The 125,039-nt window shown below is 37.8% G+C and overlaps 9 protein-coding genes and 1 pseudogene across 17 annotated transcripts; 3 read left to right on the forward strand and 7 right to left on the reverse strand.

The window, feature by feature from the left end:
• Nucleotides 1-626: 626 nt before the first annotated feature.
• On the reverse strand, nt 627-17,696 carry LOC149025154 (DEAD-box ATP-dependent RNA helicase 15). 2 transcript variants are annotated; one of them, XM_089145374.1, is made up of 12 exons: nt 17,435-17,696; nt 17,213-17,329; nt 15,892-15,992; nt 15,090-15,262; nt 14,748-14,979; nt 14,451-14,569; nt 13,611-13,667; nt 13,340-13,524; nt 2,924-3,068; nt 2,744-2,827; nt 2,553-2,616; nt 635-2,102 (listed from the first exon to the last, which is right to left on the reverse strand). In XM_089145374.1, exons 2-12 carry the CDS (start codon nt 17,326-17,328, stop codon nt 2,092-2,094), a joined length of 1,287 nt encoding a protein of 428 aa, XP_089001500.1. In that variant the 5' UTR covers nt 17,329; nt 17,435-17,696; the 3' UTR covers nt 635-2,091. The 2 variants fall into 2 exon arrangements, with proteins under 2 accessions (XP_089001501.1, XP_089001500.1); XM_089145375.1 differs by lacking the exons at nt 17,213-17,329; nt 17,435-17,696 and having other exon boundaries at nt 627-2,102; nt 15,090-15,393; nt 15,892-15,980.
• Nucleotides 17,697-23,184: 5,488 nt separating this feature from the next.
• Nucleotides 23,185-29,978, reverse strand: LOC149025155 (uncharacterized). 2 transcript variants are annotated; one of them, XR_016171696.1, is made up of 9 exons: nt 29,873-29,978; nt 29,626-29,762; nt 29,441-29,513; nt 27,115-27,197; nt 26,534-26,572; nt 25,583-25,653; nt 25,397-25,511; nt 25,118-25,256; nt 23,185-23,561 (listed from the first exon to the last, which is right to left on the reverse strand). XR_016171696.1 is itself a non-coding variant. In XM_089145377.1 (8 exons), exons 1-8 carry the CDS (start codon nt 29,919-29,921, stop codon nt 25,182-25,184), a joined length of 642 nt encoding a protein of 213 aa, XP_089001503.1. In that variant the 5' UTR covers nt 29,922-29,978; the 3' UTR covers nt 24,876-25,181. The 2 variants fall into 2 exon arrangements, 1 of the variants encoding a protein (XP_089001503.1); XM_089145377.1 differs by lacking the exon at nt 23,185-23,561 and having other exon boundaries at nt 24,876-25,256.
• A 131-nt stretch (nt 29,979-30,109) lies between these two features.
• Nucleotides 30,110-32,897, forward strand: LOC149025156 (DnaJ/Hsp40 cysteine-rich domain superfamily protein). Its single transcript, XM_089145378.1, has 5 exons — nt 30,110-30,286; nt 30,396-30,493; nt 30,671-30,737; nt 32,004-32,100; nt 32,639-32,897. The coding sequence occupies exons 1-5, from the start codon at nt 30,229-30,231 to the stop codon at nt 32,715-32,717; spliced, it is 399 nt and encodes a 132-aa protein (XP_089001504.1). The 5' UTR covers nt 30,110-30,228; the 3' UTR covers nt 32,718-32,897.
• An 88-nt stretch (nt 32,898-32,985) lies between these two features.
• Nucleotides 32,986-39,900, reverse strand: LOC149025157 (heme oxygenase 1, chloroplastic-like). Its single transcript, XM_089145376.1, has 4 exons — nt 39,168-39,900; nt 33,960-34,183; nt 33,662-33,769; nt 32,986-33,508 (listed from the first exon to the last, which is right to left on the reverse strand). The coding sequence occupies exons 1-4, from the start codon at nt 39,622-39,624 to the stop codon at nt 33,416-33,418; spliced, it is 882 nt and encodes a 293-aa protein (XP_089001502.1). The 5' UTR covers nt 39,625-39,900; the 3' UTR covers nt 32,986-33,415.
• Nucleotides 39,901-42,575: 2,675 nt separating this feature from the next.
• LOC149025158 (uncharacterized) lies at nt 42,576-55,024 on the reverse strand. 5 transcript variants are annotated; one of them, XM_089145379.1, is made up of 5 exons: nt 54,682-55,024; nt 52,523-52,586; nt 52,041-52,182; nt 51,234-51,333; nt 42,576-44,633 (listed from the first exon to the last, which is right to left on the reverse strand). In XM_089145379.1, exon 5 carries the CDS (start codon nt 44,629-44,631, stop codon nt 43,906-43,908), a length of 726 nt encoding a protein of 241 aa, XP_089001505.1. In that variant the 5' UTR covers nt 44,632-44,633; nt 51,234-51,333; nt 52,041-52,182; nt 52,523-52,586; nt 54,682-55,024; the 3' UTR covers nt 42,576-43,905. The 5 variants fall into 5 exon arrangements, with proteins under 5 accessions (XP_089001505.1, XP_089001508.1, XP_089001506.1 ...); XM_089145382.1 differs by lacking the exon at nt 54,682-55,024 and adding an exon at nt 52,715-54,657; XM_089145380.1 differs by lacking the exon at nt 52,523-52,586.
• Nucleotides 55,025-57,446: 2,422 nt separating this feature from the next.
• LOC149025159 (NADH dehydrogenase [ubiquinone] 1 alpha subcomplex subunit 2-like) lies at nt 57,447-61,125 on the reverse strand. 2 transcript variants are annotated; one of them, XM_089145386.1, is made up of 4 exons: nt 60,972-61,125; nt 60,728-60,836; nt 60,534-60,640; nt 57,447-57,741 (listed from the first exon to the last, which is right to left on the reverse strand). In XM_089145386.1, the coding sequence occupies exons 2-4, from the start codon at nt 60,811-60,813 to the stop codon at nt 57,638-57,640; spliced, it is 297 nt and encodes a 98-aa protein (XP_089001512.1). In that variant the 5' UTR covers nt 60,814-60,836; nt 60,972-61,125; the 3' UTR covers nt 57,447-57,637. The 2 variants fall into 2 exon arrangements, with proteins under 2 accessions (XP_089001512.1, XP_089001511.1); XM_089145385.1 differs by having other exon boundaries at nt 60,728-60,842; nt 60,972-61,116.
• Nucleotides 61,126-62,219: 1,094 nt separating this feature from the next.
• LOC149025160 (SPX domain-containing protein 1-like) lies at nt 62,220-66,951 on the reverse strand. The gene is made up of 3 exons (XM_089145387.1): nt 66,495-66,951; nt 65,536-65,662; nt 62,220-63,239 (listed from the first exon to the last, which is right to left on the reverse strand). Exons 1-3 carry the CDS (start codon nt 66,789-66,791, stop codon nt 62,806-62,808), a joined length of 858 nt encoding a protein of 285 aa, XP_089001513.1. The 5' UTR covers nt 66,792-66,951; the 3' UTR covers nt 62,220-62,805.
• Nucleotides 66,952-74,628: 7,677 nt separating this feature from the next.
• LOC149025161 (uncharacterized) lies at nt 74,629-78,738 on the forward strand (annotated as a pseudogene). Its single transcript, XR_016171697.1, has 4 exons — nt 74,629-74,976; nt 75,454-75,562; nt 75,648-76,488; nt 77,614-78,738. The product of XR_016171697.1 is annotated as an uncharacterized LOC149025161 (transcript).
• Nucleotides 78,739-78,847: 109 nt separating this feature from the next.
• Nucleotides 78,848-108,295, reverse strand: LOC149025162 (SNARE-like superfamily protein). Its single transcript, XM_089145388.1, has 5 exons — nt 108,162-108,295; nt 105,159-105,272; nt 80,834-80,913; nt 80,486-80,610; nt 78,848-80,290 (listed from the first exon to the last, which is right to left on the reverse strand). The coding sequence occupies exons 1-5, from the start codon at nt 108,212-108,214 to the stop codon at nt 80,219-80,221; spliced, it is 444 nt and encodes a 147-aa protein (XP_089001514.1). The 5' UTR covers nt 108,215-108,295; the 3' UTR covers nt 78,848-80,218.
• Nucleotides 108,296-122,054: 13,759 nt separating this feature from the next.
• On the forward strand, nt 122,055-123,544 carry SHN1 (Integrase-type DNA-binding superfamily protein). Its single transcript, XM_089143082.1, has 2 exons — nt 122,055-122,212; nt 122,323-123,544. The coding sequence occupies exons 1-2, from the start codon at nt 122,133-122,135 to the stop codon at nt 122,873-122,875; spliced, it is 633 nt and encodes a 210-aa protein (XP_088999208.1). The 5' UTR covers nt 122,055-122,132; the 3' UTR covers nt 122,876-123,544.
• Nucleotides 123,545-125,039: the final 1,495 nt, after the last annotated feature.

Below are 125,039 nucleotides of genomic sequence, written 5' to 3' on the forward strand. Positions count from 1 at the left end.
AAAAAGGATATCTTTAGGTATTTGTAAGTGCCCTAATGGTTATTAATGCATTTTAATCTTTGTTTATCCAAAAAAAAAAAAAAAAAAAAAGATATCTTTAGAAATATAAACTCTTCTACTAGGTAGATGAAGATAGCGATATTCTTTATGTCGATCATTATACCCCATGAAAACACAAGGAAGAGAACGAGGTTCAAATTTCTGAGAAGTGTAATCACGAAGACAAGGAAAACAAGCACTTTCAAAAACCCGAAAAACATTATACAGAGGTTGTTGTTTAGAAAGAATATGTTAAGGGGTATCCATACCCAACACTTTAGAAGGCAAACGATTAATAAGAAATACCGAAGTAAGGAAAGCCTCTACCAAATAACAAAGAGGGACTTAAGCATTGTACATGAGAGCCAAACCCAATTCAACCAAATGCCTATACTGTTCTGAGCAGGAGTTTTAGGACAAGATAAATGATGAATAATTTCAGAATTAGCAAGATGGGACTGAAAAGCAGTAATACCAAATTCACCGCTACCATCACTCTAAAATACCTTAATCTTAGCATCAAATTGTCTCTCAACCAAAGACTGAAAACGCAAAAAACCAGTGATAAAATTCAGACTTCTTGCAGAGACGATAAATCCAAGTAAACCAAGAGAAATCATCAAGAAGCTAGCATAATATATGTATTTATGCACACTAGCTACCGGAGACTTGCCCCAGAAATCACAATGAATTCTTTCTAAAGGAGCTAGTGCACGTGTAAAAGAATTAGTAAAAGGTAGATGTGCTCTCTTGCTAAGTCGACAAACAGCACAATCAGTCCCAGGTTTAGATTTACAAGTAACATGAATAAAACCATGATTGGTCAAATGTGCAATTCCATAATAACGATGACCTAATCTCTGGTGCCATGTTCTTCAGAAAGAGCAACTTGTCTTGATGAGAAAAGAGCACAACCATTAATAGCAGAAGTAGATCTATCATCAATAGAATCTAAAACATAAAGACCTCTCGATCTGATGGAATGGATCCTTAAAGGGAATCACAGAAGAAGACGTGCCTTTAAAGGGAATCACAGAAGAAAGTCACCTGGTAAATTTGTAATATGATCAGTTGCTCTCAAGTCAAGAAACCACTGTGAATCTTAAGTTGAGTTCAAACGAAATCGCACCAAGAGCCTCAGGTAGTTCATTAGATTGTGAAGAAGTACCCAAACGCCCCCAACATCGCCAAGCATCATGTCCAATCTTTTACACAACTGACAATTGGGAGATTGACTTTCCTTACCAACATGAGATAAGGAACCCGAACCATAAGATCTTGTAGAAGGCAGTGACAAAAAATAATCCCGACCACTACCACGACTGAAACGACCACCACGGCCGCCACGAGATTTGAAGCAGAGGTTACATTCATGGCGAGACCAACAACTCCCTTTCGTGCGAATAGTACAATTCTTTATTAGATAAAATACGGCATGTGTATATACAAACCATACAAACCACGTGGCATAATTACAACTGCCTAACACGTAACACCACCCAATAGTATTTTGCTCATATAACATTAAGCAGAGTATAGAGCAATAATCAGGAATCTGCAATTAGCATCCAGGGGTCCAGGTAAGATATATCACCAGAGAACTTCAACAAGTACTCACAAATGAAATGGCGTTGAAAAAGAAACGACAGACTAAGACGTATATTAAACACAACTACAATAACAAGTAAATCATAAATGTGCTAATCTGAGTATTGCTCAGTAACGTCAACTAGAATGCTTTTAGTAGTTATGGCATAAAATCAGAATTGGTCAAGGTTTCTCATCGCTGCACCAAGTTACACATTTACCATCCCACATGGTATGTAGTCCATGTACGATTTTGCTCCAGACTTCAATTATCAATTACACATTAGTGCAAAAACAGCCGCTTTACCCGATGGCAAGAACCCTCCTCCATGGCATCAAATCTATTGAAATTTTGATTGAGAAGCAAGTTTTGGTCTAATGTCAACACCACTAGCTATTGCGCATTACCACCTGCCATCTTTTGAAATAAATAGAACTACACATCTCGTCTAATGTACTTTCTCTTCAAGATGGCACTGCAAGATGACAACCGAAGACAATTGGTTAGCAGACAAACAGCACAACAAACCAGAGTTTTCTTGCTTATGATACAACTAAGGGCCTGTTTGATTACATGAGTCTGGAGATTTCAAATCTATGAAGTCATAATTCATAAAATTAGCTCTTTGCTTAACCTGAATCTGTGATATGAAATCTGTAGATCTGTGATTTTTGTGAATGTACAAATGTTTAGCGGTTTTATAGTAAGGGTGAACCTCATACCCATAAATATACAGATTCACACTTTTAGTGTAAAAAGATGAATCTCTAGATTTCATGAATCCAAGGATTTTCACAACCAAGCAGGTACAAATCTCAGATTCATGAATCCAGAGATATTCATGTAACCAAACAGGCTCTAAATTCATCTGCAAAGGTTAATTTCCTAGACCAGAAAACATTCTCCGGGTGGATAGAATACATACTGTAAGTAGAGGTATCAATCTGCTCTGGCAGTTCTTTGATGTCCACTTCAAACCTCTCTTGCACCTGCCTCAACCATAAATCGGTTTAGAGCCCCCAAAAGAATTCCATAAAATGAAGAAATGCAATAGATTCCAACAGCCAAGAATTCAATAAAATGAGAACAAGCAACAGATTCCCACTAATTTTCAACCTGATTAAGGACATCAGAGTCGGAAGCAGATGAGACAAATGTAATTGCAAGTCCTTTGGTGCCAAACCTGCCAGCTCTGCCCACCTGTTGAGAATTTAGATGGAGCACAGATAGAGTTAAAGTAACAGTGATTTACTGAAAAAATAGACAACGCAAAATGACCAAAGGGGGAGGACCAACCCTGTGCAAGTAGGTGTCAGCATTTTCAGGCATGTCATAGTTGATAACAATATTGACACGTTCAATATCAATTCCCCTGCCAACTAAATCAGTTGCCACTAAAATTCTCTTATGCCCCTCCTTGAAACCCTTGTAGCGTGTCAATCTGCAAAAACCATGACAATTAGCACAGAAAGAGAGTTAACCCGACCCCATATCATAAGCAAAACAATATTGCGCTTCATGTCTAGTATCAGAGACTGACCAACATTAAACCTAACATATTGTTCAGATCTCCATGCGTGCGTGCACAAAAATATGAATGGCAAGCGGCAGCCAAGTAAGACACCCCCTCCTGGGGGAGGCCCCCACCAAAAAACAGAAAATATACTATATAATAGGAATTATAATAATGCAATTGAACCCCCCAAAAAAAAAATTTTGCTGCAGGCACATATTACGCTTCATGCTAGTATCAGACTGACCAACATTAAACCTAACATATTGTTCAGATCTCCATGTTGTGTGTGTACACAAAAATATGAATGGCAAATGGCAACCAAGTAAGACAACCCCCCCCCAGCGCGGGGCCTGGGCCCCACCAAAAAAGAGAAGATATACTATATGTTATGAATTACAATAATGCAATCAAAGTAACCTTTGCCGGAGGCACAAATCTTAACACATCATCATATATCCTTCTGGACCAAGTTCTACTCTACCCTGTGCCTGCTATATTAGTATACTCAGGTGTAATGTGTCAACGGAAGGTCCCGACTACAAACCTACAGCTTTGCTCCTCTCGATGTCTTACCATAGCTGTGGCCTTGTAAAACAAAGCCAAGTTCCATAGCATGGATGTCAGGTTAAGACTCCATTACATGTCCACTATGTGCCATGCTCAGAGTATGTATCCAGATTGGCTTAAGCTAAGCAACATCTGACAGCAGCACAAAATAACAGCATGCCCACCATGTGAGAATTCTCCCTTCTCAAGAGCAACAAGAAAATAACATTTACCAAACAATTTCCAAACTCATCAAGAAGTTAAGCCGAATCAGGCATATATCAAAGTAGCGTGCGAGGGATATGTATATGATTAAGTGGACTCAGTACTAAATGTTACATTAATTTCAAAGCAGTCGCATACCTACAAAGAATTTACTTGAAACCTTTCTCCTCCCTAGTACCACTTGATTAACTCTCTAAGTACCACAGAGAGATCATTTGTGAGCCATGTTACTACCCCTTCGCATAATTCATACAAACACACATTAGTTTTCTACCTCGGTTGATCCAAGTATGGATATCACCTTCATTTTATAAAATTGGTTGATATCCTAGATTTGAAAGGAGATCAACTAACCTCTGTCCAATAAGAACCAAACTCCAATGTAGAAAATAGGGTTACAGTTTGAAATTCAAAAATTGGAGATTTAGGGTTTCAAGTTGGAATTAGAAAATGGGGATTCAAATAAAGGTCGGAAATAAATAATTAACTCAAAGCAAATAATTCCGTTAGCAACAACTTCAAAATGTAAGCTGATTCCACAGCCACAATAACTCTTCAACAACTCCTTGGAATTAAAATTTAAAAAAATAATAATAAAAAAATTTTATAAAAAAAAAAGAGCAACTGGGCTTGAAACGGCGAAGAGCTAAGTATAGACTTGCACTAACCAAAAGTCGGTCAAAGCAGGAGGCGATTTCAATTATCAAATTCATATTCAATAGAGTACCCTATTACAAGCTTACACAAAGGGGTTCAAAATAAACGCTCATACTAGAAGGAAAGGCCTAGGCAGTCTCTAAAATATCAGGTGCCTTAAGTTGACAAGAAAAATCAATCAAGCTCAAAACTAATAGTAATTTGTAAGTGCCAGTCATAAACTAACTTGAATTGAATCACCACTCCAAGCAGCTTGATTAAAATTTATAAAAGCTATTTAGACTATTGCTCTGTATAACAAGTCAGCAGCTGCTTTCTCAATGCAATTGGTAGGTGCAAAAGTAGGGCCAAAAAGAGGGGTCAGAGATGGGCTCACCTTCAAAGGAAGGCTCATCTGGAGAAACTCGTACCTCAGGACTACGAGCTGAAGCTTCCATTTTAAAATTTAAAAGAAAAGCTATTTAGACTATCGCTCTGTATCACTGAGACCACAAAGCCTATCCTCCATTCATATGGCATTCTATCAATGCACATACTCCTGTTAAAGCTTAATTAACCAAAATGAGCCCAAGGTCCCTAAGCTATTTTACTTCAGAAGACCTAATCTTAGCTTAAAAGCCTACAACAGGTGCCAACATATCGGGTGTCTTCTCTCAACCCATCATTCCTTGATGTTTGTGACACCTTACTATGCTCTCCATCATTCACTTTTTAAGCATCTAATATGATGGAAATCTCCATCCATCTACTCCCCCTTTCTAGCCAACATTAAAGCAGCTCTCTATAAAGGTTGTCAAAGCATCCGCCTAGGCCGCCGCCTTGTTGCCTTGGCCCATTTCTGGGTCAAGGCAACCTGGTGTCGCATAGACAATGCCTCATCGCCTTGCTTAGTGTTGCCTTGGTTTTTGTTGTCCTCTCTCACCTAGCATCGCCTTGACAACCATGCTCTCTATCCCTTCCTTGATGTCTAGCCACACCACAAATTGGAAGAAAAAAAAATTTATCCCAATAAGAAAAGATGAGGGAGACGATCAAAAACAACTGCTAGAACTGCAGACAACAAAATATTTATTGACATTTCCGGCATCCTTTCGAACTCATTCCAACACTACGAATTAAAACCAATATGAGAGAGTTCCACCTCCAGCTCGGACCTGCCTAAACCAGTCTGCCAAAAGATTAGCATGAAATGCCCCCACCTCATCTGGATAAGGAAACTGAAATTCTTATTCCAAGAGTCCTACTGTTAAACAACAAATACCCTAGATTATCAGAATTTGCAAGAGATAAGCTTTAAAAAACCAGATAGAAGTACCACAAGACAAATGTTTTATAATCAAATTTCAAATAATGCAATCAGAAAATCCAGATTATGGACCTCAGATGCACACAGATCCAATGATCAAATTCATGATCAGATCTGAGATAAAAGCAACAACACTGTTAATAGAAGAAATAAAATAATGAAATGGCAGATAAAGAGATGAAACCAATCTGTTGGGTAGAGGAACAGAAACGGAAAAAAAATCTGACACCAATCCGATATGTGCAGCACAAAACTGCCAAAACACTGAAAAAGGAGCCACTCTTTACTTGCATCATCTTTAATCTAGGATGTACCAAGCTTATGAAAATATTCATAAATTGTCTCGCCCAGAATATATGACTCAAACTGAACTCTATCTAACCATCAAGTATTCTATGCCAACTCGAATAATTCATAACTAAATCGATCAACTTCCTCCCCCACTTTATGGGATTTTAAGTGAGGTTCATTACAGTACATCAAAGACAATAGAAGGACCCCAACCAATGATAATGGACTACAACCAGAATAGATCAATACCAGGCAAGATCAAATTGGAGGGGGGGGATAAGACAAAAACGAGAGGAAATGACATAACAGAAACCTTAACTTCTCTCTTGAAAAACGATGTCAGGGGTGGACCAAGGGAATTAGACTGAACATCTTGAGAGGAAGAAGAGAGAGAAGTGAAAAAACTAGATCTGGGATAAGAATTCCATATCCAGTCCTCAACACCACCAAAACACTAGGAAAGAAAAAGGTCATTATTTTCTCGAATCATCTCTAATTGTTCAAACAATTCAATTTAACTACTAAGTTATGCACTGACATTGTCTGTACTTTATGAACTTTGCATATTATGCCCGTTGTACCAATAAACCACAAGAAAAGGAAGCCTAAGATCTGCAGGACCCTACAATGGACCAAAAATTCTCTCTTCTGAGATAACTGGAAATGTTTAATTGATGTCAACATGACGTGAATATCATTGTCTTTCAACAGAGAGGGAGGGGGGAATGAGAAGGAATGCGAATGACAGAAATCCTTTTTAGTCAACTCAGACTAGCTCTCTTACCATGCATTGAACTAACTGAGTCAGATTGATTCGAGATCGCTGGTAGGGAAGGAATGACTATCCTGCTGCTAGAAAAGAAAGGAAAATATGAAAAATTATACAAAGAAACAGTTCATTTAAGCAGCGAGTGCCTGTAGATAAGAGGTCATATGTTCAACATCACAACACTTTCTTGATTCCCCACCTTGTTTCAATTAAGGGGGGAGGGTGCAGCTCATTTTCCAGACGCGAGTCATCAGAATTGAAGACCATACTGTGGAACAGAATAGTTTTCCAGTGCTGTGAACCCAAAGAGATGATCATAAACTGAATCCCAATTTTGTCCCCCTTGTGGACAAAATGCCAACCATTCCTGCCCATCTTGGGCAACAAGGACATAGTTTGAACCTATTTCATCAGACATGGGAACATGATCTAGTTCTGAGGGATGAACCTGCCACAGAAAACCTACTTTAATTTTTCATACACGAAGATTCTCTTTCAACACTAGCCACATATCCTGCCTACTTTTTGAAACTGAATCTCATTTTGTCCCCAATCTCTAGACAAAACGCCAGCCACTCCTGCCTGACCTGGGCAACAAGGACATAATTCCTCAATTACTCCTACTTCATCAGACATGGGATTTGAAATCAGTTCAAAGGATGAACCTGATATGGACAATTCCCAATTAATTTTTTGAACATTCACCGACCACATACCCTGCCTCTTCCTTGCCCCTCAAGGAATTTTCCTGCTGTTTCGACTGGTCGGCCAAAAGTGCATTGTTCGAATCATCACTGCCTCCATGCGAAATGGATCTGTTTATCATAACAAGATTTGTCGTTCCTGACCTTGCTCCACCATGATTATTATTTTATTAGAACAAAAGATCCCCCATGATACCGCCATTCAGGCTAATGCATTCAATATTTCATCAAATCAACTAAAAGACTCGGAGGATATTTTTGGTTTTGAGTAAAATTGAACTGTTTTTCAAAATCCAAATCAAAAGCCTCTGGTCAAGAAGTTGAATAGATTTGGCACTAATGATCAGATTTTCACTTCCAGTTTGCTCAACATCGGCATCAAGCCACTTGCAAGACAGAACTTAATTTGATTGTCCCAAAACCCACCAAAGGCCACTTCAGGGCAGTTAATCAGGGGAAGGACTCAAGAAGCGTTCATTAAGCATTAGGCAGCATCAACAACCTTCCCCGCAATAGGTATCTGCTCCCAACACAAGAAACATCGAAACATCACCTTGCATTGTTTTTCTATAATTTTGCGTACCACCTACTTCTTCCAATTTTGTGTCCTTCCATTTTTTTTCCTTCCTTGCTTCCATCACCAAACACAGTCCATTCAATCCAAAAATTCGGGGGAAAGAAAAATGAGATAGCTCTCTAGTGCCTACATTTCCAGTGATAAAAACTTACCAAAATTAGTAAACAGATATTAAACAAACAATACAACAAAATAACCAACAACCATAACAATAACCCAACTGAAGGGGGTTGCCATAAATGAGAAGAAACATTAGTAATATTTAGCATACATGAAGATAAGTAGGAGGCAAAGTCAAAGTAGAATTCTAGGAACATCCCTTCACACAGAACCAAACGCACGGGTCCTCGTCCTCCAAACACCTATATCTCGTTTTGAAAAACAGAATGCTGGCCATCTATCTAAAACAAAACAGCAGGTGCCCACATGCTTATTCTCCTTGCAATAAGCTACTGTTCAGTTCTATAGGTTATGGGCCTTTAATACCCATGGGTTTTGAGAAGTAATGGGCCTCTTTAAAGAGCCAAAATAATACAAAATAGCTGTACATGAATTTAGACCTGACTAATTATTTTACTGTATCTGGTTCGGTGTTAATTCAAGCTATGAGTATCTGGCCAACCAAAGTTGGCATATAAGAGTCATCAGATATTGTACTTGGGACCCTTTCACAATCCCACACAAAAAGCAAGAGTTCATCCCATTTTAGTAAAACCAGTGATGGAAACCCAATTTTAGGGTTAGGCTTTCTAGGATGGTTTCCTTAAAATTAAAGGTTTGCCAAGGACACTCCTCTTTGAACCGGCAAAATAACTATCAAATATGGATGGGATGAATAATACTGTTAAATATAATTTTAGATCTAAATGGGCAGGGTTTGGGCAAGAATTGGTATAACAAAACTAAATGGTTTGATAGGGAAGACTTTGGGTTTTAACAAGCCCTTATGGGATGATTTTGAGATGTCCAGAATCATTATAGGATGTAACAAAGAAATATGGGGTGTATCAAGGATTTCTAGGAAGCCTGTGGTTGGGTGTGGGGAGGTTTAGGGATGATTTTTGAGACGGTTGTGCATCGCAGGATTTGGGGCAATAGAAAGTGAAAGGATATGGGTTGTGGGATTGGGTAACAGAAAGTAAACGGATTTGTCAAGGAAATTCTAAGAAAATAAAGGAAAAGACTTGGATCAAAAATTGGTGGGTTCTTGGGTGAATCTTGGACAATATTATGAATCTTTCTCATCTTTTTTTTTTTCTTTTTCTTTCCTTTCCTCTTTTCTTTTCTGTTTTCAGACTTTCCACAAGTCAGTCGAGAACAGGAAGGTGGGGGAACTGTTGAGAAAGGGGAGGGAAGGTGTTGTAGGGTAGCGGAGAGGTGTGGGAGGGCCTGGCAGTGTCGTGGGGGGTGGGCCAAGGGGATTGTAGGGGGCCTGCGGAGATGCTGCCAGAGGCTCAGCACAAGGGGCAGGGGATCCCAGAGATGCGCAAAAAGGGAGAGGTAGGGAAGGGTCTTGGGTTGGGGAGGTGGGGAAGGGTGCTGGGGTTGCTGCCATTGAAGGGGAAGAAGAGTTGAGGTGATGCGATGGTAGTAGAGGGAAGTAGAAGGGGGATGGGGTTGTTTACTTACTTGCAGAGCTGCGAGTAGAGGTGATGTGATGGTAGTAGAGGGAAGTAGAGGGGGAAGGGGTGTTAGTTACTTGCAGAGCTGCTATAGTTTCCGGAAGAAGACAGAATACTAGAAGAGAGTGCTAGGCAGAAGATGGTGCCAATCTTCGAAGAAGAACTCAATCCTGACTCAACAGTGGCCCCCTAAACAAGGAACCACAATCCTCAACTCAGATTTAATTTTCATTCAATAATCAGACTTCAGAGTTACAAAGAAAGAATAGGCTTATTTATAGCCTAATAAAGACTTGGATTCTAAGAAGGAAACCTAACTTGACTCAACCAGGGAATCCCTTATAGACTAAGATCCATTTTACAACTCATTAGACAATAGCCGCAAATAAAAGAAACCATCTTGGAAAATAAAACCAAGGTATTCAAAAGGAATCTTAATTTAAAAAACGCAATAACCCTAGAGGACTCCAATTCAAATTCTTGGAGTAGATATGGAGTCCTAACAATTAGAAGATCAAAGTGGACTCATAAGGAGACTCAAAAAATATCTTGCAAAACATTAACCCAAATAAAGACTGATGATACGTCCATGACCCTTGAATCAAGGGGGTTCTATCCAGACCCTTCTTGAGCCCAAAAGGGCTGGAAATTACCAAAGTACCCCTGGGGCATTCGGCCAGCTTCAGATTGGGCCTTTTGGGTCTAGGTTTAGGGCCCAATTATTGGGGGATCAACCTTGTTCACATCAATCAGTTCCCTTTTTAGATTAGAACTTTGTGATAGGCTGAATAAACCCAAATTCCAACACCATCATGGGGGAATGAAATAAGATTAGTGTAGTATCAAGCAAAATTGATTCCTCCCTTCACTGAGAGAGAGAGAATTCCGTGGTCCTTGAAGTCCAGAAAATTGAGGCTGGCATCTACGTCCATGAAGCCAACATAAATTCTAATCGTTGGTCCAACAGAAGCGTGGGTACCATAATACCTTTCTTGTTTGCGTAATCAGTCCTCAAAGGTGATCTGCAATCACAAGTTGCAGCCTGGGAAGTGTGTTAATCAACAAGGAGATGAAAACTTATCCTCCCAGTCCTCTTATCTTTCCCCATTTAGTTCTAATTTTTTATTGGAGACCCCATTCACAGAGATCCACCTACAGCCCATATACACCATTTGAATCCTCAACATCTATCCCACAGCCTACGGACCATCTCCTTCATCCTACCGAAACTCCACATCAACTATATGCAACTCAGGATCCGAGGACACACCCCAAATGATGGATTTTGGAATTTCTCAACAAACCAAAATCTCAAAGTTACACTTATACCATTCAGTACATGATTGTCCAACCTTTTACTCCATATATTCCACGTCCAACCACCCAAAACCCCATCTGAAGACTCCACATCTCAAAACCCAGGGGCCTGTCGCAGAGCTCACAAAGATTATAAAAATTCTCATCCCAAATACAAAAGACATTCTAAATCCCAGCACAATCCTGTAAACCTTGACCATTTCAACACAGCAAGAATCTTGGAATCTCATTCAATCAATTGATACAATCTTAGCCATCTACACCTCATCCAATATTTTCACACTATCAAAGAATGAACCCTAAAACAAACATACCGATTAGAGATCAAAAACCTAAATCGTTTTCGTTTAAGTTGGTTCCGCACAAAGGTCTCAGCATCGTCTCTCAATCAATTGATGTCACATCAAATCCCTTGAGTGATACCCTCATCGTAATCTCACACAAAAGGATACTAATAATAGCAACACTTGAGATTTTCACTTCATTGTCCGTTCTCTACACTACCTGAAAAGCAATCAACCAGCGGTAAAAACATTTTTTAGGAAATAATGACCTCACTACGGCACTACCTTCAAGGATACTCCGAGAGGACATTTATAGGAATGGAATTAAATGAAGCAACGGATACAGAGAACTTATGGGCAAGGAGAGGCATAAGAAATTTCGCTTGATTTCTGGTACAATACAATTTTTAGGAAACAACCACTTGAAGTCCTCAAAAGCAGATCACTAACAAGCCAAATTTTATTTTTTCCCATTGAGAAGGAAAAACAATAACAAAGTCCTGGCCTCCATTTTGCCCCATTCGAGACGTTCCTTTGGCTTTTCCCGTGATTGGTCTTGGATTTTGAGAAACTTTTCAGGCACCTCCATTTGCGATCAGATCGGTAAGCTAGTATATTGAGCATCCATTCACCACCTTTGGTGGGAGTGCAACCTTCGGAGATGGACTACTAAATCCCACTCTATATATAGGATTTGAAATGCCATCTATTTTGATGTATCATCTATATTGTTAGCTATTCCCCACCCCCTGTTGATGATACCTCAAGGAACAGGCTTATTGTTGTTCTCTTGGGGTCTTAGTTCTTCGTTTCAGTCTTCTACTTGAAGATCTTGTTCTCTTGTCTCTTTTAATATAATTATTTATTCATCCCCAAAAAAAAAATAACAAAGTCCAAGAAGAGTGGACTATTGGGACAGTGACAGGGAGAGAAGCAAACAAAAATCAACTGCAAAAGGATAAGAAGCTAGAGGAAGCTAGAGGAAGCAAGAGGGCAACTGGTAAGAATAAGAGAAATAAAGATTCTTACCAAGAATTAACTTTCGAATCGACCTTCAAAAAATAAGAGATTGAAGGATGGAATGCCAAACATATTAAAATTAAAGCCCAAGACATCCAATATCCACACCAGGAAAATCCTCACATGGTTTTCAATTACTTTTAGACGCAGAATATCACGAGGTGGAAAACCAAACAGTTAAGACTGTCTGACCAATTATCGACTTACAAATGCAATTACCAAACTAAAGAAAAAGTAAGCATGCCATAAAAAAAACTAAAGAAAAAGTAGGTTTACAGAAACAAGAGGAAAACAAAATATGAAATAAAGACTATAATAGTATGTATGCTAAGTTGATTAGAAATAAATAGGAAAGCCTGCCAAGAAAGTTGTACACAACAACTAGAGAGCCCAGAACACACATTTTGTAGCATAAACATAGTTCAGTTCCCGAATAAAAATTTCAACAAGGCAAAGACAACTCAAGTGAATGGACAATCACTTGTTTCTAATTTGTCAACTAAATCTGCACAAATGGCAGAAATTTGAGTTTATCAAGCCTTTGGTCAACAGTTCATTAACTCCAAATTTGTATGACAGTTTCATGGCTACAAGAGTAAACTCTAAAAAACACCACGTGCACAAGAGACAAGTATAAGAATCCATAATGCATTGATAAACTGTTACACAACTCCAACCATCAACCATAGAGGGCATCATGTGGCAAATAAATATTCAACCTCAAAAAACATCAGATCAAAAGACACACATTTAATATCACAACCACCAGGCAGAAAGGGTTCCCAAATGATAAAATTAGTTCAACAGCTTATCCCCCAAAAAAATCAATTTTAATATAGTGCCGGATAAACTAAATACGCTTTGATAGTCCAACAAACCTTTCCTCCTGAGACATTCCAGAGTGGATGCAGATTGAAGGGAAATTGCACTCCACAAGTAGCTTGTTCAGCTCAGCTGCTCTACTCACACTTTTCACAAAGATCACAACTTGATTAAAGTCCAAGGCATCAAGTAGGTCATTCAACTTGCGGTTTTTCTCAAGCTCACTCAATTTGATGTAATGCTACAAGAAATTAAAAAATACTATTGAGTACAGAAGACAAGCTTAGTGTAAATCAAGGGGGACAATTTAGATATCTAAAAAGGTACCTGTACAAGACCATGAAGAGTCAGCTTGGCTTCGTCATCCACGTAAATTTCCATAGGCTGAAAGGGGAGAAATGCCACAATTAGGAGTATAGAATGATGAACAGCTCCACACCCAAGTTCCCAGCCTCAATATTACCGATAAAACAGTGCTAATAGAAACTCTTTTCAACCAACCAACACTAATCCACATAAAATCTGCCACTCAAAACAAACTAACTAACTTGAACTGTACTTGGGTAGGGACCCTTAACCACCCCTGCCCCCCCCCCCAACAAGAAAGAGAGTAGATAAGAAGCAGCGGCACAAGAAAAACGAAATTGGCAATGACCAAAGCAGCAATTCAAAAGCAAGTTGTAAATAACCCTAGACCCTGTCACCATAGCATTAAAAGCCACTTATACTGTATTCAGATAAGGACCCCTAACTGACTTAGTGATACAAAAGAGAACAGAAACGAAGCAGCACTGGCATGTGAAATCAGGAAAAGTGGCACAAAAGAACTCATAAGATCTAAAGAGAAAGGGAAATTTTGAGCATACAAAAACCAAAGTGTGAAGTATGTGAAACACCAATTGTAAGGCTTGGTCAAGCTATTCCCACAAAATCTATCACATTAAGAGCTTCAGGCCATTGTTCCCTGAAGGAGCTAGTAAGTTGGACTGGGATTTTGCCTACCATTAAATGGCCCTCTCATGAGTTGCTTCTGAATTTTGAACAGTATTCAAAATCCTCTGTTTTCAAATATCTAAGTCACTTAATGAAAGCATCTCTCTCATCACAGAAAGCTCATTGCATGAGCAGTATTGATTCTACACTGAATAATGCTGGGCAGAAAATTACATCTTGCATAAATCTCTTGCAAACAGGGCGAATCTCCTTGCTAAGCGTTGCTGAAAACATCATGACTTGCTTATCATGAGGTGTCATCTTGAAAATCTCCTGGACATCTCTTCGCATGTCTGCAAGGCATCCAGACCAATCATAAGAAACTGAAGGATACGGAATGAGACAATACACAAAGTCCAAATATGAAGACAGTGATGACAGCAATATTCCAGTGAACGGAGTAAAGCAAGCAGAATAATGCATAAAAGAATAATTATAGAAGCTCTCTAAAAATTAAAGTTCAAAACATACCAAGTGATTCAAGCATCTTGTCACATTCATCGAGGATAAAATGCCTGACATTTTTCAATGAGAGATCCTTGTCCCTTGATAGAGCCAATATCCTTCCAGGTGTTCCAACAACAATATGAGGGCACTCGTTCTTCAGTAAATCTTTGTGAGTTTTGATATTGACGCCACCATAAAAAACAGCAACCTTGATATCTGGCAAGTAGGTACTGAATCGCTCAAACTCATGACAAATCTGGAATCAGTAGTGAATTGATATTAGTTCAACTATCACAAAACCGGTAAAAAATTTAAAGAAGCCACAACATAAATCAAGATATGAAGACCAAAGTCTAAAAGACACACCTGGTATGCTAATTCCCTTGTATGGCATAGAACAAGGGCAGCAACTTGGCCTGCAACTGGCTCAATCTGCTGCAAAGTTGAAAGAACAAAGACTGCAGTTTTTCCCATCCCAGATTTAGCTTGACATATGACATCCATTCCCAAGATGGCCTGAGGGATGCACTCATGTTGCACTGATGAAGAACCAAACAAAATCGGCGCGAAGGAACACTCAGTAAGTAAAAAATGACCTCCTGGATCCTTTTAATGGAAAGGTTTACCCAAGCAGTTCTGTCGCGAAATCAACAATATGATAGTATGTTACCTGGAAAGAATCAACGAAAATCCTTTTAAGAACAAACATACATCTAAGAGAATCTATATGTAGAAAGATGCAATCTAATTTCCTATACCCCCAGAAGGTAACTCCTCAACACATGCCTTAATTTACAGAAGTGCCTTTTCAACCCAAACACCCCACCCCTCCCCCAAAAAAAAAGGTAATCTATATGGGAAGATAATAACTGTGAAGATGAATATATTTCAACAGTGACATGAAAGGTCACTTAATTAATTTGTGAGGGAGTACAAAATGTTAAACGTTGCAAGTGATGCTAAATTACTCCATCAGCAAATCAAATACATCAGAGCATTAAAAGCATGTGTCAAAAAGTTATACTATTATCATAGGATTGATGACTCGACCAATTATTTGGCAAATAAATCAGGTGTAGCCTGAAAATTAACAAATGATAACAGATATTCATTATCCGTCCATTTAATACTCTTGCTGCAACTAATGAGATTGTCAAGAAGTATTTGCCTTCTGAAGGATGCTCGAATCCTGAATCAACAATTGCCCGAAGAAGCTCTGGCTTTAAAAGAAAATCTCTGAATCCCGAGCTGTGAATTCCAACATAGCCCCTATACCACAGAACGTAAAAACCAATTTAGGTTAATGCATCCACTATATCAGATATCGAATTTTGGGAGAGATTGAAAAATCTTCCACTGAGAACAAGCCCAACCAGTTACAAAGAAAACGCACATGCAAAAGTTTACTAGCTGATACAGGAAACAAATAGAGCTGCTATCATCACACAAATTTCAGCCCCAACTTAAACACCAGATGAGTGCCAAAATAAACATGGAAAAACTGTGACTGTAATATAAAATAAAAAAATGACACATGCAAGAGTTGTCATGGCATGGAGGGGATTAAGGTGTTAAGAGGGAAGCAAACACCAACAAGATGCCTGCCTAGGAAACCAAGGAGACTGGATACCGCAACAATTCTTGATAACTATTAAACATATTAGGCACGGTCAGAAACAGTTGAGCAACAACACATGGTCCATCTCTCACTAAAGATCAATAAAAAGAAAGCAAAACCCTGGACGAAGCCATCAATAACTATGCATAATTAGAATAGAGGCAGAATTGAATCTATTCAGCTTCAATTTTAGATCTTTTTCGGAGAGGATGATTGGGAAGGGCAACCATTTCAAAAGTCAGACCAGCACAACAATTTCCTGGAGTTGAAAATGAATTTACTGAATAATAAAATCGTATCAAAAGTGAGACTAGCACAACAATTTCCTGGAGTTAAAAAATGTATTTACTGAATGAAGACCACATGCTTCTCTGAAAAGAGATATGATCAAACCACAACAACACAATTGCACTTCCACAAGGCAGTCACCCGTTATCTAAACTAAAGCTCCCAACCGTACATCCATGGTATAATTGAAAAAGTAAATTACAAAACTTATCACGGTCAACCAATTAAAACATGATCAAGGAAAACCTTTGTTCACTAACATTGAATGCATAGTAAACCTAAATAGCGCTAATATTCAAGTATGCCGTATGAAATCAAAAAGACGAACAGAAAAACTTAAACTCGTTATGAAACTCTAAAAAGATTCAGCTATTGTACTACATCGCTCTGAGACAGACACACACACACCCAAAAAAAAAATCTTTTATTCAGTATACAAGCACCGTGGAAAACTGGAGTCCCAAAAAAATCCTTCATATGTAATCTCTAAAATGCATACATCCCAACATCTAAATGAAAGTAAACTTCACAGCAAATAAACGCCCAGGAACTGAGGACAGATCGATGAAAAAAAGTAAATTACTTCTTTGCTGTTTCGCCGGCGCCCTTGGCCGCGACGGAATCGGGGGCCTTGTCTTCCTCTTCTTCGTAGTCGAGAAGCTCCTCCTCGTAAGCATCAGTTTCCTTGACTTCTCCCATTCTAGACAATAAGAAGAAATTAGGGTTAATGAGGTTTAAAGAGAAAGCAACAAATTAGGGCTACACTTTGCATAGCTAACTGCTTTGGAGCTTCGAAGGAATTTACCTCTAGATCTGCTCGAAGATTAGGAAAAAGGTTTAGGGGTTAAGGCTTCTGCAAGGAAAATAGAAGGAGAAAAAAGAAAAACGAAAAAATTAACACAAAAATAGCTAACACAGACAGAAGAGAACGACGATATCCCCTGGCGCCTGGTAAGCTTCGAGTGAGGGAATCGGAGAAGAGAGACCTAGGTTTCAGCACTACGAGATTGGATAATAAAATGGAGCAGGTATGAGGTATGCGAAGCAGAGAATGACGGTATTGACCAAAAGTACAAATTTGCCCATCGTAGTCTATATCGATTGGTCTTGGAGATTGATACCTTGAAAAATATGAACCTGTACCGGTCAGGCCGAACCTAGTTCGATACAAATCTTACAGTACGAAACGAATAAAGATCCAGGAAGGCAGGAGATGGGAGCGGAACGGGGCCGGGGCGGGGGGGGGGGGGGGGGGGGGGGCCCCGGGGCGGGGGGGGGGGGGGGGGCAAACAGTGAAAAAAAAAAAAAAAAAAAAAAACCCCCGGCGGGGGGGGGGCGGGGGGGGGGGGGGGGGGGGGGGGGGGGGGGCGGCGGGGGGGGGGGGGGGGGGGGGGGGGATGAGACCATTGGATTTACTCCTTTGACCCTTTTCATTGGACCCTTTCTAAATATATGATGAAATGGTATAAAACGAGTATTGGCATTTACACTCTGCCATTTGAGGGTATCCCACCTCCACCGGTGGCCCCCAATGGAAGGGTAGAGGAGTATTATCACCTACCCATAGGACCCATTCCGTCTATTGGATTGTTCAAGCTTTGGGATGGCTCTCAAGGAGCTCCAACTAATAGTTGTGATTCAAGATTACAAATACAACAATCATACCTATTGTTCCAAAATCTGACAGGGTTGTCTAGTCCACTACTGGTCCAAACTTGATTTATGAGGATTAAAATGAGTGAGGGCTGCCTCTGAGGACAAAAAGGCACCTCTAATGGTTAAGTCAGATTCAAGAAAACACAGTTCTTTGTCGTGAGAAATTAATGTCCAATAATAAATGTCTTATTTGGAATTAGCAAGAGAAATAAATGCCAAAGTCATCAAGACTGAGCTTACCCTCATTTATGCTAAGTATGGTGCTTATATACCAAATTCATAACTATGAGGTGGCAAAGATTTATTATAGCGCTCCCAACTGTCAGCTCAAGATGAAGGATTCATATTACACATGATGGTTTAGTAATCATCGAGTTAAGAGTTCAATCTTCTTGGAGAATCTTCATGCCAGTAGCACCTTATTCGAAACAAATCAGATATGCAAAATCACGTGGATGCAGATGTGACATTAAACCCTTACTTTGGCAGACAAAACGTAAGGGAATAATACTTGAGGAAGCTCAAACTAATGAGAAGCTTCCTGGAAAGCGTTAAGCATTTAATGAGTCTCAGTGTAGCTCAAACTAATGAGAAGCTTACTAGAAAGCGTTAAGCATTTAATGAGTCTCAGTGTATTCAATGTAATCATTAAATGCTTAAATTAATGCACTGGTAGAAGTTTGGATAAAGATACGCCGAATCCCCCCACGACATTAATTTCGCCAAGATGTACCTTGTCGGGCACATGACAAGGGGAATATCCGAGAAGTCCAGTGTGTCCAGGTGGCAACCATAGAGATGTGTCATTTTGAGCCAACAATCTCCCAATAAGCAATCCTCCGAAAATTGTATGCCTGGTAAGTGGTAGAAGAACCCAACGAACCGGATTTGAGCCAAATGAGTTGGCTTACATGGTTCACCCTAATCCATTGAGTTGGACCGTTATATCTATAACAATACCCTTATCCCAATTAAAGACATTGATGTAGATGTGCTTTTAGCACAATGGGGCTTACACATGCCTGCTCGATGGAGAGGATATGGCTCCCTCAATAGTCGTAAAAAGAGCAATGAGGTGTTGGGTTTGAAACTCCATCCCTTCACCACCCCCTCCTCCTTGCCATCCCTTTGTTATATGAATCCCCAATTCTTGTGACGACTTTAATTAGGAAGATAGTCATGCAAAAAAAAAAAAAAAAAAAAAAACCCACCACCACCAAATATAAGCAAAAGTTGTTTGGTTAGAGTTTGGATTTGCTATCACACAAGTATGGTTAATATTAGGTTGCAAGTTTAGTCCTAGTGGCCTATAGCTACCTTGAGTTCCAAATGTCTAGTTGTGAGGGGCTATTTAGGAACAAGCCAGGGTTGCCAAGTCAAGGTTGATTATTTTAATAAAGATATCCATCCATTCCGACCCAACCTTGCCGCCTTGTAGGTTATTTTTAATAAAAGTATAATAATAATGTAGACTTATGCATTGTATTGTTGTTTCGTGATAAATGTGAAGGTTAAGGTTAGGGTTTGAGCCATGGTTATGGCTATAGCCATGATTTGATGTCTAACCTAGTCCAACCCAACCTAACCCTATAACTCCAGGGTTTGGACTAGGGTTTGAAAAAACTTATTCAAACCAAACATTATTGCAGCCCTATATGAGATAGATTTCCGCATCTTGTGGGATATACAATTCACTTATGAAGTTATGAAATGTGGAACCATGTCATATCGACGGTTGAGGTCTATCCCACCTATGCTCGTGTGGTAGCAATTATGAACTTGAGTGGTTACTCCCAAATTTATCTAGACAAAATAACCTCCAAGCACCCTATTAAGTCATTTATGACCATTGTTAATGGCCCCGTATTTAGCCACTGAAAATCATCAAACTCTGAGGTGCTATTGGGAGGAGCTCGAGAGGCCCAATCCATGAACATGCCATGATGGTAACAAGCCTCAAATATGTTAAATATTCTCAAAATTCCAGCACTTAGCTCAAGAGATTCCTCCTCACTGTGGGAAAAATCACTAATCAGCAATCAGTTGTCAAATAGTTTTTTGGGGAATCTCATTCATTCCACAACCAAACTTTAATTTTGTCGAGAAGTTGATGATATCTCTAAAATTTGAATCTAAAGTATGTCCCGCTTTAGGTAGTTTTTGGGTTTTATTTTTCAGCGTATAATTTAGCTTGAGGCCAATAAATACAGTGGTAAAGTTATTATTGACTAACATCTGACGCAAAGTGTCTCGTAGAAGTCGAGACATTGAGATATCAAAATTTCAATGATATATGCTTTAGGTATTGCTGTAAATTGGTCCAGCCAAACCTAACCTAACCAAACTAATTTATTCAAGCCTAATCGGGCTTCTAATTAAGCTTAATCGGGGTATAAATTTAAGTAGTTGTGGCTCTCTCCCTTAGATGATTGTATACTGCTATTTTTTCATGAAAATTGTAACTGTTTTTTGAAGAGATAGTTAATATAGCCACTTTGTATTGTGGCTTAATTGTGGATTTATTCTCTATACTTTTTGAAATTATTAATCCAACCTTAGATTTGATCTCCAATTACTATTGCCCTTACCGTTAAACTTCGTTAGTTAATTGATGATGTAGCAGGTTTTATTTATTTAAATAACCCAAATAACCCTAAGGTTCTATATTACTTATTCACATTTCACATTAAATTACATTATTACCTTTGTTAATCACTATAAAAGTATACCTATTTTGGTAGCTCCTTATTTTTCAACTTTTATATATTTACTTTTCAATTTGGTGTTATTTTTAATTTTTATTATCTATTTTCTAATTTGAAGTTATCAATTATGGGAAACTCCTAATTCCATTAGGTTTTTATTTATTTATTATCTAATTTGACATTATCAATCTTAAAAGTTCATTTTCTCAGTAAAAAAAAAAAAATAAAAAAAAAAGAAGAGAAGAATATAGAAAATCTTTTTTGGGAATCCAAAATGATAAGAATACAAGTGTAAAATTGGTGGCTCTTGGATTTGTTGTCCCAGGGGTTGGGCGGTTGTTACCGCGCTTCGTTTGAATAAAGTGTGGTTTATCAAAAAAAAAAAAAGTGTAAAATTGATAATTGAAAAAATAGACATTAAACATTCAACTGTAACCATTTCTTAACAACTATTAGAACTTATGTGGGTGACAGTAATTTTCATAAAAAATCGACTCTTTTTAGTAATTAAGCTATAATATAGGAGACAATAGTAATTATTCGTTTTTTATGATTTATCATTTGATGAACATAAGACTTCAAACTAAATAAAAGAGTTGCAACTTTGTCTCCTAGAAATAGATTATGAAATAATTGTCTCCAAGGATAAACATATAAATAATTGATTAACATATGCTATGTGTTTTTTTTTTTTGGTAAACGAATATGCGATGCAGTTAATAATGAAGCTTTCACCAAAAAAAAATAATAATAATAATGAAGAACTTTAGTCCCTACATGTAGATATGTTTTCTTCTAAGGGTCTATCGGTCTTGTACTTGGTCAATGGGTGGGGTTGACCGGATTATTAATCAGGCCGATTTTTAACTATTCGGTTTGCCTTGGTTCTACTGGTCCGGGTCCAACATCTAACACAATGTGGTCCTCTCGATTTACACATGCTCAACTGTACATATACAAAAATAGATTATGTATTTTCACAAATATAAATAGAAAAAATTTTCTATCAAAAAAATGGAAAATTTTCAACTCCATCCCCTATGAGTTACCCCATAAAATTAATGACAACTCTGAGTTATCCAAAATCTTCAAATCAGACCCTTATAAGTTCAAAATATAACAAAGACACCCCTTGCCATTAGGAAATCATAATTAAGTGCTAATATAAACTAGTTAAATATTTCAAAATTATAGGAAAAATCATGATAAAAAAATCCATGCTCAATTCATTTTTCATCTCTTTCGACTGGTGCAACTTATTCTTTTCCCATCATAAATCCTCAAAAAGTTTGGAAGATATCTTCAATGGATAATATTTTTAAACTTAAGATATAAAGATAACATTGGAAATGAATAAGTAAAAGCTAACTAATAGTAGCGATGTTTGATTAAATTGAATAACTCATAGGGTAGCATTAATATTAAGGAATAACTCAAGGGATGACGCTGAAATTTTCATGTATAAACATGGATAGATAAGAGAATATTGAAACTTTCATTAAAATGCAAGAATAAATATTGAGAAGCAGTCAAATCTTAATCAAAATTTATAAACTACAAATTAAATTCACAATTACAACTACCTGAAAATTTTGAAATTTCACCAAAATACCAAGATCTTGTTGACATTCTATCATCTAACTAGATTTCGTTTCGAATCATATTTCGTCTCAATAGGCTCGAGACAGAGTCACACTAATCAAAGGGAAAAACCCCATCTTAATCTTAATCTAAAAAATTTGGTGTTTGAATAGAACACTGTGATATTTTTTTCATGGTATGATATAAGAATTTATCTATTTTATCCACATACCTCCCTCCATTTCCTGGAAAGAAAAAGGGTCATCCTCACCGTTGTATTCGTTTCAATGTACACATTTTATTGTAAATCTCACTTCAAATTTTAGTTGAAGAGTTCTTTATTATTTTTTTCATTAAGAGTAAAGCTAAAAATCTGCTAACCCGAATTTTCTATTTAATTTTTAAAAGTTAGATCACGTATATGTCAAATATCCAACCATGTAGATTAGAATTTTTCGTCTCAATGTGGGTAAAGGATCTAGAGATAAGCTGATTACGGCCCCAAAACAGATCCAAGTCCCTGTACTAGCTAGGTGTTGCCGTGTTTTTTTTTTTAATAAGAAATAATATAACTTATATTATGATTTAAAATTACTATTACATCCATCATGAGTCACCGCCTTTAAACAAGGAAGTCTTACATGTTGGATTGTTAGACTAAGTAGCCCATTTTTAGCAATGTCATGTCTTAAATTACATAATTCTAGCTGAGTCGTTATAGGTATATTATGTGCCAAAAGAGGGAATAATGAAGGATATAAGTGTTTTATCTCTTTGCCCTTTAGTAGATAGGTTGATATTACTTCATTACACCAGATGTTTTTAAGTTGTACTTGCTTCAATTAGCTAATGTTATAGCTGTCCAAGTGGCTTTTAATAACTCCTCCAAAAGTTGTTCAGCTAGTGCCATCCCGATGGTAATGTCTTGGATGGTTCATTTCCAAAAAAATCCCACACTCAATCTATCACCTTCTAATTCATTAGGTCAACCTACACACATTAAAATTGGTGAGCATCCAAAATGATTAGATGAAATAAAGTATTTAAAAGAGGCAAAGAATTATCTAATTTATGCATTGATTGTTTTGGGTCTATTTTTAGGGAATAAATTCAAATCACCAACCCATCTATTGGCATTAGTAAGTAGTCTTAGCGGTTGTGATCTTTATTATTATAGACCTTGATATTTTTTTCTAACCAGATATGATAGCAAGTTATTATAAATATAGAGAAAAACCAGATTTTAGTTTTGTTATCAAAGACATAACCAAGTAGAAAGGAATTGCATAAATTAATGAGAGAGTTATTATTGATAAATTCCATCATAAGTCCCAATGGTCTTGCTGCCCAAATTCTCTTTGTCCAATTGCATGAAAAGAAGATGTGCCAAAAAGACCCCAAACCCCACAAAAAAAACCCCCCCCCCCCACGGGGCCCTTTTGGGTCCAAATCCCCTTTTCTATTATGCCCATTTAAAATAAATAAGTACAAGAATTCATTTTTGGTCAAGAATGAAAAATGGTTTGGTGAATTTTATCGAAAATAAATTATGAAATGGAAAATAAGTTTGGTGTCAAGATAAAAAATTGTTAAAAATGATAGTAAACAAGTGAGAAAAGAAGGAAAAAGTATGGTTGTTATAAAAGAAAATGGTATTGCTATTTTACCCTCATCTTACTTATAGAAGTTTAAGAAAACTAACAAAAAAAAAAAAAAAAAAAATCCAAAAAAACACAAAAAAAAAAAAAAATTATTTTTTTTTTTGTGGTTTTTTTTTTTTTTAAAAAAAAAAAAAAAAAAAAAAAAAAAAAAAAAAAAATTTACAATGATGATGATTTCTCTGATTGGCAAATGAAAATTGAACAAAAAAAATGATGATTTTGATTGGCAAATGCATTCAAAAGCGTTCCCGTTCATTTTCATGCTAAGAGACTTTTTCATAATTGGGGCCATGATTAATTATTAACTACAAATCTTGGTCGGATGTCTTAGGGAGATACAAAAATTGGCACCAACAAATCATCTTAATCCTTTTACCGGAAAAGGAAAAGTCATCTTAACCCTTTCGCAATTCCTATTTTCCTGGATTTATTCCATGATGAGAGGATTTTGTTTTTGGTATTGGTATTTTTTTTAATATTGGAAATGTCGTTCACTAGGGTCAAATTCATGACCTCTCTATTGAGAAATATGGATCTTACCACTCAACTAACCCTACATTCGTGATGAGAGCATTTTATTGCATTACCCAAGGTCCTAAGTAAGGCTAATCGGTCGTTTCGTTCTGATGTTGATCAATTTAATTTGATCCTAGGGTGGTTTGGACTCCTCGGTTTAGGTTCTCTACTTGGCTGAAGCTTCTATAATCAAGAAGTTGTAGGATTTTGAAATAAAGAAAACACTCAATGCTTGTTTGGGTAGAGTTTTGAATTCAACTTAGCCTCGGAACCAGTCTCTCATTGAATCTGATTCTTCTGTTGTTATCTTTAAAATATGGTATATTTATAGACAAGAAAGTCTTGCATAAGCTGACAATGATCTCTGACCTTAATCGTAACAGGCATAATCTCAGATGACAAGGATGGATGGTTCGTACGATGAGCTCACGAACTAAGACTCCTTGGGTGCACTCGTCTTTGAAGGACCAGCTCGTTCCACCATAACATCATAAAGTTGCCTCCCATTCTGAAAAAAAAAAAACAAGGAAATAACACGCTCAATGAGGAACAACACAATGAAAATTGTAAAGAAGATGAGAACATCAAAATATCTTAAGTTCACAATCAACTGTGTAAAGTAGCATATCGCCTTGGTAGGTGACTTACAAAGATTACTGGGAAGAAATGCACTTGTCCTTCAGGCTTTGTCTGTGTCTCCTTAAAATATACCAAGATTGGAAAATTTGGCCACCAGAGTTCCCAATTCACAAACGTCGAAAATCTGTATTAATGGTAAGATGTGAGCCAAAACCCTTACTTGAAGATTCTAATGGCAGCAGAAGGTCCACTCACTTCCAGCGGTTTTTTCCACCAACAAAGACATTTTCACGAGACTCCTCAAGCTGCTCTCCGACTTTCACTTCCTGGACAATAGAAGAAAAAAAAACACAATAAACAGAAGAAGGATTCAAAAACAAATATTGGATATTGACCATAAGGTTTAATAGCTTTTAACCTAACTCTACATTGATAAAAAGCCCAGCAAGATCTGATCCAATTCTGCTGTTTGGTTTGGTCTCTAATATATCAAAAAAAAATTCTCCTTTCAATAGATCTTTCTAGCATTATCAAAAACTCATTGCTGATTGTCTTTCAATGGCAAGATGAGAATAGACCAACAATTCCACATGTGGATATGATGATGCCTTATTTGCGACTATGGAAAAAACCAGCATTGGCAAGTCCAGTTTCTGCATATGTATCCAGTTCTTTGAAGCCTCCAATTGCCATGTTTAAAATAAATGCTAAAGAATATCAACTTCACAAAGAGAACTCTATAATGTAAGCAGTGCAACAAAACACGATGGTGCCCTAAAAAGCTACTCAAGATGTTTAATATAATTGAACACTGCCTTCAACATAGCAAGGTGAAGGCAAACTACTATCCAAGAAATAAGATGCAAAACCTCTCCCTAATGGTGCAATTGCTTCCAAGTTGTAACACCTCAGCATTAAATGGGTATGCCTTCAGGTATGAGGATTGCCATGGAAAAGCAGGCTCAAAAGAGAAATCAGCTAATGATAGATGGAAGAGGATTGTCCAATAGTTCATGTGCTCGTAGCAGGATATCAGCATCTATCTCCAAAGTAATAATTGGCAGCTAAACACATGTTTTTAGAATTCACGCAAAGACTGAAAAATTTGACATTGCCAAGTATAATGTCAGACTTTCATCTACTTGTCTAGGCAGGAATTAAAATCTCTATACAATTTTTTGGACGAGAGGGTGCTGAGTGACATACCAGTGCCTCATTGTCGAACACAAATCTCACTCTTGTCGTCTGCACCAAGAAATAAACATGAAAGCTATCTTTGGATGGATAAACTGTCAGAAAAACGAAAATTCATGTAATATTTAGCTCTACTTATCATACATATTACCAGGTATGAAGCTACCTTTGGATGGCTAAGAAATAAGAAAATTTGTGTAATATTTAGATATACTTATCATACAATATACTAAGTCCGCGTGGAAGAGGAAAACATCTGTGGGAAACACCATAAATAATATAAAAGAGTAAGCCAATTAAATTAAGAAATCTCCCCGCTAAGAGTTGTATATTTATAGAGCAACACCCATAAAGACATGAATAGTGAACTAGTAAACATCATCTAGCTCTATAAATGAATGTTTGCAAGTGAAAGTGAATATTTGCAAGTGGAGCAGTTGTACCTAGATCTATTAATCATACATTTCCTATCCATGAATGTTTGCAAGTGGAGCAGTCAAAGGTTTAAGATACAATGAAGTTCTTGCTCTCATTTCACTACCTGGAAGATGACGGTTTACACTACAATGAGATACATTGGCTCATTTCATTACCTGGAACAGCAGAAGCAACCCAAGGAGACCAATTGGTGTAGCTGCTACTATATTATCTGTGTAGACTAATCCCCCGGCTAAACCTGTTTCCAGTGACACTTGATATCATGCCCAAGATGATCCAAGCTAGACATTCCATAAAAAGAAGAAGGATTTAACAAAACTAACGAAAGTTTGTGCATTGGGCACTTTCATCATATATCAGAAAGCCCATACCATCTTGTTTCCATGTGCTTTGATACACTACCAAAGTAGACATTCCATAAAAAGTGAAAAAAGATTTGGCAACACTAGCAAGAAACAACATGCAATTTTGTTTTGGCTTTGGATTCTTTCATCATGGATAAGTTAGTCCACCATCTTTCTCCAGGCAGAAAAACAACAAGATGGCAAGTGCTGTGAACCTTAATAAATTATCTTCATCTTGTTCCAAGGGCAATACCTAAGTGTTTCAAAGAAGAGAAAGAATACCTCCAAATAAGTCTATATTTACATAACAAACTTCTACGATTGATGTTCTAGCTATGAAGCATGGCATCCAAAAGATCCATTCTCCTGAAGCTAAGCCAACTTCAAGACTCATTAGGGATGTTGATCACTGTCACAATTTGCAATGACGATTGGCTTGAGAAAGTACTTGGCACACCTCACAAGCTTCAGAACCAAGGTTTTTTCATTAGGCCTTTTGAAAGGCAGGCAGTTATATCCAAGAGGATCCAACCACTTTCATCCTAACACTAATCAAGGGGAGGTTGATTAAGGGTTGTACAGCAAGAGAATTGGTACGTAGACTATTCTTAAATTTTAGTTTCAGTTCATATGTTCTTTCCTTTTATAGCATTTCAGAAATGAAATAAAAATCATCAACAGGTGCACCACTTCGAGGGGAGAGTAGTGTGTAAATGGATAATTGAAATCCGCATTTGTATCCATTAAGAGAATCCAAATAGTCCCAAAACTAACTGAATGTGGATATTTTTTCTTAAATAACTGTATCCAATTAAAAGTTACCTTGTTATATATGTTCTCTTATTTTGCATATTTTTAACTCAAGATAATGTGATTATTTTTCTAGATTTTTTTATTAAAATAAATACAAAAGAAAATAAATTGTAACAGAATGTAGTAGAATTGAAGAATGGTAAAGAAAGGGAAGTTCCAAGGTTCTCAATTCTCAACCCTAGCCTTCATCAATAAAGAGTAAAGATGTCAATGGATAGTTGAAAATTTATACCCAACCTGCACTCATACCCATTTAGGAGAACCTATATTAAGAATATAACTACCTATCCAAAAACTAATATCCATCTGAATGTAATCAGATGCAGATTTATAATCTCAATATCCTATTCAACCAGCTCTGTGTATACCCCTAATTAAGAGTTCTCAGCAAGTACACAGACAACAACAACAAGCCTTGTCCCAACTAAGTGGGGTTGACTACATGGATTCTTGCCCTTCAATCAGCTCCGCTTGAGGCCATACTAGATACAAGCAAGGAACGAGCGGGAGCGGGCGGAGTGCGAAACAACGACGGCAAAACCGCCGAGACGCCGATAACCCCAGCAAGCAACAACCGGTCCAGCTGCAATGCATAAACAAAAGATAGGGTGTGCAGGGCCGAATGTCATGAAAACTAAAATACAACAACAGCTGTTGATGATCAAGAAAGACAAACAAAGCACGGCCCATAAAAGAAAACCCACCCCACCCCAACCAAAAGGCGACGCACTCACCCGGCGGGCGAGTAGCCCCCGGCGAACAGACGAGCGGCGGGAGCGGGCACAGCGGACATGAGGGCGGAGGGAAGACGGAAGACCAAAAAGCACCCCAAACGCACCGCACCCACCCAAGGGCAGCGGCGGGCGACCGGGGGGGGCACCAATGACAGGCGGCAAGGGCCCGGGGAGGCAGAGGCAACCGGGGGCAACAAGAGGAACGGAAGGGCAACACGGAGGCGGGACGGCGACCGGGGAAGGCGATTCCTCGGGCGAGGGAGATACGCCGAGCGCGATATTGCCAATCTCGCGGCCATGTGTTTCGATTCGGTAGGACCGATACCGTTTCGATATCGCATTCGCGAATGCGTCCATGGATACAAGGCCTAATCTATGCATATCATTTCTCACAATTTCTCTTAAGCCTATCTTAGCCGGCCTGGTTCTTCTAATTCCATCAATCTAGATTTAATCGCTTCTCAATACAGGAGCATTTTACAAGCTTCAGCAAGTACAAAGACAATATCTTTAAAATGCAGTTCAGTTTCATAGGTTATACCCATATTCACACCTTTTAGCTTCACCCACCGAAAAATGAAAATGCTCACCAAGAAGAACAACCGGAATGCGGTAATCTGGGTCAGGGATGACAGTTTCTCTTTTCTTGACTCGTCTTCCAAGCTGCAAGCATACAAAGAAAGGATTAAATGTTAAGAAAGAGTTTCAAAAAATAAAATAAACCTAAAATACAAGTATATGAATGTAGATGGATATGGGAGCTGGTATTGCATACCACTGAAGAAACCACGGTGCGTCCTCTAGGGCTGCGACTAACTTCAGTTCCTATGAAGCTTCTAGTGTTGATATATCTTCCAAAGAATGAGCTCTGCAAATTACTTCTACATCCTGTTACTTGACTTACTTCTCTTCCTGTTTTAAAATGACAGATTTTACAATAAATAATTGAACTCACAGTACAACAATGAAACAAGTATAGATCGAACAGTGATTTTTATAGATCGAGCTTCCGAAATACTTACTTGGCGAAGAAAATAAACCAGACACAGATAAGAGCGCGCTCATCGCCATTTTTATCCTTCCCCTTTTCGCAACCAGCTGAGCGAAGGGTTTAGACTGTTTCCCGGGTTTCTGTCGAATGTCTATTGAAAGAAATGGAATTGACTGTAATACCCCAGTTTTGTAGTAAAACTACTTTTGAAATGGACACCATTTACGTAATTACCTTCGAAATTTTGTCTAAATTGAAGCGGAAGCCTTATCTGGTAACCAGAAGAAACCAGGATTGAAAAAGAGTATTTGCTCAGCTCACCTCGCTTCAGTGGTGGAAGTGTTTCTGTTCTGATCCAATTTTTTCTTCTTTTGTTTAAATTTTCAAATGGCGAACGCTCTATGCTTTACACCTGTAAGCTCCTTCAGTTCGACCAGTAAACCTGGTAATTAACCTTCTTTCTCATCCAAATTCCAATTCTTGACGTTTTTTCAGCTCTTTTCGCTAAGTTTCTTTTCATCTCTGTGAACATTGACTTCAATATAATATGTTAGGGTTTGTAATCGGAGCTTCTAATGTTCGGAAGGTTTTTCGGATGGACGACCAGTTTCTGAAGTCTCGAACCAGCAAGTTTCAGTCCGTGGAGGCCAAGGTCCGTGTTCTATCTCACTTTGATTGATGACTTCAATTTTATGGTGTTTTAGTCAGATTGGTGCCTCGTTTTTTCAGGAAACTTCTGTTGCTCAAAATTTTCAGTTGTCTTCTGTACAAGTCCACAGATTGAACTATAGTTAGATCCCCCTATTGATTTCAGTAACTGTATTAACAGGCCACAGACAGTAACGAAAGCACAACTAAAGCAAGAAGCATAGTGTGTCCTGATTGTGAGGGAAACGGTGAGTAAATTTACGGGAAATAAGAAATTCATTGTTTTACCGTAGCTTCTTGTTATACCTAATATGTGTTTGTTTTTTGTTGAAGTTTATTTGGTATCTGATATTCTCATTCTCATCTTGGGAGGGTATATTATTCATCTTCTTGATTCTTAATTGCCATAACTGCTTCAGAATGCAACCCCTCTTACCGTACAGTGCTTCATTATACTTTAGTATCAAATGGATTCAAACCTTTTGCAGTGACTACTACAAGGCTTTATGGGTTAAATATTTCTTAGAAGTGATGTAATCACATTGATGGAGAATAGTAACATAAATTCTGTCTAAATTATATTCCTATGTTTAGGATCTGTTATTTTCTGACATTCATAACATTAGGTAGTAAGCTGCTTTAGTGAGACTGTGTGTGGGCAGATAACCTGAGATACACTGAGGAAGGAAAAAAGTGATACAGGAATATTTATTTTACAAACACAGTAACCACATCGGGGCACCCAGTCAGTTTTTCCATAATTATTTACTTTGTATATTCAATATGGAATTCTACTGGATCCTGTTTCCTGATTTATGGGATGCCTCTGGAAGTATTTATTTCTACCTCAACCTGCTCAAGATTCATCATGTTTGGATGCTTCCCTGGTTCGGTGGTTCTATCCTTAAGTCTTGCTTCTCATCTCAGTGCTGTGTAGATGGTTGCATCTGACCTGCTTTGTTTCATTGTGGCCTGGAGGTGATACATTGGCTAGATTTTATGGCTGAGAGGAAACCAATCCTTAATTGGAAAGCATGCTATTTATTTCATCGATTCCTAGCAGTCACAGTAGAGGCCAGTGAAATGTTTTATGAACTGAGAGTGATGAATTTGGATTATTGGAGTCAAGTAGACAAAATAATCACATTCTGCACTGTCATGTATCATCTTATGGTTAGTCATATAATGGTTGCATGACAATTTCCCATGGAATCCATCAAAGTGCTCTTGGAGTTGTCCAGATTATTAGTTTAGGCTACTATCGGATATGTTAATGGAAGGATCTGGAAGCTTCTCCTATAGTGCCTTGCATCCAGATTTTCCATTTTCATGTACATGTAAAATACCCCAAAAGAAAAAAGATCAAAGAAAGTGTCATTTTGTTTGCCATGAAGGCATGAATTGCCATTTCTAATGTTGAATATGGGTCTATGATTTTCCTCTTGGAATTATTGGATGAGGGGAAAATGTCAATATTGTTAGCAGGTTTTCATGTTTTGCCTTCCAATTACCAGGTGCAGTGTTGTGTTCCCAGTGCCAAGGTAGTGGGGTGAATTCTGTTGACCACTTCAATGGGCAATTTAAAGCTGGTGCCTTGTGTTGGCTTTGCAGGTATTTTTGCAATTGTTTGGTAAAATTGGTGATTCTGTGCCATTGTTATTACTGACTATTGTTATTACCGTCAGCATTATGGTTATTCGCTGAACTTATTGTTGCTGCAAAGACATTATCAAAATGAAGATTTTGGCTTAAATGAGTGCTTGCATCAACATACAGCAGCAATTTTTTTAGCTGCCTGTTTTACATAGCACACATGCTAGGGATTGGGATGCACAATTTGTTAGTTTATACTACCAAGATCTCACAGTTCTAGATTTAAGTTTGCAAACGATTTTGATCATCTGTCTTGTAAAACAGTTCTTGATTTGGAATATTCAGATCAAAATGATAATTTGTCCAATTTATTCCCCGCGGCCTGTTTTTTAGTGCGCCCCCCCCCCCCCCACCCACCCACTTAGATTATGTGCAAAGGAAAACAAAGAATCTGTTCTCCTGTGCCATTGGATAAACAAAATAGTCTTGTTTTACAACTGCTTTCTGTTCCTCATTCCAGTCAACCGTTAACCATTACCGAATGGGTTTTTTGCAGAGGGAAGAAAGATATTCTGTGTGGAAGCTGCAATGGAGCTGGCTTCGTGGGTGGCTTCCTGAGCACTTTCGATGAATAAAAATTTGCAGAAGTTGAACATGGCAAGCATGTTTTTGTTGGTCCTGAAGACTTGGAAGAAGATTGTCAATTCTAACAGTGCATCTGGAATGGGAATGTTTCTGTAATTGTATTGATAGAAATGACCTTATGTTTTGTCCAAGAGGCTGGTTCCAAATGAAAAACTGAGATTTCTGTGTTAGTCCTTTTTTCTTGGTAAGATCTGTATTGGTCTTGGTTCAATCCATTTAGTGGAACATATCAAATCATTTAGCATTGAAAACCAAAAACAGATATAAGCTTATAGACATGAAGGAAAGGTTCTGCATACATAATCCTTCACTTGCCACAACAGGAAACATTTCCATTTAGAAGTGGAAATGGTAATGAGTTGACTGGTGGCAGGTCGAGGTTGCCAAAACATGTTCAGTTCAACTTCTCCTACCTGCTTTAGATTTCAACCCAGCTCGTGGTCTAAACTAACCAAACCCAGGGGTTTTTCCACGCTACTGCGAATGGAGGATTGGGGAACTCTTCCCGGGTCACCCTTCATTTACATTCTGTAAGCAGATCTTCTTCAGAGGAACCAAAAAAAAGTAGTTTTCTCCTATACATGTTGAGTAAACGTAATGTTTATACAAACATTTAAATTTGGAGGGAAAAGAATCCATAAAATAAAATGACCACATAATCAGAAGGATAGCAGAAAGGCTACACAAATCAAGACAATATCAAACGGAGGATCTCTCCTGAGCGTTCAAAAGACTTCTCAGTTTCCTCCAAGCAATGATCCTTCTCTTCTCTAGACCAGCTCTGAACAGAAACCATGAATTAATATATCAATAAATTGACAATGGTTATAAAATAGAACAAGAATAGTCATAAACTAGTTCCAGTGTCAAAATCATATCCTCATGGTGTTAAGAAATGTGTAAGTACTACGAAGAGGGGCACCAAGATGCTTACTTCAGCAACTTTATTGAGCTTCTCCCTCACACCTTGCAACAGTTGGGAAAGGTCACCATCCCATTTATAGAACTCCAACTCCTGACTATTGAGTATTTTTTCAGCAACCTACAGAAAGAAGAGAAAGATTCAGGTAGACATTCAAAATCAACCCTGCAGTAACAAGATGACACAATTTTTGCTCTTTTTTCATTAATTTTTATTCCTCGGTTTTTTTTTTTTTTTTTTTTGGGGGGGGGGGGGGGGGGGGGGAAGGGGTTGTTTCTAACACCTTTCTTTTCCAGCTACAATTTGTTACCTTTCTGCCAATCATTCGCCCTCCAGCAGAGTGGGCAAAGTAAACATTATAGAAATGACAAATGAACGCCGGTGGATCCTTCTCAGATAAATCTTCAAGATAACGAGCATAGGAAATGCCTGGAGAGGATGGTTCTGGAATAGTATAACCTTGTTCCCTGAACCATTCCAAATCCTTGGCCAGTGCTCCTGACCTCTCCAACCCTGTATTTTTAAACTCCGCATCTGCAATAAATCCACATAAAGGGTTTAACAATGAAAGCAAACTTATTAAAAACAGAAGAAGAAGAAGCATTTGGAGACAATTCAAAAGGACATAAATTTGAAATATTTCCAAAGTGAACTGAAGTCGCTCCAGGTCAGAAAAATGTCACACATACAGCACAGGATCTTTCACTTGGACATCTCCAAAGCAATCCCACCAACTAGATAGGTGATAAGCCCATTAGGGGTCCTATAATACCTTGAGGGTCCAGATGGTTCAAAAACAACTACATTTATGAAATCATTTAGCGAACAACTGTGACAGTTAAAATCTAATTCAAAAATCAAAATGTGGTTTAGGCACTCTAAAGGTAATTAGGCCAGTGTGCTCATGGTTCCAGTAATAGGAATCGAAACCAGAATTGATCACACCTGATTCCAATTAAGACCAGAAAGTCAGTGTAGTGGGGGATGTGACGGGGGGGGAGTTGGGAGATGGTCAAGTGGTCATCTCGATGGTAGAATTGTCATAAGGGCATCAGTGTAGTGCCTGAAGTCAACCCAGAGAGTCTCTATAGGTTGGAGGCTTCTCTTGATGAGCAATAAGGGCTGTCCGGTCAAGGGTTTGTGGTCCTGATATCAGACCTATAATGTGAAATTTTATGTTATAGATCATATTAACCCCAAAATCTTCAACAAGCTGGTATCTATGAAGCATGAAACCATCAGATCACAGGAAAGAACGACACAAGAAGAAAAAGTGATGGAGTTATCCATTAATGCATTGTTAAAGATAAATGATACAACTGATAATGAACGAATTCCAAGAATTTGAAGGCTCTAACAACAAAAGGGAACAAAAGTGCATTGTTTTAGCAGTTAAAGAAAAGACTGACTCAATGCAACAAATCTGAAGGCTTTGAGAAGAACACATGGATAAAGAAAAGATCCTCAGGCTCAAATAAACTGCTAACATGATATATCATAATATGTCCTGGTGGTCCATGATTTCAGCTAATGGGAGGCGCCACCGGAGAAGCGACCGGGCCCACGCACAAAGAGGCACCCAAAAGCACCAACAGAGGACCCCGCCGAGCCACAAACAGAAAGCCAAAACAGCGGCAAACGCGTGGGAGAAACAGCGAGGAGCCCCGGCCGCCCCCCCCGGCGCCACAGCAAAAAGGCTACGAAAGGGGGGGACCCCGGACGGGCCGGAAACAGTTTGGAAGTACGAGATGTGGGTGTGTAACCGGTTCTGCCCTGCACTGGTTGTTTGGTTGCGGCAACAAGTTGATATGGCTGTTACCTCTGTTGGATGGATAACCCTCGGGATTGACTACATGCCAAAGTTGGCAACTATCTCAACCATACGTACCACATGTCTAAGTCTTTAATTCCATCAGTAAGTAAAAACTGTGGTTGGCCAAAAGCTTAACCATAAACAGGAGGTTCTGGACAACACTTGGACCATGCATTGATTCCAAGTAAGCAGTCAGAAAACCAAGACATAGGGCCAGATAAACTTGCTCAAATTACAAAGCATGTGACCATATCACACTAGCCATTGGAATGCTCTTCCCAAACACATTTGGTTACATAGCTGAAATAAGCTCTAGGAAATGAACGGATGATACCTGACCATTATTCAGAGTGGAAAATGTTTTCTTGCTGTTAATCTGTTAATAAATAGGGAAGCCTCCGATTCTTGACTATAAATTTGAGTGTATCATGGCAGATTATAGGGTTGAGACTTGAGACTGATAATTGTTGAAAGGGTTGGGATTGATAATTGTACACCTAATAAAACCAGCAGCTAGGGTTAGGGTCTTTTGGTCAGTGTTTTGGGAGGAGGTTAATACTAGAAGGCAAGGTTGGATATCATCTGAACCAGTGTTAGACCCAAAAGATGGATTTCAAGAAGGTGTGTGCATGATATTTATTTCAGGGCTGCTTCTTATCCGGATGTGTAAACCAAGGCATGGCTGGACATGAAGTTCACATGAAGAGATTAAGGAAAAGAAGTAATAACAAGTCTGGTTGCCAGAAAATGATTTCTTAACCACCAGTTGAAAAGGGATGTCAAAACTGTAAGAGAAAGAAATAAATCAGTGGAAACACACTCTAATCAGTAGAACTGAATCTAGTCCTTGAGCCACAAGGCTTTGGCATATTCTTTCATCAATAAACATGAAAAGATAAATCAGAAAAATAAAGTTCTTTTCTCATAAAAATGTTAACATATGCTAGATGTAGCTGGACATAAGTCATCAGCTCATCCCTTCTAATACTAATAGAACCGCCATAATACTCCCAATAGAGAAATCCAACCATATATGGATCATCCCAAAAAACAAAACCAAAGCATAAAAATGTCAACTAACAAAAACCAGAAACCCTAAATGCAAAGCAAAAACTAATAGGACTATCAACTCAGATACAAACCATTACTCATAAAAAAACCAAAATTACGAAGATATCCATATAAACCCAAAAAAACAACAGAAATGAAACAAAGGTCACAGGTGCATCTGACCAACTAGCGCATGGAATAGGTCTACTTGAAGCTCTACCAAGTCAAACTGGAAAACATTTTATCCTTTCAACGGTGAACAGTTTCCAGCCATACTCCACATCAATAAGAGGAAGTATGCATCACCATGAAAGATCCATAATACTAGCGAAATCACTCAAAATGGGATTTGGAAAATCCTAAGAAGTCGAGGCTCAAAAGCAGTAAATTCTGAAGGCATATTTTTCTGGGAGTACTCAAATAGATGAATAAACAGATTTAAATAAAATAAAGGGAACACAGCAAGAAAAATCACCAGATTTTCAAGATCACTCAGCTCATTACAGATTGATAGAGCAGTAACCCATCCCTTAAACAGAAAGAGGCAACTGTCTTTCTGTGGTTTTTGGAGAGTGGGTTTATTGGTTGATTGACCTAGTGAGGTCTAGCCAGCCAAAGAATCTCCCATTGTAAGCTTAGTTGAGAGCCCAATTGTGCTTTACATGTTAACCTTGTAAGTTACAGTTCAGCTCAAAAGAACTGGTCAAGTGCTAAAAGAGACAAATTTTGTAGGTGTAAAATATTTAATTTTAACGACTCTGGTTGGATGATACAACTACAGTATGCAGTGAGCCACATAACTGATATGGACAGGAAAATTAAACATCCAGTGGACCTGGAGTCTGCATCTGGTAATAATAATAGATCATCGTTAACATCACCCTTTCATATGGCTGAAATAGGAAAAGTTGATTGTCAATACGTTGTACCTCGAATGATATGAAGAATGAAAATTGAGCAAGCTAGCACAAAACTATGCATGTGGTGTTTCTATTCTAATTATGCATATCTTGTTTAATTAGTTGACAGTTTGACGGCACAAGAAGCCAAGTCCTGGCCAGACTTTGTTAAACAATAGGTTTTCACTTGGGCAGAAGACTAGGATAGATGAACAACAACCCCCCCCCCCCGCCCAAAAAAAAGAAGACTTTGATAAACAATAGGTTTTCAGAAAAAAAGAGCTATCTATTAAAATTAAAAGTCATCTGTGTACGAACTCATGATTTCTCACTTCAGGTCATCAATAATTTGGTTCTAGGGCCAACCACATATTTAGCTCTCCAGATATGCTTATATGACAACAAAGGGTAGGAAAGAAAAGTTTGGTCAAAATATTACAAGAAAGAGAAATGGCAGCAGAAAACATAAGGTAACAACACAAAAAAGAGGGAGACAAGCAAGATTGTTTTTGGAAGATACTCGCTAAGCTGAAACAAGAAATGCCCCCACAAAATAGTTGCCCTTGAGAAGGACTAGATGCCCATGCATCACACATACACATAGAGAGACAACAGCTGTTGGGAGCGTATACAAATTTACAGACTTCAGGCAATACATGGAACACAAGCCAAACAAAAATAGGTGATAAAGAAAAACAACAACAAAATCCAAGAAGATCTGCATCATGGACAGATGCAAGGGAGTTCCTGGAAATCTAAAAAATAAAGATGAAGCTGGTGCCAAAGACTTCCACACAAGCAAAGTCTGAGGGGGCAATTTTCCTACGCAACCTTACCCTAGCAATTTTCTCTAAGAGACTGTCTTGATACCTTGACCTCAAGTTACAACTGTGGTCCACCAACTTCTGCCCCTCTCCTAGACATCTAACTCAATGCAAACTCGGCACGATACAATATTATCGGAAAGGAATGTAGTGCAGGAAATCAGGGTCAGGGATGTAGACATCAAAACTGATCTACAATTATTATAAAGTGACTGGATGTCACAACTTTGATGAATGTAAATGGAGTCTTCATGTTGACTTTTGTAACTTTATGTAGCACGTTGTAAGAATTGGGAGGCCAACTCTGCTGATCCTGGACAACAAAATTACTAGGAAATGTGGAGAATCCTAAAGTGTAGGATTGGGTTCTTGTTGTGGTTTTGTTTCCTTACAGAGGAGTCCTTTGAGTGCTTGGGATTGCATTGGAAATCAATGGTGCCCGCTGACTATTTGGTCAAATCAGAATGAAAAACTACAGTGAAGTTTACCCATAAATAAATTTGGCATTAACCCCAACTTTTGTGTATATAGACAATTCAATAAAGCAAACCAAGCCCGTAAAACTAATTTCTTCCCTAAGTCCCAATTCAAACAAGCAACCGGTAGTTAAAAAACGAAGATGCTTGCTACCATGTTACAAAATACTTTGGCCGGTCCAGAATCCAAGACCTATTAGACATGACCATGAAATAAACAAATGATTAGCAAAACCAACATAGAATACCAAACGACAAATCAGATATATAAACAACAGAAGGGCTTATCCATCAGGATTCTAACAGGAAAGCGAAAGCGTGCTTCCTGACAACACTTTGCAGATACCAAATTCTTAAGAAGTAATGAAACCAAAATCAACAATACCCAATGCAGCAAAACAGAAACTAAAATAAGGGCCACACAAAATCTTCCAGAAAAATAAACTATGAACTTACACGAAGGATAAGTCGCTTTCTCGACAATCCTCTCGAGTGTGTCGTAAACCAATTTACTGTCCACAAGAAACTTGAGATATCCTTCAATCGTCGGCTCCCATTTCCTCACCGCTTGTTCCTCTGGTTTTTTAACTTCCTTCTCGCCCTCTCTTGCTTGATCCTTTGTATGCAATTTCATTGCCACGAATCGCATTTCTTCCACGAACCCTTTTGCTTCACCGGGATATCTTTTCTTCGGCTTCTCTGCGGTTGTTGCAGAGATAACAACCCTCCCAGAAGAAGACATCTTTACTCGTCGACGACTATTATGAACAGAAAAATTTCCTCTCAAGCCCCAGTTACTGAACCAGAAATTCTTGACAGGAATGAAGAGCAAGGTAGGAGGATGAACTTTTGATGTTCTGAAGTGGGTTTCACTCGAAAAGAGTTGTGATTGAGATACCGGAATAGCAGCCATGGTGAAATTTATAAACTAATTCTTTGACAGAGGAGGAACACCAAATAAAGAAGAAACCAAAGAGATGGATTGCAAGTCTAGCTCACTTGCTCAACAAGACGAAAGAGAGAGGGAAAAAAAAAACCAACGAAATCCAGCGAGATGTATTGCAATTTGCAAGTTTGGTTCACCGTTCACTTGCACTTCAAGACGCAACAAACGGTGCGAAAAATTCAATCTTTCTGTGCAAATATAATCGAACTTCGATGTAAATTATGGCTTCCCTTTACTTCTTTCCACGAGGCGTTCTGAGTTGAGGACGAAAGGATACCCATACCTTTTTAAAAGCTGACGTGTAATTTATTGGACAACTTTGACCTCGCTCATTCTATAGAAGAGCTGAATATTTTGACCGTTTTACCCATTAATCCAAATCTTTTCATTTTCTTTTTTGGGGGTAAAGACCGTAAGCAAACCTTTTCATTGCTTATAGACATTATCCATTACATCATCTCCATGACTCTAAATAAACTTATTCGTTGAATCTTTCTTTTGGGTTTTTTTTTCTCTCTCTTTCAAGAAGGTTTTTTATGTGTGAGTTCCAAGCATACTAACACCATAATTACCGTTAAATATATTCAAATTTTAAATAAAAATAGACCTAAAGTATCCTTTCAAATTATTTAAGGACCAATTATCTTTTTTAAAATCATATATTAATACAACATATTAAATATATTTGAGAGACCCAACATTAGTTTATGGCTACCGTTACTCGCTTAGGACCCAAAAATCATATTTTAAATTAAGAACAAAAAAAAAAAAAAAAAAAACAAAAAAAACTAGTTTTAAAGAGTAGATATGTTTTACATTGGGTTTGATGATTAAATGTGTTCCCCTTTTTATAATTATATATTATTTCTATAAGAAAATATTGTAAATGATATCATTTAATATCCCGAACTAAGATGGGTCAAGATGGCCTTGGATAGGGTTATGATTAGGTCAAGATCAAGTGTACAATTAGTACAAGTCTAATTCAATTCTATGAAAAAATAGGTCAATAATATGAAATTATGCATTGTTTTATCATTTTCTAGTTAGGATCATGTTTAAGATCTTTGTTAAGTATCTAATCTAGAATATTCATGATCAATATTAAAGTTTTAAGACACCCAATCTTTCTGGACTTAATTTACTATAAGAAATACATTTATATTTTACACAAATCATGTCAATGAATAGGAGATAATAGTGTAACTTGAACTCCATTCATGGTATTGAAGTGTTTCCTAAAGCTTCCCTTCGAGCTCGGAGAAGTATCAACAATGGATATTGATTGCTCTTCAGTTCTTTCACTTAATGCTCTCATGTATAATGCTAATATTAGAGGAGGATCAATCTCAAAGTTTAAAGTATCCCACAACACCATACGATACTAGCCGATACGTATCCATATTTGACCAAACCGATATGATACATCCCGATACATTTCTCCATTGAATTACACTAAAATATATTAGCCAGAACGATATAATACCCAATACAATACTCAATATTTATACTTTAAGCCTTGAATTCAATCTGTCCATAAACGATAGGTTAATAGTATCATTCCTTAACTAAATCCATTTAAATTTTATTTTGTGAAATATCCAACTAATTTGATACTTATTTCACTGAATTCAATTATTGAGGTTTTCCTCTAGTTTAATCCAATCAATGAGAATTTTTCCTTAATGAATTCATTCCCATAAAATAATAGAATCATTCCCTAATTAAATCTATTTATTTTTATTCATGAGAAAATACAATTAACTTGATACTTCCTTCATGAAGTCAATTAATGAGATCTGTCAGACACCCCTTAAAAAATGATGGAATCTTTCTCCTATTGAATTCAGTCAAATTGATTTTTCATTTGAAGATCGAAATGTAGTTGGAGAAAGATTCAATCTGAGAGCTTAAGATCTTAGGACCTCCATTCAGGAAATTAAAAACACCTTGACATATAACAAATATTCATTCTATGATATTCCTTACAAAAATAGCATATTCTCTCATCTTTTTCGTCTAATATCCAAAAATAACTTCTGACATTTTGTCTCATCTGTTGTCCATTCGAGTTTTTCTTTTAAAGGTTTCCTTGTACGTTTCAATGCTCTCCTCTCTCCATATTTTATAAATGGATGTCTCTTTCTTAACATTTATTCTGATCTTGGTATTTTATATTTGCACTCTTATCTATATAACCTTCTTTTCTTGGCAGAATGTTCAAAACTTATATTTTTATAGGTAAGATAGTATAGCCATTTCAAACCCCCCCCCCCCCACCCCCTCAAAAGACTCGAGCCAGGCTTGAAACCTCGAATAATGCCCAAGCTGTTCTTGTGAATATATTCATGCATATAACATGGATGATTTTATCAAAAAAAGAAAGCGTAATTTTTATTGTGAATATAGGCATGCATATATTACGGATGATTACCCAAAAAAGAAAGCATAATTTTCATCTAGACCTGAGGTCCACTTTTAACCTAAAAAAATAATATTTTACATCCGCTTCTTCTGAATTTTCAAAAGAGTACTCAATATAATGACAAAATTTTTTTATGACCAAAGTAGCTTTGTATATATTTAAATTTTTATTTTTACGACTGTAAAACTGGCAATAGATTAGCATCACAAATATAATCTTAACTTTTTATTAGGGTTGTCGGATCGAAATTTATATTTGTGAAGCTAACCTCATGGCCAACTATACGATTATAAAAATAAAAATTTAAATGTATCTTAGTCATAAAAATTTGATTTGTTTTTACATTGACCCTTTTGAAAACTTCAAGGAGACCAATGCAAAACAGTATCTTTTATGGTTTTAAAGGTCACTTAAGACAAATCTCAAGGGGTTTCAAAAAATATATATGAATACATGTGTTGTATAATGTATTATGCTTTTCTCTTACTGAAAAAGATCATCTTAGCAATGAGTTGGAAGATTATATGCTCAAAATATATTTGGAAGAACAGATATTTTTGGAAAACAATAATTATGCATTAAAATTCATGGGAAGAAAAATAGTAGGATAAGTCAAATACTGTATAGTTTTTTTTTTTGTGTTCGTCCTACTATACTGTATAGTTTTAAGAAATAGTAAATGCTTCTTGCTAAACCCAAGTAATACGCAAAATGAATTAGCAATTGTTGATTTCAATTCATTTTGTTTATAAAGTTTCCGATTTGATCTAATCTTTTTTATGTTGTGGGAAATTAATAGTTTATAGACTGTACAAAATTGATAAAAAAAAAAAATTAGTTTAACTAGGTGCTGGATGTATAACGCTACTTTGACCTACTATGTAGTTTAAACTTTTTTTAAGAGTGATAATGAATGATGCATAGTCTGGATCAAAGCCATTTAAAATGTACTCAACATGGATAGGTCATAGGTGTTGCACTAGGCAAAGATTTCAAGACCAATTTCGACACTAGTTTCTTCAAGAACGTTAGGGATGACAATGAAATTCTAAACTCAGATCAAAGGCTTTGGTTCGATGAAACAACTCGTGGCACTATACAAAATTATACAGGAAAAATTGATATTGGTTTCCCTAAGGGTATGATCAAGATGAGTAGCATCGAAGTGAAGACTAGAATTCAAGGAGAGATTAGAAAGCCATACCTGGTGGGTTGACAAAAACAAAAAGCTGAGTATTACCATCAAAATCCTGCTTCCACCCAGAAATGAGAAAATCAAAGTCCTGCAATCCTAAATTCTCAGGTTGATCATTGATGTCCTCTATGAAAACTAAGTACTAGGATTCATTTAAATCAAACGAACCTTGAATCTTTTTACGGACTGGTTCTCAGGATTGAAGCTATCCTCCATGTAGTCTTTTCTTATGCTACCACTCTAGTATGAACTTAAGAACTGTAGCCATCAATAGGACAGCCAGAGGAGTTTGGGTCTTGAGTGTTCAATGAATTATGTGATTCATTTATATGTAACATTCTAATTTAAGAGTCAGAATAAATCTGTCTGTCTGTGGTACATGTGACTAAATGCTACAACTAACTGAATATCCATGGCAAGATACCTTTCAAAGAGAGGAGCCAAATAGGGCTTACAGGATGTACCGCCTAGTAAATAGAAAAATTGAATCGTTAACAGTTGTACCTTGGATTTCCGACCATATCCAATGTGAGAAACTTCAACCAGTCTTCTGAGCAGGCAAAAGGAGCAAACCGCTAGAACCACGCATGATATCAGAAGCCTGTAGCAAAAAACATTTGATTGGGGCCTAAAAATCTAACCATTTAGTAAAGTACACACAGGTCTTAGGAGAGATAATGCCATCAGGGGTACACTCAGATATCCTTGGACAAACTCCACATGGGATTGAAGCCATGGCCCCTGTTTTTGAAACCACTTTTCCTGAGGCTCCCTTACCTGTGCTCTTGTAACAAACTGTTTCGAATGGTATAGAGGCGAATTCCCCTGTCTCAGTACTCCTTAGCGCCATGATTTCATTGTCCAGAACCAAGACATTCAAAATTTCTGTTATTTGCTGAGTAGTGCATTCAAATTTGATTACACCAGATCTACGGATTGACTCCAATATCCCTTCAGTTGTGGCAATCTTCATCTTGAAAACATGCCTCAAGCATAGCTCCTTAAGAAGCTTTATAAAATCGGTGTCTAGGTTCCCATCCACATACCATGCCCCACCAGTGAGTTCCTTTGAGGGTTCAAACTCAACTGCCATGTAGTACTTTTTCCCTTTATTTTGGACAGAGACAACCTCCTTTATCAGCTTCTTGCCTTGAAGGGACTTAAGGGACTTTTTGACAACATGGTCTGGAAGATTTTTTTCTCGTTTCATGTCCCCAATCCAGATTCCCATATCTGTCTTGCTTTTGATCAGGTCATAAAGAACACGATCAGAATCGGATAGACCTAGAGAGGTAGAGGTAGACTTTGGGTCAGGACGTTTTCTTTTGAGGGATGTGTCAGGCGTCCGACCCATTCCTGTACAAAACAAAGATGCAAATACGTAAGTTCATAAAACAAATCACTGATGTGTCTTAGCATAGGAATTGTTGCAACGTGGTGATGGAAACTCCAGATTTCAACAAGGATGCAATACTAATGATGTAAGTATCTCAAAAGATGCTTCCATAAAACAGAATTGACCACCACAAACTAGTGGACTAGTATACGTGGAACATCACTGACGGAATACAAGTTACAAACACACACACACACACACAGAGGAACAGTTCAGAACCACATATTTCAGAAAGAACCAGTCCAATGCAATAAATCTAACAACAAAGTGGTGGAAGAAGAGAAAGAAAAGAATAAGAAAACAAACAACACCAACACCAGCTGCAATCAACAATACAGTAATACGGGAAGCCTAGGTGAAAATGAACTACTCTCAGGATACACATTCCCGTTGACCAAACCTAATTCTAGTTGTTTTATTTCAAAAGCAATGATATCCATGGGGGCTGTTCTTCTCTTTTGGATAAGCCCTGAGAGCTGGGAAGGATGAAATGCCAAAAGATGTTATTGAACGGCTATTGACAACTTTTTTTCAACCTTTTTCCTTTTATTTTTCATAAAGACATAAGATATTCTATATTCTAGACTTTCATTCAAATATTTTTCTGCTCCAAGAATGTTTCATGAAACTCTCTGAAGAAACTATAGATAGAGCTATGCAGACGTATGATTTTCATGGTGACATTGAAATTCACCACCATACGTCTTTATTAATTCACCCACCACATAAACCCCATACAGAGGATAGGTTGGCTTGCTTGAGGAGAACCATTTCTATGACCAGACTTGAATCAAGTCATGCATGAACATGCATCATAAAATCCAGTACAGTAACAGTGGAGATAGAATAAGTGATGTGGCATAATCCAAATAATCTTCCATCTATTCTTTACTTGATAGCACAGAAATGTATTCATTCCTCTCCATCTATCCAAATCTATGACACTGTCTGAGTGAAAGGAAAAAAAGAAGAACAAAAAAGAAGAAGGGACTAAGAAGAAGAGCAGCTACAGTATTCCTTTAGCAACAGGCAAATGGGACTGGTCCAGGATGGTGTTAATATTCTATCCATATGTTAATGCATACGTTAGTGTCTTCATAGTTTTGACATATGTGAAATGAACTATGGTATTGCAAATTGTAATTTAGGTTAAGAGTTTTTTACGTGTGGGTCCTCATAGTAGACATAAAACTAATGTTGGGTCCCCTTAGTGCAATATATTATGTTCGGGTCCCAACCAAACTAATACCATTACCCACCTCTAAATGTTTTCAAATTTTAAACCTGGAGGGACCCAAATACCTCTTAGATTGTTTAATATGATGTGATATGACTAAAATACCCTTTAGTCATTCAGAATAGCTTAAAAATAAACATATATTAATTAATGCTTAAACCTAAATTATTTTTTTAATCATACAATATATTTTTTAAATCATATAGTAACTAATGCTTAAACCTAAATTATCTTTTTTTAATCATTATTACATTACCTACCGTTCTACCACCGTCAATTCCATCTCCGGCGACATTAACCCTGCTGTTGAAGACTAAACCGACAACATCCGCTGCCATTGAAGACTACCGGTGAGATTAACTCTGCCATTGAACACTAACAGCAGGAAATGAGAATTTTAACCCCCAAAAAAAGAAAGAAAAAAAGAAGAGGAAATGTTAAATAAAAGCAGATCACATTTTATTTCTTCTGATGTCTTGGAAACGAAAAACTCCTGATTCAAAGTGGGAGGGTCTTCCTGCACAGCAGAGACTCAGAGACTGAGATGAAAGAGTATGGAAGATGGAAGTCCAAAACCTACAGGTTTTTAGAGGAGAATGCTCAAGAAGACACTGCTGGTGTTCGGTTTGTTCTTGAATCCAAAGGTAAAATTTTGTTCTTTTTTCTAATTTTAATTCTTCTTCTTCATCGTTATTGTTGTCGCTGTCGGTGTCAGTGGTTTTAGGTCAGAAACAAGGAATTTCGGTTGCAAAGTCGTTTGTTGCTCTTCAGGAAGTGTGGTACGGAGGGTACCATCTGATGATGGCGATAGTTGGCCTGACAATATTGGCGTTGCCGCATACTTTCAGTGGGATGGGATGGACGGTGAGTTTTTTCTGCCTAATGATGATGGGACTTGTTACCTTTTATTCCTATTATCTACTATCCAGGGTTCTTAATCACTGCAAGCAACAAGGTTGCCAGCATTTCCACTTCCATGAACTCACCACCGACGTCTTCTGTAACTAAACTTCAATTTCCTCTCTCTCCAACGTCTTTTAACTTCAACTTCATCACTCTGGCGCCACAGGGATGAGTAAGCTGTAACGTGACAGCATGAGTGACAATAGTTTCACTTCTGTTTTTTTTTTTTTGGTGGGTAAAATTCACTTCTGTTTTCTAGTTATAGATCATATCATTTTCATATTCATCTTCTCTAAAAACTATTGTGAATGACTAAAGGGTATTTTAATCATATCATATTGTATTAAACAACCTGAAGGATATTTTGATCTCTTCAAGTTTGAAATTTGAAAAGACTTGAAACAGTGGGTAACAGTGTTAGGCTGGTTGGGACCCAGACGTAATATATTGCAGTAAGGGAACCCAACATTAGTTTATGGTCCACTAAGAGGATCCATGCATAAAAAACTCTTTAGGTTATCATAGATCTAACCTTCATTCTCTACCAATAGAAGAAAGGGAAGGGAAAGTCTTAAGTAAGACCAGTCAATGAAACTCCCAGGCTTCAAATGGACAAGGAGTCAACTGGTCCAACCAATTCCCAATGGCAACATGGACTTTTAAAAACCAGGCAACTAGCAGCAAAAACTAAGTAAAGAGGACATGATGTATTTTGAATTGAGGGCCAGTTACAGGATCAACCAATTGAATTCAGAAGTAAATATAGAGCACTTCGAACCCTGTGTTTGTAGGACTAGGGGCTGATCAGGGTGTCTTAAGGTTTGTAGGAATGGGAATTCAGGGTTCCACCATGGTTAGAACTTAGAAGGGTTAGATTTATTGAAATTCGAACCTGAACCTTGATGTTTTGTTTGGTTCACAATTGGAATTCCAAGTTCTAGGGTTTGGGAAATTTTAGGGTTTCTAGGGGGTGGCTAGCGTTAGGATTAGGGTCAAAGGTCAGGAAGGGGGAGGGCATGTTGAAATCCTAAGGGGGCAGGATTTGGGTGAGGGAATGGGGAATCTAGGGTTTAGAGGACAAGGGGGAATGATGCAAGAAAGAAAGGAGGGGAAAGGGGGAAGGGTAGGGCAAGGGTTTTATTTTATCTTATCTTTTTTTTTTTTTTTTGGGGGGGGGGGGGGGGGGGCTAAGTATTGACTTCTCGTCGGAAGAGAGGTTGAAGAATTTCAGCAATTCAAAATGCCATCAAACAATGTTCATTCAATAGTCAAAAACTGCCTTGCTTCCAAGTGTGTGGATTAGATTTATAGCCTTACATTGAAGGATTCCAAATAGGACTCAAATTGGAAAACAAAACAAAATAGGATTTTTACTTTACTTATGACTCTCATTCTACCAAGAACTCTCACTTCTCTCAACCTAGGATGATTCAAATTACACAACAAGTGTAGGACTAGCCTCTGGGCTACAACTAAAGGAATCATTCTCTAAGTAGGACTCCTAACTAGATTAGGACTATTTCATAACTTGACCAAAATTAAATCAAATACCAAAATAAAAGTAGAATTTGACTCCTACTAACATGCTGAATCCAACTAACCCTAATTGAGCTTGTTTAAGACTGCCCAAATTACCAAAATTTCCTTCACTTGGTTTGATTTTACTTTAGGGCTCTAGGGTGCCAGGCAGCAACCCTAGGCCCTGTGTCGGCCCTTGGTCCCTCTATTGGGATAGTCCTAGGTCCAATTCACATCAGGACATTCTCATACATGAGAGAAGAAAGCAGCAGCATCAGCAGCAATTGTAAAGCTAACTTAGAACATTCTGATCTACTTTATTCTTTCCGTGAGGGAAACAAATAGCTGGCTATCTTGCAATTCCCAAGTACAAAAGGAAACCAAATACGCTAAACCATAGTCGAGCATTTATGAGATCTGATTAGATGAGACGGTGGGCATTGGTGCAATGGCAAGGTTGCTTCATTGGGACCAAGTGGTCATGGATTTGAGCCCGGAAGCAGCCTCTTTGCAAAAGCAAGGCCAAAGCAGCTTTTTTTCCCTAAAAAAACAAATATGCTTACATTGTACACTGTATTTTGTACATTATATGTTAATTTCCCAAAATAAGCCATTATTGACATTAATTGTACCATATTTCATTGATACATATACATAGAATTGATTATACAGCATTAAATAAATATATTCCTGAACAACATCTGGGTTCAACCATTCACGCATGACTCCTAGGCACCCTTCAACTGCCTTGAGTCACCTTGACACCCATGACTACTACATCCAGTTTAATTTTAATATAGGTTTGCAATTTTGGTTGTCATTTGACTTTTGCTTCAACACTCTACAATGGACCATTCTGAACATGAATACATACACAAACTATCGATTTTGTAAAGATTTCACTTGACAAATATGACTATTAAACCTACCACTCTCATATCAACGTCCATATTATTGGTTTCAGTAATATTCTATTGGTTTAGATGTATTCAACTGGATTCGGATGATATTCGGATAGATAATTTTTATATACAAATTATCTTAAATATGAATGCAAATTGAATACAAATTTTGGACTACCTGTTAATATCTTTACCATTTTATTGGTGAGTGTTAGCTTTGAAATTGAAGAATTGAAAAACTTGCCTTCCTTTTGCTATTCTTAATCTTCAATTTTTCTTACATTTTTTCACTCTTAATTTTCCTTTATACTTATTTTAATCCAGAACCTAGAAAAAATTCAGATATTCTAAGTAATAAATTTATAAAATAAGAAAACAAACCCAAACTAACTTAGCAAAATAACTAGTTGGACAGATAAATCATTGATTGAAAAGAGGTATAATCATATGCGCATCTACTAGTAATCAGACACATTCATATACTCCTAAATTGATATGGATGCAAATTCAGAAATTGATTTAGGTTATCAATTTACAACCCTACATTCAAATGGTTCTTGAGACTCCTGGTACAATAAAAGAGGGCAGGTCTAGGTGCACTGGCAAGGTTATTTTATTCAAATCAAGTGGCTACAAATTATTGTGCAAAATGACCTCTTTGGAAAAATAGGGTAAAGCAGCAAAATCATGGTTTTTGCAGACCCCATGGTGGTGGAAGCCTTGTGCTTTAAGTACGCTAATGTTAGACACAACAAAAATATGAGAGTATTGTGCGTTTCATGAGGTCAGGCTATTCAAGAAGAATGGTTTAAGGTGTGGATGTGATAAGCAATGGTTTAAGGTGTGGAAGTGATAAGCAATGTGAACATTGTTAAGTGAATGAACGAATCTACCATAAGATAACAGTGAGCACTTCATAGTGACAAAAGAGCCATCGATGAAGATCTACCACTACTATTTCAGGATAACAGCGCTGTAAATTTTGAAACTAATGTCGTTATCTAACTTTCTGTATTACATTTGAGTGAAGCATTTTTGGGTTTCAATATTTGGAAAAGTGGTGAGAAAAGATATGCATGGTTTAGATCTTGTTATCTTGTATGACCTCATATAGAACTATTTGGAAGGCAAGTATCCCTGTAACCAAACACATTTTGTTGGTTAAGGCTTGTTGTTGTATTTTATGGTTCCAAGTGTTTCATTGTTCTATACCTTCACTCAAATATTTTCAGTATTGATTTTTCATTGATCTACATCTTTAGTACATGTTGTCTTCTACATGTCAGAAAACTTGACACTTTTGTCGAGGTAATTGGTTTTAAAATTTTAAAAAATAAATAGCATCAACAAGGTCAAGTTGTCCAGCATTTATTCCTATCAGCTAATCACTCTTAAGACGTGTCATTTCATATCAGTGGAACAATCCAATCTAGGGTTCAAGTATGTCTAAGAAAATCACTATAAATGAATGTAAGCCTCTCAATATGAACTGATTAATATCAACATCACAGTTATCGGCCAATTCTCATACAAATAACAACATTCTTAACCATGTGTGTAGTATGGATGAACCAAAAGAGATCATCAGTGCCAAATGGTGACATGCTTTTTGTACTCCTTGACGATGATAAGTATATTTTGTGTAATAATATTTCTGGGTAACGACGGATATCCACTAAAACCTTCTTGGATAGAAACTAAGTCAAAAAGCCTACTGAGAACCAGAAATTGACTGAAAACTCAAATCCTTCCAGAATAACACCCAACTCCGGCAAACAGTGGTCAATAGGTGCTTAGGTAACAGTGATAACCTGGGTGTGTATCTCAGAAACAATAAAATTAAATTTAAGTTCGATCTAACCAACTTGAATAAAACTTGGGTTGATTCTACTTTAGCGACTAATTCAAGCCTCCAATATATTAGAACAATCAATCAAAAATAATTTTAAAATTAGTTCATAATTAGAGAAACTCTGGAAGATCTCAGAAAGGATCCAAACCTGGAGCGAGTTTAACTCGAACGGTCCTGTCTTATTGCTGAAAAGTTGTGCTGAATCTGAATAGCAGAACACTGGCAGTTATAGAATATGTGACTGAAACCTGCAACAAAAACAGGGTCTACATTTAATTTCTAATCACAGACTGAAGGGAAATTTACTGGCCAAACCAAATCATTAATAATGGATTGCTAAGGCAACATAAAGAATCAGAATTAAAGAAGGGAACCTTATCCTGAAAGCAGCCCCACACAATTAGTGAAATACTTAAATCAATAGATTCAATACAAGACCTATAAATAAGCCCATACTTTGGGCTAAACTAAACGCACAAAGTGGGTAGGCTAAACCACCAGTGAGCTAGGTCTAGTCCTCTTCTTCGTCACTGCATCACCAGTGTTCACTGCTTCTTTAGTTTTTGTTTAAACTTCATGTTTTTCATGTAGAGCTCCCCCTGCATGCCCCAATTCCAAGTCTAACATACAAGACATTCTCCCTAGCTTCATTTTGGTAAGAGTAAGAGCATTGTGTGTTGATTCATTGGGTGGGTTAGAGCATTGTGGGTTGATATATTGGTTCAATCAAACACCAATTTTCCATCAAGGTTCCACCCATCATGGCCATCAACAGACTTCTCACGAAATCAACAAAGCTAGAGAACTGATGGTGCCTAGACATCTAAACAAGACCATGCATGCATTTACACATGCAAGTTTATAGTGACTATGTGAGTTTGCAGTGAGTGAAGAATCCACTTGGAAGCTATAGAGAGAAAGAAAGCACAACAAGGATTGATTGATTGACAACTACCAAGGATGAGATTGTTGAGATGCACTTCAACACCATGATATTTCTGCTATGCTAACTCGTTAACTTTTAAATCAGACCTAATCCTGCCTTGAACCCAGCCTTGTTTTTGCTCTATCATCATCCTGTGCTTGGAGTTGCCACACTTGATAGAAGAAAGAAAGAAAGATTAGACCAATATGGGTTCAGCATAAAAACTTGAGCTTTAAAAAGTTGGATCAATATCCACTGTGCTAAGTTTGGTTTCAACTGAAGTACTGTGAAGCTACAATTGTTTTGCACAATAATTTGTGAAAAGTGCAATTGCTCATCATTTCTTAAATTTTGGACTTGCATCAAGCATTTGGCAGGTCTGAGTTTGATTTGAATTTAGTTCAACCAAGAACAATTAGCTTGAACAACCAAAATCAACAAATAAGAAAAGCCAAGGAGAAGAAAAACAGAACCCAAACCTTAAGTTTTATAGCATCGAAATTGCGTAATACCTTGAATTTAAATTCCTGATTAGGCTGAAAAATCCCACTGCAGGTTTAGCGAAAACAGATGCACCTACAAAATATCAAAGCAGAAATAGAGAGGGGGAAAATATATATATATATATAACCAGGCGAGGACTATATAAATGGAACTCAACAGAAACCATGAAGATCAATGAGAGAGAGAAGAAGAAGAAGAACCTGAGCATGATCGAGAGAGACGGAAGAAGCTGATGATCCAAGCAAGGAAGAGGGAGAATTCGAGAGTGGAGAGCGATGATTCTAGGGTTTCTTAATTTTCTGGGGTTCAGTAAATTAAGGGGTTGTATGGCAATGATTCTGTGCCAAAATTCCCAATTTGGCACAAAATCCGCTTTTTATGCTTCTGTGCCGAATTGGGCAAATTTGGCACAAAATCTGTATTGAAATCTTGTATAGTTGGACATAGGTGGGCACGCTATTCTGGCAAAATTTGCACAAAATCTTGTATGGTAGGTACAAAGTCAGGGTACAAAATGGGCATGCTTATTTTTATACTAAAATAATTAAAAAAAGGTAAATACACATTAGTTGATACACAATTGCTGACATAAAATCAGGTGGCTTAATCCCATTGCTACCTGAATCCCAACCACCCCTTCATGAGAGCTATTCAACCGACAAGAACTGCATAGAAAACATGAACAAGCATACACAACACACTTCATGAACAAGCATAATAGAGGAAATTTCAATGCATGTGATTCATATATTTTTCATACTAGGTCTTCAATGGCTTCCAGCAATGCCTTATTTTGCACTTTCAAATCACCCACACTCACAAAGACTGTTTTATTAACATAGCTAGTAGCACTAACAGCAATACTAATGGTAACAACAATATGACTTTGAAGACTCTGGTAAATGTAGTTAAGTTTTATTTACACATCCCATCAGAACAGTCCAGTGAAACTCTATTTGGAGATGTTTCCAGTGGTTCATAGCATTTTGTTCTTTAGGCCAAAAAATATACACTTATGAAAGAGGTTAATTCATTCAATTTAACCACTCTTGAGCAGATAATAAAGCAGCAATAACAGAACTTCTCCTATAGGCCATTGTGCTAGTTTTTGAACTGTCGATATTAGATTGTTTAAAGTTCTGAGCACTAGAATTAGTGGGCAAAGAATGCACATCCAAACATGCTTATGTAGTTCTAACAATTGTCTTTAAAATTCAAGACTTCATAATCGAGCAGAAAATCAGTACTAGAACCTGGCCAGAGTTCAAAAGAAATAGAATTTGAACCAAAACTTTTAGAATGGGAAAGGTTTGAGGCTTAAGGTTTTTCAGCAGCAAAGAAGTATGGAATGTTGGACTTCATAAGATGGCAGAGTGTCAATTATTATGCATTTCATTACTTTCCAATAAATGATAACCTTTCACAAGATCATGTCATTCTGTTTTTTTTTCTTATCAGTTCACCATCATCCATCAATAAAAGCCATTAACAACCAACCATCACAAGAAACCAGGAACCAACCACTAACATTTAACCATAAACACAATTAAAGTGAGGAATATGTCCTAGAATTCAACAAGCCAGCAGCAGAGGAATCCAATAAAGATGGAAGCAGACATGATTTCCAAAACTCATAAACAGAACAAACACAAATTGGGAAAGTATAGAACAATTCCTTTACACATTTCCATTTGTTCCTTTAGAAACACTAGATATTTAAAGGTGGAAGCAAGAAAATACAAATGGTTTGCTACCTACGGTTAGACGATTCAGGATACAAGACTACAAGTGTGAAAACTAATGGTTGCTATATTCAATTTTGTTACATATTGTTTTTCCTTCAATTTCATGTCATACATTTCTCGTCCAAAATTCAGGGATTTTATGACCGTTTAGGTTGTAAAACCAGAGACAGAAGAAAACCGCGAAACCATTTCCGCAAATTTTTGTACGACTCCATAGACACCGTGTGAAAGAACTTTTTAAAAAAAATATGGAGAAACAAGCAATCCACAACCGAGCCAGAAGAACGAAGAAGCAGCAGAAGAGGTTCCAATTGCTCAAAAATTGTTAGGGAAAAATACTTACGGACTACATTTTGTAAAGAATAAACTCAGATCACGAAGATGAGAAGAACCTGGGCTACCACAGAAGAAGAATAAGGTACCTGGTGGCAGTGGGATTTCTGGAATGTCGACGGAGAGTAGAGTCCGGTTGAAATGGCGAACGAGAGTGCAGTCACGCTGGAGCTTTTATTCCTTCGGTTGTACAGAAGATTTGTCTTTCCGTAAACAGAAAATGAGACTTCAGCAGAGACTCGGTTGCAGAGATCTTTAGCAGAGAATTGAGAGAGTTGAGCGAGACGAGAGAGAATCGACGAGAGAGTTGAGCGATACGAGATGAGAGACCAGAGACGACATAAGTTCGTTGAGCAGAGAGTTGAGAGAGACGAGAGAGACGCTCGCAGATTGGGCTGTTCTAGAGATGAGTTGGTTACATCGATAGCCCTGAGTTCCGTAAGGTTCGTAACGTGCCCCGCATTTGTGTGTTAAATGGCTGGTGTCACACATTTTTGCTTTTTTTTTTTTTTTTTTTTTTTGGTAAACAGTACTTCATTGATAACTAAAGAAAGTATAGACAGATGCATGAACACACAAGGTTCGAAACGAACCAAAGAGCGGAAAGTGACCAAACTGTCGTACATGCTATAGACAGGGTCATCCAGGCTAAGGGCAGGGTCGAGTCCAAAAAGGATCACGCCTAAGGTTCGTAACGTGCCCCGCATCTGTGTGTTAAATGGCTGGTGTGACACATTTTTGCTTTTTTTTTTTGGTAAACAGTACTTCATTCAGATAACTAAAGAAAGTACAGAGAGATGCATGAACACACAAGGTTCGAAACGAACCAAGGAGCGGAAAGTGACCAAACTGTCGTAAATGCAATAGACAGGGTCATCCAGGCTAAGGGCAGGGTCGAGTCCAAAAAGGATCACGCCCAAAGAACCCTTAGAACAAATACTGTAACAACTACAGCAACAAAGAAATACAACACGCCTCAAGGGCGGACATACAACACGCCTCATAGGGCGGATATACAACACCCTCATAGGGGGACATACAACACGCCTCAAGGGCGGATACAAAACTCGTACGGTTGTGGCGATGGTAGCAGCAAAAGTGCGGAGAAGGTTCAGACCTACCATCCGGCTCTGCCTTAGAGGCGTACCTGTCAAGTTCGCCGCAGAAGAACTTGTACCCAGATCTGGAGTTGTTCTGCGGTGTGCACCAAATAAACGTTGCAACCAGAGAATTGAGATATTAAAAAATAAAAAATAAAAATAAAAACCTACAACCAGAACTACCGAAAGAACAAGCATTTGTGTGTTAAATGGCTGGTGTGACACATTTTTGCTGCACCAGCATATAAATTTCAGAACGATTTATTATATAAATTTTTTATGATTTTTATGTCGGGCAAATGACAGAATAAATGTGTCATAATCGTTCTCATATAATCCAAAATTATTTTATTCATAAAAAAATTAATTTATATAAAAATTACATATAGGCCCTGAATTTTGAATCAATTATATTTATTATTCCTTTAAAAAAAAATTGCAAATGTCCTATGCTTTTAAAGTGATGGGGTTAAATGATTTCTAAAAAAAAAAAAAAAGATGGAGTAAAATGATGATGTTATCGGTTAACAAATATATTAAATACTTATTCTATCATTCTTTCTTCTAATGCTCTTTGAAATGTAAATTACATATAGACTTTCTAAATTTTAAATTAATTATCTACTATTTATGAATTTCTAAGTATAGTTTATTATAGTTGAGAGGCATTTGTGATTGAATTTTTTAAGGGGTTGTGTATATAATTGATTCAAAATCCAAGGGATTTATGTATTTACAATGGGGTTTATTCTCATTAGTGGAGAAGAGAGACAAGTCCATTGATTCTCTATTAGTAAGGAATTGATTCTCCCTCTTGTAAGGAGGTGAATCATTGTGATTCAATAACCCAATTCATTACATTGAAAATCTCAAAGGGTGTAAGGTGTGGTTTAGGCCTATAAAAACCCAATCCCTTCCTTACATGTGGTGTGGAATAAAGACACTCCTCACACTTGCATTATTTGTATAATAATAAAAGTTTGATTCCTTTGAATTTGTCTTAGTGTTGTGTCGTAGCTTTTAGCTCCTTGAAGGGACTAGAAGAATTACCTCATATTCTAGTTGGAGGTTGTTTTATCTTGGAGGTGGTGGTGTAAATAACACTTTGTAATAGGGTACATCAATTATCTTAAAGACAGCACTCAACCTTGTCCGTCGGTGGTTCGTTCAATTACAACATCAAGCTCTCCCGATAGGCTAAGGACCTTCATCTTTCAATTGTATTGCAATTCCATTATTGTGTTTTTAGAAATTGTAATATAATTACCCTACACAAACGATACTTCAACAAGATTCTTCTCATATTGATGTGGGTATTCCATATTCTATAACAGTTTTCTGTTGGCTAGGTAATAAATTTGAAGAGCAACAGATTAGTATTGTAGGAGTGGATTGGTGAGATTTATCATAGTAAGGTATGAACCTAGAGAGTTGTCATATAGAGTCGAGGATGCTGTGAGACTCTAGGAGTACCCTCTTTCCGCAAGCTTTCTCTTGACTTCAAATGTTCTAGCAGATTTTGCCACTGGAGGGGCTTGCCCTTTGGGTTTGAACAGGGTGTGGTGGATTCATACCCTCCCTTCGTTGTAAACTGATATTTCCTTGCTTCAGGAATTTTTCCCTGTTGTTTTCAATGTATGAGTTTCCCTTTGATCAGAAAGAGACAATGCAAAGTTTTCCTTTGATCGGAAAGAGACCGTGTGAATTGGGAAATACATGTGATTATAAGGGTTTAGCATCAAGCATCTAGTAGGTTTTGCTGGTAAAGAAGAAATAGGGTTTCTCTAGATTTTTATTAGAGCAAATTGCACTAGCATCTCAAAATAGAGGGCTTAAAGCACAGACACCCCCATTTTATGTTTAAAAAGCACAGAAACCCCAAAATTGAATTTTCGTTAAAATATTTGTCAAATTTATCACTGAAAACCTTTCAGACACTGTTTATTCAGGCTTTAAGGGATGCTCCCAGTTGAACAAGGTCCTGCATAGCCTTATTAATCTGTGCCTCAGTCAAGCCTTCCAGAGGAATTCCTCTTTCAACGCCCATATCTATCACAAAAAGAAAACCAAAGAGAAAATTTTCACATTAGACATCAATGAAATGTCAAGTTCCAATCAATAATATCACAAAAATCAATGTTTGTAAAAACCTTAATTCTTCCACACATGCACACAAAGAAAAACAGCATCCTTGACTTCCCATTTTAGTCTGCAGTCGTTTGAGTACCAACACTAGCATTTGCAACCACTAAATCTGGTTAAAAATGGGAGGGGATTAGAGTAATCAACATTGACTTTACTTGTTACCAGCAGTTGGCCTTGTTTCCTCAATTCTTGGGCTAATTGGTAAGTAAAGTAATAAATGGTTTAGTTTCTCTTTATGGTAAGGGGGCTTGTCCCTACAGCTACATAAGGACTTTGATCTACATTAGTTAGGAAACCCAAATTTTAGGTGGTCAGGCAGTATGATACTTTAGGATTAGAAACTGAGATTGGCCCTGCTGAAACAGGTTTAGGAAATTAGATATACTTCTAAAACAAAAATGGAAACTCAGGGAGTGTGGAATCTTCACTTCAATCCTGTTTATCAACTACAATAGTAAGATTCATAATAACAAAGCTTAAGAACAACATGCACAGGCTCCACTAGAACAGAGACTGAAGTCAATGAAGATCTCAGCACCTGTGAAGGGATCAGAATTGACTAAGGTGTCTGAAAGCAGACTCGAAATCAGGTCTGAAGAAGAGATGTCTGAGTATTACTCAATAAACTTTCACAAACAAACTGGAAGGAATGGTTGATCTTACCAGCAGAATGATATAGGGTGAAGAAACTGATCTTAATAACTGAAGCAGAGAAATAAAAGTACAAGATATGTTGGCCTTTACATGCAACTACAGAGAAGGAATCCCATTAACTCTAGCCTTGGAATCCCACCAAGATTCCCTACTAGATTGAACAGTAAAGCAGCTGTGAATCCCAGATAACTTTGCTTAGTCTCTCATAGAACTCACATAGCTAAAATTATTTCTCAGATCATGGGGGCAAGTCTCAGTCCCTAATCCATATCTATAACTACATTGAAATAAACAAAATAAGAAACCCCCATGTATGGTAGGGTGGATCCCTTACGACTAAAACATTCTTTGAGATAAAAACCACACAAGGACTTAATAGAAAAAAGATAACAGCAATCCTATATAGGCCTCATATCCCCACCACTTGGGCAGATGGATTCGGTCCACTACAATAATAAACCAAAGAATAATAGCCCATACCCACATAACTGATTAGATACTCAAAATCAAACACACTAGTCCATGCTCAGTCTAGTCCAAAGACCTGGTTTGCTGTTGGTGATGCAGATCCAGCATCCAATTCAGCTTCTTTTCTTAGGGAATTGATGAGAGTTAGGTTATATACATTACAAGTCTCCAATCCCATGAATTTAGATTGTAACAAGGGTAGCTAAGCTAATATGAAAATAATTTGGTTAATTAATCCTTTTTATTATAGATATTGCGACCACTTAAAAATCACTTGAATTAATTAGCAAGTAATGAGAATCACACCTTCCAATGCAAGTTCTGATTTCTTTTATTAGGATTAGCTTTCCCTTCTGATCATATGACTTTAATTGGCTGATTATACCACTATTTGTAACACTCCCCCCCCCCCCCCAACCCTTTTAATAAATCGTTGGAGGAATGAACAGTTCAGAATTTTGAAACTGCTTATGAGCTTTTGTTTGGCTGCTGTCTTCTCTGTGTGAGCGTATTATGTTTGGTGCTGAGTTGAGATCAAAGTAGTGACTCCCCTGGCTGTTCAAAGTCCAGGACGACTGCTGGTGCTAGGTGTTTAGGACCATGGTTCCTGATTTTGACAGTGGAGTAGTCTTCAAAGAAGATCTGCCTACAGGCTGCTGCCTTCTGGTTAGGATATCTGATTATTCCCATCCCCATTTCTTTACTCACTATTTATTTATTTATCTTTTCTCTTGGCTTCAAGAACCTCCATTGGACCATCTTATTAGCCGAAACTGCAATTCCCTGAATATCATAATTCATCTCAGTTTTTGTCCAGCTTTCAACCACAGCCTTCCCTCCTAACCCGACACTCAGTCCCGTTTACAGCTCATTCCACAATCAGAAAACCTAAAACCCACAATCCTTTTTAGTTCAACTTTTAAACCAGATCTACACACCCATTAAAATCCCCTCCTAACTTTACACGTCATCCCCATCCCTTGCCTAGTTGTGTTTCAAGTTTCATTCAGATCCAACCAGTGGAATTTTGGAAACTGAACCCCCCCTAATTTTTATCCCTAAACCCTAAAACCCTGTGAAACCCAAGACCTACTTCTGAATTCTGAATTCTGATCATTAGAATTAGTTCAGACTTGACATACTACCTACCTCTGTCTTCCTTGACACGCCCTAAAAGCCATCAAAGCAAACAGACCCTACCTGAGATACCCTATTTTCATCCCTGAACAACCTAATCGGTTTTTGAGGTTTACCCTAAATTCCAAATTTCAAGTTGGCGCTTATATAGAATTTGACAATTGCTCCTTAATCCCATTAAGACTACATCAAAAGAGTTTGTAATTGACTAATTAATTCTCCCTCTACCTATGACAAACAAACCCAAAATGACCAATCAAATTAGTGAGGGTTTTTATGCAAAATGATCGTCACCCTGACCTTGATCATTTGTGAATAAACAAATACCAACCAAGTATAATTTTGTTGTGACAGGATCATTTAAATTGGCCAACAATGAAATCTAACCTAAGTTGAAGCTCAGAAAATAATGAAGAAAATTTAAGAATAGAATATACCATATCTAGCCCATAGCTGAGGTTGAACTCCATTGCATTCACGGATCAAGATTGGGAATTTGGGGTTCAGGGTCTTCAAATCTGTGTAATTCCTTTGAACAAATTCTCTACAAGGGAACAAAAGAAAATGGATTATTCAAACAAGAAGAAACGAATATATAACATAATTTCAGCTGAGATCCAAGAATGTAAACCTAATTTGAGAGCTTGCTGGAGAATTTTGACAAAACAGGAAACGAAGCTCCTTCAGATTCTTAGATAGGTGTCCCCTCCAAGCCATCTTATGTCAGTAGGGGTTCGTCACTGTTCCTAAACGCAAGACACAAGAAACCTATTCACAGTCAAATTGAAGCAAATAGCAATTCTAGAAATGATATGGAACAAAAAGAAGCCTCTTTTGAGGCTTAAAAATGTAAATTGTGTATAAATAAATCTCACCGTTGCGTCGTCTGAGCGTTGGCCGATCTTGGTGATAGCTATAGAGGCTTAGGTTTCAAGTTTGAGCTTTGCCTGTAAGAGAACGGAGAAGGGCGACCAGTTTGCTACTCTACTTTGCTCGAACCTTGCAGGAAGTATTGGGGTGTCACAGCAGAGTGTGGGGCACACTAGCACATCGGACGGCCATGCTGGCCCCAAAGTCTACCATCTCTGGTTGTGATGTGGGGTCAGCTGGTAATCAGCGCCACAGATAATCACACACCCATTGGTTGGATAGGAGTTTGACTTCAGTGTTACGCATTACTGTTCTGAGAAGAGTCGATCTTGACTGTCCATTTTTCAAAAGTGTAAAAATACAATTTTGGAAATGGACGATCAAGACCGATCTCAACCATTCGTTGCGCAACCCAAGCAATTTCAGTAGAATATACACCGATGGGTCTTTGGCTGCAGTGCTGCGCAACACTGAGCTGCCTATGGACTGGATCAAATTATGGTGGTCGAACCTATTTGGTTTTTCTTTTTAACTACACTGGCTGAAACCCAAAGAAGAAAAGAGAAAAAATAAAACACTGACCACCACTTTAAATCTCAGTCTTAGACAGCTCAGTGTTGTGCAATTATTAGGCAGAACTAAAGCACAACCCCACTGATGGAGCGTAGCTCAAATCCCACCTCTTTTTTTCTTCTTCTCCTTATGATAAGATCTCAGAATTGAATGGTTGACATCATGGTAGAGATATGAGTTTCACCCAACAAAAAAGAAGGGACAAAAAAGAAGCTATGGACTTAGGAGTTGTTTTTTTATTCAAGATTGAAGGTCATCCTTGAGAAGCTGGGGTGTCAATTGATCGGGTTTGACCAGGTTTACTAGGATTAATGTAATCTCAAACTTAAGGAAAGATCTGGGATGTTAACTGGTAATTGGGCGTGGTCAGGTCTAGCAGGTCCAATGTGATCTCAAGCTTAAGAAGAGCTCGAGGTGTCAACTGCTCGACTTGGTTCAGGTCTAAGAGGACAAATGCAAGCTTTAGCTTAGAGACAAGTTAGGGTGTCAGGTGGTCAGAATTGATTAGGTCTAGCAAGACGAATGCAATATCAAATCTCAAGCTTTATTTTTTGTTTGCGTCGTGGATATGCTTGTGAGTATCCCCTTTAGAATGCACCTGGGCCCAACAAGCTTGGTTCTTTTCTGTGTCTACTACCAAATTGTTTTCATATTTACTAATATTAATTTGTTAAAATTAGATAAACCTTGAGATGGCGCAAGGAAGACTTCAAAACACAAACATGTCTACAAACATCAAGGTCAAAATTCTAGATAATACATATTCATCTTAGGACCATGAAATAAGTTTTCATCACCTGAAAAATCTTAAAGTAGTACAGAAAAATGATCGGTTCCAGTGAATCCATTTTACCCAACACACTGTACACTTTGGATCCAACCACCATTTGTTGAATTTACTTGCATCCTGTTGGTCAGTCGCATTTAGTTTCTCTTCAGTTAGCTAGTAAAGAATCCTGGTTCAAATTCAAATGAGAATAGAGTAAACCGTATAAAGATGCAGGAACAAGGCCGAGACACTCTAGTCATAAATTTGCAACTCCCACCACCATTTTAGTATTGAGATCGAAACTTCAGTTGAGCTGTTAATTATGCATTATACATATAATTGTGTTAGTATCTACCATCTATTACATGTGAATTAAACTGTAAAATATATCAGAAAGAAGAAACAAAAACCAAAGCTATCCAGTCTAGGGGCCTCTGGCTCATTAAGTCAATGACTCATACGTCCCCAGCCCAAGAACTATCAAAAGAAAACCACCTCTATTTTGCCTCTTGTTCCAAAACAGGAACCTTATTCCAGGGTTCTTCCAGACCATTCTCCTGAAGGGGTGGCAAAGAAAATACGCTTACGGTTGAGCTTTTGCTTCTGATCTGCTCTAGGACCCTAAGTGCTGATATGCTGCTCTTCATATACAAGCTCTCCATGTACTCTATTTCTGCAAGCTCCTTGGGTCTTATCAGCAGCCCATCCTTCACGGTTACAGCCTTGGTGTCGCAACCTTCATTTCCATCTGCTTCAGGTATATATTGTTCTTTCTTTGGGAGGAGGCTATCAAGCATGGTCTCACACTCTTTTACGAGCTTGTAAATCAAGTCTGTAGTGAAGAATGGTTGCTGCAATACTCTCTGGATGAAAGGCAATCGAATGAGAGCACCAGTTCGCTTATCGTACTTCTTCAGTATCTTCACCAAGCCTGTTCATGTTGACAGAGTCAATAATCAAAAACAAGTCTCCAGAACAGATCATACATAAGCACCAATTAGGATTAATTACACAACAACAGTATCAAAAGGGAGAAAATTTACTGAAGCAAAAGTATCCCCCTTAATTAGCCAAACCCCACAACCTACACAGCACACCAACAGAGCCAATCCTTTGGTGGGGGTACATGTGGACCATGTTACTTTCCACAGTTACAGTTCTTTTGACATCCAAAGCCCTGATTATTCCAATAAGGCATCTATTCAGCCCACAAATCAACTAAAGAATGGCAAGAAAAGGGTTGGGAGGAGAATTGTTTGGGTTTAACTCAGTAGTCTTTCCAAGCTTTGTCAGATGGGCACCATATCTACCAATGCACAGCTTTCCTCAGGGCAAAACTTGTGAGCATCATAAAGCACTCCTCTCATGTCAAATTTCAATCCCAAGAAGATTATCCCAATGCACCTCCTTTCCTCACTAAAAGGATAGTGAAAGCATCCATGCATGACAACCTTATGTTGGTGAACCCGAAAGTTCAGAACTGGACGCTACAAACCCAACGGGCAGATTGGTCATAATCATCCTCCATGTGGGCACATGATGTAAACGTCCAAGTATGGTTACACAGCATTCCCTTTTCTATTCTTTTAAACGTGGAAGGCAGGGATATAATAAATAAAATTCATACAACTCCCCACGTATTTTAAAGGATGATTAGGAGTAATGAAAGTAAAAATTCAGTATCAAGATATCAACAGTTGAATAAGCATCAAATTAGGTATTTACAAATTCTTCGCAAAAGCTTTATTTGAAATTTCAATAGCCCAAACTGTTATGAGCAACTTGGTTTATGTTGACTCAAGTTGGGATTATTGACATCATGCAAGTCAGTTGTGTCATCTCAACATACTAATTCTGATGGCCATGGTAAGTAGGAACTCAGAACTCACCAGTTCCTTTCCCATAAGACAGCTCAAAACAGCAACATATAAGCATTTCATCTGCTAATGGAGGTAAACATAAGAAATATGTGTAGAAGTACAATCCAATAGCAGCTTATTCTAAATGTATATCATTCAGAAGCCACCAACTTATGTGACTTTTGTCCTGAATCACAAAACAACAACAACAAAAGATTTGTGCAGAATCATGAAGTAGCCCCTTACCATGGGGAACTAGACCTAAATTGAGGTGCAAATTTTGATTTGAAAAAGACAGCAATAGTTACAACTTACAACCCCAAGCATCAGACATAATCAATGAATTTAAGGAATCACTGTAGAATGATGCAAAGTTTTTATTCTCTATGGGTTGGCATAGCAGCTGATCCGGGTCAATTTGCTCTACATGCAAGACTGATGTAACCAATCAAGACCATTGGATAAATGGAAGATTCGGGTATGAGGTGAGCTGCCGAAAGGAAGAACTCTTTAATGTTAGCCATGTGCAGAGTGGAAGGGTAGAATTTAAATGCATAATTAGAATATGCCAGACCCAAGAATCTTTGGGTATTATTAACGACGGGAAAAGATACTAAACCAATATTTCAAAATATATTTTTTAAATTAAAAAAAAAAGTTATACTGAAAAAAGAATAGTATATATATGTAGATATATATTTGTTAAATATATTCACAATACTGCTTCTCCAATTAGCAAGCCATATAAGATATGACCTCGAACTACGCCAACGATGCCCATCGGTTTCACCAATAACATACGCAATCTATAAGTAAAATAATAGCAAGAAGTAGAACTCAACTGAGGTAGAGTAGGTGCCGAAGGTTTCTAGAGTATCATACCCGAACCTAAACCCAATAAGCAACATAACATTCAAATTACCAAGATTTGAACAACCCACCTGGGCACCCAAAAACACCTTGAGAATTCTTGCTTACAAAATACCTGGTTCTAACCTGCGAACGGTCCTCCTATACCTGCCCTGTTAGTCAAACTTCAAGAGACTTCTTCTTTAACTCTCTATGCAGTGGACTCTATACATTTCTAAATTGTTTAATTCTTTGACTTGTTATCAAGAAAATCAAAATAAAGAATGATTTAGTTTTGCAGCAGTTTAACATCCTTTTCACCAAACTGAAAAAAGAAGGAATGTATCCATAACATTTTCCCAACCCCTTCGCTTATTTTATATAAATTCTTAGTTTCACTTCATAGTGAGACTGCCCTCATATCGCATTGCTTACATTCAAGTCTGAATATTTCAGTGTACACGTTTAATCTAAGCTGGAAAAAAAAGCTAAAATGTATAAAAAGGCATAAATACATACCTGTGTAGTTGAGAGCGCTGTAATTCTCCAACAGGACCATCTCTCCGTGGAAATCCACAATTTCCCTGCGCACCTTAATCATCTCTTCATCCGAATCTCTTGCTTTTGCCACTCTATCCTGTAACTCCTGTATCCACCACACACAAGCGGAAAAAAGGCATTAGTTGATTGAAATCTCCGTTTGCATCCAAGCATACTTTTGCCCATGCTACACCAAAATTGGCGTGGAAATATTCCGCTATAATGTTACAGGATTAAAAAAAAGAAAAACTGGGGGAATATTCCTGTATTAGATGTGATCTCTTTATACAAGCGCACACTAGTTCACTCAGCACAGAATGAAAACGAGGACAGAATGGGTCCACTATCTACATTGGAGGGGAGAGAAAACGAAAATTCTGAACACCAGTGCTTTAGAATCTTCACCGTCCATGAAGGCCCCTGTCTCAGTCTGAGTTAGCATATCATCTAACACTCAGGTTCATTCAATTCAACCAAAACTAAGTTTTTAATCTGAACATTCCAAGTCAACGAATTTAACAACTATGCAGGTTTCTCCCGCGAACAAATTGCGGCAATCTACAGTTGTCTGCATATGATGCTACAGCGGGAAAAACTATTTCAACCCTAACGGTTACACAGAGCCCCAAAACAAGAGGTTTTCCCAGGAGCAAAAAGGAGACCAGGAAACCAACGATTTGACCAAAACTCGCTCACTGTATCGGCGTCGTCTGAGAGCCTCAGCCGTGACAAATCTACCATAATAATTCAGAACCAAAGACATTAACCGGGGATTCTATTTCCCGGGAAGAAAAACGATGTCTAGGTCACAGAAACTAATTGGTTTTCGGCAGCATGCATTACAGGATGAATCACGAAACGAAAACCCTAAATTATAAGCCAATTTGCAGGACATGAATAAAAAGATTATAACTTTGAATCAAGAAAAACCAAATTACCTTTAACCTGATGATGTACTCTTCTTCCTTCTCGACGAAAAAGGCATTGAACTTTTCGAGTTCGTCTTCCAACAACCGAATGAATTCCTTCTCTTCTCTGGTCATCGCAATCATGTCCATATCACCAGCATCAACACCATCCCGTGAAACCAACCTCGGGCGCTTACTACGCCTCTCCTCGGTTTTGGGGTCAATAAGCTTGAGCTTCTTCTTCAAATCCTTATACGAAAGAAACTTATCTCTCCACTCCGGCAGAGTCTCCTCGATCTGATTACTCAAACTCTTACCGAATTTCATAACTCTTAACTCTCGCTCTCCCTCTCCCGCTCTGCAATTCCGGAGAAATTTTTCTTGTTTGCTTCTGAGTTTTGACGACGATAACAGAAAAAAGAAGATAGCGAGTGAAGGCAAGAAGCTAGGCTGGGCTGGGCTTGTGTTGGGTTGGGAGAAGGGGAAGTAAAGCAGTAGGTCTCATATAACGGTTAGATGAGAATATTCGAATGAAACGGATGAGAATATCCACTCTGCTATTAAGATGTAGAGAATATCTCGGGTTTTATTCTCTTCTAGACCGTGACAGACTAGACATGAGAAAAGAGTTGGAGACATTTATTTCCCTTCTTCGTACATCGTGATATTGGGTCGCAGCACGCAACGTGGCATCGCCGACAGTTCTGGCTCGTGGCTTCGTTCTACAGGGAGTGGCTGCTGCTCAGTAGGCTCGTTCTCATCACCTCAGACACGTGGCACATTTACACCAGTCGGATGCCGGTAGCTAAACATTTTAAGTAGAACCGAGAAGTATGGAATCATGTGAGAAGTTATATACCTAGTGTTTGTTTAGTGTGAAAGCTTCAAATCCATTCATTTTTCTTTAGTCACTTTGGGGTGGCTGGTCATCGAGTAAAGAAAGCAAGCTCATCTACTCTTGTGTCTTCAAGAACAAGAGGGTCTCTCTCTCTCCTATGCTTGTCAGGTAAGTAAATTTCTCACTAAGCTCTTACATTATCTTTAAAATTGCAGAAAGCTCTCTCTCTCTCTAGCTGTTGGGATTTCATCTTCAAACTGGGAAGAGCTTGGAAACAGTCAAGGAACTGGCCTTATTGCTTGCATCAAGAGAAAGGCATATTCTTTAACCCCTGAAGAGATGACAGAAAAAAGAAGCATATTCGAAGAACCATAAGCGGATTCAAAAAATAATAATAATAAATAAATAAGACTGTATTATAATAAATTTTCTCCAAGACTTTTGATTTAGTTTTGGTTTATACTAAAAATAATTTTTGAAGTATCCTTTCTCTGTTAAACATCAATTCTTTCATATGCTTTTTTTTTTTTTTTGGGGCTTGATGTGAGCTTGTAAATAAAGGTGCCCTTCTGAAATAATGCAATTTTTAGTTCTAAATGTAGTGTCTTATTTATGATGGGTGCGTAAGTTTGTTGGAATATAGATTTGATTTTATGCTGAAAATAACAAGGTTTTTTCTCTCGAAATCCTGTTGTTCGAAAATGAAGTGGAGAGGTATGAAAATGGTCCAGGAAGAAAATTATATTTTTGTTTTGTGCTGCTATTCCAAGATGACAACGAAGATCCGCAGTATATTCATGGAAGTTGTTAGCTTTACGCCAGATCTTCTTTGACTACCTTTGACTTCTGGTTTATTTGAATTTGTATACAAAAATAAAATAAAATCTCGTGTCGAGTATCACCACTGGCAGTGTTCTACGAAAATAACGTTTTCATGCGTTATAAATTATTTGTTCGCCTCTCCTGCTCCCCTAACAAATGAGAAATTAATGTGAATATTTGATATAAACGTCAGCTTGTGCATATTTGAATAGAGTTAGACAATTGACCTAGGTCTTGAGTTGTTTCTGTTGACAGTCGTCGAGTCCAATGTCAATACGTGCAGAGACTAAATCCTACTCGACGTCGTGCATGGCGACGACTGGTCAATAATAGAAAAATTACGTCTTTCAACTGGTATCGGTATTATCGAATCATTCGTCAGTCCGAAATATATTATGTCGGTTCTTATCCGACAGGAGTCAAAAATCCCGTGACGTAAATTTTGAACGGATTTTATCGTCAGTTTATCAAAATGCGTGTTGAGACATAATCCTTGCTTCTCCTTTTTCTCTTTATAATGGACGTGTATTTTCACATTTATATTTTTTCTAAATCTATTGATATAACTGGTGAGAGGTCATTTATTACTATTTCAATATCTAATGCAGCTTTTAGGATTTAATCTACATTTCTACCAAAAAGGAAAAACAAAAAAGAAAGGATAAACTACATCTAGCAATAATTTGCTATATGAACCAAGCATAAACTATGCCTAGCAATAATTTGTTATATGAACCATTCACATTAGCTAATACAAAACCTGATACCCAAAATTTATTGCTTTATTGAAGATAAAAATCAAATTTTACCAAAAAATAAGAAGAAGAAATCATTTAACGGAAATGTATGAACGATAATTTCCCAAATATTATACATCTCATTGTATGAAGTCAAGAGTTCAAATCTCTTTCGTATAAGAGATAAATTCCGTATCATAAAATAATGGATGAAGCTATTATTATTATTATTAATTTTCGATAATAAAGCCATTAATATTAATTTTAAAAAGAAAAGGAATTTGTGAGATGCTTCGCGAGAGGCACGCTGTCCAAGGATAGGATCTTTCCGCAAACAAGTGCGGCCTGCCGCGTACGGCCTGGGGCTGCAGAACTTGAAAATTTGGAATTCAAAGAGAAATAAACGGCTTGAGCTGAAAGACCAAGTGGCTAAAATTAGCCAAGCCAACTTAAAACGACTCAAGCTCAAAACGTGTGGACATAAATGGATGACCGTTGGAATGGGCCCACTATTACTCTAAATTCCAAAGAATATGCTAGGGGGATTTTCTAAGGTTCCGTTTTTTCTCAAAGGGAATAAAGAATATCCATTGGTTTTTCTTGGTAAATTAAATTTAAAATATTAATATTTATTAAATAATTATTAAAATTAATTTGAATCAACCAATAAATAAAATTATCACAACTTGGAATATGTGCCATATAAACATTAATTTTTTACAAAGAATAGATTGACAAAACTTTCTTAAATATTTTTTTAAAATTTTAATTTTGTAGTTTTCCCTTGTGTGTATGAATGGTAGTTTATCAAGATTGAATTAAATGACACTGTCAAATTTTTTTTTAAATAATAATAAAAATTACCATGTCATCGTATATTTTTCTCTCTTTAAGACGATATCGTTGTATATTTTCTAGAGTTGATAAGTCGACTAAGACTGGCTTATGAATTGCTGAGCTGATAAGTCGATTAAGGCTGGCTCATGAGCTGCCGTGAAGCCAGGTCTATTTTACACACCTGACGTTAGTCGTGGCGGCTCGCTTAATGTTTTACGTGAAATATAATTTATAGCTAAATCTTCAAGAAGATAATAGATGGAAAAAAAGAAGAAAAAAAAAACACATTACCTATGAATATTACTGCACAAAAAAGTTTATTATACATCAATGTAGGTAAAGTATGGTTGAGTGAAGTAGAATTAATCTTTTTGTGGGAAAATAATAAATGAAGTACTAGCACTAAGATAAATTAACAGCTAAGTAAAGGTATATGCTTTTACTGTCTCCAATTTTATATTGTCAATGAAGTGGTGAAAGTATTTCATTTTCCTTGCTTTTGTAAATGAATTTGAACAAGAAATTATTGGCCCAACAATCTACATTTTCAATACTTGAATTGCAAAAGCATATTTCAAACACTTTCTATTGGAAATGTGAAGAAACCTAATTTTGCTTCATGCATCCTGAAACAATTTTTCGGTTTTTATTATAATTAAAAATGTAACATTCAGGCAAAGCAAATAAATGATGATGACCATCTCTATTCCATGGTTTCAAGCCTCATATTCATACCCAAAAAAAAAATCTGCCAAAAGAATTTGTAGCCAAGAATTAGTATATTCTCTTTATGATTCCACTGTGTTTTCGTAATGACCCACGAGACAAGATTAGATATTTTATAGTTTTCGTTTTTGTTGTTTCTTGAAGCAATTCAAATGGTCGTTACTTGTTAGTTACAATTCATGTATTATGTTATTTTTAAAAAAAATCAAAACCATACCACTTTTATGGTACCAAATAAATTTGATATGGTAATAGTATAATATATCTATATCATATTGATATTCAATACAATATCAGTAAAGATAAAATGGTATCGAATGCCAAGTTCACTTTTTTTGACTAAATATTATAGAGTATCAAAATGATAAACTTGTACTATTTGATATTAAATGCAATGTTAATATATATATAGAAATATGTTGACATAATAAAGAATGGTCGCCTATATAGAAGATAAATGATTCAAATGTTTCTATGGCTCATCAGAGGAGTAGACACCCATCATCTCCACCCGATTCCAGAAAAAATTAATTAATTCTTTTTTGGGGTGGGAGGTTTAATTAATTAATTCTATTGACTTGTAAATGAAAGAAATAAAAATATCTAAGTGAAAAAAATGTAAATTTAGTTTTTTGGTAAGTATGTATTTTCTTCAACATGGCAGAAGGTATACTCGGAATGGAATTTTATCGAACTATCATTTTCGATAAATAATGGCGTTATTCAAGCTAGGTTGTTAGCCAAACTCTTACCAACCCTAATAATATAAGATAAAAAAGCATTGAAAGAGTTGTTCTATGTTTGAATCAAATAATGCTGCAATAGAGTTGGTGCCACATGAGTTTCTTCTATCATTTTCTTCAGCTCAAGACAATCAGTTTCTACATCTAGAGATGCAAAACAAAGTTACACCTCCGAAGGCTAAGTCAGTAGTTGGAACACCATAGAGCTTTGGCAAGTTGCAGAGCTTAATTGAGAGATAGAATAGAAGAAGAACCATTGAGTTACCTCTATTGGGCATAAGATTTTAGTTTATATAGGATTTACCTCCCTTCCTTAACCGTCGGATTAATTCATAATCCTTCTTGGTGGCCGTCCGATTGTAGGGTTTTTCCCCTTTTTTCGAGGGTGGAAGCGGTTTCCATGATCAACACGATTGCCCACTCCTCAAGGTAGTTGTAACCATATATAACTCAATCACATATCCCGAATTTCTCAGGATTGTGCTTATCCTTGGAACCATAAGGTTCCTTCCTCATCACGCTACCATGATGGCCGAACCCGACCGTGGGGTTAGGCCGTCTTCGACAGGGGTTAAAGACTGAACCGAGGATGGACCCTGTTCAGTAATATTTTTATCCACAACAATATCCTTTACAACAGCAAATGAAACACCTTCTCATATTACCATTTACCAAAGCTTCTCCCATTAATGCTGAGTCAAAACTCATCAGGTTCAAGATCACCTAAAAAAAGAGAGATGGCTAAATTATAGTGGGCACTGCAAATCTAAGAGCTATTCTTTAACACTTCATCAGAGGAGACCTTACCACCTTTAACAATGATCGAATAGCATTTGGAATAGTATCACTCTTGTCGTGAGGTTTGCAATTTTTTTGTTTCCTTTGAATAATTAATCTTATGATAAAGATTGATTATGTTTACGTTCTATACGGTAGTGTCTGGTATTGCTCTTAAGTTTTACAATGGTTGAAAATGCAAAATTGGATATAAATGAAATATAAAAAAAAAAAAACTTTTTTTTTTAAATTGGGGGGGGGCCCCCCTGGGGGGTTTTTGGGGGGGGCTTCATGTCGTTAGTCAGCTCACTTGCAATGCTGTCCCAGAAGAAACAGTGAAGGCAAAGAGTAGCAAAAAAAGGGAAGGGGTTTGGGGGGGTGGGAGTTGGTCGATGAGGAATACAATTAAGATGGGGTTGATGGGAGGGGAGGAAAGAGATAAGTTCCGCATTTTAGCAGAGGGGCTACGGGGAGGATTTGACAGGTTGGGTCGTTGTGGAAACCATCATTTGTCTTATCAAAAGATAAACCATTTATTTTATAGAATTTATCATTAAGGAGATCATTACTCTATATTTTAAGTTTAGGACTCATGTCGTATCAAGAGTGGGTCTAATAAAAGAAAAAAGGAAAAGGATTTAAAAAAAAAATTATTTAAAAAGAATAGGATATACTCTATATTTAATTTAGGACAGTCAAGAGTTGAACCAATCATCCACATAAGTATAGATGAAGAAAGATCTTCACCTTCTAGAAGGATAAGGAACCTGTGGTTTATATTGGGTTCAAATTTGAACCCTGAGTTCCCCTTCTCTTCTAGGAATTATGTATGTAGATAACAAGCAAATATAAACCTCGTTCACACCAACCTTCCTTTTTTTTTTTGAAAGCCAATTTATTCATCACGAGCACAAGACGAGGCAAAAAGGCTAAACTCTGGGATTCGAAATCAAGAGGGCCAACCTTGTTAGGTGATCTACCAATATGTTGGATTGCCTAAGAACATACAAGGCTTTACAATCAAGAAACTTAGACGTGTCCTTTATGATTGATAATACTTGAAGGGAGGGGGTTGTCTTGTCATTAAGAATGTTGATGAACAAGCTGCAAATTATCCAATTCCATCTCCACGTAGTCATGTAACATTCAGTAAAAGTTTCAAATAAACATATTCTAATGACGAAAGCTTCTCCCTCTAACCAAGTCAAAGCTTAAAAGTACTAAATCGACAGGTAAAGGAGCTCCCTCTGTTGTGAGAACAAATCCCACACCTTCTCTTCTTTTTCCCTCCATTCCGCATTAGAGCTACCTTGATGTAAAGATCAAAGAGAGCCTTACACTTTGTTGGTTTTTCTTTAGTAAACTCCCCACCAATTAACAGTCTATATTCACTATATGAGAAAACATGGTATTAAACGTTGTTTGGATTTTATTTTATGTTAAAGATCTTGCAACAAAATGAGATACCAAAACTTTCACAATCGCCTATGCTTGGAACCTCTTCAGGTCCCCATCCCCCTATCCCATGGCCCTTCTTGTTTGGTTCAAAGGCCACATCTCCTGCCACTCCCTCACCCTTTGGCGAACTCTTAACTTGGTCTTCCCAACACAATCCGCCTTTTTCATTGATCACCACATCTCGGGCCAACCCCAATTGTATCATTTGTTGGAATGGAAATGAAGACCTAGACCACATTTTCTTCTCCTGTCCCTTCTCCCAGTTCATTTGGAGTTTAGCCCTTGCTTCTATTTCGCCTAGATCGACATGTTCTTTTGGTTTTGCTTGATATTAGAATTAGATCCTGAGAACCTTTTATGGCTCATTGATTTGCAATCAAGTGGGTAAACTTGTCTTCGATGCCACTATTTACTGTTTGTAGTGGGAGTGCAACATGAAAAGATAGACTTCCACATCCCAATCTAGAGTCTTGATTTGAAATGTCATCTATTTTAATGTTTCTTCTAAACTTATTACTTTTCCCCATTCCCCCAGTTTATGATTCTCCAAATAATAGGTTGATTATTAGTTATTGGAGTCTAAATTCCCCTTTTCAGTCGCCCTCTTGATTGGTTGTTGTGCCCCTGGTTCTTTTTGTATTCCTTGTTTGGCCTATGGTTTTTTTAATATAATTATTTATTTATTAAAAAAATGAGATATAAGTTAATTTTTACATTATAGAGAGATTCTACTTGGCTTACAATTTGTTGTTGTTGTTTTTTTTTTTTTCCAGTAAAACGGCTTACAAGTTGTTATGCTTCAAATCTAGAGCTTGGACAAGTACTTCAATCGAAAATTTGGGATTTAATCCCTGATACGGTGCATTTCAAGCTATCAGAACAGAGGAAAAGCATGAATTCCTAAAGATGAATTTTTTTTTTTTGGGGGGGGGGGGGGAATTAATAGAAGCTTGGTGCTTGAGAGGAGTTAATTAATAAATAATCAAACTAGGCCCATCGCAGTGTCATGACAAGGCCCAGCCCAAATAACAGTGGGCTTATTGTAATGCTTTTCCCCAAGTGAAGTTGGCAACAAAGCCCAAGTACTCAACCCTGCCCTAAGCGAAAATGCTAATGAGAATCTCAACTTCTAGTGGAGAGGTCCAAAAAAAAAAAAAAAAAAAGCGCCTTATTATCCAAAATTTTCTTTTTCTTTTTGTTGGTTCAAAATTAGAAAATTTTAGGTTCAATGCAGAAATTTCCTTGGATTCTAGGGTTCTTCATTCCAAGTTTTAAATGGGTCGTTCACTACACAGTCAAAGTCGCGCACTAACAATCGGTGGAGTCATTACCGAAAGGAGATAAGCTAGAAAAATGAGTGGCGCGTCGTCTTCAGGACCCCATCTGTTCCTTTCACCCTCTTGAGTCTAGTGGAAAAAAGTCATAAAAAGCTTACAGAATGGATACCTAACGCGCTCAATTTTTCTTCTCTGTTTCTTTCCCAAAGATACATTGTAGAGCGCCCAGAGTGTTCTTCTTCTTCTGCAGAAAGCTTTGACGATTGTGTTGTTGATGGCTTGCTTTACCGTCTAAAGGTGAATTCTTTGTTTTATTTGTTTCTTCTTCTTAGACTAATAATTTCAACTACTTTCCTTGCATGTAAGAAAATTGTCAAGTAATGTACTCAACTTCGATTTTTCGGGATCTTGAGTTTCGGTGTTACAAGTAATGATGATGGGGTTTAATATTTTCGAACAAAACCATGAATTTGGTGAACATTAGAGGTATGAGTATGAATTTCTAAAGGAAGATATGATTTTTTGGGAAAAAGTAAAAAAAAAAAAAAAATGTAACTTTTGGTGAACATAGAGGGTTTGTGTCCGGATTTCTCTGATTTACTAACTCATGTGTCTACTTCAGCTTTAATTTTATCTTGAGTTGTGGGTTTCGCTTTGTTTTGCTTCATTCTAGTTATCCTCTATTGCGAATGCTTTTTGTGCATGATATTCAAGCTTTTTATTTCTTGCTTTGAGCACTCTCTTTCAATTATTTTTTTTGGGAAATTGGAACAGGGTGATCGGGAGAGAAATTTTGTGGTCTCCCTTCTTAGTTTATCTATGGATCATTTCATTCCAGTTAAAAAGAATTGATGGATTCAGAGGGATCCTAACATCAATCCTGGTAAGTTATGGTAGGTTTGACACATTTAGTGGAAGGAACTCGTTGTTGACTAATAGAATGACATTTAGTTGATTTGGAGTTGTAGGCTAAAGGCTTCATGGACACCCCTTCAAGTTCTTCGATGACCCTGCTGAGATGAGAACTCTGGTTAAGTTAGCAATGGTTTTCTTTGTTAGTTGGAGAGGACATGCTTTTGTTTTGACTTCCTGATGGATCCCTTTGGTGGGACAAGCAAGATCAGTTTTATAAAAGACTCTGATCTTCCATTCAGAGGGACAACAAAGCATACGGTGATAAAATGCTACTTCAAGGTGGAATTATGGAGAGAGATCAACCACATGAAGCAGTGTATGGATACATCATCATTTTTACCAATTCCATTGCAATTTGATATGTTTAATGATGAGGATCCTTGGATTAGAACTACATATTTTGTGCCTAGCAAAGTAATTGATAGGTGTAATTCCTACAGAATCTCAATCTCAACCCATTTTGGGCTGAAACAGAAGAATCCCTTTGATTATCTGAAAGAACAAAGGATACTGTATGATTCTCTTGGACAGAACTTACAACTCCAGGAAGAACCTGGTTGTGGAGTGACAATGTCATGCTCTTTCTTTTGTATTGACTACAAAGAAGGACTTAATTTTATGGTTTCGATGTTCTTAGTGAATGCTATCATGGGCAATGCTTTTATAGATGTTCACCAGTTGAATAAATTCTTTGATATATTAATAATGAAGACAAGGGAGGTGAATGTTACAGCAGTGAAACATTTCTATTCCTACAAGCATCTTGTGTTTGCTGTATACAAGAGCTTGCAAATAGTCCAACTATGGCTGCTGAAGAACCCTGGACCAGAGGATGGTGCTGGAGTGAGGAGATTGGTGATAACATCAACTAAAGCCTATTGCCTTTTTCTAGAGGTTGGAATTCTTTAACCTAGTGTAGTTTATGATGCTTAATATGTATGCTTTCATGCTTTGCTTGTGGTATTTTATCTCCATGTGTTTTGGTTTAATGGTGTTGTAGCTGCAGTTATGACTAGTATTTTGTTGGAGGAGTTGGATGTTTATTAATTATGCCAGCTCTTCTTCCTTACTAGTCACAGACTGTATAATCTACTAGTCTCTGCGGGTTTTTTTTTCCAAAATTGGGCCATAATCAGAAAAAACTAACCTTGGGGATTAGTGGGTCAGCCTATACAATATTGATTAGTGATGAAGGAGAGCTGAAGTAGCTTAGAAGATGACATTGCCTCAATAATGAGTACCTAGTCTACTACTTAAAAGATGTTGGCTGTATTGTTGTAGTTATTACTACGATATTTTGAAGGAGCATTACTAAGCCACTCAAGTGAATGGGATTAGCAGCTGAGACTTTTTTAAGGTCACATTTCTGAATATTTCCATGTTTCATCTTAATTTGGTTTTGTATTATCTTCATCTTGAGCTGCAAGTCAAAACTGTAAATATATTATTTATTTATTTTTTGATGGATATTTATTGTCACCATTTTTTAAAGGGACCCATGTCTGTCATTCATGTAGGCTAACCTTTTAATCCATGATCAAGAAGGCCAGTATCCTAGCTATGTGCCTCCTCTAATGGGGGATATCAAAGATGAGAATTAATGTTGCAGATGCTCTTTTGAAACTGTAGTTACATATTTTTGTGGAAACCTTAAAAGAATGTGAAATAATGGATGGTATTCACAAGAGGGTCTATTGTGGCCTGGACAAGATCCTTCTGTTATTTGTATATCATTTTTCACTCTAGCTGCAATTAAAGTATTGGTCTATGTATTTCTTCTTTTTATGTCAACAAATTGTTGCATTCCTAATTCGTCTATTGTCTCTCTCATCTTCCAAATTCATATTTATGAATCATAGACCTCAATTTTGCCTATACAAAATCTCATGATTCCCTGAATGAAGAATATTCTGGTTTTGTATGTTTTCTTGTTGTTCAACTTCGGAGAAGCATGTATTTAATTGAATCCTGGAAGGATGGCAGAAATATCTAATGTTTGTATTTATATTTGTTCGACAGGACATGATAGATCTCTATATGGGGAACATGGTGAATGAGAACCTTGGTGTTAACTGCAATGCTCATGTGGTTTATGCTGACCAGAGTGACTATGGTGTATTGGAGGAGAATTGCTTAGAATTCGTTGAGCTTGCAGCTGCACCTGTTGACTTCCCAAAAAGGGGAAAGCTTGTTCCATTGTTCCAAGTGCTTAAAACTAAAACATACCCTGATTTTATGGCCAAGGGTGAGTCCCAATTGTATAACTCAGACAATATCTTGAGAGAACTCTATCGCAAGACTAAAGATGGATCAGAAGTTGTAACAGAATCATTGGAGCTAATCTGTGCTACTGAAGATGTACCTAATGTGCTGATTTCAAGATACCAGGGCCAAATTTTGAAGATGCCTGGAATCATAAGTTCAGATATGATGACCGACTCAATGCTCTTCAGGGGCAGTACAAAGTGATCATGAAGGAACAGGTGGTGCTTGGGCACATATGGTCAATGCCAGGGAGAATTAAAAGAGAGGCTTAAGCATGGCTATAGTGCACCAAGAGGTAGTTTAAGCAAGAATTTGGGAATGTCTCCAGATTCACAAGAACTCGTGGATGATGAAAGGAAATACCCCCATCAATGGTAGCAAGTGATATACTGCTGTTGATGGGTGAAGCAAGCAGTGCAGGCTGAGAGCCTGATCTGAAAACCCATCAGCAATGCTTAGCTTTGCTTGAATCTAGCTGAGTACCTGGTCTAGATTAAGATTAGTCGGTGTGGAATGAAAAAATGTTGTATCCAATACATGTTCTTGCCTGATACCTGGTGGTCGTAGTGTGAGCTGAAAGGCTATTGCAGATCTTATCCGAGAGGTACTTGTTGCAAGGCTACAGTGCTCTGTTCATATTTTTGTTTCCCTCTACTATTTTGGTTGCTGTTGTGCCAAGTGAAGAGGTCGATTGTATGGTTGTGCTCATTCTTTTCTGTCTCTCATTCAAGCATTAGACGTTAGATTTGTAATTATTTGAGTGTAAAGAATCTCGAATCCAGTAGGCAATTGTATCTTTTATTGATCTATGAATGATTGTTGTTCTGCAAGTAATCCTGCGTGATCTTGCTGTACTTACAAGCAACCCCCCCCCCAACATGGTGACAGGAGCTGGTAATGATCTGCGTTGTTTCACTTACTTTGTGCACGCCTGAGAGAATATGGCGCCTTGGATGAAATTTGCATCCAAGTAGCCGATCTTGCAGCCAGAGCTGTGGACTTCAAAACTAGAAAAATTGTAGCCACGTCCCATGTTCTAGTCTTGAAGGATTATAACATGTCGTACAAGTCTGAGACTGAGCGCTAACCTTGTGAAGAATGTATGACCTCATCAAATATGCATTTGAGGAACACAAGGCTGCAAATTCAGAGGTTACAATCCGGATCTAATTGAAGTGCTGGGTTTTGAAGGTTTCATCATGGATGCTTTGAAAAACAAATCATTTGTCAATGCAGGGCTGTTTAATTGGTAAAACCAACACCTCTTGTGAAATGATTGTTGGTGAAATGATTGTGGGTTTGATATTTGTTGATGTCATATAAAATAAAAGAAAGAAGGAAGAAATTTAATCATTGTAGTTCATAATTTAGGATTATGGCTAGATGGAAACCCAAAATTTTTTGGGTCTCGCTTCATAGCATTCATAAATTTATTACAGAACAGCTTTGAAATCGAAAATCCTACTACAAAGCAACAACTACGGTTTGCGTATTTGCCGTGTCATTGAATTCACATGCCTGCCCTGCCGACCATAAACTACCAAGTTTTGCACCACAAAGTCATACCTACCGCTTCTGAGATCTAGTCTTGAAAAGGATTCTCTTTCAATCGTCAGAAAACCAGGGATCAAGCCTTCTTGTAGTAATTAAAGGACAACACTGAGGACAAAACTGAGGCTGCTTGGATTTGAATCAGCCTGTAGGATTTCTTAACCCTACCAAATTAATTGGAATCGGCAGATATCCTGCAAAGCATTCCATGTGTAAGTTACTTGTTCAATAAACTCCCCGATGGCCTCATCTATCAAACACTAAGAATGACTATATCATACAACCTCACTGATGAACAGGGGATGAGAGGCACAGACAATGAATCCGGCCCCATAGAAGTCATCAGGTATTAGGATGTTACTTGCCTATCCTTGCCGTGTAAAAGACACTCCCCAAACTGCAGGCGTTATCAGGGACAAGGACAGAATCCTTCCCCAGCCTGGTCTGCTTCTGATCATAGAACAAACATCTAGTAGAAGATCTTTTTTTTGGTTGCAATCTAGTAGAAGAATCTAGTTTATACTTTTAGAGGCACTCACTAAGTCATAATACATTATAGGTTATAATAATAGAATACAGAAATTCCAAACTCTTTGGTCCAAATCAAGCACATAGAATTAAATTATCAAGAAAAGATCTAACTGATCCAAGAAGGATAGATGATGTTCATGAAAAACAGAAATTAGAGTGATTGGTACAGTACAAATGAACAGAGCTACATTACAGGAAAGGAATCCACTGATATGCAAGGAAGTTGTACACGCTGCGACTTGATGTTGCTGGCATCAGATAGATGACAGAAACTCTCTCAGACCTCTGTCGGTGGCTTTAACCTTATCAGTCTTTTAATTCTATCTTTCTCTGTGTTCTCTAGTAACCCCTTCACAACAAGAAAGTACAAAAGGGTATGAGAATGATCAAGTCATTGAGATATGTGGAAATTCTCTATACAGACAGGCATAAGATGGGGTTACATTACAATCTTTATTGGGAGGCAAAGTAGGGTTTCTGTTTTATGCCTTTTTCTGGGGGTGGGGTGGAGCAATTGGGCTGAAAATGTTTTACAGATCCTTACCGTCCAAACAATTTCATCCAGACACAAACATATCCTTCCGTACTTGTCCAGAAACAATCGTTCAGTTGGAGGTTTCCCACAAACATCCTTAACAGATGAGGTTATAACCAAGAGTGCTTCTGACACTGGAGAGCAACCAAAGAAAAAAGGTCAAGACAAATAAGTGAAACCAAACATTTCTTATGAACAGAGTTGGATATCATTTGGGCAGGGAGGAGCTGTTAATGTGAATATGTCTCACTTCTGCCACAGCCCAACCTGCAGGTATTTCATGTTTCTGCCACCAGTAGGTACCCAAGTTTTTTTTTTGGTAAAAAGCTTACAGCCTTACTAATTGCGGATACTTACAAGCAAGCTCATCATACTCATCCTTGCCAACAGCATAGATGCAAACATCTCCCAGCACTGTGTAAACAATATAGACTGACCTGAAAACAATGAGCAAATCCCAAAAAGCAGTAGACTAGGTTAGCCAACAAATATAGACTACAGTCAAATCAGAGTTGCAGAAACAAAACCCTACAAATGCTTTCAGGTCATATAAACAATTGAAACATGTATACTGGGTTAATACAGGTGCTTTTTTATAGGTTGTTTTCCAGTCATCACTCATGGATATTCTCTGGCACAAACCCACTTCAATGAGGAAAACCCAGGGTAATTGTTTGGATGGTGATTTTATTGAGAAACCAAGCCACATCTCCCCACCCTCCCTCTCTCCAAAAGGGGAAAAAAAAAAGAGGGAAGAAACCCAAAGTCTTAGAGTTTGCTTCCAGGCCAGGTTGTGTTCAGGCTGCAGAACAATAGTTTCAGGGGATTCCAATCAAACTTTTAACCACAGCTTGACGCTCCTATAATACTCAGATTTCATATGGCTGTTCTGTTATGGTACTGTGGCCTTCTAGGAGTGTCCAACTTCACTTACTATTGGATGAACAAAAAATCATAGAATTCCACCAAACAGCCAGATCAGATCAAGTGAGAAGAGACTGAAAAGGAAAATAGGCAAGGAGTTAGAACAAATTTCTACCACAAGTAATTTGGATTGTCTTTTTTTTTTTTTTTTTTTGGGGGGGGGGGGGGGTAAGAACTAAGAAGTAATTTGAATTGTCTAGTTAGTAAAACTTTGACTAATAACCAATAAAAGGAGTTTTTGAGGCTTTGATGCAGTTAAAGTGTCCAACTGGATAGAGGGATACTTTATTTTGGCCATGATTGGGTTCTGAGTTGAATTTAAAGCAGTCGAGTAGGACAAGAGAAGGAAGAAGATGAGAGAGGTGGGATGAGAGGTGGGAGAAGGTGAAGAGGAGAAGGTCGAAATGATGGCTTGAAGAAGAAATGATCCCTCTCCTCTATATTCATTCACTTACTAATATTATATGGAATAAAAAAGGTTGGGGGGGGGGGGGAGAGCCGGCGCTGAAGGAATGCAGATGCCAGATGTGGCCACATCGAATTTTCTCCTTAATGAACCGATGATCCACCTCAATGTGCTTTCTGGTCATATTGCTCAGGATTATGGGCTATAGTTATAGTAGCCATGTTATCACAATAGAACCTCACAGGCTTCTAGAGATAATCACCCTCTTTTTTAAGCCAAAGGATTGTTAAGGTTTGTTGGGTCTCATGTTGGTTTTCATTACTTGGCCAGGAGACTAGTCATTAGTCTGAGTTTGTTCAGGCAATCTCAGTAATTTTTAGGAGGTTTATATGTTTCCTTTTCTACATATGTGTAGATACCGCCACAGTTATTATTGATTTTGGATTAACAGATCAGTTCTGAATATGATTGTAATTTGCTTTTGCTGATTCCCCGCTTCATGATCTCCATTCACTTTTCTTCTTCTCTTCCCATTGATCTCCACTTTTATCTCATAGTCCTTCCATCTGATATTAATCAAATGCTCTATTTCTTTCTACCGTTTCTCCCACTGGCTCCTCAAAATTTTAGTATTTAAATTTCTGATATTGGAAGTCAATCCATTCTTGCTGTAATCTTCCATCATCAGATCTAGATTTCTTTTTCATCATGTTTAACTATTAGATCAAAAGTCAGATCAGTCCAATGGAACAGATCTTCATTCGATTAAGTTCAGACCTTGATGGACCCATCAGATTGCTTATTTGATCAGAGACTGTATCATGCTCGATACCAGGCAAGTCTATGTTAGTACGCAAATTTTTAATAACTATCTTGCAGAATCAAAAAAATTGTTGATCTATGCTTGTATGCTCCACAAGCATATCCAAGATGTATTTAATTTATGGTATACAGGCTATCTTATCTTAAATATTAAAAGTTAAAAAAGGAGTAAAACTAAAACCAAATACTATTAACTCAGCATGGTCTAAAGAATGTGGAAGACTCACAGCAATGGAGATAGTGACAATGGTGGTGGTAAGCTGTAATGCCCGTCCATCGGGGATGAAAAGCAGTACTAAAATTCAACTTTGTTCTCATTGCTTCCTGAATGCCTCTCCATACTCTAGAGTTATAATCGGGAATCTATCTTTAATTTAATTGTTAGAGGTACGCCATGTAGTCTTACGTTTGTTCTACATACATTTGACCCATACACTCAACAAGATGTGTCATAGCATAGGCCAGAAAGTGAGCTGATTTGTTAGCCGATCAACCACTACCCAAATGGCATCATGATCCTCTAATGTTTTGGGTAGTCCAGTGATGAAATCCATGCTGATTGAGTCACACTTCCACTATGGAATCTCTAATGGTTGAAGTAACCCAGATGGCCGTTGGTACTCCACCATCACTTGCTGACAAGTTAGGCATTAAATCGACAAATCCAGCAGTATCCTTCTTCATGTTTTCCCACCAATATTGCTCTTTCAAGTCCCGATACATTTTAGTACTTCCGGGATGAATGGAATATGGAGTAGCATGGGCTTCTTGAAGGATTAATTCCTTCAACTCCTCTTCAGCTGGCACACACATTCGGATTCCGAATCGGATAGTCCCCTCATTTGCAATGCTGAATTGTGATTTTTTCTCTTCTTGAATTGCCTTTTGGACACCAAGCCAATACTCATTATAGCTTCCTTGCTTTGTCCTATTAATGTAGGCTGAAGAGTCAAGCTAGTTATTAAAGTAGGGGGTTATTGAGGACGGACTCCAATACCAAATCTTTCATGTTTTTGTGAAGCTCTACTTGTTCAGTTAAAATTGCCGTAGATAGCCCTTGAGTCTTCCTACTAAGTGCTTGGCGACATTAGCCTTGCTAGGGTGATAAAAAATATCACAATTATAATCTTTAATTAATTCCAACCACTGATGTTGTCTCATATTCAGCTCTTTCTAAGTTTAGTACTGATGCGTCCAAAATCTGCTCAGCCCTTAGATCTCCTTGGAATGACCTACAAAACGAAAGCGTCAGATGTGGCCCGACCGCTGGGGTCGGGAGTCCACCTCCGAAGGCTAAGTCAGTTGATGAACTTAATCACAAACGGCTCTGCTAGACACACAAAGCTAAGGAATGAATAACTGGAATATGATCTAGATCGTAAGCATATGAGTGTTTACGTCTAAAGGTGTGTATATGGATCTGGTGTCCCCCCTTACTTTGTAGGTAAGTAAGGTTTATATAAAGTGTACCTTCGAATCTTCTTCGTTGGATGCATTTGAGCCTTCTTCGGATAGTCGTTGGATTCTAACAGTTAGCTCCGTTGAGCGATAGACTTCTACTAGTTTGAACTAGTAGAGGACTCCTGAGATAACCTCACGGTTATCCGATGATTATCCCTTCAATAGCGATAAGTGACAGCCGCCAAGTTGTGTCTGCCATCATTAGGGTAATTAACCTAATCCATAAGTCGGATTAGGGCGTGCCTGTGGCTGATTTGGTTTTCTTCCTCAGCAAGCTACCTCCTGGACCCGGCTCGCTCGGAAGTGAGTCGATTCCATTTGTCTCGACCGGGGTCGAGGGTCAAACCAAGTATGAACCAGGTTCGATCATATTTTCTCCATATCACGAGCCCCCCAGACCAAGCGTTCGGTCGATCCCGAGGGCTTGGTTTTTAACTGGGTTCTTCATCAAGCAATAGTCTTTGCATATCCCATTAAATGTCATGTCACATTTAATGCGGTGGTCACTTTTCCTCGAGCATTGTGAGGGTAACGCCATGCGTCTTATTGCAGTCGAATGATCGTGGCTCACGTCACCCAAGCGACGGTTTCCGAACGCATGTTTTGGATTCGTGAGTTCAAACTTTCAAACCGTCTCTAAATCTCGATCGTCGATGTTGAATCAATCTCGATTGTTCACGTCCTCGAACACTCGTGCGGGTGCTTAAAAGCAATTCGTTGTCTTCGTAGGTTTCATTCTTCTTGTTTGGAATATTCAAACTTCGTCGTCTGCTTCGCGCTTTCTCGTTCTCGAGCTTTTTGCTATAGAATCAGCAAGTTTACTGATCCCTTTGCAAAGTTTAACTTTCTATCTCCAGGTTTTTCTTTTCGTTCCGTAGCAAGACTTTTGTAATGGAGGATATTAGGGTTTCTACTGAAGCTTCCCTTGTGCCCAGCGCTAGTAAGAGTGATAGTGGTAATGAGGCCTTTGTTTCCCTTCCTTCTGAGCAGTTGGATAGTGACAATAAAACCCTAATTGCTCTCTGGCGTGACTTCGCAAAAGTTAACCAGAAAATATTAGAAAGAAAAGTTGAGACTTCTTCTGCCCTTCCTGAGTTTGGACCATCCACGACTCCTAGGGCGACCGCCAAGTCTTCTGGGCAGTCAAAACAAACTTCCAGGTCTAGTGGTGGACCTGGTTTTATTCCCTCCTCCTACAAGGAGAAAACTCTTCTTTTGGCCATCCAGGGTTTTGATTTTCCTCCTTACCATCTTAGGGTTCCTAACCCTGATGAGAGGGTTGATTTGACCCTTCCGGGTGAATTTTCCCTATACATAGATGCATTGGAAAGCGGGGTTCGCTTTCCTTTTTTCAATCCTTTGTTTGCAGCCATCTTGAAACACTGGGACATTTGCCCTGGAATGTTGCTCCCCAATAGCTGGCGTCTCATCGTCGGCTTCTTGGGTTTATGCTTTGAACTTGGCATTACGCCTTCTCTTGCTCTTTTCGTGCATTTTCATCTTCTTTCTATTTCCCATCCTCCTGGTTGGGTTGTGCTCTCCAAGCGTAATAAGACTGAGCTAGGCTGGAGGGGCAGCATTCTTGCCAAAGGAACTTGCCCTTCCAATCACAAAGGATGGCGCGAGCGATATTTTTTCTGTCAAGCGCCTCAATCTGATCTCAACTTCCCGACCGTCTGGAAACAGTATACTTCATACTTTGAGGGTAACCGGGCCCTTCCTTTATCCAAAGAAGATGAGACGGCCGTAGGAAGATCAAATCGATTCCATGGTATCAGGAGATACATGGATTAGAGGTGGAGTACAACTCCATCCTTCAGTATTGGGGCTGGCTCATCGTGAGCTTCTTAACCACCACCTTTCAATTTCATGGAAATGATATGTCTTTTTGCAATCTTGATTTTTGTCCTTTTTTGCAATGCCACCAAGAATGAACCCTGAGAATCTTCGGACAAAGGCTGCCAGGGCCGTTGTGACAGCTGAGCAACGGTCGCCTCGAGCCTTGACTGCTGAACAAGAGGTTTCTGTTCCCTCTCCCGACCCTTCCTACAAGGGTATTAGGAACTTGAAACCCGTGGTTGACGCTTTGGAAGAAGGGAAAAAACCAATGGTGGAAAAGCCAAATATCTCCTCCGCCGCTCGAACCAAAAGGAAGCACGATACAGTTGATGCTTCCTCCCATAAAAAATCCAAAAATACTAAAGATTGCGAGGAGGTCTTCATGCCCCAGTGGACACTGAAGCAGACTGATAGGGCAACACAAGACCCTGAGAAAGCTGCAGAATGGAGCTCTCTCGGTCTTCTGCCTACTGATCGTCAGGCCTTTGAAGCCCTGGACGATGATGCCCTTGTAAATCAATCTACAAGGTACCGCTCCTCCTGATCTTTCATTAATTGCTTTTCATAATCTCTTATGATTTCTTCTGATAATTTCCTCGTCCCCAAGAATGCTGTGTTGAGCTTTTATCAACATATGGAGGCATTGAGCCGGGTTGGTCGCAATGGCTCCTTGCTACGGACCTGTGAAGAGAATTTGGCGAAGGCCAATTCTGAAAAAGACCGGCTGAAGACAGTGGCCGAAGAGCTGATGGTGAAGCATAATGAGGAGATGAAATCTTTGAAGAATGATCTCGACTCTTCAAATGCCCGTGCTTCTGCTGCGGAACGCGAGGCTAGGAAACAGAAGGCAGCTGCCACGTTGTTCGGTGACTGATTAGAGTTTAAGTCCATAGAGAACGACAATATACTGAAGATGGCAGTTCCTAGCAAGCCCGAGCATATCAAGCCAGAGCTTCGAAGGGATTGTGTTCGGAAGTACCTGAACAACGTTCCTTTCTCTAACCTGCTGGGCGCCTTCAACCTTCAAGCTTACCGCGTGTGGCAGAATGATGTTTGGGAAAAGATCCTCGAATCTGATCCTTCCTTTGACACAACTCCATTTCGTGAGGTGTGTCACAAAGAAGTCTTTGGGAAGCTTAAGTTGGCCTTCCTAGACTGGGCTTTGGAAGAGGATGATCCTTTTCCAGCTGACCCGAAATATAAGGAATATCTTGCTGATTCCCCGCCCCTTCCAGAAGAACCTTCACGGCTTGCTGCTGGAAAGAAGACTGATGAAGACGATCCTGAGGAAGGCTCCCTGTGAAGGACTCTTCGGGCGATAATGAGGAAGAAGCGTAGGAAGTTATTCTTTCTTTTGTTTTTTGTAAAGGTTGATCCTCCACCATTAATGAAAAGAGAAAATTTTCAATGATTACCTCAATCTTTCCTCATCTCACATCCAAAAGCTTGTCTTGGAAATCAAATATAAATGATAAAACTTATCACTTAACTTCTTATACCTTGACGGGGGATAATCTTTAAGATATCATGAAGAGACGTTCGGGAAAGATGCTTTAGCCTCTGTATTCCCCACTGCTCCTTCATTTATTGCAAAGTCCAAACGTTTCCCTTCATTTATTGCTTAGTCCAAACGTTTCCCTGCCCTTGTATACCACTCACTTCTTTCAATGAATTGGTAATACAACCATTATTTAAATGGTGGCACAACGGTTGGAGGTATTCTCGTACTAGGTGCATATTTCCACGTGGCTTCCTTATGACCGTTGATCTTGCTTTTTGAAGAATTCGAAATGTTTCTTTGATCTGGGCCTTTGGTTGCCTTTGGCTCTCAATCGTCGCCTCACTACCTGAGGCTATTTAAGTCCTTCAAGGGTACTCTCCATCTATCCTGCTATTTGCAAGTTAGATTTGCAAAACGACATTCCGTCTTCTTGCTCTGCATCCGTATTCCTCGTACTCCAACAATAATTTCTATCAGCTTTTGAACAAGTGAGCTTTTTTGCTTTGTCTATCACAAATCTCCTCTCCTTCCCCCTGAGTGAACTCCACAGTAGTAATACTTGGGGTTCACTTAATGGGTACTCTGAGTAGTTCTTATTCGACAGAGAACTAGGGTTTTCCCTTTTTCTGTATGTTGTTGGATTTTCGTACTGATACTGCTTTTTCTGTACTTGCAGTGCCTCCTAGAATCGATTTGAGCTTTATTAGGGCGAAGTCCTACAAGAAGACTGTTCCAACATCGACAGAGGTTGTGGCCAGTGAGGTGATTGCATCTGGTGAATCTTCTAAGCGTGAGGAGACTGCTGTTGGTGAATCTTCAAGTCCGATTCCCACAGTTTCTACTGATGCTTCTCCTACGCTCCCTCCGCCTGTAGAGATCGCTCGGTCTTCCCAGGAAGATCTTGATCACTCCGTCGCTGATGGTGCTGCTGATGCCCCTGCTGGAGAGACCATTTGGGCCTCTCCGAAGGAGACTCTTCGGACATCAGAGGCAACTATGTTGGCATCTGATGAAGGCGCGGTCCCAGCAGGTGTTGCTTCTATTTCCAACTCTAGAGCTTGTTTGGCATCCTCTTCCTCTCCTTCTTTGGAGCCGGAGGATTTTGCCACTAGGAAGCGTCGTCGGTTGGTGGAGGATGCAGCTCATCCTTCTCTTGATGTAGCTCATCCTTCTCCTCCTTCGAGGAAGTCTGAATTAGTGTCAAACGAGTTTGACAAAGCGTTGGAGTGGTGCACTGCTGCTCAAATGCCTAGCTAGAGTAAAGTTCTTTCCAAACTTCCAGGACAATGACTTTATGAAGTCATTGGTGATGTAAGTTTTTCTTCATTATCTTTTGATGCTGAAGGTTATTCTTTTGCTCCTGACTAACTCGGAAGTCGTTTGCAGGAGTCTCACTGGGAACTTCCACAACCAAGTGGAAGCAGCCTCTAGACTCAGTAAACTGAGTAATGAAGTTTCCAGGCTTTGGGAAGACTCCAAAGCCAAAGACGCTGAGATTGCTAGCCTTAGGAAATTAGCTTGGGAGGTTGCAAGAGAAAAGAACTCTATGATTGAGCATCTCCGTTCAGACTTGGATGATGCCAGGGAGAAGATCCGGCGACTGGAGCGAGAAGCAGGAAAGTCAGGGGCCAAAGGATCCGAAGCGTTACCTCAAAGGCAAGCTGTCATTCCCTTGCCCGAATCCCTTCCAACTGACGTTCGCAGAGCTTGCATCTTCAAGTATTTACACAGTAAGCCCTTTGTTGACATGCTAAATGCTTATAACTTGCAGGCGTACCGGGATGGCGAGAACGAAGTATGGGAATCAATACTAAGGAAAAATCCTCATTTTGATACGACTCCCTATAGCGCTGATTGTCATCCTGAAGTGTTTGCCAAGCTGGGTCTTCCTTTCCCTGACTGGACCAAGGATAAGATTGACCCTCCGCCTTTGGATCCGGATATTATGCATTATCTCGAGGATTCTCCTGTTTATTCTCCCCTGAAAGGATTCAGTTATGAAGAGCTTGCCCTGAATGCAAGTTTGATCAAGGACCATACTTCTTCTAGTCAAGCTGGATAAAGAGTATGAAATTGCGGAGGATTTTGTACATACTGAAATGCTTTTGTAATCCCCGTTCTTCCTCTTCTTCTTCTTGAATCCGTGTTGCTTCTTGACTCTTGTGTTTGTTCTGGCAAAGCTGTTCCGATCTTGTTTGATTTCTTAATGATCACCGATGATGACTTTCTTTTTTGACCGAATGAAGATTGTATCTCAACTCTTACAAACACATGTGTATGTTTGATGTAAAGGTTGGCCCCTTCCGGTCTTTTGAAGAAATAAGAAATTAACTTCATCTTGAACTTTGCCAGTCACTTGAGTCGCTGTTGCACTAGGTCTTAGTTGTTCAGAACAATGCCTTTACTTAAAGATTTCCTGAGAAATACAATAAGTCTGAGAAGGAACTCACTCGGGTTTTAAACCGATGCTTTTACTTAAGGATTTCCGGAGAAATACAATAAGTTTGAAGGAACTCACTCGGGTTTTAAACCGATGCCTTTACTTAGAGACATTTCGGAAATTCAATAAGTCTAAGAAGGAACTCACTCGGTTGTTAAACCGATGCCTTGTGGAAGGAACTCACTTGGACTATCATCCGATGCCTTGACTTAAGAAATTCCGAAAAAATTCAATAAGTGTTTAAGGACCCACACGGATTTTCATCCGATGCCTTGTAGCTGGATCTGTTCTTGAGTGTGGTGTATGATGCCCCCCAATCAAAAGATAATTGTTGAAAACCAATAATTGCATTGATTGAGTTGAAATTGGTTACATCACGAACAAAATTGAAATCATCAAGGATAAAATTTTTGAGATGCCTGGCATTCCACGAGCGATCCAACTCTTTCTGGGTGGTGATGTTCTTCAGCTTGTAAGCTCCTGAACCGATTGGTTTTACAACCATATAAGGTCCTTCCCAGGAAGGGTCCAATTTTCTTTGATGGCGTGGATCCGAAGCTAAGGTATTTCTCAATACCAATCCGACGATTCATTACTCGGGTATTATAATGTGACGCTATCCTTCTTTGATAATGTTGAGTTCGTGCTATTGCCTTTGCCCGAACTTCATCCAACAAATCAAGACTATCAAGCAGTCCTTGCTCGTTCGCTTTTTCTTAGAACTCTCTATCCCGCAATGTTCCCGCCATTATTTCCACAGGTGCCAATGCTTCGGATACATAAGCCAACCTGAATGGAGTTTCTCCTGTGGGTGTTCGAACCGTAGTTCGGTAGGCCCACAGTACATTATGCAGTTCTTCGACCCATAAGGCTTTATCGGCCTCAAGTCTTCTCTTTATTCCCTCAAGCAGCGTTCGGTTAGTAACCTCTACTTGTCCATTGCTCTGGGGGTATGCCACTGATGACATACGATGCTCGATCATGTAAGTTCCACAAAATTGCTCAAATTGTGGACAATCAAATTGAGTGCCGTGATCAGTGATGATTATCTTTGGAATCCCAAAGCGATATATGATCGATTCAAGCACAAACTTCTCCACTTTTCTCTCAGTGATTGTTGCCAGGGCACTGGCCTCAACCCATTTTGAAAAGTAATCAATTGCTACTATTAGATATTCTCGTCCGCCTGACGCCTTGGTAAATTTGCCCATAATATCAATTCCCCACATCGCAAAAGGGATGGGATCTAGAATTGAAGTCATGGTTTCCGCTGGGCGTTTTGATACTGTAGCATGGGGATTTGACAAGTACTACACCGACGAACATACTCCATAGCAGCCTGTTGGATCTTAGGCCAATATAACCCAAGTCTAGAATCTTGTGTGCCAGGGCTCGTCCACCCATGTGAGCTCCACAAATTCCTTCGTGTACTTCGGCCAGAGCCGACTCCGCTCCTTCGGGACCCAAACATCTCAGAAGGGGTCCAGAATAAGATCTTCTGTACAACCTTCCATTTTGCATAATGAATCTCGCTAATCGTACCTTGACCAATCTGGCCTCTTTCGGATCCTCTGGTAGTTTATCATCTCTCAGATATTCAACTATTGGATCCATCCACCAACGCTCTGCTTCAATATAAGAAATTTCTTTCTCATGATAACTTGGAAATGTTATCTCTTCAATGTAGACCGACGGGTCTAAATTTTTTTCTTTGGCATTGGCTAATCGAGATAGCTCATCTGCCATTGTGTTTTTTGTCCTTGGAATCTGACATACCTTCAAATTCCTGAATTCTTTTTGAAATGCTTGCACAATCTCTCGGTATTTCTGCAAGCGTGGTTCTTTTATACCATACTCCCCCTAAACTTGGTTAACAATAAGGTGAGAGTCACTATAAATAGTTACATTTGCTATTGCCAATGCTTTTGACAATCTAAGTCCAGCTATCAGGGCTTCATATTCTGCCTCATTATTGCTTGCTTCGAATGCAAATCTCAATGCATATCGAATGATAAATCCTGCAGGACTCTTCAAGAGAATTCCAGCCCCTGCTCCGTCTTTATTACTCGAACCGTCCACATATACTTCCCAAATGGTTGGTATAGTGGGCTCTTCAATGATGTTCTCCATTGGTGCAGTAGTCTCTACTACAAAATCGGCTAATGCCTGAGCTTTAATTGCCGTTCTGGGCTTAAAGCTTACTTGGAACTCACTGAGTTCAACCGACCAGGCCACCATTCTTCCAGACAAATCAGGTTTATGAAGAACTTTACTAAGAGGGAAAGTTGTAAATACCTCTATTGAGTGAGCCTGAAAGTATGGCCGTAGCTTCTTGGCTGCTGTCATGAGAGCTAAAGCCTGCTTCTCAATTTACGAATATCGTGTCTCCGCATCAAGTAACACATGGCTAACATAATAAATCGGCCACTGCTTCTTATCCTTCTCCCAAACAAGTACCGCACTGACCGCTGAAAGGGATGTTGCTAAATATAGTTGTAAGATTTCTCCCTTCTCTGGTCGGGATAAAAGCGGTGGCTTTCCCAGTGTTTCCTTTAATTCTTCGAAAGCCTTCTGGCACTCTTCCGTCCAATTCGCTTCCTTGCTGCCCCTTAAATCTTTGAGTGCTTTGAAAAATGGTAGACACTTCTCTTCAGATTTTGAGATGAAACGATTCAGAGCGGCAATACTCCCCGTTAAGCACAGTACATCCCGAACAGTTTTTGGAGCTTCCATGTCAATTAAAGCCTATATTTTGGCTGGATTAGCCTCAATACCCCTATGTGATACCATGAAGCCCAAAAATTTGCCTGAGGATACTCCAAAGGCGCACTTTTCCGGATTCAGCTTCATTTGATACTTTCGCAGTACTGAGAATACTTCTGTTAAATCTGCGATATGATTTGCTCTTATAATGCTTTTTACCAGCATATCGTCAACATAAGCTTCGACATTTTTCCCGATTAGGTCTTTCAATATCTTGTTGATAGCCCTCTGATATGTAGCTCCTGCATTTTTCAGGCCAAATGGCATGACTTTATAATAGAAGCTGTAAACTTTTCATCTTCCTTATTCATGAGGATCTGATTATACCCTGAGTAGACATCCATAAAACTCAAAGTTTCATATCCTGCAGTCGCATCTATCAAGAGGTCAATCCGTGGCAACGGATAGCAATCTTTAGGGCAAGCCTTGTTGAGGTCTGTGTAGTCTGTACACATCCTCCACTTCCCATTCGACTTTTTAACCATCACTACGTTGGCCAACCAGACTGGGCATTCAATTGGTTCTATGAAACCAGAACTCTTCAGTTTTTCGACTTCGCCCCGAACGGCTTCGTACTTTTCTATGGAGAAATTTCTCCTTTTCTGGATAACTGGTTTCACCTTTGGATCTATCCAAAGTTTATGCTCTGCAACAGTCCAATCGATTCCTGGCATGTCTTCGGCAGACCATGCGAATACGTCACTATTTTGTTGAAGAAAAAACTTCAACTCTTCTTTGAACTCCTCAAGCTGCTCAGACCCGATATAGGTAGTCCTTTCTGTGTTATCCGTAAACAACTGGATTTGCTCTAGCTTTTCTACCGGTTCGGGCCTTTGCATTTCTGCTTCTTCCCGATCATCTCGAACTTCTATTGGTAGGGCAGTCACCTTCCTTGGGCCCTCCTTGTCCTTCAAATAGGCAACATAACATTGCCGAGAGATCCTCTGGTCAGATGAAACTTGACCAATTCCCATCTCGATAGGGAATTTTATCTTCAGGTGCTTCGTCGAAACAATAGCACCTAACTTGGACAAAGATGGCCGTCCGAGGATAACATTGTAAGCTGGAAGTTCCCGAACCACCAAAAAATTTATTCGGACGGTAGTTTCTTTGGGAAAACTCCCAATCGATAGGTCCAACTGGACAGATCCCTCCGCTATTGCAGACGATCCTGCAAAGCCATATAAATGTGTGGATGACGGCTCCATCAAGTCTTCATCCACCTTAAGCTTTTGATACACTTTATAAGATATTAGGTCAGTTGCAGACCCTGTATCAACTAGAACTCTATGTACTTCCCGGTGCTCAATTTCTACCTTGATGACTATGGCATCATCATGAGGTAGACAAACGCCTCTTTCATCTTCTTCGCCAAAGGTGATAGAATCTTCACCATTTGGCCTCTTACGCTTCTGCGTCTCTCCGGTCCCAACAAATTTAGATTTTGCCTTCAACCTCCGGAGTGATTCGGGTTCGGGGCCTCCAAATATGGTAAGGATCGGGGACCGAGTAGCATCAATCACCTCCTTACCCTTTTTAGATTTCGGAGCCTCCTTCGGTTGTTCTGAGCTAACCGAACGATCCCTTTTGGGGCCAGCTTCACGTGGCTCCTCTCTTCTTCTATTAACAAAATTGGACAAATGTCCCTGAGATATCAATCTCTCAATATTTGCCTTCAAATGACGACAATCATTTGTATAATGACCATAATCCTTGTGAAAACGGCAATATTTTTCTCGATCCTGCTGCTCTCCAGGCCTTAAAGGAATCTTTGGGGGCCATTTCAAAATATTTCGCTTCTTAATGATATTCAAAATATCAGCCCGAGGAGTATTTAATGGAGTATACTCACTTTTACTGGGAGATCTCTGCCGCCATGCCTGAGGCTTTCCAACTCGATCTCGAACATTCTGCTTTGGCTTCTGCTTGTTCTCAGGAGCCTTTTGTTCTTTGGTGGAGGCTTTATTGTCCCCCTGGCGTGCATCCAGGATCTCCATGACTTCAGCCTGCTTTTGGCATCTCTGTACCAACTCAACATAAGTTGTAGGCATATCCTAAAGTAATAACTCTAGGAGTCTTCGGTTAGTGAGTCCAGTGAACAAAGCAGTTTTAGCTACTTGCTCATCCAGATTCTCTATCTCCATTGTAACTCTATTGAATCTTTTCAGATATTCTCTGATCGATTCGCTCTTTCCTTGTTTGATGGTAAACAAGGTTTCCTCTGTCTTCTTGACCTGGATTCCACTCTAGAATCGCCCTATGAATTTAAGCGCCAACTCATCAAAATTTACGATCCTTCCTGATGGGAGGTTCGAAAACCACTTCTCCGCTGCTCTGGTTAAAGATGAACCAAAAACCTCGCAGAGAATTTCATCAGAATTACCTGCAACTGCCATAGTCTACTGATAATAACCGATGTGGGCCGTAGGATCTCCGGAGCCGTCGAAAGTAGAAAAAGTTGGCAAGCGGAAATTGTGAGGAAACTGATATCCCGCAATTGGCTCGGCAAAAGGAGTCTTTCGAATAACGGAATAGATATCATCAGTTATCCTTCCTCTAGCCAATTGTCCCAGCTTCTGATCAATATTGGCCAATTCCTGACCGATATGAGTTGAATGATCTTCTGCAACACGATCACGACCTCGAACAAAACGATCATCACGAACGGCCCACTCGTCACGAACATTCCGCTCATCGCGAACTGCTCGATCATCACAAGCGGCTCGTCTAACGGTTGGTGAGTGAGTCTTTACTCTTGTATCCAACCTCGTATTCAAATCGGTTGAACTTTCCTGTGGTCTGTCAAACCAATCGTCCCGCCTAGGTAAATCGTCGACTCTCCTAGGCACTCGGTCACCTTCACGAAAGTTTTGACCGATATTCCGATCTTCAGTAAATCTTGGATCCCGTGGTAATACACGCCTCCCTGCATCGCGATGATCAGGTTCTTGTGGTAATACCACCCGTCTCGTTAGCACGCGGAGTGCTTGACTCACTTCCAAAAGTTGGATCTTCACTTGATTCAATTAATCATGGAGTGTCTCTGGAGGATCGTGTCCCCCTTGACCGCCATCTACTTCGAGAGGTGGTAAACTTCCCTGAGGAATGTCTGGATTGTTTTCTCCAGGAATTTGGACACCAGTATCGCGTTGTGCTGCGGCTGGGCTGCAGCTGCCAACGATCTAGTCACCATAGCTTTCTAAATCTTTCCCACAAACGGCGCCAAATGATGCGTCCAAAATCTGCTCAGCCCTTAGATCTCCTTGGAATGATCTGCAAAACGAAAGCGTCAGATGTGGCCCGACCGCTGGGGTCGGGAGTCCACCTCCGAAGGCTAAGTCAGTTGATGAACTTAATCACAAACGGCTCTGCTAGACACACAGAGCTAAGGAATGAATTACTGGAATATGATCTAGATCGTAAGCATATGAGTGTTTATGTCTAAAGGTGTGTATATGGATCTGGTGTCCCCCCTTACCTTAGGTTTATATAAAGTGTACCTTCGAATCTTCTTCGTTGGATGCATTTGAGCCTTCTTCGGATAGTCGTTGGATTCTAACAGTTAGATCCGTTGAGCGATAGACTTCTACTAGTTTGAACTAGTAGAGGACTCCTAAGATAACCTCACGGTTATCCGATGATTATCCCTTCAATAGCGATAAGTGACAGCCGCCAAGTTGTGTCTGCCATCATTAGGGTAATTAACCTAATCCATAAGTCAGATTAGGGCGTGCCTGTGGCTGATTTGGTTTTCTTCCTCAGCAAGCTACCTCCTGGACCCGGCTCGCTCGGAAGCGAGTCGATTCCCTTCGTCTCGACCGGGGTCGAGGGTCAAACCAAGTATGAACCAGGTTCGATCATATTTTCTCCATATCAAATACTTTTAAGTTCTTATGACCCGTATATATTTCGCAATTCTCCCTATATAAGTAATGCCTCCAAATCTTCAAAGCAAACACTACAGCTGGAAGCTCTAAATCATGAGTTGGGTAACTCTTCACATAATCTTTAAGTTGTTTGGAAGCATACGGTATCACCCTTTCGTTCTGCATTAAAACACAACCCAAGCCTTGTGCCAAAGCATCGCTATAGATTACCATCCCTCCTAAGTCGGTAGGTAAAGTCCAGCATAAAAGTGGTGACTAATCTTTTCTTTAACTCTTGAAAGCTCCTTTCACACTCATCAGTCCACACAAACTTTATAATCTTTTTAGTTAGAGTAGTCAAAAGGCTTGGTGATGTTGAAGAAGCCTTCAATAAACCTTCTATAGTACCAATTTGTAACGCCATGCTTCCCAATATGGGAAATAAGGCCATTATTTGGTCTAAGAATCATTTCCCTTAGGTAGCAAATTGGTTGAGATAGATGGTATATGAAGATAGATTCATTGCAAATCCAAATTAGCTAGAGTATTAATTAGTGGAAGCAGCCTTTATTTTTAAATTACAATAAACTGAAACATTTTCATTATTCTAAAATTTCTAAAATGAAATAAAATGTCAAGTATTACAATTATCAAATAAAATGTTTAATAATCAATTACATTATTATTCGACGACAAATAAAAGCATCTCTAAATTCTTAACAGATAATAAATGAATGAGGTTTATTAGTATCATGGATTTCTTCTGTCTCACGACCCAATTCCTCAAGAACAAGCTTTACACACTCATCATTTGGAGGAAAATATTGTGGTAAGTTCAAGAAATCAATGAGTTTGAAACAATGTTTGATATAAATACAAAAGATACGATCAGATGCAATAACGTTAATGCACGAATTTATTAATTACCTTATTTAGAATCAATACGGTGCCCCATGCCGTTACATGGTCTACACGCGTTATACAACCTTGACATGCATATTGCTCCTTAATGTTTATTTCATTTATTTGGATCTAATATGATGCCTCATGCCATTACATGGCCTGCACGCGTTACACAACCCTAACATATGTATTATACCAAATTCTTGGGATTCAATACATCATACCCCATGCTGTTACATGGCCATTGCACGTTACACAACCCTAATATGTGTATTGATTCCTCTAGTGTTAATGTGTCAATGTGTTTTTCCAATAGGAAGGGATGAAAGTTGATACACGCCTTTACGTGGCCTACACGTGTTACACAACCCTATAAACCCAAATGGTTCATTATTGGACCACGATAAACAGATTATATAAGTATCACTCAACATATCTAAATCTTAATCTATTATATTTATAACTTGATGTAACCAGGGTTGCCCCCCCCTACAATTGGGCCCAAAACCAGACCAAAAAAAAAAGGCATTTCAAGCTGGCTGAATACCCTAGGTGTATTTTGGTCATTTTTCAAGCCCCTTTTGGGGGCTGAATATGGGTATTGTTAGAATCTCCTTGATCCAAAGGTCTGGGATCTACCTTTATTTTCTTGTTTGAGTCATTGGTTTAAGAGTAAAAGTTCCTTTAAATTAGTGTAGAGATGTTAGGATATGGTTCCTTAATTTTAGGAACCTTATCTTAAAATAGTTCTATTTTGAATCAAGTCCTGTTTTAGTGAGTAATTGGATGCCAATTTGATATGGATTCAGTAGTTGAGTCTAGGATGATCAGTGGAGACTATAAATAACCAAGTTATTCATGTAATTTTTCAGTCCTGATTAATGAATTGATTTGAGTTTGAAATTTGGCTTAAAAAGTCGTGGGATTCCCCCTGGGACCCTGCAACTGGGTGAGAGTGCTCTTACTTTCAGTTTTGAGATTCCTTCATCATCTTCAAGCTTCATCTGCAGAATTTCAGCAAGCCTACCATTAATTCAAGTAAGTCAAGACACCCCACCCCATCCCCTACAGTTGCAGCCATTCCCCACCCCAACCCCTAGCCACCGTGGCCTCCTTCCCCCTCTCCTTCCTCCCAACAACACCAGGTCCTAGCCTCACTAGGAATCCCTCAACCCCAGCCCCAAAACCCATCATTCTACCCTTCCTAGAGTCACCTAAGTCTATAGAACCCAGTCCTAATCTTTAAATCTCCAAAGCAGCCCTAATTCTACTTTTCAGAATTTCTACAGTTCATCTTCTTCCTTGAAGTTCCAGATTTGTAGAATTTCAGAATCTAAAATTTCTTAAATCCTAACCTTCAGATGTAGTGCTGGTGAAGAGGCATCAACAGGAAACAGTTCTAAAACATAAAACCAGCAGCCCTATCCCTTTCCCCACCCCAACTGAACCCTAAATTTGACCTAAAACCCCCAGTCAAAGCATCTAGTTGAGTGTTATGTTGTAACCCAAAACCCTAGGTTACAACATAACTCTATATAATTTTCTTCACTTTTTTTTCTTCTTCTTCCTTCTTAAGTTTAGATAATAAATGAAGCTTTTTATTAATTGAGGTATTAATAATATTAATATATAAAAGTATTGATGTTGCTATTATCTAAAAAGTATTTAGTTAACAGTTCTACAATTTATTAATTCGACATATAAATAGCAAATTATAATTGTAGTTTTGTTTTGCTTTTCTTCACTCTCTCTCTCTTCTTAATTTAATTCATTAATTTTCTTTTAGAAAAATAATAATAATTCAAACACATGATATTAGATGAATCATGACATATGTAACCATATAATATAGTTAGAGGGTTATAATATAAAATATATGACCAACACACTCTAAGCAAAAATTTAGGGGCATTACATAAATGGAGAGGGTAAACCTAATAATTGAAGACATATTGAGGGCATCTATACTTGATCTAAAAGGGAGTTGGGAGAAGTATTTTTCTCTGGTAGAATTTACCTACAATAATAGCTTTCAATCAACTATTGGAATGGCACCATATGGGCACTTTATGGCAGGAAGTGTCACTCTCCATTATTTTGGGATGAAGTGGGGGAAAAAGAAAGTTTATGGATCTGATTTGATAAATGAAGCACAAGAAAAGATTAGCTTGATTTAGAGAAGAATAAAATGAGCTCAAGACCGACAAAAGAGTCTTGGAATTTGCAGTTGGTGATAAGGTGTTTCGAAAAAATTGAACCAAGGAAAGGTGTAATCAGATTGGGAAAGAAGGGAAATTGAGCCCAAGGTTTATTGGACTTGAGATATTAAAGAGGGTCGGACTTGTGGCATATCAGCTTGCACTTCCACCAGAATTATCGAGTGTTCAAGAAGTTTTTCATGTCTCACTACTTAAGAAGTATGTCACTGATCCAACACACATCTTGAGCTATGAGACACTTCACTTGCAAAGAGATGCCAGTGCAAATCTTGGATTGCAAGGAACAAGTGTTCCAATGATGAACCAGTTCATATATAAGTTCTTTGGAATAACCATGGGGTTTCCAATTCGTCACAGAAATTAGAAGAGAATGTATGAACTAGATATCCGCACCTCTTTAACAATCCAATCAATGGAGACACATATGACTTTGTGATGGCTTTAAAGTAAAGTAAGTATCTTAACACTTCTAGTACCTTTAGTAGATTTAAGTATCTCTTGTCTACTTTGAAATTTCAATGACAAAATTCTTTTGAGGGGGGACTGTAATACCCCTAAAGTTCGCTAAGGGTATTTTGGCTATAACTTAATATTATAACCCTTAACTATATTTTATGGTTACATATGTCATGATTCATCTAATATAATGTCTTCTAAATATTATTATTACTTCTCTAAAAAGAAAATTAATGAATTAAGAATAGACAGAGACAGAGAGAGAGTGTGTGTGTGAAGAAAAGCAAAACAAAACTACGAATAAATTATAATCCGTCAATAATAAATTGTAGAACTATTAACTAAATGTTTATTAGATATTAGCATCATTGATACTTTAATATATTAATGTTATTAGTATAACAATTAATAAAAAAAACACTTCATTTATTATCTAAACTTAAGAAGAAGAAAAAGTGAAGAAAAATACAAATAGAGCTATAACTATAAATATTTAAATAAATATAATAAATTAAGATTTAGATATATAATATATTAAGGGATACTTATATAATCTGTTAAGAATTTATACTAATAAATCAATACGTTTATTTTTTATTAATCAAATTATTTATTTATTTATTTGAATAGTTATTATCTTTTTCTATATATAAATAGAGGGTTGGAGCTTAATCTTTACGAGAGAAATTCCACAAGATTACATACATACATACATACATACATACATATATATATATAGAGAGAGAGATATATATATAGAGAGAGTTCTTTTATATTTCTCTAACTTGTGAGAATCGTCCTTCGATATATTTTAATTTTGAATTTATCATAAAGGCAAGTGAGGATTCTGTATTGTATTTAGAAGCTTGAATCATTGTGTTTGTAATGTAACTTGCATTATATCTTTTATTGAACATTATGAATATGTAATTTATAATTGTAAATTTAATATATATGAGTTATTTGCATGAATTACAAATTTCCTAGTTGTTTGTTGTAATTGTTAAATGTCTATAAATTTTCTATCATGAATATCAAGATTGAACATCATATTGCATGAATTTCATATTATATGTTCTGATACATAATGGAAATAAATATGGAAATTCTATTTATCATTGTCTAATAATGAACAAGATAGGTTGATAGGGTTGTGTAAAGTGCGCAAACCATGTAACGATGTGGATCAACATTCATTCCTTTCAATTGGAAAAACTTATGATAACACTGTTGGGATCAATACACATATCAATGATGTATAATGTGTGAAGACATGCAACGACATAGGGTATGATATGCTAATTCCCAAGAATTTGGTATAATACATTGTCAGGGCTATCTAACGCGCGCATGCCATGTAACGGCATGGGGCATCATATTGGATCCAAATAAATAAATAAATTAAATAAACATTTAGGAGCAATACACATCACACGCATGCCATGTAATGGCATGGGACATCGTTTTGATTCCAAATAAGATAAGTAATAAGTTTGTGCATTAACATTATTGCATCATTTACTACATCTAAATGTATCTTTTGTATTATTTCAAGACATTGTGTCAAACTCATTTATATCTTGTTGGATTTGATCTTGCTAAGTTTGCCAAAACTTACCCCAAAACTTTTCTCCCGATGATGAGTATGTAGAGCGTGACCTTAAGGAATTAGGTCATGAACAGAAGAAATCTATTCTGTTGATGAACCTCACCCATTTATTATATGTTAAGAATTTAATTATGCTTTTATTTATCTTCAAATAATTATGCAATTTATTATTAAATGTTTTATTTGATAAATGTAATACTTGACCTTTTATTTTAATTTTAAAAATTTTATAATAATGAAAATGTTTCAATTTATTATAATTTATAAATAAAGCTTCCACTGATTAATACTCAAAGTAACTTCCGTTTACCATGAATCTATTCTCATATACCATTTGTCTCAATCGGCTTGCTACCTAAGGGAAACAATTCTTGGACTGAATAACGACCTTATTTCCTATGCTGGAAAGCAAGGTGTTAAATAGGCTAACGACAATAATGTACAACGGTGGACAAATAGTGGTGGCACCCCTGCAAGTGGTCATAGTTTTGTGTTGGTGGTAGTCTAATGTAGCAGAGCCTCTGTTTCTTTCATTCATGATTAATCAACTAATGGCTATTAGAGGTCCAACCCAAAACGTTGAACTAACCAATATCAGACCATACCTCCATAATTCTCAACATCTCAACATTCCCCTATTCCCAACATCTCGACATTCCCCTTCAAGTGTAGCTTTGGCATACTTAATTCTACCTATGGATATACAACCTAGAGAGTATAAAAAATGGACTTACGCAGCAAAGGTTTAGTACCGTATTAGAAAGTCCAACCCAAAACCTTAAGACATTAGGTGGAAAGAGATCCTCCCTATGAAGGCATCAAGGATGTGAACTAACTAATGTGGGATCACACCTTTATAACTACCTCAAGAATGATTTGTTTTAAAGAATGTGAATACATAATATCTAACATCACAGGAGTAGGAAGAACCGAAGAAATAAAAAAAAAAAAAAAAAACTGAAAACATCCATCAAAATCAATGATGATCTCATTTGTCCTAGACGAGATCTACAATGGATTGGGAGACATAATTCCCATTCTAACCTTCACCTATGAATAGAGACGAAGTCTTTTCATTTGGAAATGAAGTCTATTCTCAAATGCAACAAGCCAACAATATTCATGTCAAGTCTAGGTTCCAATACTGGATACTGCAGTTTGATATCCTAAGTGTATGAATAACAAATGCAAATAGTCCCACTGATATACGTTCATCTGAGAAAGCGAATATCAGTATATCCTTGGGCTTCTTTGCATCAGTTGCCCATATGCTTTAAACATCAAACTCCATTTCAACCATAGAAATAGCACTAGTTGTCCATAATGTACCTATGGATCTAGGGTTAAGGGTATTGAGGTAATTTCCCTAGATAATCCAAATTTATGTGGGAAGGCCTCTGGTGACAAGGGAAAGGTTAGGGTTTGATCAAACCTAAGATGGGATAGTTTACTAGGTAGTAGGGTAGCCAAAATAATATTAGGCACCGTTTGTTTGCGAAGTAAGGGTGGGAAAAATAAACATGTGGGACCCATATGTAGTGGGCTAGGTAATAGGAAAGGAAAGGAAAGGATTTTGTGGAAACATTTCAAATGGTCCCACTTTTGTTGTATCACACACTTTTCCACAAAGTCCCACCTATTTAGTGGGACTTTGGAAATGGATGGAATGGGAAAAGTAACATGCCACATCAGCAGACAAGCTTCAATAATCTAAGGAAGCTTGTTTGCCCACTTTCCCACCCCCACTAAACCAAACAAGCCATACTATAGGATTTTGCGGAAATGCTTACTTTTTCAAACTTTTTTCCACCCATTTCCCCCCCCCCCCCCTTCAGATTCAGCAAACAAATGATGCCTTAGGCTGAGTTTGTTTGCTGGAATAAAGGTGGGGTGGGAAAATTCTTGAAAAAAGTGTAGATTTCTTACTTTTCCCTTAAATCCCAAAATGGTAAATTGTTTGGTTGCTTGGGGTGGGAAAGTGAGAGACAAGTTTCCTTGAATCAAGGAAACTTGTCTGGTGATGTGGCAGCCCAATTTTCCCACCCCAAGCCATTTTAAAACCCCACATATTTGGTGGACTTTGTGGAAAAGTGGGAAAAGTAAAAAGTGGGACCCACTACCATCACTTTTCCACAAAACCCTTTCCTTTCCTTTCCTTCTCCCTCCCCCCACTACACATGAGACCCACATGTTTTTTTTTTTCCCCACCACACCTTTGCAAACAAACGCAGCCTTAGGGAAACTAGGAAAGGTAAAGGAAACTTGCATATGGGGTAGGGAGGGGTCAAGGGATAATTCTTGGGAAAAGGGAAAGGTAGGGAATGGAAAGGAAACCAACGGTTGGGTGTGGGAAAGATTTTAGGGCTTTAACAAACCTAATAGAACAAAGATGTAATGGTTAGGAATTGGATCTTGAAGGGAATGATCCTTTCTTGGGATCTCTTTTTTTTTTTTTTTTTCTTCTTCTTCCTTTTTCTCTTTCTCCCCACGGGGGCCGGGGGGGGGGTGGGGCGGGGCGGGCGGGTGGGGGGTCTTTTTCTTCTTCTTCTTTTTCCTGCCACAAGAAAGGGAGACTGAGAGAGAGACCGAGAGGGTTGAGAGGGGAATGGGAGGATCGTAGGGCAGGGGCAGGGGTAGGGGCAGGGTGGGGGAGGGACTCAGCAGAGTTTGGGGGGGCTAGGGAAGGCCTGGAGGGGATGGTAGGGCTACTGATCTGGTGCTGTAGCAGGAAAGCGGTGGGGGAGGGTTGCTCAAGATGGGTTGGGAGGGATGCTCTGAACTTACTTGTGGCTGCTGGATTGAGTGATGGCTGCTGTAGAAGGTTTAATGACTTGAGATTACTTGCTGGAGTTTGCAGAATTAAATGCTAAAACTTGAAAATATAATTCTTAGACAGCCACAGGGTCCCCCTCAAAGGAACGCTGCCACTCCTTGGCCAAAACACTCAATTCATTAATCAATCCAATCTCAGAATAACATTACATGAAGAGCTATTTATAGCCGGAAAATAAAAGACTTCTGACTCACTTTGGAATTCCTTAACAGATAAGGTTCCAATTACATCTTCGACTGGACTCTTATCCACGAAGCAACTCCCAACAGATAAGATAAGGAATCTATCTAAACTAACTTGGGAATCTTCAAAACAACTTTAACTCAAATCTAGACTTCTCCAAACATAACCAAACTCAACTCAAATTGCAAAATTGAACTTAATTAAAATTCTGGAAAATTCTAAAAATTAGTTTTAGAAATAAAATAAGGGCTAAAGTCCCAAAATCCCCTTAAATGGGTTCAGCCAGCTTAGGGTGGTTTCTTGGAACCATTTTGGGGGGCCCCACTTGAGTTTTCGGCCAGGAGGTCCTTGTGTTCACATCAGTCCATACATGATATTGTAAACTCCGCACCAACAATATGAGGCACCAAAACATCCAACTAAAGGAACCTTCCAGTTATGAAAGATATTTACGTACTTGTGTGAAGCAACAAAGAGCTCCTCATTTTTGGCACCTTTAAGATTATCTGCTCCTAGCTTTACTAAGAAAGATCTCCAGTGCAGACGCTCCTCGGCTGGAACTCCATGAAAACTGCAATGTGACATACTGAGCTATTATGAAGCGAAAAATCAGAGTTGGCAACCAGCGTATATTCCAGAATAGCTAACAAAGAAAAGTTTCTTGGATCCAACATACCAAATCAAAGGCAGCTCAAATATAGTTCATCATCTTTATTCATGTATGCAGCAAATATCAAAGGCTACTTATTAATACGGACTGGAAACGGGGGGAAGAAAGAAAAAGAAAAAGAAAAGGAAAAAAGCAACATGAGTCTTTTCATTCAAACTAGAAGGTCAAATCAAGTCAGTAATATCATTACTTATCAAATACTTATCTAATTCTCACAATTCCCTTCATCTTCTATGCACACACCCTATTGCAAATGTCAATTGAGAATGATCAATAAAAGACTGTGGGATTCCCCCCCCCCCTTGCTATAAAGGCTTATACCAAGCTTATTACTAGAGATGGCTTTATCTCCACAATGTGAAGCCACAATATCTGAAGCTGTAGCCTACTTCACTGTAATTTCTACCTTCTCATTTCTCCAAACTTAGACCCCATCATATTGTCCAGGTGGTAGAGGGCACCTAAGCACCTACGCGACAAGCACACGCTTAGCCAACCAGGTCTAATTTTTCTATTTTCCCTCCTTTCTAACATTATTTAGTATGCTTAGCATATACCTTCTATCCTTAAAAATCAACATTAGGCCACATCAAGACATCAAAAATCACTTAAGGTTCTATTTTGCATGGCTTGCACTTATGTTTATTTGAAATACAGATAAAAGAGGGATGTTTGGTATAATGTATGGTCTCTATTTCTATTTCAGTATAAAGTAAAATTCATAATGATGTGGAGAGCTGTTTATGATTTATTTGGACAAAGGGATTATTGCAATTTATGTGGACAAACTAAAGGAGCACATGTTCTAATGACTCAAAACTCGGGGTAAACCGTAGTATGTGAACATAATCTTAAGAGGTCTGTTCACATATCACATTCCTTCCACATTTGCAGCCCAATTTCTCCCCAAGAGATTGAGTCCTACCTTTGTGGATCACATAGATGATTAGATGCACTGCAAGGTATCCTCTCTCTCCCTCTCTCCCGTCCCCCAGCTTTTCCTTCTCATTTACAACTTTACATCTTCATAAAAGGAAGAGTGCTACCTTCGCTGAATTCTCAAAGATATGCTGCAATGTAAGGTACCATCCATCTATTCTACTCCCTCTGCAACTATATTTCTGCAAAAGAAATAGTCATACCTTTTCTGAATCCTAAAATAGATACATCATATCACCTCAAGTGTCAAAACAGATACACAATGTAAAAGTCCATCCATTACTGAAATTCCATAAGATACATCTAGAGCTGCAAGGTTCTCAATCTTCTCCATCCCCAAACCCCCCCCCCCCCCCCCAACCAAGAAGGAAAAAAAAAGAAAGAGAAAAAGTATTGAGTGTTCCTACCTGTTCTCTACCCCCATTCCTCTCTGATTATTACTCACCAAATCTTTCAGTCTACTTTCAAGGAAAGTATTCTGTTTGCTATTTCATAGATCAGGAAAAACATCAGGTACCCTTCAATTTTGATAAATGGTTAATCTCTCCCTCATCTCCCATATTTTTTTTTCTTTCATGGTGACTTGCAGTGGTTGTGTTCTTACTATGCAGGTGTGATTGTGCTCTGGATTTATAGACCTCACTTTTGTCTTCAATTTTCTGCTAATACCAATAAACAGACACCAATTTCCCCTAATTTTTCCAAGTAAACCAACGTTAAACTGATGCTTCAATAGCACAATGTGTCAGAGAATTTTGTCAGTTCTGTCATGTGTGCTTTCAGATTTTCATTTAATTTTGGTATGGTTTTGTTAAAGACCATTATTGATGGGCATATGTTTTTTATTTGTCATTCACTTTGTTATAACAATTTTTAAGACAACTACCAATAGACTAGATATGGCAGCAACCACCACATCTAGAGGTGTTTCCCCATCCTAGGAATGTCTGTCTGAGATAACCTCCTGGAATGTCTGTGCAATCATTGTCACACACACAGCTACGCCCCAGCATTGCTAGATAGTGGGAAGAGCAAAATTCTGGAGGAAGTGCGCCAATTTGGTAGGCAAGGCAACTGTTCTCCCTCCACGATGAGATAAGTTTAAACACCTCTACCTACATGAGAATGAACCAAGGTTTTGTAATTAAAGAATCAATTTTTAATTCCATGCATTCCTAATCAGTCTATCTACAATTCAACAGGGAATAAGATGGACAAACAAAATAATACATCTTCGCAGCCATATACTACAGTGTTTATACTTGATGTTTTGTCAATCACAAGCAACAGATCTAACGTCACCCATGAGTCAATATCACATTCCTCGACATTTCTCCACTTCTCTCCGTCTCCCTCTATAAAAACTGATCTGCTTTTGCTCAAGTATATTTTATCAATACTGAATCACAATGCCTCAAACACGATAAATCTGACTCTACAGTTCCTAATCCCAATCCTTTGGTGGAAAGGCATTGATTCAGAGACTTTACATCGTTCACTGGTGGGATTAAGCTCAGAATGTTCAGATTTCTCAGCAAAAAAAAAAAAAAAAACTCCAGAAACTGTCATAGAATTATAACTAGTACAAGAAACAGTCACTTCAAAATTCCACAAACACAAGCCCAACACAGCAAAACCAGTAGATAATGATTGAGAGATTGCCATAGTAACTGCCACCAGACGTTCAACATAATTGCTAAATCGGAGAAAAGCATAAATATATCTGTTATATTCCATAAATAAATTGCTTTGAAAGCCACAATTCATCATCTGTAACCAACGGAATTAGAGAGTTGCTTCAAAGAAGAACAAATATAGATCACAGAAACACGAAGAGACGATCTTGCCCACCGTTCAACGAGAATGTTGCCTTCCGAGTTGGAAAAGAGAACAGCGAGCAGCATCTTCGAGTTCCCCTCCGCGTTCGCTCTCTGTCTCCGGGTTTCTGAGAGATGAGTTCTTTACTCCGTCTCCGTGTGATTCACTTGTTATTACCAAATGCCTTCAAATAAATATCATAATTACGCCTTTATCCAACATTGTGACCCAGATGCAATCACAAAACTCTTTTCTGGGCCATTTGGGCGAGTTGTCTTCGTAGCCAAACACAACACGCTGTTGATACGGCCTTGGCATTGTTTCGTGATCTTTTCGGGCTTGGGCTTGGGCTTGGGCTTGGGCTTGGGCTTGGGCTTGGGCTTGGGCTGAAAATAAGCCCACAAAGTTCGGTTGGGTTAAGTCAAATTCCATTTAGCATACTTTATTTTTGTGAGTATAAATTACCAATTACGATAGCAAGTCATGAGTTATGATCCTTTCTTTTTCTTTTTGGATGATTTAGTTATGATAGTAAATTATGAAAAGAACAAAATTTAGGCCAATGGTAAGTTATGAGTTATAATCCCTTGAATTGTATTTGTGATGAAATTAAGTCTATACCCTAAAATGTTATTTCTCTATAACTATTATTTTTAGTGGTTTTTATCAATACGGCCTATGATTTTTGAAATGATTTGGTGGAGTGTTTTACTAAAGGGAAAACCACTCACACATATCACTTGAAGCAATTGGTTCTCCAAGCTCACTTCTGCTCTAGAACATGTCAGACTTATTACTCTTTATATGTATCTTCCAATAGGTCTAGCACCACAATTGTTTTGGTTTATGTGGATGATATAATTATTATTGAAAACGATTAAATTATCATCAATACTTTGAAATTGTTTATTCATAATCAATCACTTTCATATCAAAGACTTAGGTCTTTAAAATTCTTACTTGGCATTGAGGTTATTCAATCAACTATAGGTGTCTTCCTCTCTTAAAAGAAATATACATTGGAGATGCTTAGTGATGCAGGTTTACTTGGATCCAAACTTAAAATTGAATAGTGAAGATGGTAAACTTTTTATAAATCCAACATAATATAGAAGACCTGTTGGAAGATTGATTTATCTCACAGTCATTAGACCTAATGTTATTTATGTCATACAAGTTCTCAGTCAATTTATGGGAAAATCTAGAAAAGCTCACTTGGATGCTGCATTTTGAATTTTACACTATTTAAAATCTTATCCAGGAAAAGGCATTTTTTTATTATTATCTTCTACTGGTGACCTACATATTAATGCCTATTGTGACTTGGATTGGGCAAGTTGTGCTACTTCTCATTGTTTCATTGTTATACTATAGGTTATTGCGTTTTCATTGGATCAAGTTTTATCTCTTAGAAGAGTAAAAAGCAGTCAACTGTTTCACGATCTTCTGCTGAAGCCGAATACAAATCAATGGCCACGACAACTTGTGAATTGACTCAAGGATTTAGGAGTTTTGCATCCAGAAGCTATGGATCTATTTTGTGACAATAAAGCGGCTATACACATCGTTGCAAATTTAGTATTCTATTAGCGAACAAAGTATATTGAGATTAATTGCCATTTGATTCGTGAAAAACTCTATGCTTGACAAATTCAAACAATTTATATTTATTCTAAGCATAAAAAAGACAAATATTTTTACTAGAGCTTTGAGTCAAGAATAATATAATTTTCTTCTTAGTAAGTTGAGCATTCATATGTTCATGCACAAACTTGAAGGATAATATTAAATTGTATTGGGTCGAGTCATAACCCGTAGTAATCAGGCCAAGAGGATAAAACGGTGGAATTAAATCTATAAATAAACCCAATTGAATAACGAGCAAGGATTGATTTAGACACGTGTTAAATAATGTAATTTTTGTTAGATCATACGTACGAGTTCTTAATTGTATACGGCCAAAAACAAAAAGGCTGCAACAAAAATTTCTGGATTTTCACATCCATATACTAAAAGTCACAAACAGACAAAATCTCATATCAAATCAAAAATGAACCTAACAAAACTTAGTCACCAAAAGTCAACCATTTTAGCTAATAGGAATCAAATCGTTCACTCATATGCATATGGTGCTTATGAAAAGTTAGGGTTTAATAATTTATAGATAAACCTCCATTAATAGTGGAGCCATACATGTTTAAAAGAACTTTATGATAATTAGATCAACTTCTTGACATAATTATCTCACACATGTATATGACCACGGGATAGAGTGACTCTCAACACTACACGGCGCTATATTTTTTGAGATTTGGACGTAAATGAGTTCGACAGCATTTTACCAGAAGTGCTACAATATTTACATTGAGCATCTGATCTTGTCGGACTTCTCCTAGAGTTTTGGAGAGAATTTGATGACGTCCATGACTTTTTGTAAGCTTTCTGCGTGGACCAATACAAAGTGTATATTTGTTTGTTTGTTTGTTTGTTCTTTTTAAAGAGATTGGTGAGCAACTCAAACCTAAACCAATTAAATCGCGATGAAGCAACCTTACGATTGTGCCGACATCCGAGATCATAATAATATTTGGACCATCTATCACAATTTACAAACCTACCTCTAAAGAAAATTGACTCACTACATAAAACCAGTCAGTAGAGTCACTCTCAATTGCTATAAGGTCTGACATTGCTTGCCCCAATTGATTCAGCCAAAACTAGCCCTACATGGTGTGACTACTTAACTAAACCAAGGCCCAGTTGGTCCCTGTGTGAGTATAGCAGCATCTGCCCATTTGAGACAATAGCTTCACCATGGAAAGATAAGAAAGCGAAATTGTACTATTACTTGTAAATGCCTGTCATCTTCACCAACTGTTTCTCCTCTGCCCTTGCCAAGTCCAGTGCTTAGTTCACATTCATTTGGTAAATTGAAACAAAATGAAGGGTTTTCCAGGTGTCATATGCCATTGCATTCTTAATTATTAATGTGATACGTGACCTAACATATGTATCATAGTGACAACACTGTCTTGTAAAAAAAAACCAACAAAATTGACTTAAAATCATATTCACATAGGTTACACCTAGTTTGGTGTCATTTTGATTTGACTTTTATACCTTACTAGTAATGATACACGTGCGTATGCACGTGTAGTGTGTCATGGAGTATGATTTTTTTTATTTATGTTTTTTTCTTTTAGTTGAATTCAAGTCTAAAATTTATATATTTTCATAGCAATGACGCAAATAATTTTTCTATTAAAAAAACTACACAAATAGTTTATTCGATCATATAACTCTCAGGGTTTGTTGTTTGGCAAATTACATTTTTAGATATTATTTTTTAATGACTTAAAGGTTTAGTAGTTTTAGAAAGTAGGGGTGTTTTGGAAAGTGAAATGTAGCCATCCTTCCTCAGTTCGTGCTTTTATAATAGTAGTATGATTTAGTGAAACAAAACCATTTGGAATACAAATTCTAAAATAAATGCTAAGTTGTTTTTAAGTATTGAAATGGAAATTGTTTATGTTGTTATTTTCAATGAATACATCGTATACTTAAGTATAGAAGTGACATTAACATATGTACTGGGAGTATCCTTTGAATGAGTTTTCTTTTGGAAGTCTGATGTGATCAATTCAATGTACTCTACGGATAGAGGAATACATAGAGTTGAACATAGTAAAATAAGAAATTGTTTGTTTTGGAAATTTTCCGAAAAGCTAATCATAGGTTCTTCTCTCCATTGGAACAATAGGGCCGTTATGCTTATTACTAAACTTGTTGAAGAGATGAAATATAACCAAGGTATATCCTTTTTATCAAAGGTTGAATCGATGATCAGAAGAAGAATTAAACAAAAAATTAGTATACATTATGGGAAAATGAAACTTCCATGGAAGAGAAGCAAATGAAACGCTTTCATAAATATGATGAAGATTTTGAAGAATCGTTTTATTCACTCTGCAAACTCCAATGGGTAGTCCAATTGGTAAAAGATAAATTTCTAAGAAACTCGAGATGTTGAGTTTGACTTCTCATACCCTGGAGTTATTCACACCGATTTTGCTAAGTTAGTGCTATTGACATGATATGGTGTCCATTATTGGATGGACACCACGTAGATTCTAATAAATTCCAATTGCTCAAGACACCAATGTGCATATATAACTAACTCAAGTTAAAAAAATTAATTTTCCTTTGAAACTAATTGAATCATGTTTTCAATGGCTATAATTTAATGGAATTCATGTGGCATCCATCCATCACTGGCACTGCAAGCACCATCACATCAGTGACACTAGCGTAACAAGATTCCATTCATAAGTAGATGTTTAATGATTTTCATTGTTTTTAGAAAAAATTAAATTCTCATTAATGATCTTGTCTATGTAACTGATGATACTGGATAAATGGACTCACGAAATAGTTGAGCCAAAGACTTGGACATTAGTGTTGATAGAAAAGGAAGACCAAAAATGAAATACCTTAATTATACTAATCTAATATATTAAGTGAGTTAGTCATGATGTTGGCAAGTATACGAAAAAATTCGGCAAGCTATGCTTTAAAAAAAATAAATTTAATTTTGAAAACAATGTGTGAATAAAAAAGATTAATTGCAATCATACAACAATATCAAGGGTTATCGAGGATTAACTTGTAGCATACTTCTCATAGATCATTTTACATAATGCAATTTAATTTTTTGGTTCACAATAAATGCATACACAAGCCATGCTTTAATTATTAAGACAATGTAAAGAGAGGAAGAAAAAAAACTTGATGACGAAAAAGAGAAACGTATTTGGGTCTTCTCCGTAGAGGGAATCTTCCAATGAGATATAGGATTAAGTGGTTTATATTATTTTAATCCAAAGATATTCATTGAATTTATCTTAATTCTTAAATTAAAATATTATATGTGACTGAATGTTATATTAAGAAAGTCCCAAAATCCAGCTCAGGAGATATAGAAGAGCGAGAAATAGTTTAAAACAAGGTTCTTAAAAAGGGGGACGGAAAGTCAATATGGGACCTAAGGAGCCTCAAAAGAAAGGGGCAAACTTGAATGCTGTGCATTTAGTGTGCAACATGTGCTGCCAACGATCGAAATCTCAATCTCAATCTCGACCATCCGTCTCACAAACGGTTAAAAGCGAGATTTAATACGCAGCACTGAAGTTGAACCCAAAAGAAACTCACGGAAGATGCTAATCCATTCGAACTTGTCCAAATGGCACGAATGATTTAGACATCTTATAATTTGTTTCGTGCTGATTCTAAACCGGTCTGGTCCTAAAATTAGCAAATCGATTAGACCGGTTCTCACTTCATTGATCTTCGAAATCCTGCTTAAACCGTCCTACGTGATTCTACATAAGTAACAAACAATAAAAGAGAGTAGTACGATGGTTAGGAACCTGACTTCTCAATGGAGAGATCGTGGATTCAACCCCTACCGACGGCATTATGTAATATCCCTATCCCAAAAAGCGTCTTTGTACCAAAAAAACAATTAAAGAGAGTAAATCGAATCTAAAAGCTAATGAGCCACTTCTAAGACTTGGGAGAGTGGCTAGGGTCCAAGCTTGTTGGGCAATTAAGCTGATTTAATCTTGCTTTTCTTTGACCTTCCACTATAAATTTTATATTGTATATTGTATATATATAATTTAAATGTCAAACGAAGCATTAATTAATTTGAACCATGGTCACATCCCTCACTTCATATATGTGTTGACTAATCAAGTAATCAAAACTTGCCACCTCATTTGTATCCATTTTAATGAAAATTATAAAGTCCGATTCATTGTACGACACTAAAGTTTATTGGTCCCGGTATTAAGGTTTGATGGTCACAAACCAAAAGTCACATACATAAAGTAGTGTATTTAAGGTCTCCCTATTAGATATATAGCCACCATAAATTGAAGATGAATATAATAACTAGGTCCCAGGTCCCAGCCATCACTAAGTTTAAAGGAAGCATCTTCTTTTTTTCTTTTTCTTTTTCTTTTTTTGGTATAAAAAGAAGCATCTTATTGGTATGCTATGAGTGTGTTGACACACTAGGGGTATGGCTATATTGGTGCCAATTGAGTTATGGTCACATAGATTGCTAATACATGTTTGGGAAATAGTCCTACATTGGCTTTCTTAAGGGTTTTCAAAGGTCCTTACTTTTATAAATCCACGTGTTGTTCTCATCGGTTGACAGTTACATTTCCTCGTAGTAAATGTGTCATTTAAGTAAGAAATTAAAGATAAAACACTTTGTATCACCTTTTTCATGTAAACAAAGATGTCAATGTCATTATCCAATTACGAAAGGTTTAAATGTCATTTAACCAACCATGAAGGGAGATAAATGTCGTACGAGTAAAAATTTGCAATTTGTTGAATTAACCAATACTTTAGCTAGTAATCCCCTTTGTCTCTCTCTCAACCATTCACAGTTGCATTGGTTCAATTGGGATCCTGATAATAATGTTTTCATACTTTTCGACCACACAACTGAGAGGGGGGGGGTCCATTTTTGAATACGAACAAAGTGAACTCTCTCTTAAATCCGTGCGAAAAGGATGTGAACATAATATTGGACCTATTTGATAATCCACCGAAAAACAGTTTCTAGTGTTTCTTGCTTCGAAAAACCAAAAGTTGACAGAAAACCATTTGATAAAATTGTTTGGATTAAAGCATAAAGTAATAGAATTTTCATAAATTCTATTTCAAGAAATAGTTTTAAGTGTTTATTTCTCAAAGCAAAAGTTGAGCGTAAACTAGCTTTAAGATTTTAAGTGAAAGAGTTTAGAGAGATACTTATGAGATTTGACATGCTAAACATAAGGAACTCTACTAAAACAAAGTAGTAAAACCTGGTGATGATGTTTCATTTCCGAAACAAGTTCTATCAAATACCTAAAACTATAAGAACTGTTTTGGTGTGTCTCAAAATGAAAACACTTAGTAAATTATCAACGGATTTGATATTATCCTCGCTCCTCGAAGGATGAACAAACTAAAGTAAAACCCGATGATGATAATGTTTTCATTTCCCGAAAGAAGTTCTATCAAATACCTAAAACTATAAGAACTGTTCCTGGTGTTTCTTAAAATAAAAATAGTTAAGTAAATTATTAGAGGGTTCAATATTGGTCCTATATTAATCTCCTGTCTGTAGCATATGCCATGGAAATTGCTGAAGAACCATATGACTACGATGGGTGACAAAGACAACACCCTCCACATAAATGGGGCACGCCAACAATGTACGTCTGGTATAGGATTCTCATGGTTGGTGATTTGTCATGGTTCATGCATGGCCCCTCACATTTAGGGTAATTAATTAAAGTTCCTTTGGGTAAGTGCCCTTGGCCCATGCATGACGGGTCCTATATTTTAATGCATTCATCTTCTTCTTCCACCTACAATTAGTTTACAGAAAGTAAACTTCAAATTTGCAGTACTTTTCATATTTAGATGGTTAGCCATGCAAGTCTCTTTCCAACCACACACATATATATAGAGGTATTTCTCACCTTAATATCAAGAAACCAGGTCCAATGGATGCATGGACCACTCATCCATGATTAATGTATGATTATATGATTTTTCTTCTTCTTCTTCCTTCCACATGAGACATTAATTTCGTCGAATGTAAATATATACATCCAGATTTAGTCATATGTAACTGCATAAATGTAATTTTCTATCGTATGTACTTCCATGCATCGATGCTTTCTTACCCTTGTAAAGGTAAGGCAAAACATGAAAGCAGGCACAAGGAAAGAATCTAACTGTGCATCAAAAATATTAGATTTAGAGAGATCTAGTGGACCTGATAATCTAGTTTGAAGAGTTCCCGCGTTGGGTAACTCTATAAGAATATCTATATGGAAGCCATGAATGACAAGAGATCGATCTCATAAAGCCCTTCTCTACACCTTCAAAGTTAGAGTCTTTACTAAAACATGAATGAGGAGAAAAATTTGATGCAAGTAAAGGATCCCTATTCATACTTACTATATATGAAGATATGAGAAGGGGTAGAGAGCAATAACAAAGGAAATTAAGTAATTATCGTATAGGAGAGCTAGGGTCCATTGATGATGCCTTTATATATACTCTTGCTTTACTCATGCCTCTGAAAGCCACAGAAAAATATCTATTTTGGGTAGCTAATAACACCAGTGCCCATTTTTAAAGAAGCCTAGCTCATCATCAAATGCTAGTGGAAAAGATAGGAGAGTAACCATATGGGGTGAGCTAATAAAAACACAAATGCAATGCAAAGAGAGCTAACATGCAAAAACAATTTTTTTTGGAATTTTCTCGAAAATGGTGGTCATATTTCACATGTGGATCTTTTTCATCCACAAGGATTCGATACCGGAATCTTGCTTAAGCGAACCAAGCTGCTTACCAGTTGGACCAACCCTGTTGGTTATTATTATTTTTTCTTCTGGTACATAAGTTATTTCTTATCTTGAATAAGTTTCAAATAAGTAAAAACAAATAAAATGGCGCTATAGAAAACTGAGTTAGGATCCCTTACTCCAATGGCATAGAGAATTGTATGGGGGGAAGGCTTTCTCTTTAAGTATTAATAAAGTAGACCACATCCATTCATAAACTCCTGACAGAGCCTTTGCTTATCCAAATTTTCAAATCCGATTCCCAAACCTAAGGATGACTATTCTACCAGCTGTTAGTTCGGATCTTTCCCCTTTATTCATTAATATCTGTTTTGTTGTTCCTCCAGGAAGGAAACTTTTTCACTTTCAGAAGGCTTGGTTAGGGCACCCTGAGTTCCAAAATGATGTGAGTCAGGCTTGGAGGAGGTTGGGATCCGAGGGTCTTGGTCTTAATCCCAAGTTAGCTTCACTTTCAAATTTTCTATGAGGGTGGAATGCTAACAAATTTGGTAATGTTAACTCTTTGTGTGATAGACTTGAGTTAGAATTGGCAGCTATTGAACATTGCATGTTCCTGGAATGGTCTTTATATCATCAAAAGTTGACATGGTTACATTGGATTTATGATGCTCAATAATCCTTTTGGTTTCAGAAATCCAGAACTCAGTTTATTTCTGATGGAGACAGGAACACCAAATTTTATCATAATGTTGCTAAAATCCATGTGAAGCGTAGGAAGATTGAGTTCATCAAATCTGGTGAAGATTATTTTTCAGACCTTACAAGTATTGCCAACTGTTTTGCCAGTTATATGAAAGACCTGTATACATCTAGTAATCCCTCGATTCCCCCTTTGGTGGAGATGTTGTTCCCATCTGAGGACAATATATTGGATAGCAACTCCCTTTCTGCCCCACCTAACCTGGAAGAGATCCGTAAGACTATTTTCTCTATGGGGGCTACTAAAGCCCCTGGTTTTGATGTCTTCCAAGCGTGTTTTTTCCAACAATTTTGGACTAAAATAAATTTAGATGTGCTTTAGTTTGTCTCTAATTTCTTTGCTCATGCTTCCCTTCCCCCCCGGTATTAATCATACTCTGTTGTGTTTTATTCCAAAGGATGATAATGCTACAGTGGTGACTGACTTTAGACCAATAAGCTTGTGTAATGTCTCCTATAAAATTCTTGTAAAGTTGTTGGCTGCAAGATTGAAACCAATTTTGAATAACATTATTTTCCCTTGTCAGGCAGCCTTTGTGTCGGGAAGATAGATAACTGATAATATTTTGTTGGCTCATGAAAATTTTCAATTCATGAGAAAATCTAAGGCAAAAAGAGGATTTGTTGCCTTAAAGCTGGATATGTCAAAAGCTTATGATAGGGTAGAGTGGTGTGTTTTGTTGAAAGTGTTAAAATGTCTACGGTTTAATTCCAAATTTTGTTCACTAGTCTTTGCCTTAATGTCCTCGGCCTCTTTTTCTATCAAACTGAATGGTGCACCCTACTCTCTTTTTTTCCGGGAAGCAGAGGCTTAAGACAAGGTTGCCCCCTAAGTCCATATTTGTTTTTGATTATTATGGAAATCCTGTCTAGGCTTCTTGGGGCTTTTAGGGCTGAAGAAGCCTTCCATGGTATTAAAATTGCTCGTTTGGCACCAGAAATCACTCACCTGTTCTTTGCTGATGATACTTTCATCTTTTATCGTGCTTCTTTAGACGATATATGTGTGATCAAATCTATTCTATATATTTTTGGGCTAATTACTGGACAGGTGATCAATTTGGATAAAAATGAGGCTTTCTTCAGCAAAAATACTCAGCCTGCGATGAAGGAACAAATTCTGAATGTTTTAGGTATAAAGGAAATGGGTAAGAATTCTACTTACCTTGGGAGCCCTCTGTTCTTTGGGAAAGCAAGGTCAGATAGCTTCAATCCTGTCTTGGCTAAGTTGAAGTCTAAACTAGCGGGATGGAAAGCGCATTCCCTTTCGTTTGTGGGAAGGGCGATCATGGTTCAATCTGTATTGCAAGCGGTGCCAATCTATCATATGCAGTATGTCTTGTTTCCAAAAGAGGTGTGTAATTCAATGGATTCAATTTGTTGAATATTCTGGCTAGGTAAAGCGGATAAAGCGAATAAAGGTAAGAATCTTTTGTTTCTTTCTTGGGATAAGTGCTGCCTCCCAAAATCAATGGGGGGGGTTGGGGTTTAAGCGAATGGAGCTTATGAATAAAGCTCTTCTTCTTAAACTCGGCTGGAGACTCTTAACGGAGCAGTCTTCAATCTGGGTAAAGTGCTTTAAGGCCAAATATTTTGCCCACACTTCCTTATTTGATCCCAAGGTGGGGAAAAGGATTGAATCAACCATCTAGGATAGTATTCGATCCATACTTTCGAATCTTAGGAAGTTATTAGTTAGATCGGTGGGAAATGGGGAAAGAACCTCTTTTTGGTTCGATCTTTGGATAACTAATAAAGATGATCATGTTGTGGGGGATTTTAACATGCATTTTGCGCCCTATAAGGCGACAGTGGCAGATGTTGCTAACATGAGAGGTAGATTTGACTCTAAAATCTCACTTACCCTTGATTCATTAGTGTCATCTATAATAAATTCTCTCTTGCTTAACTCTGAACAGGATTCTTGGAAGTTAAGTTTCTCTTCTGCACAGCAACTGACTACTAAATTAGCATATCAACAACTGCTTTTAATTTTAATCCCTCACTTGTCTCTTGTTTAAATAAAAGATGGTGGTTGTTTTTATGGAAACTAAAGATCCATCCCAGATATATTAATTTTTTTGGCGTCTTATGCATGCAGGAATCCCAGTCGTTAATGCAATACTCGCCAAATGGAATCCAAATACAGATGGCTGTGCGTTTTGTGGTCATAGCAGTGAATCGAGTTGGCATCTATTTTTCACTTGTGAATGGACACGAAGGATATGGGCAATGGGACCCATCGGTCTAAGAACATAATTATTGCCTTTCTCTAATCTTTCAGATTTCTGCCTAAATTTGTTCTATAATTCAAAGCTTGACAAACCTATGTTAAGATGGTTAGTATCTGTTATAAGTATTACTTGTTATAGTGAGTGGCGAATGTGTAATGCCATAATCTTCAGGAAGGCTGTTTTGGATTCTATAAGAGTGTTGAATTATATAAACAATTGGTGTCAGGAACTACAGTTATACCCACCCGGGAAAACAAGTAGTAATCTCCGTATCTCTATCAATAGGGGAACTAGCAGGGAGACTAACTTCTCTAGACTACAAGCATCAGTGCCAAAAAACCTCATTACATTATTTTGTGCAGGAGCTGTACATCATGGGACAAAGGAAATACGATGCTACTGGGGGTTAACTCGACAAGGGAATATAGTCTACTGCTGGATCGGAAAATATAACGGGAGATCCTTTGTTGCAACTATGGCTAAAGGAGCATTGGGACTGAGAATTGCTCAAATTCAACAGCTGCAGCTTGGTTTAATTTTAACAAACTGGGATCTGATCAAGGAAGCTATACCTAATCCAACAATTAGATGGCCATTAGAACCAATCGAAGACTTGTTGTTTCTCGCCTCCAAGATAGAGGGAATCTCTATTAATACTGCTGAGGATCATGAATTCTTAAAGTCAGCTAAATCGCTTGCATTTACAGCACTAAGAGAGGCAACACATGGGATTGGACGAATATACCTTTTAATGTACCAAACTAGTTGTATTCTGTTGTTTTTGTAAAAAATAAAAAAATAAATAAAAATACTCATTGCGGTATAGGATCTAGACCCTAAATTACTTTGCCAAAAAACAAATTGAGGCACAAGAGTATGTTGTTTTTAAAAGCATATCTCTTTCCCAAAAAGAAAATTAAAGTGTACTACATGGACTTAAACCGTGTCCTTTGCCATTTCAAATCTCATTGTCATCCCAATTTTTTATATTCATACTATTTAATTTGGTTAATAAATTGTTGGATTGTGATAGAACAGAATCCAAAGCTAATGTGTATTATATATTTTAATGCAATAAAGATTAGAGAGTATCATGATTAGAATCATACGTCTTTGGTGCAAGAATTATGGGTAGAAAATTTTCTTTCTTTCTATTGAGAAATTAAAGCAACCCTGGCTTGATTAAGTATAACACCAATTAGTGATCAAATAAATATAATATGCTTGTTTACCTATGATAATGTTAGTTAAAATTTTGAAGTACTTCTGTATAGTGAAGAAGCATTGTGTGAGTTCAATGATGTGCAGCAGCATTTAATGCGTAGAATGTGAAGCCGATGATTGAGATCGAAATTTCGATCTTGACCATCCATTTTGGTGTGTTTATAAACCGAAATGGACGATTGAGAAGAAACTCAAAAAATTTTTATTCGAGCTGGTTGGTTTTCGGCATTAAAAAAATAAACAACAACAACGAGGAGGGGGCGCGGAAAAAAAAAAAGAAGGCAACTCCCGATTAATTGTGTAGGGGGATGGGGCGCGACCGGGACCCACGGCGAAGAGGAGCAGCTACTATTCAACCGGCGGGGTGGGGGGGGGGTCGCGTCTCTCTCCCCCCGCCCCCCCACAATAACAACCAAAAAACCACCCCCCCCCCCCCCCCCCCCCCCCCCCCCCCCTTCCAAACCCCCCCCCCCCCCCCTCCTTTCTTTCTTAAAAAAAGAGCCCCAAAAAAAAAAAAAAGAAAAAACCCCCAAAAAAATGAAATCTCAGTCGAAATTTTGATTTCGACCGTTAGCTTTACGGTGCTATGAATTTAATGAGCAACACTGAAGTGAAGCTCGAGGTATCACATTTAAAACTAGCTTAGATTTATCCCTCCAAAAAAAATTCTAGATTTATCTTTACCTCTTCATTGCTTGTAAGTACAAATATCATTTCCCAAGTCAGATCTATCAAATCATAAAAAATTCAAGGGACCCAGTCTTGCATAGCCTTTTCAAATTTCAACCCAGTTTAAAGTTTGACCCGGGCAACTCATGAAAGATAAAGTGAGAGTAGTTGGTTTTTGTCCTCCTTCATCATGGGTTTCACCCATTTTTTGACCATATGCAGTTTTTTTTTTTTTTTGGTAGAGCCCATATGCAGTTCACTGGAGTGTGTTTGGAAAGAGAGAGATCTAGAGAGAGAGACTGAAGAAATGTGTGTAAGAGAAATTAGCAGGAAGCTCTTAATTGAGAATTACAGCTGAGAATTAACAGGTCTATATTGAGATAAAACTATAAGATGATACTGTATGTGAAATCACCTGTCACCTGTTCTTGCCTGGTCTGGCAACAGTACTATACACAATAAATTAGCTTAGCTTTCTGAACTGCCATTCTGCTATTGAGTTTCACTCTCTCTCTCTCTAGTGCACCGACAGCAAATCCCCCTTCACAGTTCACACTTTTGTTTTTACTTCTTCGTTCGTACCATGTAGACCCTTTACCACTCTCCTTTATATTAAGCTCATCCACGCGTACTTTACAATTTCTGAACCAACCCTGCACATTGCAGTTCCCTGCCCACCTCTCTCTCTCTCTCTCTCTCACTCTCTCTCTTGTGTCCTTTGTGAATCCAATAAGATGGTACAGTCAAAGAAGTTCAGAGGCGTCAGGCAGAGACACTGGGGCTCTTGGGTTTCTGAAATCCGGCACCCACTATTGTAAGCTAAATTCCCAATTCCCACATTTCAATTTTGATCAACTCAATAATTAGTTAATGAACACTGCAGAAAGGTTTGTTTCTTCTAATTCTTATTTCATTCTCTTATAGGAAGAGAAGGGTGTGGCTGGGGACCTTCGAGACAGCAGAAGAAGCTGCAAGAGCATATGATGAAGCAGCAATTCTTATGAGTGGCCGGAATGCCAAGACCAATTTTCCCATCATCAAGACACCCGATGGTGATGCTAAGACTACCCGAGATGACTCGAAATCCACACCGACTTCAAGCTTATCAGCTACACTTAGTGAGAAGCTTAGGAGGTGTTGCAAGACTCCTTCTCCTTCACTCACTTGTTTGAGGCTTGACACTGAGAATTCCAATATTGGAGTGTGGCAGAAGCGTGCTGGTTCACATTCTGATTCACATTGGGTTATGACAGTTGAGCTTGAGAAGAAGAACCCAGAAGTGATCTCCCAAGCATCATCTTCTTCCCTGGAGATGGCTCCGGTGACAGCAGCCTCCGCCGGAGAAGGAATTATTGAAGAAGAAGATAGGATTGCATTGCAGATGATTGAAGAATTACTCAATAGAAACTGTCCTAGCCCTTCATCTACTTCTCAGGGAGATCTTCAAGGGGAAGAGGAGGGGACCTTCCTCATGTAGTAGATTATCATGAGCATTTAAGTTTTATGTTCATGTCTTTCTTCTCCAACATTTGTTGATTAGGTGAGAACCCAAAGCTGAATTTGTGTGTCTGTTCTCTAGACTACTAGCTTGGCACATAATTATATTATATATTTGACAAAGGGATAATAAAACCAAACTGTTCTATTCAGTTTCAATCCATCCCATTCTTCTCTAAATTGATTTCTCTTCCCTTCTCTTTGATTTGGGTTGTTCTGGTTGTGTTTTTCTCTTAACATATCTTCTTGGGTTCTGAAAGTCTCTCTCTGCATTTCACATCTGCCAGCCATTGAACAGATAATAGAAAAGACAGATAAGTAGCGTTAGAAAAATTTTGCCGGACACAATCCAACCACCTGTTGACTTGATTCAGTCTTGAGCACCAGAAAAAGAAGAGGAAGAAGAAAAAAAGAGAGGTGGGTCAATCATTAAAACTCCACTATAGATGCTGGTAAATTAACGAAGAACTGTGAAAAGAGATAATTTTGAATGAGCTAGTTTAATGGTGGTCCAAGAATTCTTTGTCCTTAGTCCTTGCCAGTTATCACAGCACAGCACAGTCAATTTGATGAGTTCTACAATGACCAGAAAAGTCCATGACCATGATTGATACAAGAATTACAAACAGGGTCCTTCAAATTTTATTGCCTGCTACTTAAAATAAATCTTACTTAGAGAAAAATTTACCAGCTGAATCATGTTTTGGAGCTGCTTCAAAGTTTACAATCATGTTTACAGGGTAAAGGACGATTTCACTGATCAACAGGTACCTTCTGATGAAGAAATAAATGAGAAAGAGACCTACCAATGCTTTCTGTTTGTGAAAGCTGGATTCGTTTTAGTCCAGCATCAAGAACATGTCTTGTCGTCAAGCTAAAATGTTCAATCAGACTACAATTAGAGTGATAATGACTTCTTTTTGACAGTGAACTTGCACTGAAACAAGGGAGCTAGCTAGAAGATGATTAAATTCACAATCAATTTTGCCCATTAGGAATGACAGTTTATATACATACGGACTACACTGTGTACAGCATGTCGAATCACTGGAGGCGAAAATTAAACTACGAAAGACAAAGGACTATACTGGAAAATAATGGACTAGATATATGAATTCATGAAGTCTTACATGTTCTTCTATGCATGATTAGCTCCTCATTAATTTCCAGAGAGAAGACCAAAACAATGGAATAAATCTTCATCACAAGAGGAATGATTGAAATATGCAGGTTTTTGTGGATTCAGGCAGAAACCAGAAGTAATAATTCTATATCAGATGTGAATCATCCAATGTAAAGTCTTCCTGGTACTTAATTACTGTCTCCTTAGCATCTATACTTATAGAAACTGTGAAAATGAAATAATTATATATTCATGAAGTCTTACATGTTCTTCTATGCATGATTAGTTCCTCCTTATTAATTTCCAGAGAGAAGATCAAAACAATGGAATAAATCTTCATCACAAGAGGAATGATTGAAATATGCAGGTTTGTTGTGGATTCAGGCAGAAACCAGAAGTAATAATTCTATGTCAGATGTGAATAATCCAATGTAAAGTCTTCCTGGTACTTAATTACTGTCTCCTTAACATCCATACTTATAGAAACTGTGAAAAGGAAATAATTATCACACCCGGGTCTTCATTTTATACTGTACTAGAGATTACTGCTTTAGGAGTGTCAAATCCATGTGAAAAAAAGATTCTTTTGGATGAATAAGGAGATAATGCAAAGAAGATTACTGAGGCAATGGGGTATCGAGTGGGGATAGATAACAGGAGTAGTTGCCTAGTTGGGTTCACCATCAATGCATCGTACCATGTTCATTAAGGATCTATCATAAATTGAATTCTTGAAGGTTAACACATTACTAATGGTTCCATTTATCTTTCAATGGGTAGGTGAGAAAAAAGGTTTGGTATGGTTTATGTGGGTCTACTTTGCAGTAGCAGTTAGGTAACCTTCTGGTTTATGCTAAATTCTTATTATTATGGAACACTTTTCTGTGTAAGCTGTGCCCAACAAAGTTCCATATCTTGCTGTGACTTTATGTACTTCAATAACTGATGTATTTCCTTTACTGACAAGCTTTCTGTGGTCACATTTTCATTGTGAGTTTGCCTATATGTGACCATGACCACT

The sequence above is a fragment of the Hakea prostrata genome, chromosome 2 (genome assembly GCF_041222555.1).
Source record: "Hakea prostrata isolate BN-2017 chromosome 2, UWA_Hpros_2, whole genome shotgun sequence".
In the NCBI taxonomy this organism is placed as follows: domain Eukaryota; kingdom Viridiplantae; phylum Streptophyta; class Magnoliopsida; order Proteales; family Proteaceae; genus Hakea; species Hakea prostrata.

Excerpts from the sequence above, each read along its gene's own strand:
- LOC149025156 (XM_089145378.1), top strand. The coding sequence starts at position 30,229 with ATGGCGAACGCTCTATGCTTTACACCTGTAAGCTCCTTCAGTTCGACC. Across the intron at positions 30,287-30,395 it reads CAGTTCGACCAGTAAACCTG|GGTTTGTAATCGGAGCTTCT; the intron begins GTAATTAACCTT and ends ATAATATGTTAG. Across the intron at positions 32,101-32,638 it reads GCCTTGTGTTGGCTTTGCAG|AGGGAAGAAAGATATTCTGT; the intron begins GTATTTTTGCAA and ends GGTTTTTTGCAG.
- LOC149025162 (XM_089145388.1), bottom strand. The coding sequence starts at position 108,214 with ATGCTGCTCGCTGTTCTCTTTTCCAACTCGGAAGGCAACATTCTCGTT. Across the intron at positions 105,273-108,161 it reads GGCAACATTCTCGTTGAACG|TTTTCATGGAGTTCCAGCCG; the intron begins GTGGGCAAGATC and ends GTCACATTGCAG. Across the intron at positions 80,914-105,158 it reads CTCTTTGTTGCTTCACACAA|GTCAGTCTATATTGTTTACA; the intron begins GTACGTAAATAT and ends CATTGTTTTCAG.
- LOC149025159 (XM_089145386.1), bottom strand. The coding sequence starts at position 60,813 with ATGGCTTGGAGGGGACACCTATCTAAGAATCTGAAGGAGCTTCGTTTC. Across the intron at positions 60,641-60,727 it reads CCAGCAAGCTCTCAAATTAG|AGAATTTGTTCAAAGGAATT; the intron begins GTTTACATTCTT and ends GTTCCCTTGTAG. Across the intron at positions 57,742-60,533 it reads TCAGCTATGGGCTAGATATG|ATATGGGCGTTGAAAGAGGA; the intron begins GTATATTCTATT and ends TTTTTGTGATAG.
- LOC149025155 (XM_089145377.1), bottom strand. The coding sequence starts at position 29,921 with ATGGCGATGAGCGCGCTCTTATCTGTGTCTGGTTTATTTTCTTCGCCA. Across the intron at positions 29,763-29,872 it reads TGGTTTATTTTCTTCGCCAA|GAAGAGAAGTAAGTCAAGTA; the intron begins GTAAGTATTTCG and ends ATTTTAAAACAG. Across the intron at positions 25,654-26,533 it reads TGTTCGACAATGAGGCACTG|GAAGTGAAAGTCGGAGAGCA; the intron begins GTATGTCACTCA and ends TCTATTGTCCAG.
- LOC149025154 (XM_089145374.1), bottom strand. The coding sequence starts at position 17,328 with ATGGGAGAAGTCAAGGAAACTGATGCTTACGAGGAGGAGCTTCTCGAC. Across the intron at positions 14,980-15,089 it reads CAAGGGAATTAGCATACCAG|ATTTGTCATGAGTTTGAGCG; the intron begins GTGTGTCTTTTA and ends TACTGATTCCAG. Across the intron at positions 2,617-2,743 it reads ACTCTGATGTCCTTAATCAG|GTGCAAGAGAGGTTTGAAGT; the intron begins GTTGAAAATTAG and ends TGGTTGAGGCAG.
- SHN1 (XM_089143082.1), top strand. The coding sequence starts at position 122,133 with ATGGTACAGTCAAAGAAGTTCAGAGGCGTCAGGCAGAGACACTGGGGC. Across the intron at positions 122,213-122,322 it reads GAAATCCGGCACCCACTATT|GAAGAGAAGGGTGTGGCTGG; the intron begins GTAAGCTAAATT and ends ATTCTCTTATAG.
- LOC149025157 (XM_089145376.1), bottom strand. The coding sequence starts at position 39,624 with ATGGCTGCTATTCCGGTATCTCAATCACAACTCTTTTCGAGTGAAACC. Across the intron at positions 34,184-39,167 it reads GAAAGCGACTTATCCTTCGT|ATGCGGAGTTTAAAAATACA; the intron begins GTAAGTTCATAG and ends GATTTATTGCAG. Across the intron at positions 33,509-33,661 it reads AGCTCAATAAAGTTGCTGAA|AGCTGGTCTAGAGAAGAGAA; the intron begins GTAAGCATCTTG and ends GTTTCTGTTCAG.
- LOC149025160 (XM_089145387.1), bottom strand. The coding sequence starts at position 66,791 with ATGAAATTCGGTAAGAGTTTGAGTAATCAGATCGAGGAGACTCTGCCG. Across the intron at positions 65,663-66,494 it reads AGTACATCATCAGGTTAAAG|GAGTTACAGGATAGAGTGGC; the intron begins GTAATTTGGTTT and ends TGGTGGATACAG. Across the intron at positions 63,240-65,535 it reads CAGCGCTCTCAACTACACAG|GCTTGGTGAAGATACTGAAG; the intron begins GTATGTATTTAT and ends CAACATGAACAG.
- LOC149025158 (XM_089145383.1), bottom strand. The coding sequence starts at position 44,631 with ATGGGTCGGACGCCTGACACATCCCTCAAAAGAAAACGTCCTGACCCA.